At 48.5% G+C, this 118,590-nt stretch overlaps 3 protein-coding genes across 3 annotated transcripts; all 3 read left to right on the top strand.

Moving 5' to 3' along the window:
• The first annotated feature begins 13,005 nt into the window (after positions 1-13,005).
• On the top strand, positions 13,006-55,069 carry LOC120383121 (zinc finger protein 271-like). Its single transcript, XM_039500746.1, has 6 exons — positions 13,006-13,208; positions 21,311-21,427; positions 21,607-22,832; positions 37,466-37,688; positions 47,914-48,030; positions 48,325-55,069. Exons 2-6 carry the CDS (start codon positions 21,349-21,351, stop codon positions 49,536-49,538), a joined length of 2,859 nt encoding a protein of 952 aa, XP_039356680.1. The 5' UTR covers positions 13,006-13,208; positions 21,311-21,348; the 3' UTR covers positions 49,539-55,069.
• Positions 55,070-61,425: 6,356 nt separating this feature from the next.
• On the top strand, positions 61,426-91,847 carry LOC120383238 (zinc finger protein 773-like). The gene is made up of 6 exons (XM_039501095.1): positions 61,426-61,662; positions 63,973-64,170; positions 71,914-72,027; positions 81,799-81,993; positions 87,694-87,807; positions 89,850-91,847. Exons 1-6 carry the CDS (start codon positions 61,536-61,538, stop codon positions 90,794-90,796), a joined length of 1,695 nt encoding a protein of 564 aa, XP_039357029.1. The 5' UTR covers positions 61,426-61,535; the 3' UTR covers positions 90,797-91,847.
• Positions 72,048-73,605, top strand: LOC120383265 (zinc finger protein 525-like). Its single transcript, XM_039501169.1, has one exon. It carries the CDS (start codon positions 72,349-72,351, stop codon positions 73,252-73,254), a length of 906 nt encoding a protein of 301 aa, XP_039357103.1. The 5' UTR covers positions 72,048-72,348; the 3' UTR covers positions 73,255-73,605.
• Positions 91,848-118,590: the final 26,743 nt, after the last annotated feature.

Below are 118,590 nucleotides of genomic sequence, written 5' to 3'. Positions count from 1 at the left end.
AGTGAGTATCATAGGCCAGGGCGGCTGAGCTTCCCCAAACAGTCAGATTTGGCCCCGCCGATGTTCCACCCTGAGGCCCCAGTCCCATGTCCTGCTCTTCCCCGGTGGCTCTGCCATGCTGGCGGGTGGCCCAGGCCTTGGGGCAGTTGGGCCAGTGCTTAGGCCAGCTGGCAGGCCAGGGTGTGCCAGCCAGGGCAGCTGGGATGGGCCTGCCGATAGCCCAGGAATCAGGCCAGCCAGCAGCCTGGGGCAGCTGGGGAGGATTGGCCGATGACCTGGGCCAGCTTGCGGGCCGGGATTGGGGGTGGCTGGGGTAGGGCGCCTCCAGCTGCTTAGGGTTAGGGGTCTTGGGGCTCCAGTGGGGAAGGTGGGTGGGGCCTTGGGCAGAAGGGGTTGGGCCAGGGGCTAGCCTCCCCAAACGGGGGGTTCACAGGCAGGGCCAGCTTTAAACCGATTCCCCTGATTCCCAGGAATCAGGCCCCACGCCTAAGAGGGCCCTGTGCCTTAGGCATCTTTTTAATTTTTTTTTAAACTCACCTGGCTCCCAGGGAGTGGGGGGAAGGGGTGGGTCTTCGGTGGCATTTTGGCAGCGGAGGGGGGTCCTTCGGTGATGCGGAAGGCCTGAAGCAGACCCCCCCACCGCTGAAGTGATGCCAAAGCCCTGCACCGCCACCAGGTATTCGAATCAGGCCCCACAGTTCATAAAGCCAGCCCTGTTCACAGGCTGCCCATGGACAATCCCCTTTTTTAAGCCCTGCCCCAGACATCCTGAATATTTTGGCAAAACTGGACATTTGATCATCAGTTGGCAAGAGGAAATGGGAGAAATGCCTAGTTTTGCCAAAAAAGGGCATGGTGGGGCATGGCGGGGGTGAGCAATGGGGCAAGTGCAGGGGAAGAGGGCTTGGGCCAGCTCCGTACAGGGAGGGGGGTCGTCAGGCCAGTTCCATGCAGGGCGGGGTAGGAGGCTCATACGGGGCTGGGGTGGGGGGCGGAGGCTCAGGCCAGCTCTGCACAGGAGGACTACAGCTGGGTTTCTGGCTTGCAGCCTGGCCGGGGGCAGGGCCTCAGGGGGAAGAGGAGGAGCAGAGGTAGGGCCAGAGTTCCAGTGCTCCTGTGGGGGCCCCCAAATTGGCCAGGGCCCATATGCTGTAATTCACCACTGCAATCCTTCTCCCCCTCCCCCCCAGTCCTCCTTGGGTAGCCCCTGAGAGGGGAGCTCAGTCTTGGGGGTACATTCCCCCCTCTACTGGACCCTGTTGGTGGCTCTCACTGTGCTGGCTTCTGGGGACACAAGTGCCTGTTCTGCAGGGTTCAGAGCAGTAGCCGTGTTAGTTTGTATCAGCAAAAACAACAAGGAGTCCTTGTGGCACCTTAGAGACTAACAAATTTATTTGGGCATAAGCTTTCGTGGGCTAGAACCCACTTCATCAGATATATGGAGTCAGTGATGAGCTGTCAAAATCTTAACAACCGGTTCCCTGCTGGGTCTTCGGCGGCACTTCAGCAGCAGGTCCTCCACTCACTGCAGGTCTTCAGCGGCACTTCAGCAGCGGGTCCTTCAGTGCTGCCGAAGACCCGAAGCAAGTGAAGGACCCACCGCCAAAGACTTGGAGCGCCATCCGGTGAGTACAAGCCCCATGTGGTTTTTTTACATTTTTTTTTTAAGTCATCCCTGCCAGGGCCCTGTCAAAACTGTTCAAATTGGGCCCTGCACTCCCTAAAGCCGGCCCTGCACATCAGGGTTGCAAAATTGTACCAGGGGCTGGGTAGGGAAAGCTGTGCCTCCCAAAACAGCCTGTCCCCCCCATCCAGGGGTGAAAGTAACTTAAAGGATTTACCAGTACTCCAGAGGGGGAGTGGCCTCAACCGGAAGAAGCATGGCCTCTGTTGGAAGAGGTGGGGCCTTTAAATCCTGATTTAAAAGCGGGATTTAAAGGGCTCAGGGATTGGGCTGAAGCTAGGAGCTGGCCCCTTTAAATCACCCCCAGAGCTACCAGCTGCAGAGGTGGCTGGGAGCCCTCAGGTTTGGGCAGGGGTGAAAGTAATTTACATTTCTTACCCATATGGTCCAATCGCAAGCAACTCACCTCTCCTATGTACTTCATGGATCCCTCCCATTGCATGACATAGATAGAGAAAATAAAGCTACTATTACTACTACCAGTACTGTCTGTAATAAAACTTTACTATTGGAATAAGCCTGAAAAAGTGAAAACTCACTGTCACATTTTTCTCCATGTCTTCCCTCCTCCTCCAGCCAGGCTGCTGACACTAGGCTCTGTGCTTTCTCCCCGGCACTCAGCAGCTGCAGGGGCTTCCCTCTAGCTTGCAGCAGGGCAACTGGCTAAGGGAGGGAGAAGCCTGCCTGCCTCCTGTATAAGAACAGTTTAAACTCAGCTGTTCCCTGCACAGTTCAGTAACCTTTCAAAAAGGATCTGTAAGCAGTTTGGACATCACAACCATGATCCTCTGCTGGGGAGGGAATGGGATAGATTTGAACTTGGAAACAGTTCCTGATTTTGATTGTGTTTTTTGTATATAGGAGATCCCCCTCATCCTGGGGGCAGAAAAGAACTACCCCTGCCATGGTCACACACACCCTCCCCACCAAACAACAACTGGGAATTAAATTAACAAGGATGCCAGAAATGGCTCCTAACCCTGGGGATTGAACTGTGCAGGGAACAGCTGAGTTTAAACTGTTCTTATGCAGGCAGCAGCAGCAGGCATTTCAGCCAGTCTCCCTACTGCAAGCTAGATCCTAGAGGAGAACCCCTGCTGGGGGCGGGGAGGAGAGGAATGCAGATCCTTGTCTGCAGCCTGGCTGGAGGAGGGGGAGAGAGAGGAGACGAGAAACCAATGTGACATGAGTTTTCCCCATCCACCTGCTTTTATTAGCTCTGGATTTAAGCTGTGCAGCCAAATACTTGTATTTGTTGTGTATTGGAGAGATCTCCTCATTCCGGGAACAGAAAAGGACTGCCCTTGCCATGGCCAAACAAACCCTCCCCCCAGATACTGTGAGTGAAATTAACAAGGATGCCAGAAACCACTCCTAACCCCCGGGGGCTGAACCACTCAGGGAACAGCTGAGTTTAAACTATTCTTATGCAGGGGGCAAGATTCTCCCTCCCTCAGGCAGTCTCCTTTTCTTACCAGGCCTCCGTACGCGCCCATACCGGCTTACTTTCACCTCTGCCCCCATCCAACCCCCACCCACATCCTGCTCCTGACTGCCCCCCTTAGAACCTGCAACCCATCAATTCCCCCTGCTCCTTGTCCCCTGACCACCCCCTCTCAAGACACCCCACCCTAACTGCCCCCCAGGACCCCTCACCCAATTCACCCTGCTCCCTGACTTGACTCCCCCAATCCCATCCACCACCACACCAACAAACCCCCCAGAACTCATGCCTACCTGAACCCCCCCATTCCCCATCCCCTAACCACCCCCAGAACTTCCACCCCCTCTAACTGCTCCCTGCCTGCCCCTGCCTTATCCAACCCCTCCTCCCAGCCCCGGCCCGGCCTCCTCACCATTTTGCTGAGGGTAGTGTGTAAGGATGCCGCACGGCCCGCTGGAGCTTGCAGCCCTGCCCCACCTTACCTTGCCGCTCAAAGCAGCAGGAGCTGCAGAGCTGCCCAGAGTGCTGGTGCCGGCAGCTTGGCACGCTGCAGCTCGGGGGAGAGCAGGGTATGGGCCGGGGGAGCCTCCCCAGGTGGGAGCTCAGGCGGGCCGGAGACCGGCCCACGGACCGGAGTTGTTTGCCTGCATGCCTGCCCCTTTAACAGCCAGTTCTACACCAGCTTCTAAATTTAACAGCTGGTTCTTGCAAACCGGTGGGAACCAGCTCCAACTCACCACTGCATGGAGTGGAAAATACAGGAGCAGGTATAAATACATGAGAAGACGGGAGTTGCCTTACCAAGTGTGAGGTCAGTCTAACGAGGTAATTCAATTAACAGCAGGATACCAAGTGAGGAATAATAACTTTTGTAGTGGTAATGAGAGTGGCCCATTTCAGACAATTGACAAGAAGGTGTGAGTAAGAGTAGGGGGAAATTAGGTTTAGGTTTTGTAATGACACAACCACTCCCAGTCTTTATTCAGGCCTAATTTGATGGACGGCTCATCCTTCCCAACAGCTGATTTCACACAGAGCCCCTGACACCCCACAGGGCAAGCAGCCATTCAGAGCTCCCCCCTCCCCACTCCTGGTCTAAACCCTGCAAGGGCTGAACCAGCAGAGTGGTTACCTCCAGGGGCAGCTCTCACCCCCATCCCCAGAGTGAAGTGCTGTGGGGTGGCCCATAGCACTGAATCATCCCCCACCCCAGTAAGGCAGGACCCATAGCACATTCCAACCCTTTCAGCTCTCCTGGAAATCATACTTAGCTCCCTCTTTTGAGGCATGGTTTGACCGTTGAGACCATTGGGCCTGATGGTAGGGAACGGGGTCCTGGGGGCTAATACTGACATTTTAAGCATTCACTTCCTCATCCCCTACAGGATCTGGCCTAGCCCCACCATGCCTCAGTTTCCCCTACTCTGTTAAATGAGCACAGAGCAGGCAGAGGCCCACCTCTCCAGTCAATTAGAGAGCCAGCTGCTCTGCACAGGCCCTGGCACCAGTCACTGGTCTCTGCTTCCCCTACAGCACAAGCCTGAGGGAGGCACCCAAAGCCCTATAGGGGGCCCCACAAAATCACCTCCTTCCCCCAAAATCCTCTTGGCAGGGCAGGCAGGGGGTCTGTTGCGTTTGGGGCAGTGGAGCCCCAGGCTGTGTACCTGCTCCGCTCAGAGGGGAAGGAGAAAAGCATGACAGGGACCAGCGGGCAGTGCAGCAAGGAGCCCATTTACTGAAGTAACTGTGGTGCCCCCTTGGGGCCAGCATCCCAGACCAGGGGAGTCCAGGACACAGCTGGCCCCACTCTACAGAGGAAGAGTAGATGACCTCCTGAGGTCTCTTCCAACCCTAATCTTCTATGATTCTATAATAGGCTGGGTGCAGCTGACTCCAACCCCCGCTGGCTGGCTCCTGGTCCCAGCAGGACTCAGAAGCCATTGCTGGAGGCTGCAGAGCTTGGGCATCTCTCAAGACCAGGGCCATAAATGGGAGATGAACTTCAGTGTTAATAATGCAAAGTAATGCACATTGGAAAACATAATCCCAATTATACATATAAAACGATGGGCCTAATTAGCTGCTACCTCTCAAAGAGATCTTGGAGTCATTGTGGATAGTTCTCTGAAAACATCCACTCCATGTGCAGCGACAGTCAAAAAAGTGAACAGAATGTTGGGAATCACTAAAATAGATAAGACAGAAAATATCATATTGCCTCTATATAAATCCATGGTATATAAATCTGGACTATTGCGTGCAGATGTGGTCACCCCATCTCAAAAAAGACAGTAGTTGAATCTCTCCTTGGTGTTGTTGAGGTGCCCCGTGTACGGCTTCATGAGCCAGGGGAGCAAGGAATAGGCTGGGACCCAGGATCACTACTGGCATTTCAACACTACCAGTGATAATCTGCCAGTTGGGAAAGAAAGTCCCTGTTTGCCATAGGCGCCGACTCCATAGGTGCTCCATAGAAAAAAAATAGTGGGTGCTCAGCACCCACTGGAATAATCAGCTGTGACAGCTGCAAATCAGTTCTTGCACATGTGGGGGCCCCCATTAACCTTTGGCAGGTGGCTGGATTAGCTGTAGCATGCTGAAAACAAAAATAGGCAGTGGGGTGAGGGGGGTGGTGTAAAGGGAAAGGAATTTTTAAAAAAAAAGATCAAAATCCCCCTTTTCTCTTTTGCTGCTCTGAAAGGGCCACAATCCTGCAATGATTCATTTGTCTTAACTTTGATTCACTGTAGTAAAGAATCAGAGGGGTAGCCGTGTTAGTCTGGATCTGTGAAAAGCAACAAAGAGTCCTGTGGCACCTTAAAGACTAACAGATGTATTGGAGCATAAGCTTTCGTGGGTGAATGCCCACTTCGTCAGACGCATGTAGTAAAGAAAAGCATGCAAGTGGTTGTGGAATCAGAGCTGAAGGGCTTGTCTACACTACTGACACTTCAGTGGCACAGCTACAATGTTGAAACTGTGCTACTGTAACACTGTGCTGCAGCAACGGAAGGGTTTTTCTGTCACTGTAGTTAATCCACCCCCTTGAGTGACGGTAGCTAGGTCGATGGATGAAATCTTCCATCAGACAAGCTGCCTCTACAGTTGGGGGTAGGTCATCCTAACTACATCACACAGGATGTGACATTTTTCAGGAGTCTGAGTGATGTAGCTAGGTTCACCTAAGTTTTAGGTGTAGGCCTAAGTGTGTTTGTATAGTCCAGGGGTCGGCAACCTATGGCACACGTGCCAAAGGTGGTACGCGAGCTGATTTTTAGTGGCACTCTGCTGCCAGCCAGGGTCCCAGCCGCTGGCCTGCTCAGCCCGCTGCCTGCCTGGATGAACGGAACCCCAGGTCTGCAGCGGGCTGAGTGAGGCCGGCAGCCGGGATCCCGGCTGGAAAGAGTGGCAGACGGAACCCCAGACCGGCAAGGGGCTGAGCGGCTTAGCTCGCTGCCAGTCTGGGGTTCCATCTGCCACCCGCGCTGCCGGTCTGGGGTTCCATCCGCTGGCCCCTGTAAATGTAAAATGTATTACTGGCACATAAGACCTTAAATTGATGAAGACTTGGCACACCACTTCTCAAAGTTTGCCGACCCGGGTATAGTCCATGGCACCATGAGGCCCTGGCTTCTAGGTACTGCAGCAATTAAGGCTGTCAAACACTTAAAGAATTGCATTTAATTGTGAGATTAAAAAAAATCACGATTAATCAGTTTTAACTGCACTGTTAAACAATAGAACACCATTTATTTAAATATTTTGGGGTGTTTTCTACATCTTCAAATACTGATTTCAGTTACAACACAATACAAAGTGTACAGTGCTCCTTTTATATTATTTATTACAAATATTTGCACTGTAAAAAGATAAAGAAATAGTATTTCATGAGAACATTTCCATGCTGATGAAGGGTTCTGCTCTATAACTATCCAAAGCATTGCAGACTGACACATGTTCATTTTCATCATCTGAGTCACATGCCACCAGCAGATGGTTGATTTTCTTTTTTGGTGGTTTGGATTCTGTAGTTGCTGCTCAGAGTGTTGCTCTTAGACTTCTGAAAGCATGCGCCACACCTCATCCCTCTCAGATTTTGGAAGGCACTTCAGATTCTTAAACCTTGGGTTGAGCTATCATTGAAATCTCACATTGGTACCTTCTTTGCATTTTGTCAAATCTGCTGTGAAAGTGTTCTGAAAATGAACAACATGTGCTGGGTCATCATCCGAGATTGTCATAACACTTTCTATATGGCAGAACACAGGTAAAACCACAGAGCAGATGTACAATTATCCCCCCAAGGAGTTCAGTCACAAATTTAATTAATGCATTGGTTTTTTAACAAGTATCAGCATGGAAGCATCTCCTCTGATATGGTGGCTGAAGAATGAAGGGGCATACGAATGTTTTAGCATATCTGGCACGTTCTATTATTGTTTAATGGTGCAATTAAAACTGACTAATCATGATTCATTTTATTAATCGGGTTAATTTGTTTTGAGTTAATCTGCAATTAATCCGCTTGAGTTAACTGCAATTAATCGACAGCCCTACCAGAGCACAGTCAACTTGTGGAACTCCTTACCTGAGGAGGTTGCGAAGGCTAGGACTATAACAATTTTTAAAAGGGGACTGGATAAATTCATGGTGGCTAAGTCCATAAATGGCTATTAGCTAGGATGGGTAAGAATGGTGTCCCTAGCCTCTGTTCGTCAGAGGATGGAGATGGATGGCAGGAGAGAGATCACTTAATCATTGCCTGTTAGGTTCACTCCCTCTGGGGCACCTGGCATTGGCCACTGTCGGTAGACAGATACTGGGCTAGATGGACCTTTGGTCTGACCCGGTACGGCCATTCTTATGTTCTTATGTTCTTATAAATATATCATAGTCATCATTATATAAGGCTCTGGTCCAGCAAACACATCAGCATGTGCTGGACATGACTCCAGGAGCTGGGGCTGCAAGATAAACTCTACATATTGTGAGACACAATAAAATCACAACAGCTGATAACATGATGCAGAAAGATCATTCCCAGCTATCAGCTGGGGAAAGCTTCTGTTTTTAAACATGTAATCCAAGGTAAATTGGTTTGATATAATTACAGTGGTTATCATAGATTCAAGGCCAGAAGGGACCACTGATCATCCAGGCTGACCTCCTGTATAACACAGGCCAGATCCCCACCCAGGGATTCCTACATGCATGCTTTCCATAGGCCACACTCAAGACATAAAAGCAAAGACTTAAGAAAATAAGAATGCCCATACTAGTGTGGTGGTGCATGAACACCCCATCCCTCTTTGGTGTGGATCGTGGGTGTGATAGCACCACGGTTACAGTCTACCAGAATGTCCTCGGACTTGAGATAGTGCTGCTTAGTGTCCAGAGTCAATATAGCAACCCTCAAGTGCAAAGTGGTATGGCCTAGCAGCCAGAGTATATATAGCGGCCCTTGAGTGCAGAGCAGCATGGTCTAGTGGCCAGAGTCAATATAGTGGTCCTGGAGTGCAGGGCTGTGTGGTCTAGTGACCAGGAACCACAACCCAGGGGCAGTTACAGTTGGGGGGGAGGACCTGAGCCCTCCCTGGTCCACCAGCTCCTGGCCCAGGGTCCTGCTAGTAGCAAATGTGTCAGCCACCCAGTCAGGGGGGATCATATTGCAACAGGCAGATGCTGCTTTGCAGGAGGTTACAACTGTCTCCCCTTCCCTGGACCACTTCCTACCCTGCTTCCTGAAGTCATGGTCCATATGACATTGGGGTCTCCAGGCCCTCGGCAAAGATAACCCCCTGGGACTTTGATTCCAGATGGTCAGCCATTGACAACGGGTCTCTAGTCTAGTTCTTGGACTCTCCAGCTCCCACAGGCAAGGGCTGTACCAGCTCCTGGGCTGGAGCCTCCACCAAGCAGCCTTCCTCCTCAGCATTCAGCCTAGACTGAACTGGTCTGCTCCCTTTTATACTGAAACAGCAGTTGGAACCACAGTCTGAGGGGCGGAACTTCCTCCACCCACAGTGTGGGATTAACCCTTTCTCACCTAGTGCGGGTAGGGTGACCAGACAGCAAATGTGAAAAATCGGGACGGGAGTGGAGGGTAATAGGAGCCTATATAAGAAAAAGATCCAAAAATCGGGACTGTCCCTATAATATCAGGACACCTGGTCACCCTAAGTGCGGGGTATGCACACTCCATCACACTGGGCAGACCAATGATCCATCCTGCTCGGTATCCTGTCTTCTTTGACAGTGGCCAATGCCAGGTGCTTCAGAGGAAATGAACAGAATGGGTAATCATCAAGTGATCCATCCCCTTTCGCCCATTCCCAGTTTCTGGCAAACAGAGGCTAGGGACACCATCCCTGCCCATCCTAGCTACCAGCCATTGATGGGCCTATCCTCCATGAATTTATCTAGTTCTTTTTTTAACCCTGTTAGTGTCTTGGCCTTCACAACATCCTCTGGCAAGGAGTTCCACAGGTTGACTCTGCGTTGTGTGAAGAAATACTTCCTTTTATTTGTTTTAAACCTGCTGCCTATTCATTTCATTTGTTGACCCCTAGTTCTTGTGCTATGAGAAGGAGTAAATAACACTTCCTTATTTACTTTCTCCACATCAGTCATGATTTTATAGACCTCTGTCATATCCCCCATAGTCGTCTTTTTTCCAAGCTGAAAAGTCCCAGTCGTATTAATCTCTCCCTAATCACTTTTGTTGCCCTTTTCTGAACCTTTTCCAATTCCTAGATAGATAGATAGATAGATAGATAGATAGATAGATAGATGGGGTGACCACATAGAATCATAGAATCTCAGGGTTGGGAGGGACCTCAGGAGGTCATCTAGTCCAACCCCTACAACATCTACACACACTATTCAAGATGTATACCATGATTTATATAGAGGCAATACGCAGTGATGAGCTGCCAAAATATTAACAACAGGTTCCCTCCTCCTCACCTCCCGAGGGGGGGGTCGTGCCCCATCCAACCCCTCATGTTCCTTGACACCCCCCGGGACCCCTGACCCATCCCCCCCTTCCCTGTCCCCTGACTGCCCCTTGCTGCCCCACCCAACCCCTCCTCGCATTCTCGATGGCCCCCCAGGACCCCTACCCCATCCAACCACCCCTTCTCTCTGTCCCTGAGTGCCCCCACCACCTCATCCAACCCTGCTCTTTCCTGACTGCTCCCCGTGACCCTTGCCCCCATTCAATCACCCTGTTCCCTGCCCTCTGACTGCCCTGACCCCTATCCACCCCCCCACAACCCACCGAACACCCCCTCCCTGCCCCCTTACCACACTGCCTGGGGCCGGGACCAAGTCCACTCCGCCGGGACCACGACCGGCGCTGCGGGGCCCAACTCCCCGAGCCGGGCCGGGCCAGAGCAGGCACTGCTCGGCCGGAACCGCAGGGCCCAACTCCCCAGGCCGGGTCGGGCTGGAGCCGCTCGGCCGGAGCCGCGGGACCCGACCCCCCGGGCCGGCACCGGGGCCGAGCCGCTCAGCCGGAACCGCGGGGCCCGACTCCCCGGGCTGGGTCGGGCTGGAGCCGCTCAGCCGGAGCCGCGGGACCTGACTCCCTGGGCCGGCACCGGGGCCGAGCCGCTCGGCCGGAGCCGCAGGACCCGACTCCCCGGGCTGGGTCGGGCTGGAGCCGCTCGGCCGGAGCCGCAGGACCCGACTCCCCGGGCTGGGTCGGGCTGGAGCCGCTCGGTCGGAGCCGCGGGACCCGACTCCCCGGGCTGGCACTGGAGCCGGTGCCACGGGTCCCGAGCTGGACCGGGTCGGAGCCGCTCAGCCGGGACCAGCTCGAGCTGGGGATGCTTGGCCGGGGCCAGGGGGAGCCGCTCAAGTGGAACTGGACTGGGCCACGCGCGCCGTTCCGCCCCCCCCCCCCCCCGCCCGGCTTACCTGCCTGCTCCTTGTTTTAGGCTTCCTGCGAACATCTGATTCGCGGGAAGCAGGGGACAGGGAGGAGAAGGAGGGCGGAGCATTCAGGGGAGAGGGGGAGGTGAACTAGGGCCGGGGGCCGGGTGGACAGCTGCCCGAGCCTTTGTTAAATTTAAAAACTTTTTAGAACTGGTTGTCCTGGAACAACCGGTTCTAAAAAGGCTTCTAAATTTAACAACCGGTTCATGCGAACCGGTGCGAACCGGCTGGAGCTCACCACTGGCAATACGATATTTTCTGCCTTATTATCTATCCCTATCTTAATGATTCTCAACATTGTGTTCGCTTTTTTGACTGCCACTGCCAGGGCCGGCTCCAGGCACCAGCTGAGCAAGCTCGTGCTTGGGGCGGCAGATTCTAGGGGGCGGTTTCCATCCAATCCTAGAGCAGCACGGCCACTTTTTTTTTTTTTTGCTGCTCTGACCGCCCTGTAGGGGGTGGAGGAGGGGAACGTCCTGCAGCAAACTCGGCAGGGCAGCCAGCGTCCTTCCCTCCCTGACAACCGGAGCAGCTCAGAGCCCTCCTGGCAGGCGGTGCGGCGGTCGGGGCTGCAGGGTGAGCGCTCCGCTGAAGCCCTGGCCGCCCCCCTTCTCTTTCTCCCCCCCCCACTAGACTGGGTGCACACTCTGCAGCACAGGGAGTCCCACTGCACCCTGGCTCCAGCCGCCCTGTAGGGGTTTTTTTGTTTTGTTTTTTCCCCTGCTTTGCCAGACGCGCCATTCCCGCTCCTCCCCCGCTTTGCCGCTCTGTGTTTTTGTTTTGTCCCCCCCCACTTTGCCGCTCCAGCCGCGCCGTGTCTCTCCCCCCCGCTTTGCTGCTCCAGCCGTGCCGCAGGGTTTTTTTTCACCTGCTTTGCCACTCCAGCTGTGCCATTTTTTTGTTTTTGTTTCCCCTGCTTTACCACTTCGGCTGTGCTGCAGGTTTCCCCCCCACTTCTGCTTTGCCGCTCTGGCTGTGCCGTGTTTTCTTTCTTTTTTTTTTTTTCACCTGCTTTGCCGCTCCGGCCGCACCATGGTTTTTTGTTGTTTTTTTTCCCCCTGCTTTGCTGCTCCGGCTGTGCTGCAGTTCCCCCCATCCTGCTTTGCCGTTCCAGCCGCTGCATTTTTTGTTCCCCCCACCCCGCTTTGCCGCTCTGGCCGCACTGTGGTTTTTTTTTCCCCCTGCTTTGCCGCTCCGGCGGCCCCCCCTTTTTTTTTTTTTTTTTTTTTTTTTTTTTGCTTGGGGTGGCAAAAAAGCCAGAGCCAGCCCTGGCCACTGCACATTGAGTGTATGTTTTCTGAGAACTATCCACAATGACTCTAAGATCTCTTTCTTGAGTGGAAACAGCTAATTTAGACCCATCATTTTATATGTATAGTTGGGGTTATGATTTCCAATGTGCATTACTTTGCATTTATCAACACTGAATTTCATCTGCCATCTGCCCAGTCAACCAGGTTTGTGAGATCCATTCTCAACTGTCAGTCTGACTGGGATTTAACTATTTTGAGTAGTTTTGTATCATCTGCAAATCACATGCACTTACTTACTTTTTTTAGTAATGCAGGGTGGGAAGTCAAGCCTAAAACTTGGTTGTCTTTGTCACATGGTGGAATTTAAAATATAGGTATATATATATATGGTTGGTTACAGATATTCTTTTTAGAAAGCTCATATTTTGAACATGATACACAACCACCTTCAGTCACACTATGGATGGAAAATTTCACAACCCAAAAAGAAAATTAAAAAATCCTTTTTTTTTTTTGTTTCCATCCCAGTTTCCAGAATTGGTTTGTAACTGCTCAGGCAGGTCTCTGGCCGGATTCCTGCCATGCAGCACGTCTGTGCCTAGGGCTCCTGAGCTGTGGCCACCAGAGGGCTCTGGCTATTGCAAAGAAGGGAAGATGCTGATCACTGCAACCTCTTTGCTGAGCAGATCCGGGGTTGAGCTTCCTGGGTCACAGCTGCTGCTTCATCTGTAGTGTCCAAAAGCCAGACTGAGCTGCTGCTCCCCAGTGGGGTGTGTGCGGAGAGAGCCCTTCCCTAGCGCCCCTCTGTGCCCAGCCGGGGGGACTCTCTGCGGGGGCTGGAACCAGCCCCGGGCTCTGCCGACACCAGCTCCTGAGCCGCAGACTCCAGGTGAGGGGAGAGACCTGGGTGAAAGGGCTGGAGGTTGGCATAGGGTGACCAGACGTCCTATTATCTGGCCTGTCCCCAGCTATACCCACTGTCGTCCGTCCCCCCCCCCAAAGTCTCAATTTTTCACACTTGCTATCTAGTCACCCCAGATAGGCATCCGCTCCTGTCTGCGAGACCCAGAGCTGCTGCTCTCCTTGACACACACACCCCAGCTCTGCCCCCCTGAGCGCTTGCAGGAGCCGAGCCAGGTCTGGGGAGCGAACAGCCCCGGGCTGGGCCAGGGACCGAGTCTCCCAGCCCGAGAGGAGGGGGCGGGAGGGAGACAGGGGCAGAGCCTGGCAGGACGATCAGTGGGGAGGTCGGTCCCGGCTCCCAGCCCTGCCCAGCCCCATTCCCTGCAGCACCCCGGGGCACATGGACTTTCCTGGGACAAGGTGAGGGGCGGGGAGAGGAAAAGCCAGTTCCTGCCTCTGCCTGGTCCCCGCGCTGCTGGGGGAATGTGCTGCCCGGGGGACAGTGTCAGGGTGATCCCCAAAGCGGCTCCTTGGATTCTGCTCTTTTCTAGCTATTGGTTCAGAGACTGTTACTGCGGAGGGGGGTTAAAATGTCGGTGGGTGGGTTTAGGCCGGTTGGGAGGGGCTGGGTCGGTGCAGAACAAAGTGACCGCTGGGCAGTGAGCTCTGTGGGATATTGCACTTGGATCTCTGCACTGTGCCTGCACTGGGGATGAGAGCCTTTGTCTGAGAGGTGTTCTTTGTTGTTGGGCTTTAGGTGAAAGAGGCCCTGAAAGAAGCAGATTGCAAATGGAGCAAGCTTTGACTTAGCCCCAGGGAGTAACATCATGGCATGGCATGACTGTTTGTTTGCAGGGCCGCCCAGAGGATTCCGGGGGCCCGGGGTCTTCGGCAGCGGGGGGCCCTTCCGTTCCGGGACCCGCCGCCGAAGTGCCCCGAAGACCCGCGGCGGGCCCCCGCCGCCGAATTACCGCCGAAGCCGGACCTGCCGCCGAAGTTCAGCCCGGTCTTCGGCGGTAATTCGGCGGAGGGGGGCCCCCGCCGCGGGTCTGCGGGGCACTTCGGCGGCGGGTCCCGGAAGGGAAGGGCCCCCCCGCCGCCGAATTACCGCCGAAGACCGGGCTGAACTTCGGCGGCGGGTCCTGCTCCGTCTTCGGCGGTAATTCGCCAGCGGGGGGTCCTTCCGCCCCGGAGCGGAAGGACCCCCCGCCGGCGAAGACCGGGAGCAGAAGAAGCTCCTGCGCCCGGCCCCGCAAGAGTTTTCCGGGCCCCCCGGAGGGAGTGAAGGACCCCGCTCCGGGGCCCCCGAAAAACTCTGGTGGGGGCCCCTGTGGGGCTCGGGGCCTGGGGCAAATTGCCCCTCTTGCCCCCCCCCTCTGGGCGGCCCTGTTTGTTTGAAATGATTGTATTAGTCAGGAATGGCAAAGCTCCGAGCAATCGACTTTACCAGCTCAGCCTCTAGAAATATATTGGTAGGATGACTGGGTTTTGTACGTACTCCATACCTAGAATGTTAATGCTACAAAATATCATAAAAAATTGCTGACCCCAAATGCTAAAAAGTCATGCACCACAGTCCAACAAGATGGATTTTAAAATCATGTTAAAAAAAAAAAACTAACACAGATTGGATTCTTTTTATTTATCTTTTGCTTTTCAAGCCTTTAAAGAATTGTGTGTTCTCTCCAACCACAAGGGCTGGAAACTAACAAGAAAGCAAGCTAGCTAGCTACCTGAGATTCACAGGTGAGCACAAGACTCCAGGAACTGGGGCTGTATGAACTCTAAATAGTGTGAGACTTGCAGTAATACAGTATCACCAGAGTTGAAAACATGATACAGAAGGATCGATCCCAGCTCTCACTTGGAAGAACTTGTGTTTTCTAACCTGTGATCCAGTTTGTGGTGGTTCGATGTAGTTACAGTAAATATTTGTTATCACCAATTTTAAGGCCAGAAGGGACCATTGTGATCATCTGTCCTGTCCTGCTGCATCACACAGACCAGAGCTCCTCACCCAGTAATCCCTATATCCAGCCCAGCCAGCTGGTATTCTGTTCTGATGCTTCACTGTGATCACACTCGTCTCATTTCCTGTTTGAACTTACTGACTCCCAACTCCAACCACTGGATCTTGTTTTGTCTTTATCTGCTCAAGTGGAGAGCCTTGTAGTCTCAGAAAGCTTCTCCCTGCATAGATACTGTCTTCGATCCCCCTGTTTTAAGGAGCAGAGTTTTTAACTGTCAGTGTAATTATCTATGGGAACCAATTACCTAGGGAGCAGATTCTCCATTGCTTGGAGTCTCCAAGGGCTAAAGCCCAAAGGGACTAGACTCCACGTTGGAACCAGTGCTTAAAGTGTGTGTGCCTGCCGGGGGAGTGAAGCATCTCCAGGGGTTGCAGACTTGGCAAAAGACTTTTTTTCATACATTTTCAGGTCAGAAGGGACCATTGTCTGACCTCCTGCACAGCACAGGCTAGAGAACTGCCCCCAACTAATTCCTAGAGCAGATATTTTAGAAAAATACCCAGTCTTGATTTAAAAATGGTCAGGGATGGAGAATCTACCACAATTCTTGGTAAGTTGTTCCAGTGATTAATTACACTCACTGTTAGAAAGTTACACCTCATTTCCAGTTTGGGTCTCTAGCTTCAACTTCCAGCTGTTGGTTCATGTTAGACTTTTCTCTGCTAAATTGAAGAGCCCATTATTAAATATTTGTGATATACCTTGACTTTAGCAAAGCTTTTGATAGGGTCTCTCATGGTATTCTTGCCAGCAAGTTAAAGAAGTATGAATTGGATGAATGGACTATAAGGTGGATAGAAAGCTGGCTAGATTGTCGGGCTCAACGGGTAATGATCAATGGCTCGGTGTCTAGTTGGCAGCCAGTATCAAGTGGAGTGCCCCAGGGGTCGGTACTGGGGCCAGTTTTGTTAACATCTTCATTAATGATCTAGATGATGGAATGGATTGCACCCTCAGCAAGTTCGTGGATGACACTAAGCTGGGGGGAGAGGTAGATATATTGGAGGGTAGAGATAAGGTCCAGACAAATTGGAGGATTGAGCCAAAAGAAATCTGACGAGGTTCAACAAGGACAAGTGCAGAGTCCTGCACTTAGGACGGAAGAATCAGTTGCACTGCTACAGGCTGGGGACTGACTGGCTAAGTGGCAGTTCTGCAGAAAGGACCTGGGGATTACAGTGGATGAGAAGCTGGATATGAGTCAACAGTGTGCCCTTGTTGCCAAGAAGGCTAACAGCATATTGGGCTACATTAGTAAGAGCATTGCCATCAGATTGAGGGAAGTGATTATTCCCTTCTATGGCACTGGTGAGGCCACATCTGAAGTATTGTGTACAGTTTTGGGTCCCTCACTACAGAAAGGATGGGAACAAATTGGAGAGAGTCCAACAGAGGGCATAATTAGGAGGCTGGGGCACTTGACTCATGAGGAGAGGCTGAGGGAGCTGGGCTTATTTAGTCCGCAGAAGAGAAGAGTGAAGGGGGATTTGATAGCAGCCTTCAACTACCTGAAGGGGGTTTCCAAAGAGGATGCAGCTCGGCTGTTCTCAGTGGTAGCAGATGACAGAACAAGGAGCAATGGTCTCAAGTTGCAGTGGGGGAGGTCTAGGTTGGATATTAGGAAACACTGTTTCACTAGGAGGGTGGTGAAGCACTGGAATGGGTTACCCAGGGAGGTGGTGGAATCTCCATCCTTAGAGGTTTTTAAGGCCTGGCTTGACAAAGCCCTGGCTAGGATGATTTAGTTGGTGTTGGTTCTGCTTTGAGCAGGGGTTTGGACTAGATGACCTCCTGAGGTCTCTTCCAATCCTAATCTTCTATGATTCTACATCAAGATGCAGCTCCAATGCCTGTGATAACAGAGCAGTTGGGACCAGGAAATTGCCAGGTGGTAGTTTGCCAGAACTGTAAGGCAGGTTTTCTAATCCTTTAATCGTTGTCATGGCTCTGCTCTGAACTTCCTCTAATTTATCAACATCCTTATTGAATTATGGACCCCCAAACTGGACACAGGATTCCAGCAGCTTAATGAAGCCGGGTCTCTGAGGGACACACTTTGAGTGCTGTCTTACCAAAGCTCCTGTTCTCAGGTTACGACAGGCCTCCCACTTTTCTTAGACCACTTTCCACCTGGGTTGCAATGCCTGATGTACAGGTGGAAGGCACAGGCCTGCTGCCTAGTGGAAGGCACAGGCCTGAGTTAGGCACCACTGCACCATTCATTGTACAGTGAATGGGGAGAGTAAGGCAACTAGGAACAGGCTCCGCTAGCAGGGAAACCAGCCTGAGATATCCAGTAGGAAATGCTGAGAAGAGGGGTAAGTCTTTAGCCCTCTCTCTCTAGGGGACACATAGGTGCCTAAGTCCTCCCCATTCCCTCTGCTCAGGATTCACAGCTGTGAGCCCTCACCTGTTTTTCAAAATATTGAGGAATGGTGCCTCTAGCCGAGGGGTTGGAGCACTCAGCCAAGGTGAGAGAACTGAGCCTGGGTCACCTGTCTCAGCCTGATGGGAAGCATAGACTTTAATTACGGTTTCCTGCCTCTCAGGGAAGTGCCCTGGCCATGGGGTATTCTGGCCAGTGGGCTCTCCGTCTCGCCTGTTGCAGCTGCTCCACCATGCATCACTATTTAAATATCCATTGGGCCAGTGAGAGGGTGAAACAGTCTCTGCTGCCCAGTGGTTAGTGTGCTCATGGGGGAAACCCAGGTTCCGGTCCCCCTGCTCAGGGTGCAAAGGATGCTGCATTAATGGAGAGCCTGGTGGGGAGTTTGAGCTGTGTGTGGGACAGGCAAGGTACTGTCTTACAACTGCTATGCAGAAAGAAGTGGCAAGAATTAGACAGAGCCTGGGTGCAAGAACCTAGGGAGACTGTTCAGCCCATGTCAGTCTCCCCCAATTCCTCCCAGCTCCTCTCCTGACCTCAATGTTTCTCAACAGCCAGCTGGCTCCCAATCCCCACCATTTCCCTAATTGGCTCCCAGTCTCCCCCATGGCTCCCAGTCTCCTTGCCCAGCCAGTCCCAGCTTCCTTCTCTCCACATCCAGTCCCAGTCCTTGTGCCAATCTGCTCCTTCCCCGCTCCTACCCTGACTGGTCTGCCTTTGCTCCAACTGCGTTCTAATCATACAACTTCCTCCATGGTGCTGCGTGGGTGCCTGAAGGGGGTCACTGAGAGTGTAGGGAAGACAGGCTCCCTGTTCTCGGTTCTGGTGCCCAGCCCCACCATGTCCTGGAGCAGCAGTTGCAGGGAGAGTCAGGTAGAGTGTCACAAACTGCTGCCTGTCCCAGTTTGCTACTGGTATTAATATCTGACACAACAGGTGTATCATTCTGTGCTACCCTGTTAGAATTTTCTACCTCCATCCCCTGGGGCCAGTGGTAGCAAATTCTGGTGTATGGAGGTCTCCCTGTCTCAATTTGTTACTCCTCACCTTTCCCTGGCCCTGTGTGCTTGCAATGGCGTTTTTGGCTTACATTTGCCATAACTCTGGCCCACAAAGCTGGCCCTACGCACTGGAGTGGGTTCAATAACAGTGCTGCCATACAAAGGAGATGTGAAGGGGACCGAGAGACGTTGGGTTTTATTCCATAGATTTGTAGTCCAGCATGCACCCCACCTGAATTTGCTGCGTTAGGTGCAGCTGCACTGACTGGTGGAGGGGTTAACTGGAGCAGGCTGGCGGAGCTGTCACTGTGATAGTAGGAGGGGTGCACGACTTTACTCAGAGGAATCAGTTATGCCTCATGTCAGCGCTGAGTGCTGTAGGTTGGGTTAGAGGCAGCGCACAAGGGTTTCTTTTTGCCATGGGGACAGTCAGCAGGCTGCTGGCATACACAGCAGTGGGCTCCAGGGATTAGTGAGGCGTACGGGAGCTGGGAGGGAATGGGGCTTGTTCAGTTGCTCTCTGAGGATGGTGCATGCACAGTCTGGCCAGCATTAAGAGTGGGGAGAGGCTTGAACATGCTCAGTGAGGACGAAATCTTCAGCAATTTTAGCAGCTAAAACCGAAGAAGTCTCTGCTGAGCATGTGCAAACAGCATTTTTCAAATACACATTATTATACATAATATACATTAGCCAATTGCGGGTGCATTTTCCCGAGCATGGCAAAAGGCACCCTCCCCACCCCTGCCCTGGACACACAAGCTGCATTACAACACCCTGCTCCGAAGCATGGGGGGCGCTCAAGCTTTTCAAAGAAAAGAGTGTCCACATTTTTCAGCATGGGCAAAACCACCTATTTTTTTCCTAGCCTCAGTCTCAGAAATGGCTGGACTGTTTTGGCTCAAATTTTCCCAACTATTTCATCCTCGGGCAGAGATCTCGCATTGAAAACATCAGGCCAAACAGTTTATGTTTGGCAAAGTATAAGCCACTGAAAACACTCTCTTAAAACATGGTGCACTGGGCAATCTTAATAATAGGTGGTGCTGTCAGCCCAGCTTATGATACAGGAGAGCCCAGCTGCTCTCCTGTATAGGTGTGTTCAGGTGGCTGGAGGCTGAACGCTCTGTGAACTTCATTCCTCTGTCCACAGAAAGACCCTGTGGGGAATTGGGGTGAGAAATGGATAAAAGCCACTTCTGAAACCTCCCCACTCGCCCTTCTCACCCTGACAGGCTGCAGGATAACGTCCAGGTTTCACTCCAGATCAAACCATCCTCCAGGAGTCAGGGACAGGAAATGGCTGCAGAGCAGCCGGCTCAGGTAGGGGATGGTCACGGGCTGTTGGTGGGAGGTGGGAACAATGAATCTGAAAGAACAGAAGGTGCTGAAAAGGGAATGAGCTGCTGAGATGTATTTAATAAGGGGCACTCAGGGTGCCAGTAACTGAGCGGGTGGGACTGTGGCTCACTGAGTGGGGGATTTTTGCTATTCCAGGAGCTGGTGACCTTCGAGGAGGTATGTGTGTATTTCAGTGAGCAGCAGTGTGCTCTGATGGACCCAGGTCAGAGAGCCCTCTACAGGGATGTCACGAGGAAGGGTTCCTGTCCCCTCAGGTGATAGAATCTGTGGGGTCCCTGAAGCAGCTGGCTTGGGATCTACTCGAGGTCCTTTTCCACTCCCTTAGGTTTCATGGGGATCAGCCCCACAGTGTGTGTGCATGTGTTACAAAGAGTGACAGTCCCTTTCACTCCCATTCCCCTGGGAGAGGAGATTCAAGGACGCACCCGTGGTTAGGGCTGGTCAAAATATTTGCAACTGAACAGTTTTCCGTCAAAAAATACCATTTAATCAAAATCAAAATGTCTCACCAGAACGTGTCCATTTCAATTAATTTTTCAATGAGAGAAAGTCAAGCTATCTCACTTCGACTAGGCTTGTTTGCACTTTTATAGGCATATGTACATTTTAATATTGTATTATATTAGAGAATATTATGTATGTATCCTGTTCTGGTGCCCACAATTCAAGAAGGATGTTGATAAATTGAAGAGGGTTCAGAGAAGAGCCACAAGAATGACTAAAGTATTAAAAAACCTGCCTTATTGTGATAGACTCAAGTAGCTCAGAGAGAAGAGAAGGTGAAGGGGTGACTTGATCACAGTCTATAAGTACCTAGATGAGGAACAAATGTTTAATAATAAGCTCTTCATTCTAGCAGAGCAGAGTCTAACATAATTCACTGGCTGGAAGCTGAAGCTAGACAAATTCAGACTAGATATCGGGTGTACATTTTAACAGTGAGAGTAATTAAGCATTGGAACAATTTACCAAGGTTCATCATGCATTCTCTATCCCTGAGAATTTTAAAATCAGGATTGAGTGCTTTTCTATCAGCTCTGCTATAGGAATTATCTGGGGACAGTTCTCTGGCCTGTGTTATACAGGAGGTCAGACTAGATGAACACAATGGTCCCTTCTGGCTTTGGAATCTCTGAATCTGCGATAGTGACACAACACATCCGCCAGCAGACATCTGACTCTCCCAGAGCATGTCCATGGACCTTTCCTCCCAACTTCCAGCACAGAGTTGGGGTTTAAATCACGTCTCTATAATAAATATTCTCTGGCTGTGTTGCAAGCCCTGATCTTGCCTGTTCTTTCCCCCAAGCCGGATTTCCCGTCACCAAGCCTGATGTGATCTCCTGGATGGAGCAGAGGAAAGAGCTGTGGACCCCAGATCTGCAGGACTCTGAGGAACTGGAACTCCTGAGTGATGTCTGCACAGGTGAGGAATTGGTTACATCAGCCAGGAAACCATCGCAACAGGAAGGATGATTTGTGGCCAAGAAACTCTCTCCTGATTTTTCTCTCTAGTAGTTATTTGGGGTTCTTCCTCCCTCTCTGAGGTTCCCTTTCCCCCCAGCACAGGGAGTGACTCCTGTCTGCATTCTCTCTCTGTCCCAGCAGGTGATGGTACGGGGAGTGAGAGCGAGGAGGAGACCCCTCAGCAGGAAGATCCCAAGCCAGGGAAACCACATGGCGTGGTATCAGGAAGAGCCGAAAGGGACGTTTCCCAGAGTCCTGAGCAGGGAAACCCTCGAGGGACAGGAAAGAGCAGATCATCCCACCCGGGCAGAGGTGTCAATCAGCTCAAAGATGTCGGGGAGCGGCCCTACCGGTGTGAGGACTGCGGGAAAAGCTTCAGCAGCAGCTCAGCCCTCATCATCCACCGACGGATTCACACTGGGGAGAGACCCTACAAGTGCCCCGAGTGTGGGAACAGCTTCAACCAGAACTCGGCGCTGATCGCACACCGGCGCATCCACACTGGCGAGAAGCCATACGAGTGCCCCGACTGCGGGAAGCGCTTCAGCCACGGCTCCACCCTCATCAAGCACCAGCGCACCCACACAGGCGAGAAGCCCTACCAGTGCGAGGAGTGTGGGAAGTGCTTCAGCATCCGCTCGACCCACGTGCGGCACCAGAAGACCCACACAGGCGAGCGGCCCTATGTCTGTGGAGAGTGCGGCAAGAGCTTCAGCGACAGCTCCTACTTTGTGCAGCACCAGCGGGTCCACATGGGCGACATGCCCTACGCCTGCCGGGACTGCGGGAAGAACTTCATCTGGAGCTCAGCCCTGCTGCGGCACCGACGCATCCACACTGGCGAGAAGCCCTACATCTGTGGTGACTGCGGGAAGAGCTTCAGCGAGAACTCCACCCTGCTGCGGCACCGACGCATCCACACTGGTGAGAAGCACTACAAGTGCACCCAGTGCGGGAAGAGCTTCAATGACAGCTCCTCCCTCATGCGGCACCAGCGTGTCCACACTGGGGAGCGCCCCTACCAGTGCCCCCAGTGTAGCAAGAGCTTCGTGGACAGCTCCACCCTCATCTGCCACCAGCGCACCCACACCGGCGAGCGCCCCTACACCTGCCCCGACTGTGGCAAGAGCTTCACCGAGAGCTCCACCCTCATCACCCACCACCGCGTGCACACAGGAGAGCGGCCCTACACCTGTCCTGACTGCGGCAAGAGCTTCAGCCAGAGCTCCAACCTCGTCACCCACCAGCGCATCCACACTGGCGAGCGCCCCTACGCCTGTGCCCAGTGTGGGAAGAGCTTCTACCGTAGCTCGGACCTCATCCGACACCACAGGACCCATACGGGGGAGAAGCGCTATAAGTGCCCTACTTAGATCCAGCTGAGCAGCTCTGGGTATCTGAGGGGACGTGGCTCCCTGCAAGGAGAGCTGATCTTGTGGCCAGCATACACGGCTGCCTGCATGAGCACTCCAGATGGAGGGCACATAGTGAGTGAGACATCTGCATGTGCCAGGGCTCTGTTTTCACAGCTGTATGTGTGAGCCCTTTTGGACAGAGGGCGTATGGTGCATGAGTCGTCTGCCGAGGCACTGTTCTCTCCCTCACCACCTTCTGAGAGTTCACCCTCAAGAGTTTGTGCAAGTGAATTTGCCTTTGATGCCTCCTTATTGACTTCTTTGTTGTTGTTGTTGGTAATGGAGTCAACTCAGGAATCACTTTGGTAAATGTTTTTCCATCCCGGCCTTTTGCATAAGCTAGTTTTCTGAAGCAACAATCCTTCAATAATAAGTTAGTGGGGTTTTGTTGTTGTTTTTCGAAAAGTAACAAAGAGCCCTTGTCACTGTGACCTGTGAGGAGAGAGAGACTGTGCTGAACAGTGGCAGTTTTGCTGTCAATGCTGACATACTGTTTTGTGTGTGAGTCCTTGGACAAGGGACACATGAGGCCTGAACCCTTTTGATATGTAGAATTTGAGGCCCTTTTCCTTCATACGTCTCTGCATGCCAGAGGATTTGAGCAGCGGAAGCTTTCATGGTCAGTAAGTTCCTGTGGGTGTTGGATTTCAGCACTAAGAAAGGGGTTCCCCTTGGCCCTATCACTCCACCCCGTCCCCCAAGACAAAAACAACATACAGCCCTGGGCCACACACCCAACCAGCTGACACAGTCCCTGAGACACTTCTCAGATCCTCATGGGTGTCAGCAGCTCAATCCGTATGGTGCCTCTGAGACCTGTGTTGGTCTGTGCTGAGCTCTCAATCATTGCTTGGACTGAGAAGGCATTGCATTGCTCTCGCGTCCAGATGGCGGGGGCTAGGCATTAGCTGTTCTGTGCTGGAGGCTTCTCACCGCCTACAGCATCGTGCAGATATGCCCTTATGGGCTGAGCATTATTTAGCAGGGCTGGGCTGGTGCATGTAACCCTTGGACTGAAGAGGAAACTTCAGCACATAGGGCCAGATTTTTTAAGGTATTTAGGCACCTAGTGGGATTTTCAAAAGCTTCTAGGTACCCAGCACCCATTGACATCAATGAATTTCAGGTGCCTAGGCTTGCATGTTCATGGCCTGCAGGGTCAAGTCAATGCATACGAGTGCCTAACTCCTTTAAGCTCCTTTGGAGGGCCCAGCTATAATTCCTCTCTGCACAGAGGGCCAGCACAAAGTCTATGCACTAATCTAAGCACTGATGTCTGCAGCTGAAATCAAACATGGGATGCTGATTCTCCAATGTCTAGCAAGAACTGGTCTCTGAGGACCTAATCCTATCTCTGTGTGACTTAGAGCCACTATCTGCTGTAATGGGGATCCAGAGAGGAGACCCCAAAGTTACTTCTGATGGGGACAGAGGAGTGCGAGCTTAGAAAGGAGCAGATTTAGGCGACTTCATCCCATGAAGTTTTATGGGCCAAAGCACCCACAAGCGAGGCCAGATTTTCTGACTAGCTCAGTGTGCAGGATGGTCTACGTACAAGCTGAACGCTGTTGGAGATCTGGCCACTTGTTATGTAAGTAGCAAATGTTAGCAAAAAATAATTCCCAGGGTTATTAGGAGTTTTTTTAAATAAAAAAGCTACCCAATAAAAAGTGTGGAAACAATGACTCAGGTCATGTGCATCAATGTAGGAATACACCTGCAGTTCATACACTCTGTAACAAACACCTGTGCGGGGGTGCTGGCGGTAGGGACACTACTGGGACCCAGGATTATCAATGGGGATCCCTGACATATAAGTGGTCTGGGGCTGATGGGAACCTGGCCACAGGGAGGCTGCCTGGAGCCCGGAATGGCAGCAGGAAGCACATTGCTCTGGGACTTTGTAATTACATTATATACATCAGTCCTGGAGTAGAAGTGGTCACAAACAGCATGCAGGGAACCCCCTCTTCCCTTTCCCCACCCCCTTCAGGAATCTCAGTGCAAACTCCAGAGTCTGTTTCCCCAGGAGCAAGCCTTCCCCCAGAAGTTACTAGTTAGAGAGATGAAAGCAGATTGCAAGCTTCACCTAACTGCTTGCCCCTCCCTGCACAAAAGAAACCACATCACAGACTTAACAACAGAAGAACATTTCTTCGAAGATGCATGCCCCAGGAGGGCCCAGGAAAGGAATTAGTAAGCCCATCTGTAACTGGGCCAGAGTGACGGTTATGGATTCAGTCATTTCTGACCCATTCCCCTTCTAAGCAATTTTGCTGGGGAGTCACAGACCTGGAGTCCGTAGCAAGAAGGCTGGTTGTGGCATTGCGCTGGGACCGCTCTCTCAGCCTCCCTGTATCACCTCAAGCCAGTCACATAATCTGTATGTGCCTCAGTTTCCCTGCGTGGGGGTAATGGGGGGTAATAATCCTGCCTGCTCTGTTTAGACTGTGAGCTATCTGGGGCAGGGACCCTCTCGGGGTCTGCGCATCCCGACAATAGGGTCTGGTTCTCAACACCTTGAGGTGCTCCCGTAGTACAATTCATAACAATCACCCCATCCCAGGCACCCCCGTCAGGGCTGTGCACAAAGTCCCACAAAAGCTGTTTTTTCAGACCATTGATTGGTCCCTGTCCCAAGCATGCATTCCACCCTGTAACTGATTGTCAGACATCCCAGAGTTATCCCAGCAAATTCCCTGGCTGTATTCAGTCAGTTCCAGCAACGTCTCAACCTCCTCCCCAGGCTGCCCAAGCTCAGGCAGGTGCTCTTCAGTGCCTGGGGGCTCAGCTCCCACAAAGCTGGGAAGCTCGCCACTCCCATGAACCAGGCCCCAGGGGATACTTACAGGTGAGTTTAGATATTGTGGCCACATCAGCACTGGCCTCCCCTCTCCGTGGATCCAGCCAATGGAAATAAGGAGACACTGGGAGTCTGGGGTGTTTCTGTGGGGACACAGGATTGCCCCAGAGGATCCCTCACAGCAGAAGAGTCCCAATGGCCCAGCGGGCTGCCTGGAGCCCTAGGTAGCAGCAGGCTTGGGTGTATTGGTTCTGCAGGATCCTCTCTGTTCAGGAAGAAGACAGAATCTGGAAAATCCAGGGAGGAGCATGGGGTGGTTGATTTGCTGTAAACTTAAGCTCCAATGGCTCAGAAAGCCCCATTTGTAAAGAAGCAAGAAGGGCCATGATGTTTGAGGGAGGACTGGTTGGCACCGCTGGAGCTGGGAGAGGGTAGGTTCCCATTTGTCCCCTGTGTTATTTGTGGTCCCACTTCCGGCTGTTCTGGGGCACCTGGGCATCAGGCGAGATTGTGTCACAGCAGTTGAAGAGTTTCAGGGACCCGTCTTCTACCTGTGAGTGAGTTGCGGGGCAGGGCAGGGGGTTGCAATCCGATACTTCTGCAGGGAAGAGCTTTGTTGAGGAAAAGGGAAGCAACGGTACTTAGGGAGAGATCTGCATTAATGCCCCTCCGTGCTCAGCCGGGGCTGGACTTTCTCCGGGGGCTGGAACCAGCCCCTGGGGCAGCCCCGGGCTCTGCCAATACCAGCCCCTGAGCCGCAGGTTAGGGGGAGAGACCTGGGGGAAAGGGCTGGGGCCAGTGTGGTTTGTGTCGTTACACCAGACAGGAAAGTGACTCTGCACCAACAGCCCCTCTTTGCCCCAGCTCTGCTCCCGGGTAGGGGTCTGCGAGTCCCAGAGCTGCTGCCCTTCCTGACCCTCCAGGCTTTGCTCCCTGAGCACTTGCAGGAGCCAAGCCAACTCCGGGAGAGTGAACGCCCCGGGATCAGACCAGAGAACGAGTCTCCCAGCCCAAGGAGAGGGGGCAGGAGGGAGATGGGAGGAGAGACTGGCAGGGGCAGCAGGAGCAATCAGTGTGGAGGGAGGTTCCTGGCTCCCAGCCCTGCCCAGCTGCATTCCCTGCAGCACCCTGGGGCAGATTGACTTTCTTGGGACAAGGTGAGGAGCAGGAAGAGGAAAAGCCAGTTCCTGCCTCTGCCTAGTTCCCGCACTGCTGGGGGAATGTGCTGACTGGGGACAGTATTGGGGGATTCCCCAAACAGCTCCTTAAATTCTGTCCCCTGCTAAAAACATAAATGTGCTCCAGAATCTTAACTTCACTTTAAAATAAACAGTATGCCCACCAGCTCTCATGTATGCAAAGAAACCCTTGAAAATGTGAAGGGAGTGGGGCTGATGCAGATTTCTCTGCCTGAGCTTGAAGCCAGCCTAAAACAATAGCAACAAGTGGTGGGAACTGTCCCCCTTCAGGCAATAATCCTGTCATAAACATACAGCTAAGGGTAGCATAAAATCCCTTCTTTACCTGTAAGGGGTTAAGGATATCAAATAACCTGGTTGGCACCTGACCAAAAGGACCAGTAAGGAAAGAAGATACTTTCAAATCAGGGGAGGAGGAGGGGTTGTTTGTGCTCTCTTCTTTGTTCCCTCTTTGGACAGAGAGAGAGACCAAGCAGGTAAAACATCTCCTGTAAACATACCTGAAATGATGCATCTAAAATTACAGAAATTGTAAGTAATGGCAAGGAAATGTGTTAGATTGTCTTTTGTTTTAGCTTGTGAATTTTCCCTATGCTAAGAGGTAATTTCATTCCTGTTTTGTAACTGGAAAGCAGAGTCAGAGGGGAATTCTCTGTGTTTTAAATCTTTTTATTTACCCTGTAAAGTTACCTTCCATCCTGATTTTGCAGGTGTGATTTTTTTACTTTTTTAAAAAAATAAAAGTCTTCTTTTAAGAACCTGATTGATTTTCAGTGCTCTAAAAATGCAGGGGTTTGGTCTGTGCTCACTTTGTAATAAATTGGTTAGTATATTATTCTCAATCCTCCCAGTAAAGGGGGTGAAGGGGGTTGGGGAAATATTTTGGGGAAACAGGGACTCCAAGTGGCCCCTTTCCCTGGAGTTTTGTCTAAATTACTTGGTGGTGGCAGCAATACCATCCAAGGACAAGGAAAGGATTTGTGCCTTTGGGAAGTTTTAATCTAAGCTGGTAGAAATAAACGTAGGAGGTCTTTCATGCGGGTCCCCCACATCTGTACCCCAGAGTTCAGAGTGAGGAGGGAACCCTGACAAATCCCTAAAGGCATCATTTAGATATTGCAGCAGTATTAACTGCCTGGTTTAGCTGGAACATAAATCTAATCTGCATCCCTGTTGCTGCGATGTGGGGTTGGAGATCTGGGATGGGGGGTAGTGTCACACCCTCCCTCAAGGGGGAGGCAGATCAGCACTGTATATTGCTAATGCTGTTGCTAGCATCACAGGGCATTTTGGGGATGGTCAAAGATGTGAGTATGGAATGGAAGATTCCTTTGCAGTGTTCCTTTGCAGAGGGGGAAGAAGGAAGAAAGCAGAGAATGGGTTAACTCAACACTCCAGCTCGCTCAGTCAGAAAATAAGGCACTGACTCCAGCCCATAGCCACAGTTCACAGCTGACGCTTGGCTGCCTGCCGACAAAGATGGGAGTCTGGAATCCAACAACCAACCATGAGAAAGGAAGATGCAGCTAAATAGACCTGCAGAGGCAGCCCATAACAAGTGAGACAAGCAAAGGCCAGCACAAAAAACCCTCCAAAAAACAACAAAGTCTAGCCAGTGTGTTTTGGGAAAGTTAAGGAGACCACAAAAAGTCGGTTTTAACTGGTACAAAGAGCATCAGGAGCAGAGGTCCCTAAACAAAACACCCCCAAAGGAACACAGGACTTAAAAACCTTCCCGAAAGCCAAAGCAAGCCAGAGATCACAGCGGACTCCGCAGGGCCGCCCAGAGGATTCCGGGGGCCCGGGGTCTTCGGCGGGGGGCCCTTCCGTTCAGGACCCGCCACTGAAGCCCCCGCCCCCGGCGCGGGGCCCCTCTGAATTTACCGCCGGCCGACCCGCGCGCGCTGGCCTGGTCGGCGGGTAATTGGCGAGGCCGCGGCCCGGGTCTTCAGGACGCGCGGCGGGGGGCGGAGAAGGGCCCCGCCCCGCCCCGACCCCAGAAGCCGCGCTGCGGCGGCGTCGCGGCTCCCGCTTCAGCGGTAGTCGGCCAGCGCCCCCCCAGAGCGGTCCGGAAGACCCCCGCTGGGACCGCGCGGCGAAAAGCTCCGGCGCCCGGCGGCGCGGCAGCCGCGCACCTGGCCTGGGTGAGTGGGGACCCGCTCACCCCTCCCCCAAAGGTGGGGGGGGGCCCCCGGGCCCGGGGGGGGGGCTCCTGGCCGCCCCCCTGCCCCCCCCCCTGGCCCTGGGACTCCGGGCAACCTGGGCCTAGGACAAGAACTCCGGTCCACCTGTCCCCCTCTTCTTCTGACGTTACACCCAGGCTTGGCCAGCCTTGGGTAGTGCGGGTGTGAGTATGAAAGTGGGTTAGGGCTTGGGGGCACTAACACTTTCTTCCTTCCTCTGAGTGATGTGGGGAACCCCCCCCCCAGCGCACTCTGCTGTTATTTTATTATTTTCTTAATAAAGCTTTAAAACTTTGACACTTGGTGTGTTTCATCATCTCCTTCCCAAACAATACTGTAGCCTCAGCCTGATCACCTGATGCCTCAGGCAGATTGGTAACAGAAATCTGTCACAGTGGGGGGTGGGGGGGTGGAGTGTAAAATAGGACAAGGAGCCCACTTGTTTCTGCCCAGATTACTGGGGGAGGGAACTACATCCTCACTGCTCCCAAAGAAAGTCCTGCCCCTTCGGAGCCTGCCCACACACAGGGATAGAAACAAGAGATGCAGCCACAACCCTGACTCCTTGGTCCCCAAACTGCTTCCTAACAGTCCTCTGGGGCAGGGAGACAGTTCCCTGCCACAGAGATCTTACTGCTGGGCCTCCTGACATTCATGACCAGGACTCCTAGTTTACTGTGGAAAAAAAAACAATCACAATTCTCCAATAAAAAAACCATAAAACTCCAATTTTTTCTGTGATTAAAATGAAAGGCTGAACTTTCATTTCCCTAGCCCCAATATATATAGGTATCAGTTGAACCCAATGTTTTATTGATATACAGCGGAATCCCATTTATCTGATCTAACTGGGACCGGGGCCAGATTTGGATCATCAACAGGGGCTCAGACTGTCAGCAATAGGAGGCAGGGATGAAATATCAGTTTCCCATATTCCTATGTGTGCACTGGTGGTTTGGCTAATCTGGAGAGCTGGATAATGGAGGATCAGATAAAATGGAGTTCTACTGTATATGTTTTTATTTTTTCACAAAATGTAAAAATGAAAGATTCTCTGTAAAAATGCAAATTCTGCATTTTTCTGTGGCAAACGGATTCCTAGGATCCCTGTTCATGTCCCACCTGGGGGTCACAACCACTTAATTGAGGAGTGCATGCTTTAAAATTCAGAAATCCTCTTTTCCGTCCCTGCTGATGACCCAGAGGGACGTTTCCCTCCCCTCCAACAAACAAGAACAAACTGCCCTCAGATTATTTTGAGATGACATCTAGTCCGCCTGTCTCCTTCTGAGCTGCAGGGCCCAGCGCCATGGGGCTCTGAGCCTTTGATGAGGCCTCTAGATGCAACCACAGGATTATGATCTCACAGTAGCAAGACTGATAGAGTTTAAGACCATAGTTATGGTTGTGTCAGAACTGGCTGGTTTACTGAGTCAGGTCGGTACCTCCACATCTCAGCTCTGTTCAGAAACCCTTTCTGGTAAACCTGCCACATGGGGAATTGGAACCAAATGTCTGCCATGGATGGCTGTGCGTGTGCAGGGATTCCCGGGCTGTGTTTGGATGGGGTGGATTTTTCAAGAAATTTGGGAAAACCAGCACACTGGAAAAGCCAGCCTTTTCCCCACTCTGCACACATTCAGTGTCCCCTGCCAGAACAGAACCGCTGTGACAGCATAGACAATCAGCCACTCAGTGCTCCCCCATCCAGCCCCTTTGCTCATTTGGGGAGGGTTACTATGACCCTGGTTGTCATGGCAATGGCTGCCTTTGCTAATTGGTTTCCCTCTGACTCTCCCCCCCACACACACACCCATTGATACAAAGCAGGGTCCCAGCAGGCACTGCAGTGAAAGCAGCAGGGCTCCTTTGGTGGGGACTGGATGCAGGGGCGGCTCTAGGCACCAGCAAAACAAGCTGGTGCCTAGGGCGGCAAAATCTAGGGGGCGGCAAAAGGCTGGGGCCCCAGCTCATCCTGCCGCTGCGAGCCGAGGAGCGGCCCGTCCCCTGCAGTCGGGGTGGGGCGGCAGGCTGGGCCGGCGGACCTGCCGCAGTCATGCCTGCGGGAGGTCCACCGGAGCCCCGGGACGACTGGACCTGCCGCAGGCATGACTGCGGAGAGGGCGCTCGTCCCGCGGCTCGGCTGGACCTCCCACAGGCATGACTGCGGCAGCTCAAGCGGAGCCGCCGGACCCGCGAACCGTCCGCAGCCGCGGGAGGTCCAGCCGAGCCACGCGGGACCAGCGGTCCCTCTCCAGTCATGCCCGCGGGAGGTCCGCTGCTCCCGCGGCTCCGGGGCGCCTCCCGCGCATGACTGCTTGGGGCGGCCAAAAAGGTAGAGCCGCCCCTGACTGGATGGCACATGAAAATAAGGTACAAAATTACAGCTCCTTCTTATGGAGATTGGCTAGCTGCTTCTTACAAACTGGGGGCGATCTCTGGCTTTCTCAATACTTACTTTTCCAAAACAAACCAACCCAGGAAATTAGAGATCTAAGTCCCTATTCCATTTTCCATTACACATTTTTAAGTCATAGACATTGCAGTACATTTGAAGTTTAAAATATGTTTTGTTTGAATACAATTTAATTTAATGACTTCCAATATATTGGTCAACAAGACACTGAATGGTGAAATATGGAGCTGCACAAAGATAAGAGTGGCAATAAAATAGGCATTGAACCCCATAAATGTAAGTGTTTTATTATTTAAAGGGCACACATATAAATGATTTTCTTTCTATTAAAAAAGGATATTTACAAACAAAAAACCCCTCATTTAGCATTAGTTAAGGCTGCTCTCATCAATAAACTAAATTATTAAAAATTAGGAAATACAAAGTTTAATCCTTAAAGGTTGCAAAGTCAAGGACTCTCAAGGGAGGACATTCCAGAATAAATGTTGTGCATGCCATCTTAATTTGGCCCCCTTGTGCATATGTACTATGATACAGTCTTTAATTACATGAACCTGTATTATTTTTTTCACAAGATCCCTGCCTCAGTCAGTGCATAGGCTGGGTCTGCTCAGGAGATGAATCCACTGTGTAGTAAAGGAGGCTGTTGTCTGTGGGACTGCTGCCTTTTTTTGTTGCAGAAGTTGGAAGGTTTGGGGGGCCTTCAATGAGAGAAAGGATGGGCTTGTGGTTAGGGCAGTTGACTACCACCTGGGAAGCTTGGTTTGGTTTCTAGTCCTGCTTCTCCCACTGAGTTCCTATGTGATGCTTGCCAAGTCACTTATACCAAACTGTTCACAGATGGTTTCTTCTGTGTGTAATTAAAACTGCAGCATAATGCATGGGCAGAAGTGGACTGAATTAAGGTTTCATGGGCAGCATTCATTCTGGCATTTCCTAACTCAAGGACTTTTGATTTGCCAAAGGGAGAAAAAAAATGTAGATACAACACCCTAATGTCTCAGATAAGTTCTGTTTGCAATTATAGCTAGCAAAACAAGTAAAGGCCTATAGGCCTCGGAGGCATGAGTGCATGTCTTTGCAAGCGCAGCTTGGTGGTAATTCGAGAACACTAATGTCATGTTACACTTAGACTTTGGTTAGCAAACCACAGTACTGCACAGTCCCATACAGCACAGGTGTATAAGTCCATTGGGTTTCAGAGAGTGGTGAAATTCTTTGTGGTCCTCATTGCTTTTTGTCCACTCAGCCTGTTTTATTGTCCTGATTTTCCTCCACTTCTGCCAGATGACATTTCATGCAGCAAACATTCTTAGCTGGCTGCCTCTTCCTGGACTTTCTGGACTTCCAAGCTGTGGTGGGAGGATGAGGGGGAGGGGAATCCACTCTGCCACTTGCAAGACTCTGCATCCTACTCCAACATCTTGATTTTCCCCTCTGAAGCAGGAATTCCAAACGATTGTTCAGTTGTCTGGGTAGAGAGAACTTTTTCCCCCCAGCCCCCTCCGGCAGAACCACTTCATTTGCACACATGCTGTTCAGTCACCTAAATATCTCCTTTGCATAAGATGATGGGATCCCACCACTTTCCTGGAAAACTACTTCCTTCTTCCATTCTAATATTTCCAAAATATGTATATCTTCATGGGCAGCATGTGAAACCCCTCCTTCGGGGGTGCTAGCCCCCGGCCTCACCCCTTCCACCCAAGATCTTGCCCCTTCTATCCTCCTTGCCTGCCGGAGCCCCAAGACCCCTCCTCCCCCCCACAGCCAGAGGAGCACCAACCCACTCGCCCCAGCTGCACCAATCCCCCAGCCAGCCCAAGCACTGGCCCAACCCCAGGGCTGTTGGGCGGCCCAAGCACCAGCCTAAGCCACCCCAGGGCCAGGCCACCAGCCGTCCCAAGCCCCAAGCTCCAGGCCGCCAGCCCAAGCTGAGCCCCCGACAGCCTTGCGGGAGAAGGAGAGTGAGAGTGGGGCCTCAGGGTGGAGCATGGGAGGAGCCACACAGCTTGGCCTATTATATCTGACACCCATGTATATCTTCTATGGCTTCCCCAGCCGGAAACAAAGTTAGAGCCAGTTGGTAACTGTGCCCTCACATGACCTCAGCCCACCCTCCCTCAGCCAGGGGTGGCTTTTTTTTTAAACACTTTTTTTTCTTTTAAATAAAATGACTGTTCCTACTATGATGTGTGGGTAGAGCTCTCCCGATGCCAGAAGTAGGAGGGTCTGCACAGGAGAATTCATAAAGGATTAAATACACATTTCAAAACATTGCAATCCACACCATGTGTAGATGCAGAAAGCCAAGTGGGGGGATTCTTTATTTTTTTCTCCTTGCAGCAATACAATTAATATGCTGTCTGTTTCATTCCACCAGCAGGCACTTCTGCTAGGCGAAGCCTCCCACCCAGGACTCTGGGTGCTAGAACTGATCCACACTGAGGAACATGGAGGACCTTTTCAGGGTTTTGGCACCCAGGAGCAAAGAGCACCTGGAGTTCAAGAGGGTGAAGGAGAAGTTCCTGGATTAAGAGTGTAGGAACGTGGAACAGGACTGATCCTGGAGCAGATGCTGAATACATGGGCCAGCACCAGGGATAGTTCAGTTCCACCATCAGTAGCTGTGCCAGTCACCACGTCTGTGACTGCATCTGTGCATGTGCCAGCACACTCTGCTGTTGACTCTCCTGCATGGCACCATGTCCTGCAGCCAGAGCAGATTTTGGAGAACCCTGATGCCTCCACTGGAATGGACAGGGATGCTTTGGGGAGCACAGCCCCCTGCACAACCCACAACCCTTGTGCAGGCATGTGGAAGGTGGATCACAACGTACTGCCAAGGGAAGGAGAACAGGGTCAGGGACAACACTGGAATCAAAGGATTGGTTGAGCAACACAGCTTTCCTTAACAAAAACAACAACAAAGTTTCTAGTCCTTCATGGCTGCAGCAAAAAAAAAAGCCTGAAAATATGAAACCAGTGCACCCTAAAGGATCAGAAACAAAAAGGCAGATAAAAAGAACCCCAAATATATTTATTTTTTAAAAGTTCATAATTTTTGGTGCACAAGTCATACAGTTTTGATAGTGTAAATCTATATTTAATAAAAATTACAGTGCAAATTTGCCTTTGAAAGGAATTTCATACAGGATAGTACAGTGCCCTTACTGAATATATTGGGAAGTTAGTTCTACACACAAGTGGTGCAATATGAAAAAGCACAGGGGTGCTGCAAGGACAGGCAAAACCATAGCTGAGAAAGGCAATCCTCACTGTATCAAAGAAAATGGGAACTCCTGTATGCTGATGACATCCCAAGAACTCAGTCAGCCTTAGTCATATGATCACAAATAAGAAACTTGTACTATGGAGAAAAAATGCATATTACAAAATCACAGTAAAACACAGGAAGTGTTGCACTAGAACTCACTGTGAGACGCCATTGCTTAAGCTATTGGCATAATGTAATATTAATTATTAATCTTAACAATTATATTGCTCATGATTATTTGCTATTATAATCATTAAAGAAGCAACATTCAATTCATCTGCACAAAATGTGAACCAAAATAAATGTTAGAGAGGTAAAAGCAATGAGTCAAAAATAATTGCAAACATTAAATAATTAAAAGGAGTGAAGCTACATTGTCAGTGGATTACAGGAAAGGGAGGCCAATCCTGGCAATCAGAACTCCAAGAAGTCAAACAAGTGAACTCCTACGAGGCCTGCATGTTACAGCCACAGAAATTGCCAAAGATTTTTTTTAAACACCCAAACCAGATGAAAATTATGATTTCTCTGTGTGTTGTGTGTGCGTGTGTGTTGCGTTCTGTGTGTGCGTTGTATGTGTTGTGTGTGTGGTTTACAACAATATTTCACTGACTCCGGTCTCCTTCAGCAGCTCAGCTGGCGTTTCAGACAGGGAAGAGCTGCCTTGTCTAGGCACGGCGTGACACTGCGCCTTTAACACCCAGGTCTGGGAAGGGGGAGCTGAGATGTTCCAGCCAGTCAGGAGCACAAGCCCCCCCGTCTGGCAGCCCCCGCAGCTGGCTCACCTTGTCTGCACTAACTTTTATCCCCTCTGTCCCCATCCCGGGGCCCCGTCCTCGGCCCCATCCCGCAGCGCCTGGACGCTAGACCCTGATTTGGCCTCTCTCTGCATCGCCTTTCCCTGAGCAACCCCCCCGCCCCCTTCACTGCCGGAAACAGAGTCTGGCGGGAGTACGGGCAGAGTGAGGGCAGCGGCTTCAGCAGCTGTTACTGAGCATCCGCCTGGCTCCAGCCTGCTGCTCTCCGCCGGAGATCCGGGGCTGAGCTTCCCGGGTCACACGCTGCTGCCGCCTCCATTGTGAGCCGGGAGCCCGGGCTGAGCCGCTGCTGCTCCCCAGCGGGGTGTGTGCGGGGAGAGCCCTTCCCTAGCGCCCCTCTGTGCCCAGCCGGGGGGACTCTCTGCGGGGGCTGAAACCAGCCCCTGGGGCAGCCCCGGGCTCTGCCGCCACCAGCCCCTGAGCCGGAGCCTGCAGGTGAGGGGAGAGACCCGGGGGAAGGGCCAGGGCCGGGGCCGGGGCCGGACAGGAAAGTGACTCGGCACCACCGGCCCCTCCTCGCCCCAGCTCTGCTCCCGGGGGGGCGGGGGTCTGCGAGTCCCAGAGCTGCTGCCCTCCCTGACTCCCCAGGCTCGGCTCTGCCCCCCTGAGCGCCTGCAGGAGCCGAGCCAGCTCCGGGGAGGGAACACCCCGGGCCGGGCCGGGGACCGAGTCTCCCAGCCCGAGGGGAGGGGAGGGAAGAGGGGGCAGGAGGGAGATGGGGAGAGACTGGCATAGGCAACAGGAGCAATAGGTGGGGAGGGAGGTTCCCGGCTCCCAGCCCTGCCAAGCCCCATTCCCTGCAGCACCCCATTGCAGATTGACTTTCCTGGACAAGGTGAGGGGCGGGGAGAGGAAAAGCCAGTTCCTGCCTCTGCCTGGTCCCCGCGCCGCTGGGGGAATGTGCTGCCCGGGGGACAGTGTCAGGGGGATCCCCCAAAGCGGTTCCTTGGATTTTCTGCTCTTTGGCTGCACAACTTCAGCATGAAGGGGCCAGTTCCTTTGCTTATAACATGCTCAGAATTACTAGATGGTCCTTGGGTCTGATTAAGTCTGGCAAATCGTATGCTCATCTTTAGGGTTGAAAATTTCTGTCCAGATGTGAATTTATTGTAGGAACATTGAGGAAAAGACACCCAGCCTGTTTTTGAGAAAGAAGCACTATGCATAAAAAATTTTCAGCAGCCCTTGCATGTTAAAATTTTTGGCTAGAAACTACATTTGACAGAATTTCTGGCTCAGACACCCTCATCTCTATAATATTCAAAGAGCTGTTTTGATATTTCTTTGTTATAAGGGTTGGTAAATCTCCATTGTGCGTACACACTGATTTTTTTTCTTTTAGATATGATGTGTGTACTAACTTCAGATCTGATCAGGTAAACACTTATATGCTTGTCTTTGGCCATGTGAGTGGTCCCATTGACTTCACTTAAATCTCTGTTACCCAGAAGTTTTAACAGTGCCTCAGTCGGATTAGTCCTGGTGGGAGAGGTGGCACCTGCACTGGAATAAAGTGACCAGGCCAGGGTCTTGAAATACAAGAGCCTTAAGGTAGGTTTCTAAGTCTGTGTTCAGGCACCTGAATAAAAGGCATTCAGAAATGAATTCCAATGTTTCTGGTATTTTGGAATCTCAGACAACTTATTGAGAGAAATGAATGTGGATTTTGGGCAGTGCTTAATTTGTAATGTAAGAGGTGCTTGGGCTCAAGCAATTTTTTTACATTCATAACTGATGCGGCAAGGCCAGAGGTGCAGGGACTATGAACTGCCAAGGCTAGCTTTTGAAAATCTTTGCAGAACCATTTGGGGAGACGTGGGGACATGGCAGAGTCTAGAATGTGTCTGCAAAGAAAGAACCTGGGGGGAATTGGGGTGTGAAATGGGCTAATTCTCCTTCTCACCCTGACAGGCTGCAGAGTAACATCCAAGTCTAGATTGTCCCATTCCCCCAGAGGGAAGGGAAGGGAAATGTCTACAGTAGAACCAGTGACCTTTGAGGAAGTGGCTGTGTATTTCACAGAGGAAGAGTGGGCTCTGCTGGACCTGAGTCAGAGAGCATTTTACTGGGGTGTCATGCAGGAGAATTATGAGACTGTGACCTCGCTGGGTAAGGATTCCTGTCCCCTTGGGTATTAAAAAGTGTGTGTGTGTGTGTGTTGCGGGAGGTGGGGGTTGTCTCTGGAGCATCTTGGTCAGTTTCTGTGCATGGTTCTTCACTGGTCCCCCAGATTTCACATGATACTCCCAGATCTCCTGTGTGAGAGACTGGCCCCTCAATACCCCAGGAAAGAAGATGCAGGGACATAACAAAGCTAGCTTTCCCATAACTAAGGTTTTCAAGTGGGACAAACTCATTGTCTCCTCCTGTTCCCAGGGCTAACATTCTTTAGCGCCTCTGAGATAGACAAATGTTTCATGACTCAGCTCTGCCCAGGTCCCCAGTGGCCAGTTTTCAAATGCACTTCTCCATCTTGTCTGTGGTCTGCCTCAGCCAGCTTTGCTAGTGGGAGGCCCCAGATGTTCTCAACTCTCTTCCACCAGCTAGGAAGGGCATGGGGAAGTGTCATGGGGCTGAGCAAGGGTTTATTTATGGTCCAGACAAATTTGGTGTGGTATATTGCTGCAATGGGGGGGGGGGGGGAGGAAGAGAGAGGAAGGCTAGTCTTTGTGTCTCACACTGCACTCAGACTCAGGACCCTGCTGGTGCAGAACAGGTCTCATGGGTGATGGGAAGGGCTGAATGACCAGTGACCAGCCATTGGATGTGCCCTAGTGCTCTTCCATCATGACCCCCATGACAGGAAGCTTTTTGCTGTCTGTTCCAAACTGAGGGCAGGTGTCTAGTGATTTTCTTTCCAGGCCCTGGGTGGCAGTTCCTCTGTTTGTTTCTTGGCAACTCGTATTTGGGCAGCACCTAAAGGACCCAATCAGTGATCACTGCCCCCTTGAGCTAGGCACTGCACAGACCCACAGTGAGAGAGTCCCCACCCAAAGAGCTCACAGCCTAAATCATAGGGTTAGAAGGGACCACAAGGGTCTTACCCCCTGCCAAGATGCAGGATTTGTTGTCTAAAAACCATCCAAGACAGATGGCTATTCAGCCTCCTTTTGAAAACCTCCAATGAAGGCACTTCTACAACCTCCCAAGGCATCTGTTCCATTGTCCGACTGTTTTTATAGTTAGGAATTTTTTCCTGAGATTTAGTCTAAATCTGCTATGCTATAGTTTGAGCCCACCGCCTCTTGTCCTTCCCTCTGTGACAAGAGAGAACGACTTTTCTCCATCTTTTTTATGGCAACCTTTCAAGTATTTGAAGATCACTGTGTCAGTTAGACTCAGGACTCACAGTTTGTCAGACCACTCTGTTTTATTAGCACAGCGCTCTGCTAATATAACACCCAGATAATGTGAGCACCATGCAAGACACAAACTATCTTATTTATACAGATAAAAGGGTGAGAACTTAACAAGATAACAAAGGAAGCAGAATCAGATAAGTTTACCTGGGCTAGGCATGCATATCTTATTTCCTTACTAACTATTACCCATCTTCTGTTAATGTTTCGCCATTAGCACCATTGTTTATGCCTAATGTTTCTTTTCCTGGCACCTGTATTTCAACATTTCTTATTTCTGCTAAAGGTACATACAACATTTCTTTAATCCATTCTTATTTTTACAATATAATTAATTCTACTTTCACAATCCCTCCTTTTGGTCAAGCTCACGCCATGACCAAAATTTTACTGGGTTCCACATATTAACCGTTCTTTATCTCTTTGTTCATCAGCAATATTCAAAATCATCATATTAGCACTCTGTTCTGGGGCAGTCACCTGAGTGGCATGCCTTACGCAATTTTGGGTACAACAGGAGACTAACTGAAAACATACAAAAATTATTAGGATTCCAAATAGGATAGTCAGGGCTCCCTGAAACAACCAGTTTCCTATGCCAGAGAATACTTAGCCACTTCCATAAAGAACTTGGCTCTTCATGGGGAAGATATGCGATTAGTTCTAAGTGGCTAGCGTGATCTATTACCTCATTGGTATCGTCAGGTATAAACACACAACATTGTTTTCCAATGAGAGCACAGGTCCATCTTTGGCCGCCAGCACTATATACAATGCCTGACGGTTTTGGAGGGCCACCTGTCGGATCGCCCCTGTTTCTTTGGCCAGGGCTCTTAAACTTTCTTCAGTTTTATTTGCCATTATTTTAACTACTTCTTTTAACCTCAGGAGCCTTTTTGCCTGGTGTATTACTCTCCCAAGTGGGTTAAAGGAACTGCCAATAGTCTCTTCCCAGGTGTCATTACTGTTCCATATTGTGTTAAACGGACAAGGTCCTCCAGTGAGGTCTGGGGAATTGAGTGGGATAGCCAGGACAGGAACATCAGTTTGAGAGTGGGCTGGGATGTGGCTGCAGACCCAGCATTTAGAAATATTAAGGGTCTGAGCTATCCACACTTGCTGCTGGATAAAAGAATTGTCATTGTGGACTCCCCAGACCTTCAGACACCTACAGCCGAGGAACAGGCACCACCAGAGGCGCATGTTGGAGGCAGGGCCCTTCTGGTTCTGACAACCTCAACTGAGGGAACTGTAGTCACAGTTTTATGTCCACCAGGCAGCAGGCGCTAGGCTCACTACTGCTTTTTCTTGGGCCTTGCTTTAGGTAGTCGTCTGATTCTGGCAACCCTTACGAGAACGTAGATTGTAAGGTATTGCAGGCTGTTCCTCTACGTCATCTTCTGGAGTCAAAATTGACTCTGCGTGGTCCTGAGGTGATGATTGGTTCGCTGGGGGTGGTGCATTCTTACACGGCAAAGCATGTATTCATGCTGCGGATGCCAGACAGTTTAACAGCCGTCTAGGTAGTAAGCAGTGCCTGATGATTCTTTGATACTCTTTAAGTCTTTTTGCTTCTTTCCTTGACTCTGGCTATAACAATGGCCTTCACACCTTATCTTTTCCTGATGCATTCATTCCTCATTCACACAAACAGATTGAGAATACAAACAGTAGTATTTTATATCGAGCAAAAAGGCATTGCAAATTAAACCTTGCTAAGTTTTACAATTAATAACCAAGACAATTTACATTGAGACCCAGGCCTTCAATGTTTCTCTAATTTACTTAACATAGACACAATAGAGAATCCTGTCTCTTACTACCTAAATCTTAAAACAAAGAGTTAGAGAGGGCCCAATTTGTAATGCATATGGGAAAACAGAATCTTATAGTCCCAGAGGGTCATTTCTTTCTGCTATTCAAAAAGGGTGGCTAGCAGGATGAAATCAAATTATACATTATAAAGTCCAGCTCCTATATTCCCCCTTTTGACACTAAGATTATCAATCGCCAGTGTCACTTCTTATGTAGTAAAATACTGGGAGGTGATTTGGGCCTGTGGCTCTAGCTTTGAATACATTTGTTTTATGCACCAGCATATTTTAAACATTTCAATTAAACACACACAATTTAAAACCAAAAACAATTAGGGGTAGTAACATTAATATGCCAGTAGTTGTGGGAGACCATCCAGATAATATGAATGGTTCTGTTTCCCACATTGTTTTGTTTGTTTTTAGGAACTATGTTACATTTTTACCTTTTTAAACAGATAATTGGTAACTGTTTGCCATTCAATGCCAAGACTGATAGAGAACTCAGCTAAATCAGTGCTTACAGTAAGCTGAGACTTTTTGGTTGTGGCAAATAGTAAATGTAATGTAAGTACTGTGTTTACCAATAATCACATGTACATTTGTCTACTGATGGGTTGCTAACACTTTTATCCTTTTAAAACACTTCTTTCCAAGAATTAACACACACATTGCCCGTTATACAATACTTTGGTCTAATTATTAATTTTATCCCACATACAGGATCCTAGTGAGATGCCTTTACTACAGGGCTTTGGAGCAACAGGCATGGATAAGCATACCCACTTTTGAGGAGTCCACTTGGTACAACCTCTAGTGTCCAATAGTTTCCCTTCCTCCCCAGCCCACTGGCTTGAGGTTTGAGGTAGCCAGAAGGATCCCAGGTGCAATCTGGGGAGTGGGCTAACTTTCCATATCTTTGCTTCCAGAGCCTGTTGGTGTGCAATTTTAACAATTTCTTCACTTAACAAATTTTGTCTTACCATACTGGAGACATAGTGCATCCAGTTATATTGATAGGTATTAAACAATTATCTTTTTCTTTGCTTTAACAGATGTATTAAAACCTTAATATTCTCTGATATTACCCAAAACATCTTATGTTCTAAATATCTGCATTTTAGTACATTCCACAGCTATTGCAGTATGTTTTTTTTTTTAACTTTTATTTGTTTTTGTAATAGATTGTTCTGTAGCTGATATTAGCTTTTTCTGATTTTCTGAAAGACAAAAATAACATTTTTCTACCCCTTTCAGGGTGGCATTGATTGTTGCTTAAAAGATTCCTTTCTTTTACAAATACCCTTGCTGATTGCAGGCAAAACAGAGGAATTACCCCCATATTTTCCTGTGTGGGTTTTTTTTTTTATATAGGCAGGCCAGGTTTTAATGGCTTCTACTTTTTAAGGGTTATGGGGAAATTATTCCACTGTTTAGTTATTAAATTCATGAGGTGGTGTACCTCAAGTTTTTCTTCTTATATAGCAGACCAAGTTTGTAATGTTTTTCCTGCTGTGTTAAGCTTTAAGTTTATTCACAGGTAATAGCTGAGAAGCATCATTACCATATTACCTTCAAGGATTTTTCCAAAAATCATACACACTATACATTGTTACAGGGGTACTTACTAACATTAAATTTATTTCAATGTTTAATATTAACAATAACATTTAGCATCAAGTCTCTTAAAGGGATCTTGTTGTACCATGTCTTTTATTTAGGCAATTTCTTTTGTGCTGGCAGTTTTTACCTTCCTTTATCAGTTAGGTAATTTGCATCAACACAGGCTTGGCTTTTGGATTCAAAGCCATCAGCAGAGCTCAGATACTCTGTCTTAAAAGGGACACAATCAACTTCCACCAGAGTTTTGATTTCTTTCCACTTTCAACTCCTGCTTACAAAACACACAGAGATCTGAAAAAGAAAACAGTCTATTGCGGCTCTTTTTGGAGCCCTAATAGGATTTTAATTCAGTAGCATATTTCATTTGTATTTCTTTTACCCCTTTTTACAATATACACTGCACATGTCCTAGGGAAAAAGCACATTCCTTCTATACTACAACTTTTTTTTTTAAAACATTAGCCATATCAATTTTTACATACGATGTAACTGTTTCTTTTTTCTTACAGAGTTTTCATGTACCCTTATCAAAAGTGACAGTATGATTACACAGAGCCATTTTAAGGCTCAGTGTTTTTAACATTGCTTCTTTTTTGTTTTGTGCACCTCACCTTTGCTGTTGCTTCAGAGGGGCACTGGTAAAAAAAATTTTTTATTCTTTCACTACAGCTCTTATCTGCTATTGTTACAAAAAAAACAACAACAAAACAACCAAACAAACAAAAAGACTCCAGAATCTCTCCCTGTTCTCCTGATTTTGACTGCCCTATTGCAGCCATGACTTGGTTTTTATTTAAAAAACATTTTAAATTTTATTAAGAATCAAGTTACCCCTTAAGGGTTAAATGCTAAATCCCAAAGCCAAACAACACTAATTACCTGTGTCTTGCAAAAAGGTCTGTCAGTTTTGCAACTTTGAATTAAGAGTCAAATGAATTTTTAATGGCATTAAAAACAAAAACAAAACCAATTTATCTTACACCTGCAAAACAGGAGTTTTACAAACCAGATGTGCTGGTTTAGATTCTTAGAACTTTACATATTTTCACAGACAAATAGATACATACACATTTTCTTTTCCTTAACATTCCTTTACACTGCTTTGTTTTTACATAGCTCTATATATATTTGGATTATTTACAGGCACTCTTTTGGAAAAGGGCCCATTTTCCCTTCAGAATGGCTGCAAAGAAACCAAGAATTCTCTCTCTTTAACATGGTCCTTTTTAACATTTTCACAAAGTTTAACTGCTTAATTCTCTCCAGCCTTTGTAGAGTTAACTTTTCACTCTCTTTCCTTAAATCACTTGTTTATCTCCCAAAATAACACCTTTATCACCTCAGATTTCACCATTTTAAGTATTGTTCCAGGGGTTCATGCCTGCACTTACTGCTTTTCTTACTCCTTACACTATGCCCTTAGGCTTCCAACCTATTTTTCAGTTTCTTTATCTGTTGCTTGCCTGCTTTTCTGGGCCTGATCCTGCTCTTTTTTTTTTTTTTTCCCCAATGAACCGTTTGTGAGTGATATTGTGGTCACTTCACAATTTTGAAATAAATGTTCAAGGAAAGGGACCAGGAAGGGTGGGGGCTAGTTGAGGAGCCCACCTTCTTTGCTGAATTGGTAGTGGAACACTAAAGAATCAGTTTTTGAGGCAGACAACAAAGGGGAACAGAACAAGGGGCTTTTTGTCCTTTTTACAATGAGATGGGAGTATTAAGGGGGTTGGATCGATCCGGGGTGGGTTTTTGAGAATGGGGTAAAGGGGAGCACTCGGTCTGGTGGTGGGAGAGGAGGCTTTTAATAAAGCTTTCAACTTATTATTTGAATATTTGAGAGAGGCGAGTTTTTGATTTTGTCCAGCTACGATTTGCCTCTTCCCACCACTGAATGAAACAATTAACCTCTTCTTTAGCCAATTTAGTTTTGCCGAGTTTGTCCTTTAAGACGTCCACTCAGTCTTGTTCCAAGATTTTAACAGTGGCCACTGAGTTTTGGGATCCCCCTGAGTTAGCCTAGACCATTTTTCCAGAAATTTACAGGAGTCCGGACCCTTCTTACAGGAGTCTGGACCCATCCTAAATACATAAAATGAGCCAGCGTTCGTTTAGGGAACTGTCCCGACTTAGACGTCTGGTTACCCATACAGGAGGACTTCACACACCAATCGCACAAGAAGGAAATTCGGGTTCATCAGGGCAATGCCCGGTGCAACACACAAAAGGAGCCCACAGGCTACTGCCTCAATTGCCCTTGCTTTCACACCCAGGGTTTTACCCAAAGTGTGGTGCGGCTGCAATTGTGCAGATTCTACTCACTCAGACCGCAGGGACAGGAACCCTTTGGTCGGCCGATCCCTGGATGGAGATGGCACCCAGACTCAAACACTCCACAGGAAGATGGATAGACACAGAGACAGAACAGTCCTCAGTCCGGACAAAACACAGAAATAATTACCTGACCAGATTCCTGATGTCAGATCCCGGGATCCCTACCAGAACAGAGTGGGAACCAACAGATTCAATGGCGTAGGCTTCACTGTGGTCGTGCACCTTTCCGTGCTGGTGGAGGACCGCTCGGGCCAAATGCCCAGGTGCCGGCCGCCACGGTCGTCCTACAAAAACAGTCAGGAATCACACAGCCCCAGTGAAGACGGTTGCCATCTCGGTGGAACCTCCAAATTGTCGAAGTTAGACTCAGGACTCACAGTTTCAGACCACTCTGTTTTATTAGCACAGTGCTCTGCTAATAACACCCAGATAATGTGAGCACCATGCAAGACACAAACTATCTTATTTATACAGATAAAAGGGTGAGAACTTAACAAGATAACAAAGGAAGCAGAATCAGATAAGTTTACCTGGGCTAGGCATGCATATCTTATTTCCTTACTAACTATTACCCATCTTCTGTTAATGTTTTGCCATTAGCACCATTGTTTATGCCTAATGTTTCTTTTCCTGGCACCTGTATTTCAACATTTCTTATTTCTGCTTAAAGGTACATACAACATTTCTTTAATCCATTCTTATTTTTACAATATAATTCATTCTACTTTCACAACTGTCATGTCCCCGCTTCATCTCCTTTTTTCCAAACTAAACATACCCAGTTCCTTCAGCCTTTGCTCATATGGCTGCATTCCATCCCTTTGATCACGTACGTCTGGATCCTTTCCAGTTTCTCCATATCCTTTCTATACATTGATGACCTAAATTGAACACAGTACTCCAGCTGATTGCACTATGCATCTGTTAATGCAACCTAAAATTGCTTTGCTTTTTTTGCAACAGCATCACATTGCTGACTTGTGTTGAGGTCGTGATCCACCACAATTCCCAGATCCTTCTCAGGATCTTTGCTGCTGCCAAACCAGTTATCCCTCATTCTGTATTTGTGCATTTGGTTTCTCTTCCCTAAGTTTAGCACCTTACATTTGTCTTTGTTGAATTTCATTTTGTTGTCTATAGCCCAGTTCTCCAATTTGTCAAGATCCATCAGAATTTTAACTCTGTCCTCCAAAGTGTTGGCAACTCTCCCTCTCCCCCCGCTTTGTGTCATCTGCACATTTGATCAGTATGCTCTCTATACCTACAGCCGGGCCATTAACAAAGATGTTAAACAACACTGGGCCCGGAACAGATCCCTGTTGAACCCCACTTGAGACCTCCCTCCAATCTGACATCATTCCATTAATAGTTACTCTTTGTTTGTGGTTGTGTAACCAATTATGTATCCACTTAATGGTAGTGCCACCAAGCTCATTTTTCTTCAGATTACTTATCAGAATGTCATGTGGGATTGTCAGAAGCCTTGCTGAAGTCCAAGTATATTATGTCCACCGCATTCTCCCATCCACCAAACTAGTTACCTTGTCACAGAAGGAAATCAAGCTGGTTTGGAATGATTTCTTCTTGGTAAATCCATGCTGGCTGCTAGTGATCACCACTTCATCCTCCTGGTATTTGCAAATTGAATGTTTTATACGTTGCTCTAGTAACTTCCTAGGTATTGAAGTCAGGATGACTGGTCAATAGTTCCCCGACTCCTCCTTTTTCCCCTTTTCAGGCTATGTCTACACTTCCGCAGTAAGTCAACCTACACTACGCAACACAACACAACTCTAGCTACGTGAATAATATAGCTGGAGTTGACGTACCTTAGGTCGAGTTATTGCAGGGTCTACGCCGCATGGGGTCAACGGGAGAAAATCTGTCAACTTTTTTTACTCTTCTCATCAGGGGTAGAGTACAGGGGTCGACTGGTGAGCGATCTGCAGTTGATTTGGCAGGTTTTTACTAGAACCGCTAAATTGACCGCCAGTGGATCGATCTCAGAGTGTCAATCCCTGCCGTAGTATAGACCTGCCATTAAAGATGGGCGCTACGTTAGCCCTGCTCCAGTCATCTGGGATCTCTCCTGTCATCCATGAGTTTGCAGATGTTATTGCCAGTGACTCTGAGATTTCTTCAGCTGATTCTTCAGCAGCCTGTGGTGAATAGCATTCAGCCCTGCTGATTTGAATTCATTCTAATTGGCAGAAGATCTCTGACATGTTCTTTACTTATCCTGATCTATAGCCCTTCCCCTTTATTATCTATGGTAACTTTGCTAATCATCCATGTTATTTTTTGTGAGAAGACTGAAGCAAGGTAGGCATTGAGCACCTCTGCCTTCCTATCATCTTCCGTTACCAGCTCACCTTCTCCACTGAGCAGTGGACCCACACTGTCCTTGATCTTTCTTTTTTGCCTGACATATTTATAGAACCCCTTCTTGGTTGTCTCTAACATTCCTTGCCAACTATAACTCATTCTTTCCCTTGGCTTTCCTGAGTTTGTCCCTACATGCTTGTGCTATTTTCATGTATGCTTCCTTGGAGACGTGCCCTCCTTCCATTTCCTGAATGTATTCCTTTTGGTTCCCTAAGGCTGTGTCTACACTTAAAACGCTACAGAGGCACAGCTGCAGGTGTACTGCTGTAGTGCTTCAGTGTACACATGTACTACAGCAATGGGAGGGGAACTCCCATTGCTACAGGTAATCTACCTCCCTGAGAGGCGGTTGCTGGATCGACAGAATTCTTCTGTCAACCTAGTGCTGTCTGCACAGAGACTTAGGTTGGCTTAACTGAGTCGTTCAGGGGTGTGAATTTTTTTTACCAGCGCTTAATGTTTTCCTGCTCTGGTTTGTGTTGTGGAGGCGTGTGTGTGTGTGTGTGTGAGGAGGGATGGAGGGGTTATAATTGACAGTGATGGAGACTTGGTTGTACCCCAGATACCTAAAGAGTGTAGCAACTATGCTCAACTCCTCATGGGAATAAGTTAGGGCCATTCCCTAGGCAGAGTGGTTGAACCCTTGGTCCAGAATAGTGCCTCATTGGATCTTTACGATGTATAGTGCAGTCTCTGTAGGGTTGGGGGAGGGAGAGGAAGGAGCCTTTCTGGGTTTTTCTACTTAGGTCATGGATCTCGAAGTAGTAACAGTTCTGACCCTAATGAACAAGATCAACACTTGTTTCCTTGCCCCCCCCCAAGCAGGATTTCCAATTTCCAAATCTGACATGATCTCCCGGCTGGAATGTGAGGAGAAGCCATGGGTCCCTGATCTTCAGGGTTACGAGGAAAAAGAGATCCTGAGAAACATTCACACAGGTGAGGTGACAACTAAATTGACTCAGAACCCAATATTTTTATCCTTGGGCAGTTTCACCATTCTGTGTAACCCTATAGCTGCTGCCCTCATCAATATTCAGATGGGACAAGGAGGTGGAATTGGTCACCAGCTCTCTCCCCTCTGAGGAAGGGTTTGTGAGGTGATTCAGATCTTATTTTATTGGTCCCCAGTAGTCGTTGGGGTATATTTCCCCTGTGCCATACCTCTTTCTGCTGTTCTCTGTCTCCCTGGCAAATGGAGTGATTCCTGTCTGGATTCTCTCTCTGACCCAGCAGGTAGTGGGACGGTGAGTGCGAACAACGAAGAAAATCTTCAGCAGGAAGGTCCTGATCAAGTGGAACCATACACGATGGTATCGGGAAGAGCCGAAGGGCATGTTTCCCAGAGTCCTGAGCAGGGAGAAGCCCGTGAGAGGCAGCGGAGGCCAGAGAGGCAGCAGAGAAACCAGCCAGGGGGTAGATGGGGTAAATCCACCCAGAGAAGCAGAAGGGTAGAGGAAATCAGAGAGATTGTTCAACCGAGGATCCCTGCTGGAGAGGGACCCTTCACCTGTGGTGAGTGTGGGAAGAGCTTCCGTTGGAGATCTGTTCTTATTATTCACCAGAAAATCCACATGGGAGAAAACCCCTATAAGTGCCCGGACTGTGAGAAAAGCTTCAGCAAGAGCTCAGACCTCAATCTTCACCAGAGAATCCACTTGGGGCAGAAATCCTACATATGCACTGACTGTGGGAAAAGCTTCCCTCAGTACCACCTCCTTACTTCCCATCAGAGAACCCACACAGGAGAGAGACCCTACAAATGCCCCGAGTGCGGGAAGAGCTTCAGTCAGAGCTCACACCTTGTCATTCACCAGAGAACCCACACTGGTGAGAGACCCTACAAATGCCTGACCTGCGAGAGATGCTTTGGTGATAGATCGCAATTTAAGACCCACCAGAGGATCCACACGGGAGAGAAGCCCTACAAATGCCCACAGTGCGAGAAAAGCTTCAGTCGGAACTCATACCTAGTTATACACCAGAGAACCCACACGGGAGAGCGACCCTACAAATGCCCCGACTGCGGGAAAAGCTTCAGTGACAAGTCACATTTTAATACTCACCAGCGAATCCACACAGGAGAGATGCCCTACAAATGTCCCGAGTGTGGGAAAAGCTTCAGGAGGCGCTCATACCTGGTTACACACCACAGAACCCACACGGGAGAGAGACCTTATATATGCCTGACCTGTGCAAAAACCTTCAGTGATCGATCTCATTTTAGAAAACACCAGAGAACCCACACGGGAGAGAGGCCCTACAAATGCCCTGAGTGCGGGAAAGGCTTCTGTCTGCGTTCAGACCTTATTATACACCAGAGAACCCACACAGGAGAGCGGCCCTATAAGTGCAGCGAGTGTGGGAAAACGTTCACTCGGAGCACCTACCTTTTTTCACATCAGAGAATCCACACGGGGGAGAAACCACAGAAGTGTTCTAGCTAGGGATGGGCCAAGTGAATGACATCTCTGCCAGTTCCCACAGTCTCAGCGAGTCAGGCCAGGCTGGAGTGGCCGTGTAATGAGGATATGTAATGGTTATCAAAGTAGAGAATGGAACCACCTTTCTGGGACAGAGTCGTGCAGAGCAGGAGGCTGAGATAAGATTTCCATGTTGTGATGGGATTTGATTATTACATCTCAGAAAGCTCTGAATGTCCTGTGATCAGCTCCTACATCTAAATCAATTACCTGCAATTGGCCAGTTCCCCGTGTAGTGTGGGAGCACTCTTAGATTCCTTGTTGACACTAAGCTCTCACATAGCGGCCCCTCTGAGTAATGTTTTCTCTCATCTCTAGTTGACTAGGAGACTCTGTCCCATCCTGGCGGACAATAAGCTGGCCTCAATTGTTATTTACACCTTTGTCATCTGTTGGCTGGACTACAACAGTGCTATAGACCTGGGAATGAAAGCGTCAGCACTTAGGAAATTCCAGCTAGTACAGAACACTGCAGCACTTCTCTTGACAGAGACTATGCATGGACAAATCAGGCCTGCCCTCAGTCTCTACTCTGGCTTCCCATAGAATATTGAATCAAGTTCAGGTCTCGATTCTTATCTTCAAGTTGCTTCCTGGCCTGCTAGGGGCAAACCAGTGCCTCAGATGCTGTAGGCATGGGGCTGTTTTTTCATAGGATTTGCATGAGGAGCCGAATAGCTCAGTGACGATCTATTCATGTGACAATGGGGCGCCCCATGAAAAACATGCTTCACACAGGCATTTGCAACTGACATTTTATTTACAACCCCCACCCCCCCCTCACTTTTATTTTATTTTATTTTTGCATCAGCAGTTTTGTTCCCAAAGCACCCTCTAACTTAGGTATTTTACAAACCGTTTTTATTTATTTTTTTCCCCAACAGGGCTTTGTAATTTGCTGAAGGAAGAGGAGGTTCAAGATTCTGCATTAAGCATTTATCTGAGCGTCTGATTATTTTATCTAACACTTTATCTAGGTCTCTAGCATCTGTCACATTGTTCACCCACTCCACTGCTTGAGCACAATATTCCTGGGTTAAACAGGCACAAATATGGCAACTTGTACAATCAAAAGCGTAACAATTTGATCAGTTATGGGTTAGCACAGTCTCCATGCCAGATTTCTTCCTCAGAGTTAGATAGTATGTATCTATAGAATCAGCATCCCCTTTTCTATTGGTATCCTACAGACGTAGGGGTTCTGGGGGTGCTGCCACACCCCTTGGCTTGAAGTGGTTTCCATTATATACAGGTTTACAGTTTGGTTCAATGGCTCTCAACACCCTCACTATAAAAACTGTTCCTGCACTCCTGCCTACGGAGCATCTGGTTTTGGGCCAGGGCAAAAGCACGCCAGGCCCAGACTGTTTGTTCCTTCTTGGCTTTCGGCGGACACATTCTCCCAGGTCTCTAAAGAACCATCACTCAGCTGCTGAGAGATTTAAAATAAGAAATGCAGATAAGGGCATCATATTAGTTTTTATACTGTGCTTGAAAATCTTTCCTTTGTGTGTCAAGAGACCGCTTCAGATCAGGTGTTTTGTTTTTTTTTAAATTGCCTTGGGATGGTCTCACTCCATTGACCTTTCAGCTGGAAGCTGAACACGTGAGTCCACTGAGCTAGCATGGCCAGGTCCTATTACCAGCCCTCTCCAACCCACCCCCCTCTGTTTGAGTTGGGGTATCCTGGTTGGGATCTGGAGTGTTAAACCAAAGTTGGGTCAGCGGTCTGGCCTCATGCTTCCCCTCTGCACTGTCTTGATAACCTTCATCAGCTGCTCTCCCCATTGCCCTGCTTCCATGACGTGCTTCCAGAGTGGCACGCACTGGTTGTGCCAAGGGTATATTGGTTCCTTCCATTCCCACTGTTTCCTCTGTCTGATGTCTCTTCATGAGCTGTTTGAGTGCCAGTGCTGGCGAGACTTAATTCAAGGGACTGTGAGGAGCCTCCATCTTTAACTCACAGACCTTTTTGAATGGCGTGTTCTCTTTTATATGATGGTTGCACAGTACTTTCTAAGCCAATAGTTTTAGGGACAATGCTTTAAAAGGCCTGGTCTCCTCCTAGGTAAGGAGCAACTTCTGATCAGTGCATAGTGGGATGGAGACCATTGTAAAAAGGGAAGGAGTGAGGGTGAAGACGTTTGAACACTTTGTTTTGTATTTTATAGTTTATACTTGTTGAAAGGTTACAGTTCATTAAAAACAAAAGGCATACACACCCGTTCCACTGAAAAGGGCCCTATGTTCTTGTATGAGGGGGAAGGGTTTATGGGAAGTGGTGTACCCTGAACCAGCTGGCTCCCGTTTGCTTCAAATCTCCTCTTCAATTACACCCTCTTCTACTTCAACTATGCCTTTTAATTCCTCCTTAGTTTCTCTGCATTACAGCTGTACTCGCCATAACACAGTTTTCTGTAATTTCTCACTTCTATCATCTACTGTCTTGTATTATTTGACATTATAAAATATCTAGGGGCTTGTACACACTACCACTTCTGTCAGTGTAACTTATGTCACTCAGGTGTGTGAATAAGCCACCCCTCTGAGCGACCTAAGTTACACCAACCTAAGTGCCGGTGTCTACTACCTCTTGTGGAGGTGGTTTTATTATGCCAATGGAAGAACTCTTGCCCATCGACTTGAGAGCATCTTTACCAGATGCACTACAGCAGCGCAGCTATATCAGTGCAGCTATGCCGCTCCAGCACTTCTAGTGTAAACTAGCCTGAGGTGACACATTGTGTAAAAGTAAAATGTAAAGTGTTATATAAGAACAGGGAAAACTTGACTCTTTAGGACTTCTTCAATGTGATGATAAAAAAGGAATTATTGCTCTGCACAAATACCACCACAGAGTATCACCAAGTATGTAATCCTCCCAATGATTTTGTTACTGTTATTTTATTTATTTATTGTTACTATTTCTGATAGGCCAGGACAAAGTGATTGGAAAGATTGGCAAAACAATAGGGGGAATAAAGCTTCATGAAGCTCGGGAGAGCTTCTGTGTGACAAATGCCTGTGCGAAAGCCTGACAATTAATGAAGAATGCATACAGTAGTTTCACTAAAAAGTATTTCAAACAAATGTCAAATTTCCCCTAAAATCCAAGCCAGCTCTCTTATCCCTAAACCCTGTTTTTTCATGTTAATCTTTTAAAAGTTAGGATAGTTTGTATTTTAAAACTTTATTTGATGTGATTAAAAATTGTGTGGTTAGCAGAAGATGGTAGTTGTAGATAAAAGAAAAGTCAGGTAAAGAAGCGGTGGGGGGGTGGGCATGGAGGGGCATGTTTCTTTAGATGACAGTGCCAGGCTGGAGATTTTATCTCTGTCCCTGTCTTTTAAAATTTCATGTTTTGATTGTAAAATCCCCCTGTAAATGTGGGTGGGTGGGTGGTTTTTTTAATACAGTATCCCAGAATTTAAAACTTTCTTCACAATTCACAAAATGATGAGCCTATTAAAAGTCCTACGTCCTGTATTTGTAAAGAGATTTAGAGAAGTTTTTGTCTGATGGGTGTTTCTTCATACTGGGAAATTCATTTCGGCAAAATTTAAAAAACAAGCTAATGCTTTTTTTTTTTCTTTCTCCAAGTTGGGATAGTCTCTCTTTTAAACATTGTATTGGCATTTTCATCTAATAAGACACTTCTTCTTTCGGTAAGACAAAATCATAATGTTGTACGAGAGGGGACTGGGGTGGTGCTAGAAGTTACAATATTAAAGGCTCTATACAATGTAAAGTTTTATATCTGCACAGGGCAATTAATTCTGTGGGGCCGCTTCAGTGTGGTGAAAAATAAAATGGGGTGGGTGAGTGGGTGGAGTAATTGTTTTGCAGATAGCTCTATAAAATATTGGTACAAATGTAAAGACGCTGATATATTTTCATTATATCACAGGGCTTTTTTTATTAGTCCAAAGGGTCTGGTGTTGGCGTTTTGCAACAGTGTCACAGCACAATTCTCTCAATGTCTTTGCTCCCCATCTTGCTTTTAGATGTTTAGTCACTGCTATTCTGTGAGGCTCCGATGTGTGTCTCATGGCACTAACAAAAGTTGTTGTTGCTTCGGAGGTACTTCTCTAAAATATCACTAGACATATAAAGACCAGGAGATTTTGATTGTGGTACAGTGTTCTCCATCTGAGTCAGTTATGACCAGTCTTGCAGTTTTGCCCCTGTATGTATACCCATTCCTCCTGATGCCTTTGGAAGTATTTATGTATTTAGTATTTCTGCCCTTCTGTGAAAAAGTGACTAGAAAAATAACAGTGGGAATGTAATGCCTGATGAGGTTGGGGAGAGCTTATGTATGATGTGCTTTAACATGGGTAAATGCATGACAACTAACAAAGAATGGATACAAAGTTTTCACTGAATAAAAATTTCAAACAATCATGAAAATGTCTCCTAAAATCTTGGGCAACTCTTATCCTCATGCCCTGTTTTTTCATGTTACCTTCAAAAGTCTGCGTAAGTGTGTGAATGTGAATGTGGATGTTCTCGTCTGTTTCATTTTATATAATTTCTAAATGTGCCATGTAAGTTGTTAATGCAAAATATGTACTGCTAAAGCATTTAAAATAAATTGAATCTTAAGGACACTTTATTTGTAGCTACTGCCTCTCAAAGACTTAAAATCGAGGGTTTTTCTAATGCTCCATTGTTGTTTTTATTGTATTTATGAAATCCAATATGCTAAATGTGGCATAGCTATGAAATAGTATGCTCTTTGGCTTGAATAAATGCTTAATTGTTTCGGGAAGGAGGAGGAGATAGAGAAATTCCTGAGACTTCATTTTGAATAAGCAAGAGTCACTCCACTATTGGAAGCTGCAGGTCACATGATATTTATGGAATATGTGCAACCAAAACTAGGGGAGAGGTCAGCAGATCATAACTCTGAGGTAAGCGATGGCACTGAGCATTTGTGGAATGTTGGTATTGAGCATGTGCAGTAAAGATCACAAAAAACACCAGGCCATTCAAACAAACGTGAATGTAGTATACTGGGGGAAAAAAGGCATCTAGAACTGTTTTGACAGGACAGTATAAAAGTCGATGTCAGTGGGTAGCAGACAGTACAGATAGAGCTGAGGAGAGAAGAGTGGACAAGAGGAGTCTCGAAGAAGGCAGCAGAAGCAAGCAGGGACACCAGAAGGAGTCCTGTGTCAGCAGACAGAGTAAATCTGCCAATTATAATTATAGTTATAGTATAGTGTTAGTGAGTACGTGTATATGTCTGCGTTAAAGCTGTAATAGTGTGTGTTGATAGTGAAAGAAATGTATGAGATTTAAACCATTTAAAAACTGCTGTTAGCAACCTAGAACAGACTGGCCATCTGTAACAGGGTGCAACCACTTAGAATCATTTCAAACAGTAAGGTAATATGGTTTGGGGTGCTCTTTTACTTGTTATACACGATTTGTGTTTGTAACATCAATAAGGGGATTGTTAGTTTGTTATTGTATTAGGGATTCTTATTTGCACCAATAAAAAGGTGCCTTGTTTTGGAAAAGAATACTGCTTGTCAATCATTTATCAGAAGGCTGTATCTGTGTCCTCCAGGTATTTCCTAGCTCCCCTGGAGACCCATACCTTAGGAAAACATTGGTTAATATTGAATGGTTTTTAGGGAACTCTTGATGAACTCGAGGTGGGACAATAGGTGATCTTATTCTGGGAGTACCCTAAATCTGTTTTCAAGGTAACAGAGAGATGGGGGCGAGGGGGGATGATGGTGGTACAGATGTGTGTGTGGAGGAAGGACATACATTGTTATTTCCTGCTGGAAATGAGGGGTTTGTGTGATATTGCTATTCCCTGCTACCTAAACTTCCTTCACAATTTACAAATGATGTCCCTGTGAACTATTTTTACAATTTTTGTTTGGTGCTTGTGTATTCTGAGCAATACATTTGGGCAAGACTTTATTAAAATTAAGAGTTTCTAATACAGTTTAAGCTAAAAGGTGCTAATTTCCAATAATATAAAAGGTTGCCAAGAAATGTGTTACTTTGAATAAACAGAATAAAGGGAAATTGGAATAAAGTTTGGGCATGTAAGTCCAGTGGGGGGGGGGGGGTCTTACCAGTTTTTAAAGACTTGTGTAGAAAGAGGAAAATTTAATCCAGGATTAAACCAAAAAATATTAAATGTACATAGATATGGTAAAAAGTTTGATAAAGAAATCTGCATACATCCCCCTATTTGGTATTTTAGCTTTAATTTATATTGTGTGATACTGAATAATGTGAAATGTGATGCAGTTTAATATTCTATGACGAAGAAGTCTGCAAAAATCCTGGGGTTAGAGAAGCACCTTCTTATTGGCTCAGTGGCTCAGACAAAAAAGCCTCCCAGAGCAGGCTTTTTTGTCATTTGGCTGGAGACGTTCTGTAGGTGTGATGGTCTGTCAGAGGGCCCAGTACTGAGTGTCATTTTGTTACCCTTCTATATCAGTGAGAGAGAGACTTGCTGGCAGTTGGCTTAGTGCCAGCTCCCTGACACCCTGCAGTATGTGGTGTGCCCACACCTTGAATTCTATGTGCAGGTCTAGTAATCCCATCTCAAAAAAGATATATTAGAATTGGAAGGGGTACAAAGAGGGGCAACAAAAATGCTTAAGAGTATGGAACAGCTTCCATATGAGGAGAAGTTAAAAAGACTGGGACTGTTCAGCTTGGAAAAGAGAGAACTAATAGGGAATATGATAGAGGTCTACAAAATTGTGACTGGTGTGGAGAAAGTGAATAAGGAAGTGTTATTTACTCCTCATAATACAAGAACTAGGGATCACCTAATAAAATTAATAGGCAGCAGGTTTAAAACAAACAAAAGGAGGTACTTCACACAACACACAATCAACCCGTGGAACTCATTTCTAAGGGATATTATAAAGACCAGAAGTAAACAGGGTTCAAAAAGAACTAAATAAATTGATGGAGATTAGATCCAGCAATGGCTATTAGCTAAGATGGTCAGGAATGAAACCCCGTGCTCTGGGTGTCCTTAGCCTCTGTTCACTAGAAGCTGGGACTGAACAACAGGGGATGGATCACTTGATGATTGCCTGTAATGGGCATGTGACACTAGGTGTGTGAATTCCTCACAAGCTTGAAGCGGGGCGGGGGCCAGGGACAGACCTGCCTGCTTGCCAGCATTTAAATGGGAAGGTGATATTGGGTTATGATGAACCCAGCACAGTAAAGAGCACATAGGTAAACAAACAGTCTGATCTAAGTATGAAGCAGTGCAATGTGGGATAGCAGGGGGAGAACTGTCAGAAGAAGAATAGTTATTCTGTATTAGGGATATGTCCACATGAATCTCAGACTGAATTAACTAGTTCTTCCAAAATGGATTAATTAATGTGGAGTAAAATGTTAGAGAAATTGAGGCAGGGAGAATTTTGTGTGTGAACACAAGGCAGTTTATGCCAAGTTCCCCCCACCCCCCAAGTTAATCTGAAAAAAAATTCCCCATATAGACTAGCTCTAAGTAAGTAAAGGAAAGGGAATAAAAAATTCTGAATACGGGGTGGGGTAGGAAGCATCTGTTAATTCCTTTAAATTTAAAATGCCTTAAAGTTTTTCCATGACCTCACATAAAAGACTTACAAGGGTGGGAGGAGGGGGGCAAGTCACTCATATTGCCTATATACCAATGCTAGGAGCCTGGGTAACAAACTAAGAGGAATTAGAATTACTCATTTATGAGTATAACTTTGATCTAGTTGGTGTTATTGAAACCTGGTGAGATAATTTGCACTATTGGAATGTTACAATCAATTATTATAACCTCTCTGGGAAGGAGCAAGTGGGCAAAAAGTGTGTGTGTGTGGGGGGGGGGAACGACTTGGCATCCTATGTCAAAAATAACATTACTTGTTCCAAGTCACTGATAACTCAGAAGAAAATGATGTTGAATGTTTATGGATCAGTGTCCGAGCAGATCAAGCACAAGATGGGGTACTAGTTGGTGTCTGCTACAGACCACCACATCATAATGGAGACCAGGCTCAATGGCTTCTCACACATGTCTCAGGGCTTGGCTACACTTACAAATTTGCAGCGCTGCAGCAGGGTGTGAAAACACACCCTCTCCAGCGCTGCAAATTGCGGCGCTGCAAAGCGCCAGTGTGGTCAAAGCCCCAGCGCTGGGAGCGCGGCTCCCAGCGCTCTCCATTATTCCCCACAGGGAGGTGGAGTACGGACAGCGCTGGGAGAGCTTTCTCCCAGCACTGGTGCTTTGACTACACTTAGCACTTCAAAGCGCTGCCGCGACAGCGCTTCGAAGTGCTAAGTGTAGCCACAGCCTAAGTCCTGTGGCCCTAAAGCCTATAAGAGAAGGGAGGTAACTGAGTGAGCTCTCTGCTGGCATCTGCTGGAGATCAAGGGCAGTGGACTGAGTGAGGCGGTGCTTCATTTGCATATTAACTGCAGCTAGTTTGGGGACATTGGGGTATAATTTGACTAAGTTTTCTGCTTGGGGTCCATATATTTGAGAGTACCCTTTTGAGACTGCAACTGGGCAAAGCTTGGACATCATCCTGATGGAAACTTATGTTTGTCACTGGGAATAGCTCTTTGGGTGATAGAGACTCTGCTGCGGTCCTAAGGCTACTGGTCTCCTTGCACCTGGAAAGCTGAGCTAAGAGGTGTAATTGCTTCATGTGGGTAAAAGTCACCAGAGATTCCAGTTGTCTAGACACTGGTAAGCAGAGGTGGGAGCCCAGCAACAGTTCTGGACACCTGAGCAGCTGCCAAAGCACGGCAGCCATTGGATTCACCCACAGGCCCCAGCCTGCGGCAAAGAGCAGTTGTGTGAACGACACAGGGAGCAGGAATTCACAGCAACCATTTGTGTCAGCCTAGTGACTCTGGTGGGGTCTCCCCCCCCCCCAATAAAGTTAAGAACATAAGAACGCTCCTGTTTCTAGCACCCAGATAGCCAGTTCCCAATGGGCTCCAAACCCTAAATAAATCCATTTTACTCTGTATAAAGTTTATGCAGGGTAAACTCATAGACTGTCCACCCTCTTTAACACTGATAGAGAGATATGCACAACTGTTTGCTCCCCCAGGAATTAATTACTTGCTCTGGGTCAATTAAGAATGTAATCAGAAAAATGTGAACGATATTTGCAAATCATTTAAAAACATCTTACTAAGTGCCGAAAAAGCTACAATCCTGCAATCAAGGCAGAAGGCCACACAGGTTTAAAAAAACAACTTGGTTTAACGGGGATGTGAAGGCAGCTTCCAAAAATTATAGCTAGATAGATAAACAAGAAATGGAGGAAAGAGGAAGTTGATAGTCATACATATAAAGCAGAAGTTAGGAATTCTTAAAAAAAAAAAAAAAGAAGCCAAGGGACACAAGGAGAAATCTAAAGTAAGTAGAGTCAAGAAGGAGTTTTTTAAAAATATACATTAGAAACAAAAAGAATCATGAGAGAGGTATTGGTGCATTACTAGATGGAAATGGTAGAATTATCAATAATAATGCAGAAAAAGCAGATATGTTCAATAAATATTTCTGTTCTGTATTTGAGGGGGAAAAAATCATCATATGGTGGTGACAACACATTTTTCATTCCACTAGTATCTCTGGAGGATGTTAAACAGAAGCTACTAAAGAGATACATTTTAAAATCAGCAGGTCCAGGTAACTTGCACCCAAGAGTTTTAGATGAGATGGCCGAGAAGCTTGTTGGACTTTTAATGTTGATTTTCAATAAGTCTTGGAGCACTGGGGAAGTTCCAGAAGACTGACAGACAGCCAAGGTTGCACCAATTTTTAAAAGTGGGTAAACAGGATGACCTGGGTAATTATAGATCTGTCATCCTAACTATGATCCTGTGCAAGAAAATGAAGCAGCTGATAAGAGACTCAATTAATAAAGAACTAAAGGAGGGTAATGTAATTAATGCAAATGAGTTTATGGTAAATAAATCCTGTCAAACTAACGTGATATCTTTTTGTGATGAGATTACAAGTTTGGTTGGTCAACATAAGAGCAGCCATACTGGGTCAGACCAAAGGTCCGTCTGGCCCAGTATCCTGTCTTCTGACAGTGGCCAATGCCAGGTGCCCCAGAGGGAATGAACAGAACAAGTGATCCATCCCTTGTCACCCATTCCTAGCTTTTGGCAAACGGTAATAGGTAATAGTGTTGACACAATATACTTAGAAATCCAAAATGGTATTAAATCATTCTTTGGGAGTTTGGGAGAAGTAGCACCCAATCATTGTTTGCAAATGAAGGCCTCTATCTAGAAATAATTTAAACAAGCCTTTAATTTGATGTAGTACCAGTATTCCTATTCATACCAATGCTGTGTGTTTCTAGGTCAGGGTAGGCAACCTATGGCACTTACACTGCCCGGGTCCTGTAGTTTAGTTATATATTATAGACTTTTAGAAAGAGACCTTCTAAAAACGTTAAAATGTATTACTGGCATGCAAAACCTTAAATTAGAGTTAATAAATGAAGACTTGCACACTGCTTCTGAAAGGTTGCCGACCCCTGTTCTAGGTAGTCAAATACATATATCCTGTGTCGCCAACTCCCCTGATTTTATCATGGCAATGACAATGTTTGGCATTTATCTGAAGGCACAAGCTGCTGGAATCAAGGGATTCATTGATAATTGCAGCTTTCATCAAAAGGACTCTAGCCTTCCTGGTTAAGGAAAAAAGCTGGACAATATGAAGCTAATATATCCTATAGATTCAAAAATGTAAACAAAAAGAACCCAAATGTATTTCTTTTTATCATATTTTTAGTGCATGAATGATTATTTTGGAATTCTTGGGGTTGTCTAATACTGTAAATAAATTTAGTAAAATACTGTAGAATGTGGCCTTTCAGATGGATTTCACAGAAGAAAGTACTCCTAATGGAAATTTGGGAAGTCATTTCTATGCACAAGTGATGACATGTCAAAGCACTGAGGCACTGGATAGATGGGCAAAACAGCAATTGAGGAAAGCAGTGCTCATTGGTGCATCAAATTGAACTGCAGATGTTTTGACAGCAGCCCCTAAGATCTATAAGTCTTAATAACATCTGATCACAAAGAATACATTTGTGCAATAGGATAAAAATACTGAAAATGTAGAAATAAAAACTGCAAGTTACAAAATCATAAGAAAACCCAGGAAGTGATAAACTAGAAAAGTAAGATGGTTTGCTTAAGCTATTAACATCAATTAATATAGTAATATAGTAAGCTATTAATAAAGTATAAGATGGGTTGCTTAAGACACTACGGTCACTTAATATTTCCCAAGATGATTTGCTTTTTAAAACGTAAAGGAAGTAGCACAATGCCATCTGTCTGTATAATGTTAACCAAAATAATTTTGGACTGCTAGGAACAAAACATTTTCAAAAAACAGCCATTAAAAGGAGTAAAGCTACGAGAAAGGGAGTCCAATTTGGCAATAAGATAAATCTGTGAGCAGCTATGAGGTTACATGCCTCTGCCTGTTACGGCTAATAAAATTGATAAGAAATTCTTTGAACATCTAAAACACAAATGGAAATTATGAATTGTTCTGGATAGTGTGTGCCTGTGTGACACAGCACCTTTAATGCCACCTAGGGAGGGGTTCTGAGCGCATTTCCCCTTCCTTCACCACATCTTCACCATTTCCCCTTCCTTCACCACATCTTCTGCACCCCGTTGCTTTTCTTCTTCTCCTGCCCCTGCTCGCATTCTGGCATCCCTCCCTTTGGATTTCCCCTTCTGCCTCTGCCTCCAGGCTGTATAACACACTTTGATTGCGGGAGTCTGGTGGTAGCAAGGGCAGAGTGAGGGCAGCGGCTTCAGCAGCTGTTACTGCTCCGCAGATCCGGGGCTGAACTTCCCGGGTCAGACGCTGCTGCCGCCTCTATTGTGAGCCGGGAGCCCGGGCTGAGCCGCTGCTGCTCCCCAGCGCGGTGTATGCGGGGAGAGCCCTTCCCTAGCGCCCCTCTGTGCCCAGCCGGGGGGACTCTCTGCGGGGGCTGGAACCAGCCCCTGGGGCAGCCCCGGGCTCTGCCGACACCAGCCCCTGAGCCGGAGCCTGCAGGTGAGGGGAGAGACCCAGGGGAAGGGCTGGGGCCGGGCAGGAAAGTGACTCTGCACCAACGGCCCCTCCTCGCCCCAGCTCTGCTCCCGGGGGGCGGGGGGGCTGCGAGTCCCAGAGCTGCTCTCTGACCCCCCCGCCCCGCTCTGCCCCCCTGAGCGCCTGCAGGAACCGAGCCAGCTCCGGGAGAGCGAACGACCCCGGGCCAGGGACCGAGTCTCCCAGCCCGAGGGGAGGGCAGAGGGGTCGGGAGGGAGACAGGGGCAGAGCCTGGCAGGGGCATCAGGAGCAATCAGTGGGGAGGGAGGTTCCCGGCTCCCAGCCCTGCCCAGCTCCATTTACTGCAGTACCCCGGGGCAGACTGACTTTCCTGGGAACGTTTGTGCACCTAGGAAGTCACAGGAAGAACACTGTGGGTCACAAAGCCTTAATTAGGTGCCCAGGCTGCCTGTACAGTGACTGGGCGGAGAGAGGGATCTAATAATGGGATCCACAAAAGGCAGCTGGGTGGGGGGAGCTGCTGAAGGCAACCAGTGGGAGATGCTAACGACGGGTCTGTTCTAAGCCCACCCTGGGAGGCACCCGTCTCTGCTTGTGAACTCCAGCCAGGACCCCTCTCCTCCAAACAGGCAGTTTGGTGCCTGAAGTGTTTCTTGTGAGAATCAGTTCAGCACCTGCTGAACTCCGTACAGAGTGGCCAGGGGCAGGCAGAGGAGCAGGAGCTCTCCTCACCCCAGTGGATAGGGGACTCCCCTGGGATGTGGGAGCCCCCACTTCAATCTCCCCTCTTCCTGGTGAAGCAAAGGGGTCTGACCAGGGATCTGTCACCTCTTAGGTGGGTGTCCTAACAGCTAGGCTATGGGATGGTCTGTTCGTGAATCTGTCCTGCTGAAGTTGTTCCCCTTTGCACACGTAATTAAATATTGGGCCCACAAGCAAATAGGAGTCACACTCTGGTCTAGTGGTGAGGGTACCTACCAGTGAGATGGCAGAGATCAGGCAGGTGGGAGAAGTGGACTGAGGTCTCCTCCATGCTGAGTGAGAGCCTTAACCACTGGGGAGAAGGTTATACGGGAGTGCCTGCCCCTTTCCTCTCCTCCCCTTCACTTAGCATGTGCTAGGCTGCTGGTGAGCATACCTGCCAGACCTGGCCCCTGCTATGAGCCAAGTGAAAGAATTTCTATATTCTCCCAGTTTGTGGGTCATATGGCGGATTAGTCATGAGATGGGTGTCCACTCCAGACTCCTAGAGTGAGGTAGCCATCAGCATGCTCAGAGGGAGAACTTTAGGGATGAGGGAACTTCTACAGCAAAAATTTAGGCACCAAGTATGTTTAGATCCCTACAGGGTTAGGTGGCAGCCCATCAGGGCATTTGTGGATTGCAGCATCACCAATCCACCATTTGTGGATTGCAGCATCACCTAAAACCCTTGGTGGATCTGGGCCAAAGTTACTAGGTGGACCTCAGCTCTGATCTAGTCTGGCAATTCCTGTGTTCATCTCTAGGGTGACAGGTCTCTATACTCAGTGAATTTATTTTAGGAACTTTGAAGAAGAATCACTCAGTCTGTTTTTGAGAAGACACTAGATGGTGTGTGTGTGTGTTTTTTTGGGGGGGATTACAATTAAATTTTCAGCAGCTCTAGCGCATTGTGTTTTGGCTAGAAACTGCATAGCAAAGAGATGGAATTCCTTGTTCAGACACATTCCTCTCTGTAGTCTGGAAAAACCTGTTTTGATGTAGCTGTGTTACAGGGGTTCACTAAGTCTCTGCTGTGTGTGCACACTGATTCCATTTGATAAGATTTGTTTACTCACTTCACATCTGATCCCATGAATTATTTGTCATTGGCCATGTGAGTGGTCCCACTGACTTCATTTAATCTCTGTTACCAAGGATTTAATAATGTCTCTGTGGGTTTATTCTTAGTGGCAGGGGCGGTGTCTGCACTGTAATTAAATTATTAGGCCAAGATCTGTAAGTACAGGAGCCTAAAGTTAATTTTGTAAATCCATATTCAGGCACTAGAATAAATGGCCTGATGATGAGCAGTGCTGGGCACTCAGAACTGAACCCCAGCGTTGCAGGCTCTGCATTTTGGAAGCACAGGCCACTGATTGAAAGACCTGACTGTGGATTTGGGAACTAATTCTTGTTGCCAGTTCTGAAAATCTTGGGCTAAAGCATTTCCCCAGCATTGCAGAATCTAGAGTGTCTGTCTGCAGGGAAAGAACCCAGGGGGAAACAAGATGTGAAATAGACTGAAGCCCCTTCTGAAACTGCCTCAAATTTCCTACTTCCTGCTGACAGGCTGCAGAATCGTGTCCCAGTCCAGTTTATCCCACACTTCTGAGGAACAGGGAAGGGCCATGTCTGCAGCGGAGCCAGTGACCTTCGAGGAGGTGGCTGTGTATTTCTCCAAGGAGGAATGGCCTCTGCTGGACCAGGGTCAGAGAGCCCTCTACAGAGGTGTGATGCAGGAGAATTATGAGACTGTGAACTCGCTGGGTAAGGATTCCTGTTCCGTCAGGTGTTGGAAGCTGTGTGTGTTTGTGTGTGTTGTGATAAACTCAGGACAGACAGCTGCGGGGAGAGGGGGGTAGAAATCAGTCTCAGAGGGTTAAAAGGCCCTCCTCCCTATCAACTGGGGGATAATTATAGGTCAATCAGGTTCAGCTGAGAAGGGGTTACCAGAGATTCAGTTAGAATCAGCTGAGAGGGAGCTACCTGAGGTTAATTTGGATCAGCTGATTCCAACTAAGGGCTGCCTGAGACCTTTTTAAACCCTGCCCTGGGCAGGGGCAGCTCTAGGATTTCCGCTGCCCCAAGCAGGGCGGCATGCCGCGGGGGGCGCTCTGGCGGTCGTCGGTCCCGCGGCTGCGGTGGACCTCCTGCAGGCGTGCCTGCGGATGCTCCACCGGAGCCGCGGGACCAGTGGACCGTCCGCAAGCACGCCTGCGGGAGGTCCACCGGAGCCGCCTGCCGCCCTCCCGCGGGACGCCGCCCCAAGTGCGTGTTTGGCGCGCTGGGGTCTGGAGCCGGCCCTGCCCCTGGGGGAAGAAGGGGGAGGAGAAGAAGAGAGAGAAGGAGTCCTGCTGCCAGTAGGTTAGGAGTAGCAAGACAGCGAGCCTCACCAGGAGGAGAGGCTGCATTCTCTCCCATAAGGGAGAAAAATAAGCTAAAAAGACTGGTGGAGAGAAGGAACAGACTTCCCCTGAACCACCAAGAGGGACTATGTTACCCAAGCCTGTCTCGCCAGGGCTAAAAGCAGCGGAGGCTGGGGAAACTGAGAAGGTGCCTTGCCACACATGGTGTTAGGAGTGGGATGTGTGAGTGAGACTTTGTGGTAAACCATCTCAGGGCAGGGTAAATCACCCCCTATATATTAAAAAAAAAATGGAGGATGTAGTGAAGGCGTTGGTGCAGGCCACCGCCGGCCAACAAGAGGCTACCTGGGTGCAGATAGCTACCCAGCAGGAGTCAGTATGAATACAGCAGGAGACGCATCAACTACTGATGAGCCAGGCGGCTCAGGATTGAGCCACCCTGCATGAGGCTGTGAACCAGCTAAAGGCCCTGACCACTCTAACGCATGGCTCCCATGGGACTCGGCCCCTGTGGGCAAGCAACTACTTACAGAAGATGACGATGGATGACGACGTAGAGGCATATCTCCTCGCATTCGCGAGAACGGCCCAGTGGGAGGCTTGGCCCCAAGACCAGTGGGCCAGTATCCTGGCTCCTTTTCTGTGTAGGGAGGTACAGAAAGCATATTTTGACATGACAACAGAAGCAGCTTCAGATTACTCCCAGCTAAAGGCGGAGATCCTGGCAAGGTCTGGCATGATGACAGCTATAAGGGCACAGCAGTTCCACGAGTGGAAATACTGAGACAACAAAGCACCAAGGTCCCAGCTGTTTGACCTGATCCACCTAGCCAGGAAGTGGCTGCGCCCCAAGACTCACGGCCCAGAGGAAATCGTGGAAATCATAGTTTTGGACAGGTACATGAGAGGGCTACAACCGGACATACAAGGATGGGTTAGTCAAAATGATCCCTCCTCCTATGATGAGCTAGTTGCCCTTGTAGAGAGACACCTAGCAGCCCAAGAACTTTCTCGGACCACCGGGGAAGGAAGGCACCAGAATAGGAGGAGGCAGATCATTGTACCAAGGGTCTGAATTGCTGGAGCTCCGGGCAGACCTATGGAGGGGAGGAAGGAGACCAAAGAGTGGCCGGAGACCTCAGAGGGACTTGGGGACTGGGGGAGAAAGACTCAGGGGGTAAGGCCTAACAGCCCGAAAAATAGAGGGCTGCCCCGAGCAGGGTACTGATGTTATGCATGTGGAGAGATAGGGCATATAGCTGCCCAATGCCCAAACCTAGAAGAGCCCATGCAATGTGACCTGGGAGATCTAGAAGAACCATGCGACTTAATAAATCTAGTAGGGGTTGTGATGGTCCCTCATAGATATACTAGGCCAGTTAAAATGAATGGTATAAAGACCACCGCATTAGTAGACTCAGGAAGTGCAGTCACGCTGGTCTCGGGAAAGTTGGTCGAGCAAGATCAACTATCCCGGGCCAAGCGCACAGGAATATCCTGTGTCCGTGGGGATGTCAATTACTACCCAACCATCCCGGTAAAAATAGAGGTTCTGGGAAACTAAGTGACAGTGAGGGTGGTTCCAAAACTCTCCTATCCAGTCCTCATAGGACGAGACTTCCCAGGGTTTGGCGGTCTACTTCCTGGAGAGGAGTCAGAAGAAAGTAATAACCCGGAGAGCAATGGGATGAACTTGATAGGTAGCACCCCTCTGGTCTTCCATGAATGTGCCCAGGATTTATTCTCGCCCTCTGGTAAGACCCGAAAGACTTGGCGAGAAAGGAGGGCAGATAAGAGGAGGGGAATGAGAGTCTTGGCCCAGAACCAGAAGCCTATACTCGTAGGGGAAAGAGTTGGCCTGACTGACAAGGGGATTAGGCAGGGGATCGATGAACCAGCAGCTGGGCCCAGTTCCCCAGAGACCTCCCTCAAGAGGGAGAGGTAAATAGAACCCCCTGAGTTTGGGCAAATTGGACCTTCACGGGAGAATTTTGGACAGGATCAGGCCAATGATCCGATATATAACAATATTTGAAAAGAACTAGTTGAGGTGAATGGGGTCCCTGTGGAAGGAAGAGCCAAGGTCCCATGGCCATATTATATGATAAAGAAGGATCTGCAATACAGAGTAGTCCAGGTCCAAGAGCAAGTCGTGGAACAGCACTTAGTACCACAGAAGCATCAGAGGGGCGTGATGGAGCTAGCCCACAGCCATCTGTTTGGGGGGCATCTAGGGGTAGATAAAACCCTGAATCAAATTCTGCAGAGGTTTTTTTGGCCTGGAATATATGCAGCGGTCCGACGATCTTGTGCCTCCTGTCCGGAATGCCAATTACATAGCCCCTGACCACGCTTAAGGGTACCTTTGGTGCCTCTACCGATTATTAAAGTCCAATTTGAGCGAATAGCTATGGATCTAGTAGGGTCACTAGAGAAATCAGCCCAAGGCCATCAGCACATACTGGTGGTGCTAGATTATGCTACCCGATACCCCGAGGCCGTTCCCCTACGGAACACTATGTCCAAGACCATAGCTAAAGAATTAATCCAAATTTTTGCTAGAGTGGGAATACCCAAAGAGATCCTGATTGATCCAGGAACTCCCTTTGTATCTAAATTAATGAAGGATTTATGTGCAATGCTCCACATACAGACCCTAAGGACATTAGTCTACCATCCGCAGACCGATGGCCTCGTCAAACGTTTTAATAGAACATTAAAGAACATGATACGAAAGGTAGTGAGCCGGGACGGGAAGAACTGGGACACCCTGCTACCGTACCTAATGTTTGCTATAAGGGAGGTTCTTCAGACTTCAACTGGATTTTCTCCATTCGAGCTGTTTATACGATCACCTCCCCTGTGGCATACTGGACATTGCCAAAGAGGGTTGGGAAGAACAGCTGAACCCAGGGAGAAACGTCATCGACCATGTGTTGCAGATGAAAGACAGGATAGCCCAAGTCACCCCCATAGTGCGGGAACACATGGAGACGGCGCAAGGGGCCCAACAGACATACTACAATCACCAAGCTACGATCCGAAAATTCCAGGTGAGAGATTGGGTAATGGTGCTCGTACCCACAGTGGAGAGCAAGCTCCTGGCCAGATGGCAGGGGCCATACGAGATAATAGAAGCCATTGGCGAGGTCGATTACAAGGTCCGACAGCCTGGTCGCCGGAAGCGGGAACAAATCTATCATATAAACCTGTTGAAACCTTGTAAAGACAGAGAAGCTCATGTGGTCACTCTAGGGTCACTTCATCCCGAAAGCAACCAGCCTGGCCAAGTGAGAATATCCCTGGAATTGACCCCTGACCAATAAATTGAAGTGATCAACATGATCAAACACAACCAGGACGTGTTCTCAGAAAAGCCAGGCAGGACTACTGAGGTTCACCATCACATCCTCACAGAGCCTGGAGTGAAGGTGAATGTCAAACCATACCGGATCCCAGAGGCAAAAAGAGAAGAGATCAAGACAGAAGTCAGGAAAATGTTGAAGTTAGGAGTCATTGAAGAGTCTCATAGCCAATGGTCAAGCCCAGTGGTCCTAGTACCTAAGCCGGATGGCAGTATGAGGTTCTGCAATGACTTCCGGAAACTGAATGAAGTGTCCCAATTTGATGGGTACCCTATACCCAGCTAATCAACTGACTGGGAAAAGCATGATTTTTGTCCACCCTTGACCTGACCAAGGGTTATTGGCAAATTCCCTTGGCCAAGGCTGACAAAGAGAAGACAGCCTTTTCAACACCAGAGGAACTGTATCAGTACACTGTCCTCTCTTTTGGTTTACATGGGGCTCCTGCAACTTTCCAATGGCTCATGGACAAACTGTTGCGTCCACTTGGCAAGTATGCGGCCGCCTATCTCGATGACATCATTATACATAGCCCAGACTGGGAGACACACTTGGGGAAGGTGGAAGCAGTCCTGGACACCCTGAGGAAGGCGGGGCTGACTGCAAATCCCTCCAAATGCGCAATTGGGCTATATACCTTGGGTATATAGTGGGGAGGGGCATGGTGAAGCCCCAACTCAACAAGTTAGAGACAATACAGAATTGGCCCCAACCAGTCCGGAAGAAACAGATCAGAGCGTTCCTGGGGCTGGTTGGATACTACAGGCGGTTCATCCCCCACTTTGCCACCAGGGCATGCCCATTAACAGATCTAACAAAAGCCTGTGGCCCAGACATAGTAAGATGGTCTAGGGTGGCTGAGGAGGCTTTTGCAGATCTGCAGACCACCCTCTGCACCAACCCAGTGCTGGTAGCTCCAGACTGGGAGAAAAAGTTTATCTTGCAAACCGATGCCTCTGAGGTTGGGTTGGGAGAAGTTCTCTCACACAAGGTTGGAGACAAAGAACACCCAGTCCTGTTCCTCAGTAGGAAACTCCTGCCCAGGGAACATAAATATGCCGTAGTAGAGAAGGAATGCCTAGCAGTAAAGTGGGCTGTAGAAAGCCTTCCCTACTACCTACTCGGACAGAGGTTTACCCTCGTCACGGACCATGCCCCTCTGAAGTGGATGTACCAAAACAAAGAGAGAAATGCAAGAGTGACAAGGTGGTTCCTGTCGCTACAACCCTTCCACTTCAGAGTACAACATAGGTCCGGAATCAAGCATGGCAATGCGGATAGCCTTTCAAGGGTACACTGTTTGCCGACCCAAGTAGCCCAACCCCATAGTGTTGGGGGGGGGCAGTATGTGATAAACTCAGGACAGACAGCTGCAAGGGGTGGGAGTAGAAATCAGTCTCAGAGGGTTAAAAGGCCCTCCTCCCTATCAACTGGGGGATAACTACAGGTCAATCAGGTTCAGCTGAGAAGGGGTTACCAGAGTATCAGTTAGAATCAGCTGAGAGGGAGCTATCTGAGGTTAATTTGGATCAGCTGATTCCAACTAAGGGCTGTCTGAGACCTTTTTAAACCCTCCCCTGGGAGAAGAAGTGGGAGGAGAAGATAGAGAAGGAGTCCTGCTGCCGGTAGGTTAGGAGTAGCAAGACAGCGAGCCTCACCAGGAGGAGAGGCTGCATTCCTTCCTGTACATGAGTTCACTGGGGCTCGACCCTCTCCGGGGCGGTGGGGAGCTACACCGGCTCACTACACACCAATAGTTCCGGGGGATTAGTCCGGCCAGGGGAGTCTCCCTCGGTAACTGTGCGGTTAGTCTGGCCCTAGGTCAGGGCGGGGCAACAAACGCTGAGTCAGGGTGCTCAGGCCCACAGGCAGGGCTGAGCAGTAATAGGCTCCGGCCTCCTCAGGCCAGGGTGAGGGGGAGTCTGCCACCCCGGAGTTGGGTGGCAGGGGGGACGCAGGCACTACCACTCCACTGCGTCCCAGCCCGGGGCCCTAGCAGCAGCTGAAAATCCGCTGCCTAGACAGTGAGGATCCTGGCCGCAACACACTGACATAGGCTCTGGTAGTGCTGCAGCCAGACTGGGGTCGGCTGCTCCCGGGCTACTTCCACACTCCCCCTTGGGCCCTACTTGGGTCCTGGCGTTGGCCTCTGGGGAGTCCAGGAGAATGGGTTCATTGGGGCAGGGGTTGGTCGGCAGGTCCAGCAACTCCTCCGGATAGCGGGCTCAGGGTAGGCCCAGCCAGTCTAGGCAGCCACTTCGGGCTGCAGGAGCTTCCCAGTCTCAGGTTCCCCTAGGGACATCTGCTCTCTATGGCAGCTGGGCTCCTACTGAGCTCTGAGGGCCGGCCTTTATAGTTCTGGGTCGCTGCCTGACCCTCTGAGGGGCGGGCTCAGAGCTCCCTAGCTCTGCCCACTCTGGCCTCCGGACGGGCTCTTCCTCCTCCAGGGTGGTGGGGAGCTACCCTGCCTCGCTACACTTCCCATAAGAGAGAAAAATAAGCTAAAAAGACTGGTGGAGAGAAGGAACGGACTTCCCCTGTGCCACCAAGAGAGACTATATTACCAAAGCCTGTCTAAAAGGGCTAAAAGTAGCGGAGGCTGGGGAGACCGAGAAGGTGCCTTGCCACAGTGTGTATGTGTCTGAAGCATTGGGGTCAGATTCTTTGCAGGGTTCTTCACTGGTCCCCCAAATTTGAAGGGGATCAGCCCCACTAGTCCCCTGATCCTGTGTGTGAGAGACTGTCTCATGGGGTCATAATGCTGCTGCTACTCTTCCCATAGCCAAGGTAAGATGAACAAACTTCCCAGGGCAAGTCCTATCCTATGTTGTCTCTGACCCCGCTGCCATCTCCGGAATGGACAAATGTCTCATGCCTGACTCTGCCTAAATCACTAGTGGCCAAATGTGCTTCCCCTCCATCTTGTTCTACCTCGGCCAGCTGTGTTAGCAGGATACCCCAGATGTTCTAGACTCTCTTCAGTGTCCTTTCCTGACTGTGGCTGATCTCTGTGAAATGCTGGTTCCTTGCAATGTGAGGGGCTGGGGCTGAGAGAGGGTTCATGAGGTACTTTATGGTCCAGGAGAACTCTGTGGGATAGGTCGCTACAGTAGAAAAGAGAGGATGGCTGGTCTTTGTCCATGCACTGCACTGGGACTCAGGACTCTGCGATGGCAGAACAGGTCTCCTGGGTGATGGGGAAGGGTTGACTGACCATTGATCAGTATGGGGATGGTGCCCTACTACTAGTGGCCCCATGAGTGTCCCTACTGCTAGTGGCCCCATGAGTGGAGGCTCTTTGCTCTGCACTGTAGGCAGGAGTGTAGTGATTTTCTACATTGCACCTTCATGGTAGCAGGGTCCACATGGCCAGTCAATACCCAAAGGCTAATGTGCTGTGCATTCACCCTCTGGATTGCCAGCCCTTTGTAATATCTCTGGCTTGTGTTCTGGAGGGATATGGATATAGGTGTTGGGGGCAGGAGGGGAATAGGAGGAGAGGGAATAACTGGCAGTGACAGAGTTGTATCCTAGTGTAGCAACTCTGCTCAGCTCCCCAGGGGAATGCTAGGGCATTCCCTAGGCAGAGTGGATGAACCCTTAGGCAGAGTGGCACACCAGTGCATCATGGGATCTTGTATGATTTATAGCCTAGTAGGGTGGGGGAAGGGAGAAGGATCCCCTCTGGGTTTTGTTACTCAGATGCTGGCTCTGGAAGTAGTAACAGCACTGATCTCAATGAACAAGATCAACACTTGTTTCCTTGTGTCCCCAAACAGAATTCCTGAATTCCCAACCTGACACGATCTCCTGGCTGGAAGAAGGGGAGAAGCCATGGGTCCCTGATCTCCAGGGCTATGAGGAAAGGGAGATCTTGAGAGATGCCCACACAGGTGAGGAATCAGCTAAACTGACTCACAAACCAATTTCTCTATCTTCATGACAGATGTTAGTCATGAGTTTTCACCAGTCCTGTCTGACCTGTTAGCCCCTCTCCACATCAGTATTGAAATGGGGTGAGGAGACAGAAATGATCACCTCCTTTCTCTCCTGTTGGGAAGGTTTGAGGGTAGAGCCAGTACTGATTCTACAATCTCCTCAGAAGTTATTTGGGTTTCTTCCCCCTTTCCTGTTCCCCTCTCTGAGGTTCCCTTCCCCCTGGCACAGGGAGTGGCTCCTGTCTGGATTCTCTCTCTGTCACAGCAGGTGATGGGATGGTGAGTGAGAGCAAGGAGGCGAACCCTCAGCAGGAAGGTCCCGAACAAGTACATTGGACGGTATCAGGAAGAGCTGATGGGGATGTTTTCAAGAGTCCTGAGTGTAAAAGAGTGCCAGAGAATCAGTGCAGGCCAGAGCGGTATCATGGAAACGATCAAGAAGAGAGACAAGGTAAATCCAGTCATTTGAGCAGAGTAGTTGAGAAAATCAAAGACACTGTTCAGCAGAGAATCCCCACTGGAGAGAGACCCAACACGTGCAGTGACTGTGGGAAAAAATATCTTTGGAGGTCAGCCCTTATTATTCATGAGAGAATCCACACAGGAGAAAAACCATATAAGTGTCCTGATTGCGAGAAAAGCTTCAGCCAGCGCTCAGACCTCACCAAACATCAGAGAGTCCACACAGGAGGGAAGCCTTACAAATGTCTCGAATGCGGGAAAAGCTTCAGTTGTAGTTCAACCCTCACCGCACACCAGCTAATCCACATGGGAGAAAGACCCTATAAATGCCACGAATGTGGAAAAAGCTTCAGTGATAGATCCACCCTCAGTACATACCAGAGAATCCACACAGGAGAGAGACCCTATAAATGCCTGACCTGTGGGAAAAGTTTCAGGGATCGGTCAACTTTTAATAAACACCAGAGAATCCACACAGGAGAGAAACCACATAAATGCCCCAAGTGCGGGCAAAGTTTCCGTCAGCTCACACAACTCGTTAGACACAAGAGATTTGACACAGGAGAGAGACCCCATAAATGCCTGACTTGTGGGAAAAGCTTCCGGGATAGATCCACCTTTAATGAACACCAGAGAATCCACACGGGAGAAAAACCTTATAAATGCCTAGAGTGTGGGAAAAGCTTCCGGCACAGCTCAACCTTTATTAGGCATCATTAGACATTTATTAGACATATTAGGCATTTATTAGAATCCACAGAAGACACAAACCTTAGGACTGGGATGGGCAAAGTGAATAATATCTTGCTGATTCCAACTAACCCCAGAGGGCCAGGCCAGGCTGGAAGGGCCATGAACTGGGGACATGCACTAGTTATAAAAGCAATGAATGAAATCATCTTTCTGGAACAGAGTCATGCAGAGCAAGTTTCCCATGCTGGGATGGTATTTGATTATTAATTCTTAAGAAGCTCTGAAGATCATCCTATAATCTAGGAGTTCTCTTTGCTATATCTTGACTTCAGTAAGACTTTTGATATTGTCTCACATGACCTTCTCATCAACAAACTAGGGAAATACAACATAGATGGAGCTACTATAAGGTGGGTGCATAACTGGTTGGAAAACCATTCCCAGAGAGTAGTTATCAGTGTTTCACAGTCAAGCTGGAAGGACATAATGAGTGGGGTCCCACAGGGATCACTTCTGCATCCAGTTCTATTCAATATCTCCATCAATTATTTAGATAATGGCACATAGAGTACACTTATAAAGTTTGCAGATGATACCAAGCTGGGAGGGGCTGCAAGTGCTCTGGAGGATAGGATTAAAATTCAAAATGATCTGGAGAAATGGTCTGAAGTAAATAGGATGAAATTCAATAAGGACAAATGCAAAGTACTCCACTTAGGAAGGAACAATCAGTTGCACACAAACAAAATGGGAAATGACTGCCTAGAAAGCAGTACTGCAAAAAGGGATCTGGGGATCATAGTAGATCACAAGCTAAATATGAGTCAACAGTGTAACGCTGTTGCAAAAAAGGGTGACTATCATTCTAGGATGTATTAGCAGGAGTGTTGTAAGCAAGACACTAGAAGTAATTCTTCCGCTCTACTCCGCACTGATTAGGCCTCAGTTGGAGTATTGTGTCCAGTTCTGGGCACCACATTTCAGGAAAGATGTGGACAAATTGGAGAAAGTCCAGAGAAGAGCAACAAAAATGATTACAGGTCTAGAAAACATGACCTATGAGGGAAGATTGAAAAAAATGGATTTCAAGTACATAAAAGGCTGTTACAAGAAGGAGGGAGAAAAATTGTTCTCCTTAACCTCTAAGGATAGGACAAGAAGCAATGGGCTTAAATTGCAGCAAGGGCAGTTTAGGATAGATATTAGGAAAAACTTCCTAATTGTTAAGGTAGTTAAGCACTGGAATAAATTGCCTATGGAGGTTGTGGAATCTCCATCATTGGAGATCTTTAAGAGCAGATTGGACTGACACTTGTCAGGGATTGACTAGATAATACTTAGTTCTGCTATGAATGGAGGGGACTGGACTAGATGACCTTTCGAGGTCCCATCCAGTTCTATGGTTCTATGATTCCTCACTGCTGCTGAACTCTCAGCATCTCTGAGTAACACTTTCTCTAATTCCTGGTTGGCAAGGGGATTCCATCCCATTCTGGTGAACAAAGACCTGACCTCAATTATTTATATGTTTGTCACCACTTGACTGGACTTCACTGCGATGGACTATCAGTGCTTAGGAAACTCCAACTAGAGAGCACTGCAGGTCATCTCCCCAGCAACACAGCTGACAGAAAGCACATCACACCTGTCATTGCTCTCTGCGCTGGCTTCCCATAGAATATTGAATCAAGTTCAAGGACTTGGTCTTTTTCCATGGAGCTCCAAGATTGCCTTAAGTTCTTGAATGAAGACCAGGTTTGAAAACTTCACTTTTCTGGCACAATGGAGGAGACAGGACTTTCTCATTGGCTGGTCTGTGACTGTGGAATGGACTCCTCAAGGAATGAAGGATCCTCTCAGACCTCTCCACCTTCCACGCCAAGTGCCAGGCATGCTTCTTTGACCTGCCTTCTTTAACATAAATATATAATGTTATGTATATTAAAAAAAAAAACCTAAAACTTCCGGTGAGCAGGATCTCATCCTATAGAGAGGAAAACAAATGGCACATGGCAGATGCTAAGTTATGCGATTAATACACTGCTGGAAAGTGCTCAGATACTACAGTGGTGAATGCAGTATTGGAACAGACCGCCACATCTGCTATATAGTTAAGGTTAAACCCAAGTCTCTGTTTAAACCTTGACTCTTCTCAGTGCTCTAAAATCTGCACCGTTAATTGGATTGCATTGAAACATGGCATGCCTCCTCAGGACACAGGGTGGGGTTACTGATCCAAACTTGGGGTCATTTGACCAAAGAGTTTCCAAAATATTGCCCACACCCCTTCCAAACAAAGCAACCAACCAACTTTGCTGAAGGTTCATGGATTCTACTAACTTTTTTGCATAGAGCTAGGGATCAAAACAGGGCTCTAATTCTGGCACAAGAGTCTCAGTCTCTCTGGGGTTACCCCCAGAGAGTTCATGGATCACCCCACCCTTGGAGAGAAGCAAAATTGAAAATGGCATGAGGTTAGCTCTCAAGGAGGGTGTGACATGCCCTCACACACCAAAGGGATCACACTGTGCATGTGCTGCCTGGGAAGTCAAAAGGGTTGCTAGCCAGCTACAGCTCACCAGATCTCTGTGGCTCAAGAGCCAATGTTCTGGCTATTGCTCCTGAATCACACATGGATACTTGACATTCAACCCCATCATGGGCAGAAATCTGAATGGAAACAAAGGAGGCATCTTCATACAATCTGCCTGTCAGAGAGGGTAGTAATATTATTTTGGAGAAATATGAGGCATAAAATTTAGAAGGCACTTATGCTGGTTTTGAAAAGAAAATAAATTACACGTGTGAATATTTGCTGGGAGGGGTGGAGAATTAGGGGGCGGAAGAGGGGGGCAATAGGGAGAGGGGTTTGGGACTGCAGGGACGGGAGGAAGGATATTTGGGGTGGGTACTAGAAGAGCTTGCTTGTGGGGCTCAGGTCATGGTGACAGGATGGGGATTAGGTGGAGTGGAAGGGAAGAGGAGAGGCTGAACACCGGTAAGGGTAAGGTGAAGGAGGGTGGCAGAGCAGGAGGCATGGAATAGGGGTAGGGGCATTTGACCTGTCAGCCCTACTGTCTCCAGTCCCATGTGTGTTCCAGGAGTCCTTACCCCTCTGGGGTGTCTGAGCCCCTCTCCATACCCCTGCGTGTGTGCCAGGATCTTGGGGTCCCTGGCCCCTCTGGAGGAGTCTGAGCCCTTTTCTCTGCCTACCTTATGTAAGCTAGGATCTGGAGAGGGTCTTATCTGTGGAGGGAGGCCAGAGCCAATCTCCTGTGCAATGCTACCCCTATGAGCTGGCATCTCCGGAAGCCCTGCCCTCTGGGTGGGGAGCTGAGAACAGGCATGTTGGGAGCATGTATCAGCTCTGCTAGCAACTGCACATTACAAGTATTTCAGAGCATGACCATTCTCCCCATTCCACAATATTTAAATGTATGGCAGATGAGGGCACTAAGGATTCATGTAGCACCTAGTGGAGAGACCACTGGACCAGGACTCAGAAACCCTGGGCTCGATTCCCAGTTCTGCCACAGGCCAGTAGGATGACTTTGGCCACGTCACTTCACATCTCTTTGTCTCAGTTTCCCTGTGTGTACAATGGAGATTATGCTGTTTGATTTACTGATGAAAAGGACGAGGTAAAGTTAGGTATTATCATAATTACCTGTTCACAACAGTGTCTAAGTGCCACACCTACATGATTATTACAACTGCCTAACTGTCCACTAACTCCTGCCAACAGCAGTTCTCTTTTTGTAAAAAACAAAACAAAAACAAAAAAACCTAGGCAAGCAATCCACTGACTTTGTTAATGCAGAGTTAAAGACACCCAGTGGTATCACGTGCCTTTCAGGACATGCAGTTCAGCAAAACTCAAACCTCTGAAAACCAGTACATGAAGAGTTAAGGCATTTCAGACTCAAACCAGGAAATGCACAGTTAGCATATATCTTGACATGATATATCTTGACTTTACCAAAGCTTTTGATATGGTCTCCGACAGTATTCTTGCCAGCAAGTTAAAAAACTACGGATTGGATGAATGGACTATAAGGTGGATAGAAAGCTGGTCAGATTGTTGGGCTCAATGGGTAGTGATCAACGGCTCGATGTCTAGTTGCCAGCCGGTATCAAGCAGAGTCCCCCGGGGTCGGTCCTGGGGCCAGTTTTGTTCAACATCTTTATTAATTATCTGGATGATAGGATGGATTGCACCCTCAGCAAGTTCGCAGATGATACTAAGTTGTGTGAAGAAGTAGATATGCTGGAGGATAGGGATAGGGTCCAGAGTGACCTAGAAAAATTCGAGGATTGAACCAAAAGAAATCTGATGAGGTTCAACAAGTATGGAAGAATCCCATGCACTGCTGCAGGATGGCTAAGTGGCAGTTCTGCAGAAAAGGACCTGGGGATTAAAGTGGCCGAGAAGATGGATATGAGTCAACAGTGTGCCCTTGTTGCCAAGAAGGCTAACAGCATATTGAGCTGCATTAGTAGGAGCACTGCCATCAGATTGAGGGAAGTGATTATTCCCCTTTATTTGGCACATAGAGGCCACATCTGGAGTATTGCATCCAGTTTTGGGCCCCCCACTACAGAAAGGATGTGAACAAATTAGAGAGAGTCCAGCAGAGGGCAACAAAAATTATCAGGGGGCTGGGGCACATGACTTACGAGGGGAGGCTGAGGGAACTGGGCTAGTTTAGTCTGTAGAAGAGAAGAGTGAGGGGGGATTTGATAGCAGTCTTCAACTACCTGAAGGGGGGTTCCAAAGAGGATGGAACTCGGCTGTTCTCAGTGGTGGCAGATGACAGAACAAGGAGTAATGGTCTCAAGTTGCAGTCGGGGAGGTCTAGCTTGGATATTAGGAAACAATATTTCACTAGGAGGGTGGTGAAGTACTGGAATGGGTTACTTAGGGAGGTGGTGGAATCTCTATTCTTAGAGGTTTTTAAGGCCCAGCTTGATAAAGCCCTGGCTGGGATGATTTAGTTGGAGTTGGTCCTGCTTTGAGTAGGGGGTCAGACTAGGTGACCTCCTGAGGTCTCTTCCAACCCTAATCTTCTATGATTCTATGATCCCCATCTACTATAAACTGGTGTCTCTCCACGTGAATCAATGAGGGCAGATCCCCACCTGGTGTAAATTGATGTTGCTACACTGGAGTCAATGAGGTTAGATTCCCAACTGGTGTAAATTAGCCACTCTTCACTGGAGTCAATGGCTCAGATCCCCAGGTTGTATAACTCCATGTCACTCCATTGAGTCAGAGGCACTAGATCCCAGATAGTGTAAACCAGGGGTCTCAAACTCAAATGACCACGAGGGCCACATGAGGACTAGTACATTGGCCCGAGGGCCGCATTACTGACACCTCCCCCCCTCGGCCCCACCCCCACTCCACCCCTTCCATGAGGCCTCACCCCTGCCCCGCCTCTTCCCACCCCTTCCCTGCCCCCATTCCAACCCCTTCCCCAAAATCCCCACCCCAACTCTGCCCCTTCCCTGCCCCCAGCAGGTGCAGGAGGGGTGTGGGGTGTGGCAGGGGCTCAGGGCAGGGAGTTAGGGTGTGGGGTGCAGGAGGGATGCGGCAGGGGAATGGGGTGCAGGAGGGATGCAGCAGGGGGCTCAGGGTACAGGAGGGGTGCAGCAGGGGGCTCAGGGCAGTGGGTTGGGGTGCAGGAGGGGTGCGGGGTGTGGCAGTGGGTTCAGGGCAGGCGGTCGGGTGCATGGCAGGGGGTTGGGGTGCAGGAGGGGGCTCAGGGCAGGGGGTCAGGGTGCGGCAGGCGGCTCAGGGAAGGGGACTGGGATGCAGAAGGGGTGCGGGGTGCAGCAGGGGGTTCAGGGCAGGGGGTCGGGTGCAGGGTGCGGCAGGCAGCTCAGGGAAGGGGGTTGGGGTGCAGGGTGCTGCAGGGGGCTCAGGGCAGGGAGTCAGGGTGCAGGGTACAGCAGGGGGTCGGGGTGCAGCAGGGGGCTCAGGACAGTGGGTTGGGGTGCAGGAGGGACTTGGGGAGGGCCTGCCTGCCCTGCCCTGCCCCCGGTGCACGCCCGGCTAGAGCTGCTCTAGGTAAATGCTGGGGGATGGCGGGGGGCTGTGAGGAGCTTGCAGGCCGCAGAAAATAATGAGACCCCTGGTGTAAACAGACCATCACTCGGCAGAGCTGGGTGGATTTACACCAGATGGATATCTGGCCATTTGGTTTGTAATCAGCCCCTGCAGCAGAGATGTAAAACAAAGCCATTGTGTCCATCACACCCCAGCTATCTTGCCTTTAGTAAGGCTTTTGATATTATCTCTCATGACCTTCTCATAAACAAACTATGGAAATGCAACCTAGATGGACCTAAAATAAGATGGGTGCAAAACTAGTTGGAAAACAGTTCCAACAGTAATTATCAGTGATTCACAGGCTGAAAGGGCATAACAAGTGGGGTTCTCCAGGGATCAGTTCTGGATATGTTTCTATTCAAAATCTTAATCGATGATTGAGATAATGGCATAGAGAATACACTTACAAAGTTTGTGAACCTAGGAAGGAATACTGCAGAAAGGGATGTAAAGGTCCTAGTGGACCACAAGCTGAATATGACTGAACAGTGTAACACTGCTGCAAAAAAACCAGAACATCACTCTGGGATGTCCGTTGTACTCTGCGCTGATTAGGCCTCAACTGGAGTATTGTGTCCAGTTCTGGGTACCACATTTCAGGAAAGATGTGGAAAAATTGTAGAAAGTCCAGAGAAGAGAAAAAAAATGTAATGTCTAGAAAGCATGACCTATGAGGGAAGATTGAAACATGATAACAGTTTTCAAGTGTGTAAAAATCAAGTAGCATCTTACAACCTATAGGTATCACTAATTGCTACAGATAGCACTCTTCTACATGTAGCAATTTCACACATTGTAATACAAGAAACTGCTACCTGTAGGCATTTGCTACATCAGGTAGCAGTTTACTACAATAGTTTCCTACAATCCATATCGATCAATAACTGCTACCAGTAGCACATTACTAAGTGGAGCAGTGTACTACACTACAACCACAATATAAATAGCTGCAGGGCTGGTGGGCTCAGGCGCCGGCCCAGGGCCAGGTTCCTCCGGGGCTTGGTGAGACTCCATGCGCAGTGCAGGTTTCTGTCTGTCCAGGCAGGAGAGAAGGAATCGGACTTAATCCATCTTTAAGGAATCTACACCAGGTGAACCAGGGAGGGGGTTTTAGTAGCTGTGGCCACCAGAGGGCCCTGGCTGTTGCTAAGGGAGGGCTGGCGGCTCTGTGTGTTTCTCTTTGCCCGGCAGATCAGGGGCTGAACTTCCCGGGTCAGACGCTGCTGCTGCCGCCTCCATTGTGAGCCGGGAGCCCGGGCTGAGCCGCTGCTGCTCCCAGCGGGGTGTGTGCGGGGAGAGCCCTTCCCTAGCGCCCCTCTGTGCCCAGCCGTGGGGACTCTCTGCGGGGGCTGAAACCAGCCCCGGGTTCTGCCGCCACCAGCCCCTGAGCCGGAGCCTGCAGGTGAGGGGCGAGACCCGGGGGAAGGGCTGGGGCTGGGCAGGAAAGTGACTCTGCACCAACGGCCCCTCCTCACCCCAGCTCTGCTCCCGGGGGGCGGGGGTCTGCGAGTCCCAGAGCTGCTGCCCCCCCGGACCCCCCCCCCCCCCCCCGCTTTGCCGCCCTGAGCGCCTGCAGGAGCCGAGCCAGCTCCGGGAAAGCGAACGGCCCGGGCCGGGCCAGGGACCGAGTCTCCCAGCCCGAGTGGAGGGGAGACTGGCAGGGGCAGCAGGAGCAATCAGTGGGGAGGGAGGTCCCGGCTCCCAGCCCTGCCCAACCCCATTTCCTGCAGCACCCCGGGGCAGATTGACTTTCCTGGGACAAGGTGAGAGGCAGGCAGAGGAAAAGCCAGTTTCTGCCTCTGCCTGGTCCCCGCGCTGCTGGGGGAATGTGCTGCCTGGGGGACAGTGTCAGGGGGATCCCCCAAAGCAGCGCCTTCGATTCTGAAATTGTGCAAGCCAAGAGCCATCAAGGGATCTTCTCAGTAACGTCCTGCGTCCAGATAAACAAAGGGGCTGGGGTGTTGTGATGCTGAGCATCACAAACACCTCCTGGCATGTAAACAATCACTGGAGTAACAATGGAATGCACACAACTGAGTGAGGTGCCCAGACTCCCTGTACAGTGACTGGGCAGAGATAGTGGCCTAGGATTGGGATCCACAAAGGTGCCTGTGCTAGGTGAGAAGCTGCTTGAGCTAGCCCATGGAGATGCTGATGACAGGGATGTATCCAAAGCCCACCCCTCTCTCAGAGATAGGGGCTTCAATTCAGACTGCAGGGCGGCACCTATCTCTGCTTGGGAACCACAGCTGGGATCCCCTCTCCGGGAGGCTGGTAAGTCAGGTGCCTATTGTGGCTCTTGTGAGGCGCTTAGGAACCTGCTAAATCCACACACAGTAAGTTCAAGCAATTCCCTAGCCAGGCAAAGTCAACAGGGAAAGAGCCTGGTGGGAATCGGAGTCCGAAATGCATTGAAGCCCCTTTGGAAATGGCTCCAATTTCCCTTCTCACCCCGACAGGCTGTGGAATAGGTCCCAGTCCAAGTTATCCCACACTCCTGAGTAACGGGAGTGACATGGCTGCAGTGGAGCTGGTGACCTTCAAGGAGGTGGCTGTGTATTTCACCAAGGAAGAATGGGCTCTGATAGACCCAGGTCAGAGAGCCCTCTACAGGGACGTCATGCGGGAGAATTATGAGACTGTGACCTCACTGGGTAAGGATTCCTGCCCCCTCGGGCATTAAAACTTGGTGTGTGTGTGTATGTGTCTCTCTGAAGCATTGGGGTCAGATTCTGTGCAGGGTTCTTCATGGATCCCCCAGATCTCAGGGGGATCTGCCCCAATAGTCCCAAGCTCCTGTCTGTGAAGGCCTGTGACCTCCACACACACCCCGTTAGGACAGGAAATTCAGGGACGTAACAATCATGAGGGACAGATTCACCTCCCCCATTCCTAGGGAATGTTCCATCCTTTGATGCCTCTGACCCCTCTGCCATCTGATAGATGAACACATGTCTCATGCCTCAGTCCTGCCTAACTCCCCAGCAGCCAGATTTTCAAATGTGCTTCCCTTCTGTCTTGTCTTAGTCTGCCCCAGCCAGCTGTGTTAGAGGGAGGCCCCAGATGTTCTTGATTCTCTTCCACCAGCCAGGAAGGGCACGGACCAGAGTCATGGGGCTGGGTCCAGTTGCTGTTAGTGCCTTTAGGGCTACCTCCCATGCCAATGTGCTGAATTCATGGAAGGAGGGTGCTATTCTTGGTGTTTCTTCCTGCACATGGCTGAGTCTTCTGACATGATGGTTCCTTGCAGGTAGAGGGGCTGGGTTCTGGGGCAGAGTGAGGGTGGAGGATATGATTCATGGTCTGAATGTATTCTGTGGGGTAGCTCTCTACAGTAGAGGAAGAGAGGGAAAGGTTGGTTTTTGGTTCAGGATGCTGTGTGGGCAGAGCGGATCTCATAGATGGTGGGGGAAGGTCTTCAGCCCCATCTCTGGGCCCATTCAATTCCGCCCTTCTCTGGGGCCTCTCAAGGAGTCTTGTCCCCTGCTCCTGGATTAGGCCACTTTGCCAGTGGCTGGTGGGGGAACCCAGGTTGCCCACTACTCCAGGTGGCAACCCAGGGACCCTATAAACAGCAGCCACATACCACTCCCTGTTTTACCTCGGCCCTTTACCTCCCCCATTACCTTAGGGTTCCAGTCTCTCAGCCTTTCTCTCCAGTTCCAGTAAATGCTGCCTGTCAAGGTCCTCTGGCCAGAGCAGAGCCCCTGTCTTCACCTATCTGGTCCCAGCCAGTTACTGCCCTGCTCAGCCCCTGCAGCTCCTTTTATCTGAGCCTGGTGGGCTCTGACTGGCTGCTTCTCTGTGGCCTCTGTAGGCAGGCCTGGAGGACCCACCTTTGCTGGTCCTTTCCTGGAGCGGGGTGTGGTATGACCATGGGGCTTCTAGCAGGGGGCCTCAGAGGGCCTGGTGCACCCATCACAGAGACAATCTCCACTCCAAAGAGCTCACAGTCTTAAGAAATGATTTCCTGTTCTGCTTTTGTTGGGGAGGGACATGGGTGTGTGCGGAGGCGGGGGCTGGTGGTGATTTTCTAGACAGTTAATGCATGGCTGTGATGCTTCCAAGTCAAAGCAAGTAGAAATATTGGAAACAAATAGTTCCACAGAAAATAAAATCAAAACGTGCCTTCTAGAGCCGGGACTTAATTAACATGATTTTCTCCTGTCCAGTAAAATACAGCTCACCCAAAATCCTTGCAGCACTTTGCAGCTAGGCAGGCTGTGACCCTTTTCACATGAGACAAGCGTGCGTCAGTTTGCCTCCTAGCTGAAGGATTCAGAGCATCTCTGTGCAGTCCAAGATATGCCAGTTCAGTCTGTTGTCTTTAGTCATAAACAGGACACTCCTTGCTGTTTTTTCTACCTGTAGATTTCTGCCTCTCGTAGACTTCACAATCTCTCCATTTCACACCTGGCTCAGTACGCAAACAGACATATGGTGTGAGGCACACAGCGTGAGGCATATGATACATAAATGGCCAGACAGGGAGATGGGTAACAATTAGCTCCTATCTGAAAGGAACATTTCTGAGATATGTCTCCTCCCTGGTGACCTGCCTTAACTCCAAGGCGCTACAAACATAATTTCCAGTAAAGATACATAATTTCTCTGATGATGACCAGTAGGCGACTGGCCTTTGGTAGAGACTTCACACGCCACCCGTCAGTGAACTGTTGCGCAGATCTTTGCCCCTGGGGATCCTTGTACAACCCTATGCACCCTGTGTGTCCTCTGCCAGTTGGTACTGAGAGGTCCCTGTGTCTCACCCTCCGTGTTCCTCGGTCCCTGCAACAGCTAGCTCATGGATGGATAAAGCTGGTGATGGATTACACACAAGCAGAGAGAGACCCTTCGGAAGCAGGAATTCATGTAAACCTTATGCTACTGCTGGTGCGGGAGACAGATTTTTAATTACCACAGCACTTGCCCTCTCCAATGGACATCAGGGCCAATTGTGCCATAATGGTACTTATATGGGTCCCCATTATCTGAGCACCTCGCAGTATTTAACATATTTATCCCTTTGTCCCTGTGGAATAGGGAGCTGCTGTTACACCTGTTGTACTCGTAGGGGACTGAGGCACTGACAGTCTAAGTGATGCCCACAAGGTCACCCAGGAAGTCTGTGGCAGAGCAAGGAACTGAACCAGATCTCCTGAGTTTGAGGCCAAAGCCCTAACCACTGGACCCCCCTTCCTGTCATTCTGGGCACCAACATTCACACAGGAAGAGACAGTCCCTGCTCCCAAGCGATTTCCATCTAAAAAGAGAAAACAGTCGGAGAGTGGGTGGTTATCTCCATTTCACAGAGGGAGAGTGGGGACCAGAGGGATTAAGACTGGAAATTTGTAAGGGGCCCAGACGCTGGATCAGTGGGGTTGGATGTTTAACTGTCTTGGGTCCCTTTGAAAGCCACAGCTTTAATGAATTAGATACACTCATGTCTTGTAGAGTGATGCTCACTCAAAGTCCTTCCAGCATCCCACAGCCTGGCTGGCTGTGACCTGTGTTCCCTGTAAGCTGCGTGCTTGCACGGGCTGCTCAGGAGAGATTCAAACGTTGCCCAACTGATTTGCAGAGCACGCACAGCTGGCAGCATGTGTTCAGGTGCCTCTCCCCCCATGTTGCTCTGTCCTGCAGCTGCTCCAGGATCCTCCTGCAGGCGGGGAAAGGAGGGTGCTGATGTCAGGGTGTCCCCCTGCTCCTGTACCCCATCTCCGCAGAGCAGGGGAGAAGGGACACAGCCCGGCTCAGCCTGCACTCTTTCTGAGTCTCTGTCTGTCTGTCTCTCCCACACACTGTCTCTGTGTCACACATACACACACACACCCTTTCTCTCTTTCACACACTTGCTCTCTCTCTCTTTGTCTCTTTCACACTCACCTCCCAACACATACTTGCATTATTGTTGTTACTTCTTGGCACTACCTGCAATGCACATATATTCTCTGTAATTTTATTCTTTCAAAGTGGGTTATTTTAACATTTTGGCTGGTCTATGCATTTCATAATTTTTATTTCTCTCTACACTTAAATTTAATTCTTTGAGTAGTGAGTTCTAAAATCCCTAACCTGCCCTGGCTGGAGTAATTATCCCTATGGTAACTTTTTAAAAATATATATATCAAGGTTTTTTGTTTCTACTGGTAATATTGGCTGTGAGCCTCCTTCCTTAGGACAAACACGCGGTTAGCTTGGCTCCTTGGTGAAGGATCCCGTGTGTTTCCTTGTGCTCCCATTTGTACTAACAATTCTGTGTCTTTGCCCATAAACAGGGCACCCCTCTGCTCTCTCCTAGATTGTGCAACATTTTGACTGGCACCTGACTCAGTCTGCAGATTGGCCTCCATTGCGAGGCAGACAATGCATGTATAACCAGAGAGGGAGATAAGTGTTTGTAATCTGCCTGAAAGGAACCTGTCCAAGACATGTCACCTCCTGGTGACCTGCCCTAACTCCAAGACCATCAATTACACATAGTTGTCAGCAGTGATGAGCTGCCAAAATATTAACAACCGGTTCCCTCCTCCCCCCCCTGGGGGGGGTCATGCCCCATCCAACCCCTCATGTTCCTTGACACACACCCCTGGGACCCCTGACCCATCCCCCCCTTCCATGTCCCCTGACTGCCCCTTGCCGCCTCACCCAACCCCTCCTCTCATTCTCGATGGCCCCCCAGGACCCCTACCCCATCCAGGCTCTATCCAACACGCCCTCCCTGCTCCCCTTACCTTGCTGCCTGGAGATGGGGGCCGGGCTGGGGCTGGGGCCCGGACGCCGGGACAGGAGCCGAGCCCCCGCTGCGCTGCGCCCCGCCGCGCCGCCCGGACCGGCAGGAGGCTGCCGCCGCCCGGACGCCGCTCGACGGACCGGCAGGAGAGCCCGCCGCGCCGCCCGGGATGGCAGGAGCCCCGCCGCGCCGCGGACCCCGGGCAGCAGGAGCCCCGCCGCGCGCCGGACCCCGACCCCGGGGCGGCAGGAGGCCCTGCCGCATGCCGCCCGGACCCCGACCCCGGACCGGCGGCAGGAGCCCCCGCCGCGCGCCGCCCGGGATGGCAGGAGCCCCCGCCGCGCGCCGCCCGGACCCCGGGGCAGCAGGAGCCCCCGCCGCGTGCCGCCCGGACCCCGACCCCGGGGCGGCAGGAGGCCCTGCCGCGTGCCGCCCGGACCCCGACCCCGGACCGGCGGCAGGAGCCCCCGCCGCGCGCCACCCGGATCCCGGGGCAGCAGGAGCCCCCGCCGCGTGCCGCTGCGCCGCCCAGACCCCGGGGCGGCAGGAGCCCCCGCTGCCGAGCCCGGGGCAGAAGCCGAGCCAGGCCGCGCCGCGGAGCCGCTACTTCCCCTCCCCAGCTTACCTGCCTGCCTGCTGCTTGTTCAGGCTTCCTGCGAACATCTGATTCGCAGGAAGCAGGGCAGGGGGAGGAGAAAGGGGGCGGAGCAGGAGAGCTTGGGCCTGAGCTTTTCTGAAATTTAGCAGCCCTTATAGAACTGGTTGTCCTGGAACAACCGGTTCTAAAATGGCTGCTAAATTTAACAACCGGATCGCGCAAACCGGTGCGAACCGGCTCAAGCTCACCACTGGTTGTCAGTATAGCCACACAACTTTGTGCATACATCTCACAAGGGTTACAATGATCAGTGGGTAACTGGATCTCAGTAGAGACTCAGCTGTTGCCCTCTGGTGAGCAGTTATGCACATTTTTGACCCAGGGGATCCCTGTAAAACCCTAGGTACACTCTGTGCCCTCTGCCAGTTGACACCAAGTGGTCACTGGGTCACATCAGGTCAAGGTGTAAATCTACAGTGCAGCACCATACCGTGCTCTAAATAGGTGTGTAGACCCTGCTTCTGCACACTAGACTGAGAGCAGTACCTGAATGCACACTACAGAACTTTCAGTGCATGGTAGCAGGGTCCACACAGACAGTTAGTGCACAACAGATGGTGTGCTACAGTCACACTTTGGCTTACTGACCAGGTAGATAAGCCCCTTGTAATATCTTCCTGTTCTGGCTTGTGTTCTGGAAGAATATGGGCATATGTGTTGCAGGGGAAGGAGGAGGGAATAATTGGCAGTGACAGAGCCTTAACTGTAGCCCCGATACCCAGAAAGTGTAACAAATTTTCTTAGCTCCCCAAGGGAATAAGTAAGGCCCATTTCCTAGGCAGAGTGGATGAACCTTTGCTCCAGAAAGTGTCCTTTACGATTTATAGCCCAGTCCCTTTAGGGTGGGGGTGGGGAGAGGAAAGAGCCTATCTGGGTGGACTACTCATAATCTGGATTTGGAAGTAGTAACAGCACTGACCTTAATGAGCAAGATCAACATATGTTTCCTTGCTTCCCAAACAGGATTTCCAATTTCCAAACCTGACGTGATCTCCCGGCTGGAACTAGGGGAGGAGCCGTGGGTCCCTGATCTCCAGGCTTACGAGGAAAGGGAGATCCTGAAAGATGTCCACAGGGGTAAGGAATCGACTGAACAGACTCAGGCCTGGTCCGCACTATGGGATTAGGTCGAATTTAGCCACGTTAGGTCAATTTTAAAATGAATGCGTCCACACAACCAACCCCGACTTAAAGGGCTCTTAAAATCGACTTCTGTACTCCTCGCTCGTGAGGGGAGTAGTGCTAAAATTGACCTTGCTGGGTTGAATTTGGGGTAGTGCGGACGCAATTCAACAGTACTGGCCTCCGGGAGCTATGTGACCACTCTGGACAGCACTTTGAACTCCGATGCACTAGCCATCGGAAAAGCTCTGGGAACTTTTGAATTTAATTTCCCATTTGGTCAATGTGGCGAACTCGGCAGCACAGGTGACCATGCAGTCCCCCCAGAATCGTAGAGTGTAATATGTTTCTATGCTCCCCCTATCATCTCCGTCCCTGAGGTTATCGCAGATTAGAAGGCAAAAAATATCACTTGTGGTGACGTTTGCCGCGCTCATGCAGTCCACCCGCACTGATAGGGCACAGCTTAATGCATGGAGGCATTCAGTGGCAGAGCCCAGGAAAGAATTAAGTGAGCACGAAGAGTGGAGGCAGGACGCAATGCTGAGGCTAATGAGGGAGCAAACAGACATGATGAAGTGTCTGTTGGAGCTGTAGGAAAGCCATCAAGAGCACAGACCCCCACTGCATCCACTGTATAACCGCCTACCCTCCTGCCCATGTTCCATAGCCTCCTCACCCAGATGCCACATGGGGAGGGGGGGGGGAGAGAAGAGGAGGCTCCGGGCACCCAGCCACTCCACTCCAGAAGATGGCCCAAGCAATAGAAGGCTGTCATTCAAACAGTTTGATTTTTAGTGTGGCTATAATAAGCAAAGTGGCTGTGTCCTTCCCTCCTCCCCCACCTATCTTGTCCGTTATCTCTCTTTTTTTTTTTTTAATTAATAAAGAATGCATGGTTTCAAAACAATAGTTATTTTATTTTGAAGTGGGGAGGGTGGTTGGCTTACAGGGAATTAAAATCAACAAAGGAGGCAGGTTTGCATCAAGGAGAAACACACACAACTGTCACACCATAGCCTGGCCAGTCATGAAAGTGGTTTTCAAAGCCTCTCTGATGTGCAGCATGCCTTCCTGTGCTCTTCTAATCACCCTGGTGTCTGGCTGCTCAAAATTGGATGCCAGGCGATTTGCCTCAACCTCCCACCCTGCCATAAACGTCTCCCCCTTACTCTCACAGATATTGTGGAGCACACAGCAAGCAGCAATAACAATGGGAATGTTGGTTGTGCTGAGGTCTGACCTAGTCAGCAAACAGTGCCAGCGAGCTTTTAAAGTGCATGACAGTGAGCTGAGTCGGCTCCATGCTTGCCATGGTATGGCGTCTGCATGGGTAACCCAGGAAAAAAGACGCAAAACGATTGACGGCCGTTGCTTTCACGGAGGGAGGGGCGACTGACAAGATATACTCAAAACTACCCACCACAGTGTTTTGGCCCATCAGGCATTGGGAGCTTAACCCAGAATTCCAATGGGTGACAGAGGCTGTGGGAACGGTGGGATAGCTACCCACTGTGCATGGCTCTGTAAGTCGATGCTAGCCATGGTAGTGAGGACACACTCCGCCGACTTAATGCGCTTAGTGGGGACATACATAATCAACTGTATAAAATCGATTTCTAAAAATTGACTTCTATAAATCGATTTAATTTCATAGTGTAGACATACCCTCAGAAACCAATTTCTATATTCTCGTGACAGACGTCACGCATAGGTTTTCACCAGTCCTAGCCAGCCTTTTAGACCCTCTCCACATCGATATTGTAATGGAACGAAGGCAGAATTGATCTGATCTCTCTCTCTCTCCCTCCCCCCCCCCCCCCAGTAAGGAAAGGTTTGGGTTGGTTTTTTGGAGGGGGGGAAGGAGTCAGATACTGATATTTCCATTTCCCCACCACTTATTCTGATTTGTTCCCCACTTTCTCATTCCCTTTTCTGAGGTTCCCTTTCTCCCAGCACAGGGACTGACTCCTGTCTGGATTCTCTCTCTGTTCCAGCAGGTGAGGAGATGATGAACGAGAACAAGGAGGAGAACTATGAGCAGGAAGGTTCTGAACAACTGGAGCCACATGGGATGGCATTGGGAAGAGCCGAAGGAGATGTTTCCCAGAGTCCTGAGTGGGGAGAAGCCCGTAAGAGTCAGCACTGGCCAGAGAGACAGCAGGGAAACCACCAAGAGGAGAGATGGGATAAATCCATGCAGAGGATCAGAGGAGTCGGAAAACTCAAAGAATCTGTTCACCAGAGAGTTCCCACAGAAGAGAGATCTCACATGTGCGGTGACTGTGGAAAAAGTTTCCCTTGGAAATCATTCCTTATTATTCACCAGAGAATCCACACAGGAGAAAAACCTTATAAGTGTCCTGACTGCGAGAAAAGCTTCAGCCAGCGCTCAAACCTCACCAAACATCAGAGAGTCCACACGGGAGGGAAGCCTTACAAATGTCTCGAATGCGGGAAAAGCTTCAGTTGTAGCTCAACCCTCACTGCACACCAGGTAATCCACATGGGAGAGAGACCTTATAAATGCCATGAGTGTGGAAAAAGCTTCAGTGATAGATCCACCTTCAGTACGCACCAGAGAATCCACACGGGAGAGAGACCCTATAAATGCCTGAGCTGTGGGAAAAGTTTCAGGGATCGATCAACATTTAATAAACACCAAAGAATCCACACGGGAGAGAAACCACATAAATGCCCCAAATGTGGGAAAAGTTTCCGTCAGCTCACGCAACTCGTTAGGCACCAGAGACTTGACACAGGAGAAAAACCCTACAAATGTCTGACGTGTGGGAAAAGCTTCCGGGATAGATCCACCTGTAATGAACACCAGAGAATCCACACGGGAGAAAAACCTTATGAATGCCCCGAGTGCGGGAAAAACTTCCGGTACAGCTCAGCCTTTATTAGGCATCAGAGAATTCACAGAGGACGCAAACCCTAGGAGTGTCCTGATTAGGGATGGGTGAAGTGAGTAACACCTTTGCTGATTCCCATGAACGTCAGTGAGTCAGGCCAGGTCGGAGGGGCCATATACTGGGGACATGGAATAGTTATTAAAGCAAAGAATGTAATCACCTTTCTGGGACAGAGGCATGCAGAGCAAAAGGCTGAGATAAGATTTCCACGTTGTGATGGGAATTTGATTATTACTTCCTGAGAAGTTCTGAACATCCACTGATCAGCTCCTACCCACAATTGGCCAATTCATTTCACAGTCTAGGAGTGCTCTTGGATTCATCACTGATGCTGAGCTCTCATGTAGCAACGTCCATGAGTAATGCTTTCTATAGTTCTTGGTTGGCAAGCAGACTACAAAGACCCAGCCTGAGTTATTTACACCTTTGTCACTTCTTGTGTGGAGTACCGCAATGCTATAGAATTGCACCTAGGAAACTCCGAGTACAGAAGCACTGCAGTGCATCTCCTCAGCTACACAAGCTACAGCAAGCCCATCACACCTGTCCTTGCTCCCGACAGTGGCTTTGCATAGAATAATGAATCAAGTCCAAGGTCTTGGTCCTTATCCATGGTGCTCCTTGTAGAGATCTAAAAAACTGCCTTAAGCTCCGGGCTCGAGACGGGGGTTGAAAACGTCACCCTTCTGGCACAATGGAACTCTCAATAATAAGGGTAAAGCTCATGTGTTCATGACACAGGTCTCTCTTGTTGGCTGGTCTGAGACTGTGGAATGAACTCTCGAAGCAGCTAAGGACCATCTCAAACCTTACTGTCTTCCATGCCAAATGCCAGGCACATTTCATTGACCTGCATTCTCTAACTTAAATGCACAATGCCATGTATATAGACAAAAAAAAACCAACCTCCACTGAGCACATACCTCATCCTGGAGAGAGGATAAGAGAACAAACAGCACATGAAAGATGTTAAGTTATGTGATTAATATGCTACTGGAAGGTGCTCAGATACTACAGTGATTAATGCAGTTTTATAGCAGACCACCAGGTCTGAGTTATAATTAAGGTTAAAGCAGCTTTCTGTGTATAGTTTGACTCTTGTAAGTGCTCTAAAATCTGCACAGTTACTTGGATTGCCATGAAATGTGGTGTGCATGGGGTGGGATTACTGGTCCAAATTCGGGGTCATTGAAAAATCGGTTCCTGAGATACCACCCCCCAAAAGCAGTTTTTCTTAAGGTTCATGGATTCTACCAATTTTCTTTGCACAGAGCTAGGGATGAAACGAAGGCACAAGAGTCTCAATCGCTCTAGTGCTACTCCCAGAGAATGCATGGACCGAACCATCCCTCTGGGGGAATAAAACTGAAAACAGTATTAGTGAGAGTTTAGCTCTCAAATTAGGTGTGTACATAGCACTCCCACACCAAATGGATCGCACTGTGTGTGTGCTGTCTGAGAGGCCAGGGGCATTGGTAGCCAGCTGCAACTTCTAGCAGCTGTGTGGCTCAAGGCAAAATGTTCTGGCGATTGCTCCAGTGTAAATTCAAACCCCGCTGTGGATAGAAATCTGTAGGGAAACATCAGAGGCATTTTGTGACAATCTGCCTCTGTCAAAGAGGATTTTTTATTTTATTTTGGGGAATTGTAATCTGAGTGCAGCAGGAGATTCAGAAGGCGCTTGTGCTATTTTTGAAAAGAAAATAAATTATATGTGTCACTGCTGGGAGGGGAAGGAAATATTTAAGGGTGGAGGGGGGGGGAATAGGGAGAGAGGGGTTTGGGGCTGCAGTGAGGGGAGAAGGGATAATTGGAAGGTGGTAGGGGAGAGTGTTTTGGGGGCTCAGGTTAGGGTGAGGGGATAGGGATTAGGGGGAGTGGAAGGGGAGAGGTTTAACCCTGGGAAGGGTGAGGTGGAGGAGGGTGGCAGGGCAGGGAATAGGGATGGGGGCACCTGTCACCCACACATTCTCCTCCCATATTTGTACCAGGTTCAGGGGCTCCTTACACCTCTGGGGTGTCTGAACCCCTTTCCCATCCCATGTGTGTGTGCCAGGATCTGGGGGGCCTGCCTCTCTAGGCGTGTCTGAACCCCTTTTTTCCACCCATACGTGAGCCAGGATCTGGGGGGAGATTGTCCGTCTAGGGATGTCGGAACAAGTCTCCCAGCTATCTACGTGAGCTGGCATCTGGGAAAGCCCTTTTGGGTCAGGAGATGAGACAGGCATGCTGGGGCCATGTAACAAGAACACACACTGAGACTGGGTGAAGAGTTGAACTTGAGAACGGGCATGTTCAATGCATATCACAGGCTCTCCAGCACTGGGTATGGGGGGAAAGGAGAGGGTGGGATGGAAATGGTAGTGTGAGAGGGAGGGCTGTATGTACGGGAGATGAGACAGGCACACCAATCTTCTCTCACGTGCTTGACATTACTGTTATTGCCATGTAATAACACTGTCAAGTTCTTGGGACACAGACCATGTCTGAGATTTCTCTCATTGGCCCTGCTAGCAACTGCACATTGCAAACATTTCAAAGCACAGCTATTAGGCAAAGTATAGGGAAGATTGGGGCACTTAGGATTCACATAGCAACTATATGGCCTAGTGGAAAGACATCTGTACTGGGACTCAAAAACCCTGGGCCCTATTCCCAGGTCTGCCACAGGCCTGTGGCATGACTTTGGCCAAGTCACCTCACCACTCTGTGCCTCAGTTTCCTCATGTGTATAGTGGGGATAATGTTTCCCTCCTTGAGATCTACTGATGAACAGCCCTATGTGAGGGGTAGCTATTATCATTACCTCAACTGCATGCCTACATGACAATTACAACTGGCTAAATGGTCTAACTCATACAAACAAGATTTCTGTCTGTTAAAATAGTAGAGAATTCACTCACAAAAACCCCTGTGTTAATGCACTTGGAGCTGCCCAATGGTATCTCATGCCTTTCCATGATATTGAGTTTAGCAACACTTAAGCTTTTGAAACCAGGAAGTGAAGAGTTAAAATATTTCTAACTCAGATCTCTGAGCTAGAGAGTTATGGTACATACCAATGCAATCTTAACTCTGTGAGTGATGCCATGGTACACTCTTAACACAGTAACCCACTGCCTTTGCATTGTAGTGAACAGGAGCTACCTACAGCTGCCTGGCACTCAAACAGCTAGGCAGGGTCTACACATAAAACTTAGGTCAACCTAGCTATGTTGCTCTGGGCTGAGAAAAAAAATTGCCCTCTGTGCAATGTAGTTATGTCAATCTATCTCCCACTTTAGACACAGCTAGCTTGATAGAAGCATTCAGTCTAGTTACAGCCTCTCAGAAGGGCAGATTACCTACTGTTATGGATGCACAGGATTGGTTCTGTGCCCCCAGCTTTGGAACAGTCTCTTGGAGGAACTCCTTCAGTGTGCCAGATGTCCAAAGGGTCTCACTCTGCCTCTAGGGTAAACCTTGCAGCTTCTCTGCCTCTGTAGACTGAAGCAATGGGGTCCAGCACTCGTGCTTCACACCGTGAACTCTGCTCAGCAAGTCCAACTGAGATAGACTCTTGGTAGAGACTTGGGCCATGTCTACACTACAAACTTATGTCAGCGCAAGTTACGTTGGCATAAAGTCAGTGCAGTTAGTACATCATTTGTGCAGTTTGTCTTGGCTCCTTGTGCCGGTGGTGAAACCTTTGACACAGGGTTGCAGAGTACCTCCATGAAAGTTTCCTTGAGATCTCTCAGGAGGATTCACAGAACATCCCTGTGCACATAAACTGCTTCATGTGGATCCCCCAACACTGGAGAGGAATGAGAAATAGATAGGAACTCTACCTCTCTTGGTTTAATACTATCTCTTCTAGCACCAGCAAATTAATTATGTCAAAAATGTGTCCTATTACTTGAGGGGGTGGGCATCCCTGTACTTTAAAATTAAACTACACACTTACCCGAAGTTCTTCCCCAGCATCAGGCTCATCCTGTGCTCATCTGGCAGTACTGCCAAACTGCGTTGGAAGAAAAAATGGGTACTGGCTTGCTGCATGGCTGGATTCCCCCTGTCACTTGTCCCCCATACTCTTAGTCATCCACCTCATCCGCCTCACTGTTGATGGCAGGGGCCTGTGACTCAGGCTCCTTGGAGGTATTTGCAGCGCTGTTGGGGTGAGGGCAGGGTCTCCACCTAGTATGGCATGCAGCTCTTTTTAAAAGCAGCAGATCTGTGGCTTGACACTGGATTGGTATGCAGGGCCATCCCTAGCTATTCTGGGGCCCTACACGGCCCCCTGTGGGGGTCTGTGTGACCCCAGGCCTCTTTGGGGTGGGCAGGGCTGGCTTGGGGGACAGGGGAGAATTGCCCCCCAGCACTCACTGGTGGCACGGCTGGGGCCGGGCCGCTGCACTTCCTGCTGCTGGTGAGTGCAGGCCTGCTCCTGCCGCAGTCCTCAGGGGTGGGAAGAGGTGGGGCTGGGGTAGAGCAGGGGCAGGAAGGGGTGTGGTGGGAGCAGAGCAGGGTGGGGGCCATGGGGAAGGGGTGGAGTGGGGAGTGGGGCTGGGTGGAGCAGGGGTGGGAAGAGGCAGGGCTGGGGCTGGGACCCTGGGGAAGAGGTGGGCCAGGGGCTGGAGCAGCACACAGCTGTGCAGGGCACCAGGAAATTTGGGGCACCAAATTTCCTGGTGCCCTGTGCAGCTGTGTACTTTGTGTATGGGTAAGGATGGCCCTGTTGGTCTGCCTGCTACAGCTCCTTGGCTTTCATGCTGCACTGCTGCTGATCTCTGTCCTATTCCTTCTCCTGCAACCCCCAAGCAAGCTGCTCATAGATATCCATGTTTCTATGGCTGGATCAGAGCTATGCCTGCACAGCCTCTTCTCCCCACAAGTCGAGGAGATCCAATCCTCTCTACTCCATACAGGAGTGTGTCTGAAGTGTGTAACTGGCATGGTCAACTGGGCAGTTGCACTCAACAATGGAGAGTTGCTACATGTACTTGCCAAGCTAGGCAGTCAGGAAAAGGAATTTAAAAAATTTGCAGAGTTTTAAATGGGAGGTGGGTTTTCTGGTCTCTGTGACCCCTGCCCAGCAGAGTTGATAATGGGGACTAGAGTGGTCTGTGTGGGGCATTGTGGGACAGCTGCTAGAGGATAGTAATGGTCATTGTAAGTAACGCACTGTCTACACTTACACTGCTTCAGTCTAACTACAGTGACCTTGGCTCTATGCCACTCAGGGAAGTGGTGTTATTAAGTCAGCATAGTGGGGCATTATATTGGTGGGAGCCAAATTTAAATGAATCATAGAATATCAGGGTTGGAAGGGACTTCAGGAGGTCATGTAGTCCAACCCCCTGCTCAAAGCAGGACTAATCCCCAGACAGATTTTTGCTCTAGATGGCCCCGTTCAAGGATTGAACTCATAACCCTGAGTTTAATAGGCCAACGTGCAAACCACTAAGCTATCCCTCCTCCAATGATACAGCCACACCTAGTTTGAGGTAAATTGCCTTGTGTCAACCTAACTTTGTAGTGTAGACCAGGCCTTAGTCTACCATATTCTTAAAAACCTCCAGTGACGGGAATGTCACAACATTCCTTGGTAATCTTTTCCTGTGAAGAACTACCCTTATAGTTAGAATTATTTTTCCTAATATCTAACCTAAATCTCCCTTACTGTAGATTAAGCCCATTACTTCTTGTCCTATCTTCAGTGAACATTAACCTAGGTAGCTATAGGAGAGAATGCAAGCAGAAGCCCAGCAGCAGATTGGGAGCTATCCAGTTTATTGCGCCCAGTCCAGGATGTAAGATTACCTGCCCTGTGGGTGGGTGCCATATGTGTGAATTTGGTGCAAGGAGCTCCTGGCCCTCAGAGACCGAGTACGGGCTTTGGAGACCAGGGTGGCAGAACTGGAGGAGCTAAGGGAGGCAGAGAGGTATGTTGATGAGGCTTTCCGGGACACTGTAGAATTGTCCCACCTCCGGTCAGACAGCCCCTGCACTGTTAAGGAGGATGAAAGGCTCAGGGAAGGAGAGCAGTCAACAGGCACAGAGGGAAACCTTCCCATAGTTGGGACCCTCCTTCCAGATGATGTTGAGGTATCCTCTTGCACTGAGGTTACCTCTCTGGGGGAGGGAACTCCAGTCATTAGGAAAAGGCAGGTGTTAGTAATGGGAGATTCAATCATTAGAAACGTAGATAGCTGGGTTTGTGATGACTGGGAGAACCGTATGGTGACTGCCTGCCTGGTGTGAAGGTTGCGGATCTCTCGAGGCATCTAGACAGACTTATGTGTAGTGCTGGGGTGGAGTCAGTGTTCATGGTACATGTAGTTACCAATGACATAGGGAAGGGTAGGAGAGACACCCTGGAGGCCAAATTTAGGCTGCTAGGAAAGAGACTGAAATCCAGGACGTCTATGGTAGCATTCTCAGAAATGCTCCCAGTTCCACACGTAGGGCCAGGTAGGCAGGCAGAGCTTCAGAGTCTCAATGCGTGGATGAGACAATGGTGTAGAGAGGATGGGTTTAGATTTATTAGGAACTGGGGAAACTTTTGGAATAGTGGGAGCCTATACAGGAAGAATGGGCTCCACTTAAACCAAAGTGGATCCAGACTGCTGGCACTTACCATTAAAAAGGTTGCAGAGCAGTTTTTAAACTAAAAGATGGGAGAAAGTTGATTGCTGCAGTGGAGCACGTGGATCAGACAGAGACTTCTCTTAGAGGAGAGTCTATTGATAGAGAGAGAAAAGGGCAGAAATAAACAGTGACAAGTTTTTAAGTTACACCGCGGGGGGAGGAGAGGCTATATATATAAGAAAAAAATGAATCAAATGAAGTAAAAAAAAAAAATGAATCCATGTTCCATCCAATCTCTCTCTAGGATAGTAATTCAGAATATAATATAGTAGGATCTATTATTGACCACCTGACCAGGACAGTGATAGATGATGGTACAGGAACCCACAAAGGAGAGGCAATTCTTGATTTAGTCCTGTGGGAGAGCAGGATCTGGTCCCAATTAGTACTATATTACAGGACGCTTTTTTATTATTGATCATATATAACAAGAAAGGGAACTATACAAAAATGAGGAGGTTAGTTAAACAGAAATTAAAAAGAGTGATGACTAGGAAAAATCCTGCAAGACACTTTTCAAAGACACCATGATAGAGCCCAACTTAAATGTATACCCAAAAAAAAAAAAAAAAAGAAGAAAGAAAAAAAAGAGCCAACGTTAAACAACATGTAAAAGAAGCAGTGAGAGATAAAAAAAAAAAGTAAAAGTAAAAGTGTCAAATCCTAGTGTAGGTAGCAGGGAGCATAAAACTGCCAAAAATTAATGTAAAAAAAAAATAAGAAAAAAAAAAAGGAGTTTGAAGAAACAGCTAAAAAAAAAAAAAAATAAATAACATGTTTTTTAGTACATCAAAAAGCAGAAGCCTGCTAACACAACAAGTGGGCCCCTGGACACTTAGATACAAAAACAAAAGATGAACTAAATGAATTCTTTGCTTCAGTCTTCATAGTGTCACTAGAGGAAGTTTTGGAATTAACTGATAAAACTTACAAGTAACAAGTCACCCCAGATGGATTTCACCACCTAGAGTTTCTGAAAGAACTCAAAATGGGAACTATTTGGGCAAATTAGTTGAAGCAATAGTAAAAGAATAAAATTGTCAGACACATGAAAAGAACATAACTTGGCAAAAAAAAACATGGTTTCTGTAAAGGGAATTGTGTTTTTACTAATCTTTAGAATTCTTTTGACGTCAACAAACAGAAAGCCTTTGACGAGGTCCCTCACCAAAGGCTCTTATAAATTAAGTTGTCGTGGATAAGAGAGAGAATCCTTTTTCATGATGAGAACTGGGTTAAAAAGACAGAACAAAGAGAGAAATAAATGGTGTTCCCCCCAAGGGTCAGTCCCTAGGACCATATTTGCTCAAGATAGTTAAGACCAAAGCAGACTGTGAAGAACTTCAAACAGATCTCACAAAACTAAGTGAGAGGGCGCTGCTTTTATGAAGGTTGCAGAAGCCGAAAGACAATGGCTTACCATAACCACATGCAAGCTGAATTCTGTTGCCTGGCCCTGTGTCTGTGATCTCTAATACCAAAGCCACAGGCACTCAATGTTAAGATGCAAAATGCGACCTTGTACCAAAATCACATGTGCTATGTAATGTGAATAGTGTTGTTCACTGTGAAAGAGTATACTCATTGTTCTGTAAAATGTATCTTTTTAAATACTTATCTGCTTTTTTCCCCTCCCACAGCTGCAAATTTTCCAAGCTGTGAGATGAAATGTTCTCTGAGATCATGCAGCTGACCTGCAGTGAAAGAGCTCATTTGAATGAGTGGAAGGACACAGTATCACAGTACAGGGAAGTGGCCAATGAACGTGAGGACAGGAGGGACGCTCGAGATGAGAGGTGGCGGCAGGAAGATCAGAGGAGAGAGGATGCAACACTGGAGCTACTGTGGAACCAAACTGACATGCTCTAGTGTCTGGTGGAGCTTCAGGAACGGCAGCAGGATCACAGAGTGCCACTGAAGCCCCTGTATAACTGCCCTCCCTCCCCCCATGTTCCATAGCCTCCTCACCCAGACGCCCAAGAATGCAGGGGAAGTGCACCCTTCCACTCCATCCCAGTGGACAGCCCAAGCAAAAGGCTGTCATTCAACAAGTTTTGAAGTGGCCTTTTCCTTCCCTCCTCCCCTCCTCCCACACCCCACCCAGACTACCTTGTCAGTTCTCTCCCTATTTTTATAATCAATTAATAAAGAATACATGGTTTTTAAACAATAGTGACTTTATTTCCTTTGAAAGCAAGCTGTGATCGAAGCGGGGAGGGTGGGTGGCTTACAGGGAATGAGTCAATCAAGGGGGCAGGTTTTCATCAAGGAGAAACAAACAGAACTCTCACACCGTAGCCTGGCCAGTCATGAAACTGGTTTTCAAAGCTTCTCTGATGCGCAGTGCTTCCTGGTGTGCTCTTCTAATCACTCTGGTGTCTGGCTGTGCATAATCAGCGGCCAGGCAATTTGCCTCAACCTCCCACCCCGCCGTAAATGTCTCCCCCTTACTCTCACAGAGATTGTGGAGCACACAGCAAGCAGCAATAACAATGAGAATATTGGTTTGGCTGAGGTCTGAGCAAGTCAGTAAAGTGCGCCAGCGACCATTTAAACGTCCAAATGCATATTCTACCACCATTCTGCATTTGCTCAGCCTATAGTTGAACAGCTCCTGACTACTGTCCAGGCTGCCTGTGTATGGCTTCATGAGCCATAGCATTAATGGGTAGGCTCAGGGCCGCCCGGGGGGGGGGGGGGGGGAGGGAAGTGGGGCAATTTGCACCCTGTGTCCATTCACATACATGTGCTATTTTGAGCATTTCAGTTTTCACAACATAGGCTCATCCCAGATTCAGGAACAAGCTCAAATGCTCAGTTCATGGAGTATGTACATAAGCTATATTAAAGACAAATCCACAATAACGGTCTCCAGTTTGTGAGAGACCCTGTGGAGCCAGTCTCTAGGAAACAGATACATTCATGGAGGTTAAGTCCATTAATGGCTATTGGTGGAGATGGATGGCAGAAGAGAGATCATTTGATCATTACCTGTTAGGTTCACTCCCTCTGGGGCACTTGGCATTGGCCACTGTCAGTAGACAGGATACTGGGCTGGATGGACCTTTGGTCTGACCCAGTATGGCCGTTCTTATGTTCTAAGCTAAATGAACCCAAAGTTATGGAGACAGATATGAGTCAAGGAAGCGAGCAGAGTATCAGAAACCTGGAAAAATCTCTGAGTGGATGGGCTCAGGTGTTTGGTCACAAGCTGAAGGTGGTTCAAAAGTTTTGGATTTTTTTTAAGCAGAATTTTTTTATTGTTTCTTTGAACAAACACAGCAAGCAGCAAATATTTGGCCACACACTTCTGAAACCCCAAACCATGTTCAGGTTTTGGCAGACTAATTTCAACTTTTCAATTAAAAAAAACCACAACAAATTTTGAAGGAAAGCAGACATTGTCCATGATTTTCTTCTGCTTTTTAAAATCCCTAGTTTTTTATCCAAAAAAAGTTTTGACGGAAAATATTTGTCCAACCCTTTTAATGAGCTTTAGTGCCCTTTAGCACTAGCTGATGCTGAGAACCAGTGATACCTTGTAAAGGTGACTTGAAAAGAAGTTTTCTCAAAACTGGGTTTATGCCAAGATGCGGAAGGTTTTTAAATGCTTATTTTTCCCAGGGCTTCCCTGGGACGGGGACAAGTGGGGCAATTTGCCCTGGGCCCCACAGGGGCCCCCACGAGAATACAGTATTCTATAGTATTGCAACTTTTTTTTATGGAAGGGGCACCTGAAATTGCTTTGCCCCAGACAGGCCCCCTGAATCCTGTGGGTGGCCCTGGGTAGGCTGGGTCCCCAAGGATAACTACAGGCATTTCAACATCCCCAATGGTTATTTTCTGGTCTGGGAAGTAAATCCCTTGCTGCAGGCATTTAAACGGATTAGTGTTCCTGAAGACGTGAGCGTCATGAACCCTTCCCGGCCATTGGTAGCAGCAGCTCAGTGATTGCTTTGGCTACTTGCATCACAGCAGCCCCCACAGTAGATTTGCCCACTCCAAATTGATTCCCGTATGACCGGTAGCTGTCTGGCATTGCAAGCTTCCAGAGGGCTATCGCCACTCACTTCTCAACTGTGAGGGCTGCTCTCATCTTGGTATTCTGGCGTTTCAGGGCAGGGGAAAGCAAGTCACAAAGTTCCATGAAAGTGGCCCTATGCATACGAAAGTTTCGCAGCCATTGGGAATCGTCCCACACCTGCAACACTATGTGGTCCCACCAGTCTGTACTTGTTTCCTGGGCCCAGAATCAGCGTTCCACGGCATGAACCTGCCCTATTAACACCATGATCTCCAAAACGCCGGGGCCCATGGTTTGAGAGAATTCTGTGTCCATGTCCTCCTCACTCTCATTGCCGTGCTGCCGCCTCCTCCTCACCTGGTTTTGTAGGTTGTGGTTCAGCATAAACTGCACAATAATGCATGAGGTGTTTACAATGTTCATGACTGCTGCATTGAACTGAGCGGGCTCCATGATTGCTGTGGTATGGCATCTTCACAGGTAACCCAGGAAAAAAGGTGTGAAATGGTTATCTGCCATTGCTTTCACGGGGGGGGGCGCTGATGACTTGTACCCAGAACCACCCGCGGCAATGTTTTTTGCCCCATCAGGCATTGGGATCTCAACCCAGAATTCCAATGGGCGGGGGAGACTGCGGGAACTATGGGATAGCTATGGGATAGCTACCCACAGTGCAACACTCCGGAAGTCGACGCTAGCGGTACTATGGATGCACACCGCCGAATTAATGTGCTTAGTGTGGCCGCATACGCTCGACTGTATACAATCTGTTTCCAAAAATCAAATTCTGTAAAATCGGAGTAATCCCGTAGTGTAGACATGCCCTTAGACTTTGCTTACAAATCATCATTTGAAATTATTAGGTTGGCCAACATCATCGAAATGAATGCACTTGAATTGTCATAAAAAACAACAGCTGTATAAGGAAGCTAGTCTATGTTCATACTTTTCAAATGGATTATACTTTTTTCAGATACACGTATTGTGTCATACACTGTATATGCTTTTAAAGTATGTATTAATGTTTCAATTTCAATTCAAATTTCCAGTCACTAAATTGGCATGTAACTAGCTCACAAAACGGGGGGGCGGGATTCAGGGGTGTGCTTAGGGAAATCACTGTCTGCAATAGGTTAAGTGAAGTGTTTTCTGTTACTTCAAATGCCTCCTGTATCTTTTCTTATGTTACAATAACAAGCTGGCAACAGCAGTGCCAGAGGCCCGTTTCTCACGGATTTGCTCTCGGGTTCAGTCACTCCGGGGGTGTCACTGGGCTCCGGATGGGGAGCAGGGCGAGGATTGTGGCTGGTTTTTGACAGCGGAGGGGTTAACACTGTGGCGCCAGCCCGCGCTGCTTCCCGGGCTGAGCCGCTGCTGCTCCCCAGCGGGGTGTGTGCGGCGAGTGGCCCTTCCCTAGCGCCCCTCTGTGCCCAGCCGGGGGGGACTCTCTGCGGGGGCTGGAACCGGCCCCTGGGGCAGCCCCGGGCTCTGCTGACACCAGCCCCTGAGCCGGAGCCTGCAGGTGAGGGGCGAGACCCGGGGGAAGGGCTGGGGCCGGGCAGGAAAGTGACTCTGCACCAACGGCCCCTCCTCGCCCCAGCTCTGCTCCCGAGGGGGCGGGGGTCTGCGAGTCCCAGAGCTGCTGCCCTCCCTGACCCTCCCCCAGCATGTGTACACTGTGGTTTAAAAGCCATGGCTGGCTGTAGCCTGGGGCTAAGGGGCTGTTTAATTGGGGTGTTATTCAGGTTGGGGCTCGCCTTAAACTTTGTGGATCAATGAATTTTCAGATCTCATCTATCAAACACTCACTGCACGTATTTAATTAAGCAGCTGAGTGCGCACATTGATTTCCCTTAATCTTGTTATGAAGAAGGCTTAAAAAAGTCTCCCTGCTTTTAGTTCTGGTGGGAGGGGCTGGATGTGTGCTATAATAAAATGATGAAGGCCAGGGTCTTTAAATACAGGAGCATAATTGGACAGTTATATCCATACTCAGGCACCTGAATAAGTAGCTTCATTATCAACAGTGCTGAACACTCAGAAGTGAGCCCCCATGTTGCAGGCTCAGCAATTTTAAACTCAGGGCACTGATGGAGAAAACTGACTATGGATTTCTGAGCCTAACTCTAGGGTCTTGTTTTTAATATCTTAGCATAAACACACACACACACCCCACCCTCCCCAGAATGGCAGAATTTAGAACTGTCTGGGAAAGAACCTGGGATGAATCTGGTTGTGAAAGGGACTGAAGCCCCCTCTGAAACCTCCTCAATTGCCTTCTCATCCTGACAGGCTGCAGAACATTAGCTCCAGGTCATTCCATCCCAGCATGAGACGGAGAAGTGACATGGCTGCAGCAAAGCCTGTGATCTTTGAGGAGGTGGCTGCTGGACCCGGGTCAGAGAGCCCTCTACAGGGTCGTCATGCAGGAGAATTATGAGATTGTGACCTCACTGGGTAAGGATTCCTGTCCTCTTGGGTATTAGAAGCTGTGTGGCCTCTGAAGCACCTGGGTCAACTGCTGTGCAGGATTCTTCGTTGGTCCCCGAGATTTCAGGGGGATCAGCCCCAGTGTTCCAGATCCGGTGTGTGAGAGACTGTGGCCTCTACATACCCTCCCTTGGGACAGGAGATTCAGGACATAACAATGGTGCTACTCTTTCCATAACAAGCTTTTCAGGTTAGACAAACCAACTCTCTTCTCCACCTTCCCAGAGCTAGTTCTATCCTCTGGGGCCTCTGACAGCTCAGAGAGGGACAAGTGTCTCATGACTCAGCTCTGCCTAAGTGCCCTATGGCCAGATTGTCAAAGGCTCGTCCAGGGCCGGCACAACCCATTAGGTGACCTAGGCGGTCGCCTAGGGCACTAACATTTGGGGGGCGGGGGCCGCCCCAGTCGTCGACGGTATTTTGGGGGCGGGACCATCCACCGCCTCTGCTGGGGGCACCATTTCGGGGGCGGGACCTTCCGCCGCCTAGGGTGCCAAAAACGCTGGCGGCGCTCCTGGGCATGTCACCTCTATCTTGACCGTGTTCTGCCTCAGCTAGTTGTGTTAGCAGGAGACCCCAGATGTTCTCAACTCTTCTACCACTCAGGAGGGTCACAGACCAGTGTTGTGGGGCTGGGTCCAGCTGCTATCAGTGCCTCCAGGGCTACCTTTTGTGCCAATGTGCTGAATTCTTGGAAGGAGGGTGTTGTTCCTGGCATGTCTTCCTGGCTGTGCTTGAACTCTCATTGTGAGGAACCCTCATTTCATAGAAGGGCTGGGTTCTGGAGCTGCATGAGAGTTAATGAAGTAATTTATGGTCTGCAAGTGTTCTGTGGGGTCTGTCGCTATAGCAGAAAAAAGCAAGAAGGGTTCTGCTTGTGTTTCAGGTGCTGCCCTGGGACTCACTAGACCTGGGTTCAATTCCTAGCTCTTCCAAAGGCTCCCTGTCTGAGCTCTTGTAAGTCACTGTGGCTTTCAAAGGGACCCTCAAGACTTAGACATCCAACCCCCATTGACTTAGGCCCCTATGCTACTGTAGTGTAAACACCTACTACAGGGACAGAAGGGGACTTTCCATTGCCATAGTTAATCCACCCTCTTGAGAAAAAGTAGCCAGGACAGTAGCAGAATTTTTCCATCTACCTACTGGTATCTGTACTGGGATTTTAAATACTTGACTATGTAAAGATACTATGGGAATGGGGGGGCCATAAAAGTATCATTGATAGCACAATGGGTCCCTGATTTTCACTGAAGATTTGAGGTGCTGCTGAAATTAATATTCTTGGCTTCCCTCCAGCACTAGCAGTAGCTTGTTTACAATAATTTCTTCTTCTGAAGTCTCTCTCTCTCTCTTCCTGCTTGTGTGTAACCAGTCACCAGTTTTAGCTGTTGCAGGGTTGTAGATTAGTCAGAGAACTGGTCAGTCTTGTCTTTGGACTCAAGCACAAATTCAGAAAATCATCCCTATTCACCAAGCATGTGCTTATCTCCATTAATGTCAATGGGACTCAAGCAATGGATTTTAGTGGTTTGCTTTCCTGGGCACCAAGGAGATTATGGGGATGTGGTTGGTTGGATTTTAGATGGAGCATCTCTTGCAGAAGAAGGACAATGGTCTTCAGAAAAGTAAACTTTAACAAATTCAGATAATAGTAGGTATGGTCCTATCGGAAGAAAATCTAAGGGAAAAAGGGAATCAGGAGAGCTGGGAATTTCTCAAAAAGACTTTATTTAGGTAAAAAGAGGGAAGATTTTCTTGAATTGCATATACACCAGTGCTAAGAGTCTGTGTAACAAACAACAAGAATTGGAATTTCTCATTTATGAGCCTAAATTTGATCTAGCTGGTATTACTGAAACCTGCTGAGATGATTTGCATAATTGGAATGTTAAAATCAATAGTTATCACCAATTTAGGAAGGACTGAGTGGGCAAAATGAGAAGTGGAGTGGCACTCTGCATCAAAAATGGCATTACCTGTTTCTCAGTCACTGATAACTTGGAAAAAAATGACCTTGAATGTTTATGACTCAGTGACCTAACTGATAAAGCATAAAACGGGATACTAGTTTTTGTCTGCTGCAGACAACCAAATCACACTAGGGAACAGGATGACCACTTCCTTATGCATCTATCTGTAATGTGTAAAAGGGAAAAACCTGTCTGATCATGGGAGACTTCAATTTGAGTGACAAATTCTGGATGTCTTATCCTGCCAGTACTAAAAATCATTGGAATTTTTAAACACTATAGATGGAAATTCCTAACTCAAAAAGTGTTACAGCCAAGACAGGGGAATTCTTTCTTAGAGATTGTCCTAACAGATAAAGAAGAACTGACCTCAGAACTAAAAGTTAATGGAGCTTAGGTAGAAGTGATCATGACTTGATCATATTTATAGTGTGCATTAGAATAAAGTCCAGACCAGTTATATAACTGGTGCTTTTAAAGGATCAATTTCACAAAGTTGAAAACAATTATGAGCCAAATCATCTGGGAGAAAGAATTTCATCAGAAAAATGTGAATGATAATTGAGAGTCAATTTAATATCACCTTCCTGAATGCCCCAAAAGCCACAATTCCACAACTGAGGAAGAAGGCTGTGCTGGTTAAAATAACAACCTGGTTTAGAGGGAGGGTGAAGGCAGCTATAAAATACAAAATAAAAGATATTTATAACAAATGGAAGAGAGAGGATTTTGATCATTATGAAAATAAATCAGAAGTTGGGAAGTGTAAAAACTCGATAAGGGAAGCCAAGGGACACAAGGAGAAATCTATGGCCAGCAGAGTTAAGAACAATAAGGAGGAGGTTTTAAAAAACATTAGGAACAATAGCAATCCTGACAATGGTATTGGTATATTACTAAGTGGAAATGATAAAATTATCAATAATAATTTAGAAATGGCAGACGTGTTCAATAAATATTTTTCTATTTTGTATTTGGGGATGCAAAAGATGATTTAGTCATATCACAGGGTGATTATAACACTCTTTCCATTCCATTGGTATCTCTGGAGAATGATAAACAGAAGCTACTAAAGTTAGACATTTTAAATTCAGCAGGTCCAGATAACTTGCACCCAAGAGGTTTAAAAGAACTGGCCGAGGAACTCACTGGTCTATTAATGCTTGTAGCAGGGTGGACCCTGCTCCTGCCCGAAGGGGTTTAAGAAGTGGCCTGGCAGGGCTTGAGAAGACAGCCTTCAGGCTAGGCTGATCAGGGAAGTGGCTGCAGCTGGGGGCCACGCTCCAAACTGAGAAGCAGGGCCTTATAAGAAGGCAGGGAAGCCAGAAGCCAGACTCTCTCTCTGCTTCCAGAGGGAGATGGGCCTGGCTGCTTAGAGGTTGAAAAGATACCCGTGGTGAAGCAGGGCTGGGGAAGGGCTGAGGAGCTAGGGAAGCTCCAGCCTGGAGAGCCCCAGGCTGCGGCCTAGAAAAGGGCAAGAGGTACTGGGGGTTGCAAGGGACAACCCAGGAGTAGGTAAAGCAGCAGGTCCAAACCCCTTTTGCCTGTGATGAGTGGGCCGATGCTGCAGTCTGCCCCAGGGTGTGGGGCTAGACCATGACTGTCAGTGGCCACTACTGAGGCAAAGTGGGGATAGTAGGGTGGGGGTTCCCCTGGGAGGAGGAGACCCCGTTATAGTTAAAAGGGAACCCGGTCCAGGGAGGGACACGGGGCCGAGAGCAAAACAGGTGGATCACTAGCCTGCAGGGGGCGCTCCGGTCTGGAAGAAGAGCTAATTCCCGGAGTAACCAGTAGGAGGCGCCGCAGGGGTGAGTACCACCCTGTTACAGCTGATTTTCAATAAATTTTGGCGCACTGGGATAGTTCCAAATGTCTGGAAGAAAGCTAATGTTGTGCCAATTTTCAAAAAGGGTGAACAGGATGACCCAGATTATTATAGGCTTGTCAGCCTGATATTAATCACAGGAAGATAATGGAGCAGCTGATATAGGACCCGATTAATAAAGAAGTAAAGGAGGGTAATGTAATTAATGTAAATCAATTTGTGTTCATGAAAAATAGATCCTGTCAAACTAACTTGATCTCTTTTTTTGAGATTATAAATTTGGTGATAAAGGTAATAGGGTTGATGTAATATACTTAGACTTCTATGAGATGTTTGACTTTGTTCCACAAAATATTTTGATAAAAATATTAGAAAGATATAAAATTAACACGGTACACATTAAAAGTATTAAAAACTGGCTAACTGATAGGTCTCAAAATGTAACTGTAAACCGGGAATCGTCATTGTGTATGTGTGTGTGTTCAGTGGGCTCCCACCAGCATCGATTCTTGACCCTATGCTATTTAACATGTTTATGAATGACCTGGAAGAAAAGATAAAATCATTGCTGATAAAGTTTGCAAGTGATATAAAAATTGGGGGAGTGGTAAATAGTAAAGAGGCCAGGACATTGAGTCAGAATGATCTGGATATCTCATAGTATTCTATCAGAGAGGTAGCTGTGTTAGTCTGGATCTGTAAAAGCAGCAAAGAGTCCTGTGGCACCTTATAGACTAACAGACGTATTGGAGCATAAGCTTGCGTGGGTGAATATACTACCCTTCTGGAAGATGTTTATGTGAATGCTTTGAATTGTAGAATTGTAGGACTGGACCTCGAGAGGTCATCTAGTCCAGTCCCCTGTACTCATGACACGACTAAGTATTATCCAGACCATCACTGTCAGGTGTTTGTCTAACCTGCTCTTAAAAATCTCCACCCCCTTAATGCCTAGGAGCACATGTGTTTTTTTTAACACAAGCCCTGTTCTTGCCAAGTTCATGTATTGGACAGTGAACCTGCAAATAGGCATGTTTTGTCACAGGGTCTGATTTTTTTGCTCATAGCCTGGACTCTTGTTATCTTTCCTTTTACAGCAGCAGGGCCTGACTTTACTTCAGACCTTATGCCTCATACCAGGCCTCATGTCTCAGGATCTTTCTACTACACCTTGTACAAAAATTATTACTTTAGTGTGTAGACTGTGAACATAGCTTCTGTGACAGAATACACACGTATGGACACCTTCAGAGACCCAGTACTTCCGAGGGCAAAAAACTGCAAAGACCTTCCTGGGGAGGTTGGTCAGAGTCCCCAGTGGCAGGCTGACATTGAACTAGAGTACAGGGAAGACCAGCTGGTTGCTGATCAGTGCCCTCCACTGAAGAGAAAGGCACCAGAGAAGCCCTGTTATTGCCTGAAACCCATTCAGGGCCATCGCTAGGGTATGACAAATCGAGGCGGTTGCCCTGGGCCCTGCGCTTTGGAGGGCCCCATGGTGGCTGCCCCAATTTGCCACACTCACTGGTGGGAAATGGAAGCAGCGGCCCCGCCTGCCCCGCCCCGCTCTGCCGGCTCCCGGAGGGAGTGAAAGCCGGAAAGAGGCGGGACATGGGGGAAGGGGTAGAATGAGGGCAGGGCAGGGGAGGAGCAGGGGTGGGGGCTTGGGGGAAGAGGTGGAGTGGGGGAAGGGCCTGGGACAGTGTGGGGGAAGTTGTCCCAGGCCCCACACCCCCTTAAGGATGGCCCTGAACCCATCAGACACTTTGGTCCCCAAGTCGGTCCAGTTTTCCAGTGGGGAAAGATCAGTGGCAGGCAGCTAGTATAGCAGACCTGTGACTCATTGGCTGGTACAGATCATGGGGAAGAGAGAGCCAAACTACCACCCCTCCCCGACCAACAGACCAGAACTCTTGACCAGTTGAACTCTGGGTCAGAGGAGTCCACTGCGTAGTTGGTTTGGCAATCCTCCACCTGCACCAGGGCTTCCTGAGGAGAGCCTCATCATCATACACTGACAGCATCATGGCAGAGTCACTGAGCACAGCCATGTCAATCACTTGTAGAAAAGACAAAGGAAAGGCTTGACAATGACAGCATACAAGTGGACAGACAAAGGGCAGCACTGATGCTCTCCCTGACTGAGAGTGACAAATTCAGTCAAGGCCCAGCTGAGTTTCACTGTAAACTCTGCAGAGCCATGCTGCACCTGGAGGAAGCCTAAAAAATGGGCTGAAGCCAAATTCCTGCATGATTTCCCTGAGATACCTATGATCCACTCTTCAAATGGCTTTTCCTAGTCAAGGGAGAGGAAAGCAAGAGACCGATCATTTCTACAAGCTAGATGGAGAAATTCCTGTGTCCGAGAGAAGTCATCAAGGATAGTCCTTCCTGGGATAGTGGAGGTGTGTTCAGGCTGGATCACGTCTGCCAGCACAGACTTCAGTCACAGTGAGTTGTCTTTTGCTATGACTTTATAGTCCATGCCAAATAGTGATACTGAGCACCAATTCCTCAGTGTGTGAAGGTTCCTCTTCTCCACCAGCAGGCGCACAGCCCTTCCGCATGACAGGAAGAGCACCATGCAGCCCAGGGGCTCTGCCCAGATGATGGCAAAGTCCAAACCAAGGCCATCCCAGAATGTACGGCAGAACTGCATGGTCAGCCATCGATGCCCGCAGATTTTGTTTAATGGGCATGAAACAGAGGCCTTCTGAGAGCTTGGCCAGAGTGAGAGGAAACCAGCCAGTCTCAGTCACCCATGCTGACCATCCGGAATTCATTCCACAGGGCCACTCAGATGTCAGCATCGGTCGATCTGGTTGAAAAAGGTTCACATAGAAAATTTTCGCCCTTTATCACATCTGCTCCATATCCACAGGAGGGGTGCCATCCTCTGCTAGTAGACAGGTGATGTCTTTTTTTGCCTCATCTCCTCTTCTCTAGAGCACAGAAAAAGCAGGAGCCAAAGTACATCTCTTAAAGGGGTTCGATACATGACCAAACAAAAGCAACTTGGGCCCAGTGTTCATCAAGGACCCAAAGCTCATCCAATTTTTCTCAACACTCTCTGCGGGGGACAGTTTCTCAGGGTTGGTAGTCATGCATCTCTCCACCTCCATGACTTTCTGTTCGAACTACTCCATCTCTGCTTTCATCACTGCTCCATCCCTCCTCCGGCTGCTTGTCAGTGGACCAAGTCATAGGCAGTCAGTCCTTGTGGTCAGAGCAAGAGTCAGGCCTAGTAGTTGGAGTCCGAATGCGAGTGCCAAAGGTCAAGACGGTTGGAGTGAGGAGTCAGAGCCGAGGGTTGGAACTGGATTACCAGGAGTTAGGGAAGGCAGGACCAGGGCTGGTTCTGGACAGAAGAGGAACAAGATTGGATGCAGAGAATAGCCAAGCTGGAGCAGGACTTGGAAAGATGAGCACAATGAGGCAGACAGTCCATGGCCATGTGCGTTGAACAACTAGTGAGCTACTACTGCTGCTGGTCTTAAGAATGGACCTTCTAGCTTCCTCAGCCAATCAGGCAGGGCAGGTCATCAGGCAGCCTAGCCAACTCATTAGGCTGTGTCCTTGTGTCTGTCTGTCCCACAATCCCCGGCTGTGTCTGTCTGTCTGTCTGCGCCCCTCCCCCCTCCCCCCCGCTGTGTGTGTCTGTCCCACAACCCCCTGGCTGGGTCTGTTTGTCCCCACCAACCCCCCCTCCCCGGCTGTGTCTGTGTCTGGCTGCCCCCACAGCTCACCGGCTATGTCTGTCTGACAGGGACAGACCCTGCTGCTGCTCTGCCCAGGGCTCACACGCTGCCGGTGGCTCGCTCCCCCTCTCTGCTGTGGAGGCGCGGCCAGGCAGCTCCGGCACCGCCCCCGGCAGCTCCCATTGGCTGGGGTTCCTGGCCAATGGGCTGTGAGTCCAGTCGCTGCTGGGGCCTCTCCCGGGAGCTGCCGCTGAGGGGAGAGCGCCCGGCATTGCAACGCGGGGACCCCCAAAGCACAGGGCCGGGGGCCCAAACATTGCTGGAGCTGGGCCCAGCTTCAGGATTATTGGTGGAGCCTGGGCCCCACAGGCCCATAGAACTCGCCGCCTATGCTGACTGCAGGAAAAGCTTCAGTCAGAGCTCAGACCTTGTTAGACATAGGAGAATCCACACAGGAGAGAAACCCTTCAACTGCTCTGATTGTGGGAAAAGCTTCCATCAGAACTCAAACCTAATTGAAAACCAGAGAATCCACACAGGAGAGAACCCCTATGACTGCCATGGCTGTGGAAAAAGGTTCAGTTGGAGCTCAGGCCTCACTGAACATCAGAGAACTCACACAGGAGAGAAGACCTTTAACTGCCGTGACTGTGGGAAAAGCTTCAGCCAGCGCTCAAATCTTAACAGGCATTGTACAATCCACACAAGGGAGAAACCTTTCAACTGCTCTGACTGAAAGAAAAAAGCTTCAGTGAATGCCCACACCTTATTGCACCTTAGAGAATTCACACAGCACAGAAATTCTGTAACTGCTCTAACTGCGGGAAAAGCTTCAGTCATAGCTCAAGCCTTACTGAACAGCAGAGAACCCACACAGGAGAGAAATCCTACAGATGCAGTATAAGAAAAAAAAGCTGCTGTCAGTTATCACACGTTCTATCACATCGGAGATGTGAGAATGGTGAGAAAGACCCTATGAATTCCCAAGTGCAGGAAAAGCCTCAGTTGGAGGTCAATCTTTGTTGTCCACCAGAGAATCCACACAGGAAGAACTCTTTAAATGCCCTGAATTTGGGAAATATTCAGTGAGAGTTCAGCCCTTAATAAACCTCAAAGAACCTACAGGGAAGAGTGCCCCGACTGCAGGAAAGCCTTCTAGCACAACTCATCTCTCGTTGGATGCAAGAGAATCCACCCAGGACACAAACCTTAAAAGTGTGCTGGCTAGGGATGGGCCAATCAAATAACATCTTTGTTTATTCCCACAAATATCAGAGGGTCTGGCATGACGGCTGTGGCCATTTAGTGAGAACATGCAACATTATCAAAGCAGAGAATGAAATGTCCTTCCTAGAAAAGAGCCATGCAGAGCAAGAGGCTGAGATAAGATTCCCACATTATGATGGGACTTGATTATGACTTGTTGGGAAATCTGAATGTTTTGTGAAACTTCATTTCAGTTTGATGTTATACTCCTAAACCCATCTTTTTCTTGTCTGCTGTGACTTCTCATTTATCCCTGATAGAGTTTTTAGGCTGGAATCCAGCAAAGAACTTAGGCATTGTGACACTGAGTATTGCAAATTTCTAACTTTTGTGTACCTAGAATATCAGAGAAAAAGCTGTGCGATTCACAAAGCCTGAGTTATGTGACCAAGTCCCTTATAAAAGGGTGCCTTAGAATGGGATCCCCAAATCCCCGCAGATTATGTGGGGAGCCATGTAAACTAGCTAGTGTGGCATGCTGATGAGTGGTATGTCCTAAGCCCTGCCCCTTTTATGGAAATAGGTACATATCTCTACTTCCAATTCATGGAAGCGATCCTCTGACAATAGGGCCCCATCCAATAGACGTTTTCAGAGGCTGCCTAACTCCGCAGTGGGCGAATCTCCCTCAGAACCTTTTAGCCAGTGGTTAGGGTATTCACTAAGGATGTGGGAGACCAGGTCAAGTCCCCTCTCCACCTAATAAAGCCAAAATTATAGAACATGGATCTGCCACCTCTCAGGTGAGTGCCCTAGCCTAGCCTAGATATTCTGATGTGGGTTTCTCAATCTGTCCTAGTGAAGTGTCCCACTGTATATAAATAACAAGAGTCATTAAGCCAGACAGAGAGTGAAAATGACCCTATAGTCCTGTGCTTAGAGCACCAACCCACCCCTTGTCCAATGATCTAAGTTTCCCTCAAGATAAAATCCTAAATCCTGCCATGAAGAAGATTACAGAAATTCCAGCTACTGAAAAGTTCACAAAAGTGTAGGAAATCAATTATTATTGCTAAAATTCCATAGGGAATTTCTGTGCTTCATGGAAGTTGGTCTTGGTAAGCATAATTATTGCTTTCCTAGAACACTAACCCATTGGAGTTCAGTTCTGTTCCCTAAAACTAGACTCTTGGGGGCTGGTAGGTGTTGTTAACTGAAAAGGACCCAAATCTCATAAAACCAACAACTTCTATCCAATTATGAAAAAGATCCTAATTTCAAATGGTACAAAAGAAAAGAATTATGCTAGAAGCAGTAAAAGTAGTACAGCCTTAAAACTGCTTCAGACTGGGGAAAATTCTTCTACAAACAAAACTGGAATGGATTATAGGATTTGAATGTAACACCACTGTAATAAAACTGTTTTGGTGTTAATTTAAACTGCATGCTTCCACATGTAACTGCCAGAGTTATTGTTCAAATGGCGCATGTGTAGTGCTGATCTCACTTTACATGGCTTACTAAATTACCTGGCTTATTGCTTAGAAGAGCTTCCTAGCTTCACATTACTGGTTTGGTGAGAACATAACTAAGTCTCAACTGTACTTATGGTATGAATGAAAACATCCAAATTAAATGATATGTTGTAAAACAATTGAATTTCACAATCTAATTAATTTAACTGCTCACATACAGTTTAATTTTGTAATTTACCTATTTAATGCTCGGTGAATATAGCTATATTTAGAACAATCTTTAAACCCAAGACTGATCTTTATGAGTTTTATATTAAAAACTGTGTGCCACATCAAGGCTCCTGTAAAGGCTTCTTCACACCATTCTGAGAGCGTAAAATAGCCTCAGCACCATCTTAACTGTCAATGTGGAGTCCTCCTAACATACAGGAATCTCTGGGTGGTATACAGCCCTCATTGTCTGCTCTCCTCCACCTGCTCTAGACAATATTGATTAAGGGGTCTGGCTAAGGAAGAGGAGGCAGGGCTAAAGTACTGTTGTGCTCCAGTGAACACTGGCTACCAGAATAACCCCTTGAGGAACAACACTGCTCACACAATTTAGAGAAGCCCGGAGGCTGCTCTAAATTGATCCTCAGGACTAGTCTGGTTAGAATGGTAGCCCTCCTCACCTCCAAACATGGGTTGCAGCAGGTACCAAACAGACATTACTTAGGACATGGACCTGCATTTCATTTTAGTTAACATTGCAAGGGACTCATGCTCCCCTGGATGACAACTATTAACATTGATGGGAATTAATAATCTAATATCTCACATATTCCTTAAACTGTTTTCATGTGAAGATCTTCCAAAAATGTTTTCACTTATGTTAACCAGAGAGAGAGCTGAAGTGTTTTAATTCTAGAACTAAACACAAATATGCCAGGAAAAGGGATTCCTTTAAACTTTTCTGATTTCTGAAATGCTATGATTGAAATGTTCAAAACAATTTTTTGATCTTTTGTACATGCATCTCTGTGTTTCTGTGTTGTGCGTGGTCTGTATAACTGTCTAAATGTAAAAATGCCATGCTGAAACATACAGCTTATCTCTCACATACCAGGTGTAGCAATTATTGATGTCTTACTGTCTGTGAGAAACATGTCAATGAAAATTCATATAAAAGATGTATTAGGTAAAGTGTTGTAAGGAAAACTATGAAACTCTTCCCAGTTAGATATATCATAGAATTCAAGATCAGAAGGGACCATTATGATCATCTAGTCTGACCTCCTGCAAGATGCAGGCCACATAAGCCGATCCACCCACTCCTTAGCAAGCGACCCCTGCCCCATGCTTCGGAGGAAGGCGAAAAACCTCCAGGGCCATTGCCAATCTTCCCTGGAGGAAAATTCCTTCCCGACCCCAAATATTGCAGTCAGCTGAACCCCGAGCATGCGGGCAAGACTCTCCAGCCAAACCCTCTGGAAAAGATTATATCATACCATTGACTCATTGTACTATTTACCAGTGTGGCACTTAATTGACCTATTGACTAAGCCCATTATCCTATCATACCATCTCCTCCATAAACTTATCTAGCTTAATCTTAAAGTCATGGAGGTCCTTCGCCCCCACTGTTTCCCTCGGTAGGCTGTTCCAGTATTGCACTCCCCTGATGGTTAGAAACCTTCGTCTAATTTCAAGCCTGAATTTCCTGACTGACAATTTATATCCGTTTGTCCTCGTGTCCACATTAGCACTGAGCTGAAATAATTCCTCTCCTTCCCTGGTATTTATCCCTCTGATATATTTAAAGAGTGTGATCATATCTCCTCTTATCCTTCTTTTGGTTAAGGAAAACAAACCGAGCTCCTCAAGTCTCCTTTCATACGAAAGGCCTTCCATTCCTCGGATCATTCTAGTGGCCCTTCTTTGTACCTGTTCTAGTTTGAATTCATCCTTCTTAAACATGGGAGACCAAAACTGCACACAATACTCCAAATGAGGTCTCACCAACGCCTTATATAACGGGACTAGCACCTCCTTATCCCTACTAGAAATACCTCGCCTAATGCAACCCAAGACCGCATTAGCTTTTTAACGGCCACATCACATTGCCTACTCATAGTCATCCTACGATCAACCAGGACTCCTAGGTCCTTCTCCTCCTCTGTTACTTCCAACTGGTGCGTCCCCAGCTTATAACTAAAGTTCTTGTTAGTCATCCCTAAATGCATAACCTTACACTTCTCACTATTGAATTTCATCCTGTTACTAATACTCCAGTTTACAAGGTCATCTAAATCTCCTGGAGAATATCCCGATCCTCTTCCGAATTGGCAATACCCCCAACTTGGTGTCATCCATAAACTTTATCAGCCCACTCCTACTCTTGGTTCCCATGTCAGCAATAAATAGATTGAATAAAATCGGACCCAAAACCGAGCCTTGAGGAACTCCACTGGTAACCCCCTCCAACCGGACAGTTCCCCTTCAATACTACCCTCTGCAGTCTCCCTTTAACCAGCTCCTTATCCACCTCTGGATTTTCATTTCGATCCCCATCTTTTCCAATTTAACCAGTAATTCTTCATGTGGTACCGTATCAAACGCCTTACTGAAATCCAGATATATTAGATCCACCGCATTTCCTTGTCTAAAAATCTGTTACTTTCTCAAAGAAGGAGATCAGGTTGGTTTGGCACGATCTACCTTTCGTAAATCCATGCTGTAATCTATCCCAGTTGCCATCGGCCTCATGCTCCGGAACCACTCTCTCTTTTAAGATTTTTTCCATGACTTTGCATACTACAGATGTTAGACTAACAGGCCTATAGTTCCCCGGGTCACTTTTTTTCCCCTTCTTGAATATAGGAACTACATTAGCTAATCTCCAGTCAGTCGGTACAATCCCCGAATTTAGGGATTTATTAAAGATTATCGCTAACGGGCTAGCAATATCCCTCGCCAATTCCCTTAATATTCTAGGATGAAGATTATCCGGGCCCCCCGATAAGCTGTTCAAGTTTGGCTTCTACCTCAGATACCGTAATGTCTACCCCCATATCTTCATTCCCATCGGTCCCTCTATCACTATTCCTTAGCCCTTCATTAGCCTCATTAAAGACCGAGGCAAAGTATTCGTTCAGATATTGTGCCATTCCAAGATTATCCCTAATCTCCACCCCGTTTAAAGTTTTAAGCGGTCCCACTTCTTCTTTCTTGGTTTTCTTCCTATTTATATGGCTAAAAAACCGTTTGCTATTGGTTTTAATCCCCTTCGCTAGGTCCATCTCCACTCGTCGCTTTGCCTTTCTCACAGCTTCCCTGCACCCTCTGACCTCAATAAGGTAGGTTTCCTTGCTGATCCCTCCCATTTTCCACTCCTGGTATGCTTTCTGTTTTTTCTTAATGACCCCTCTAAGACGCTTGCTCATCCAGCTCGGTCTAAAACTGCTACCTATGAGCCGTTTCCCCCTTCTCGGGATACATGCCTCTGACAACTCCTGCAACTTCAACCTGAAGTAACCCCAGGCGTCATCTGCCCTTAGATCCCTAAATATGTTAGCCCAGTCCACTTCCCTAACTAGTCGCCTTAATTTAGTAAAGTTAGCCCTTTTGAAATCGTACACCCTAGTCTCAGATGCACTATTGATTATCCTCCCATTTATTTGGAAACGAATTAGCTCATGATCACTCGAGCCAAGGTTGTCCCCTACAACAATTTCCTCAACAAGGTCCTCGTTACTCACCAAAATCAAATCTAAAATGGCATCCCCCCTCGTCGGTTCAGCAACCACTTGATGAAGGAATTCATTAGCTATCACGTCTAGGAAAAGCTGAGCCCTATTATTATTACCAGCATTTGTTTCCCAATCTATATCCGGGAAGTTAAAGTCCCCCATGATCAAGCAGTTCCTATTAGTGTTTACCTCCTTAAAAACATTAAAGAGCTCTCTATCCGTCTCCAAGCTAGATCCTGGCGGTCTATAGCACACCCCAATCACTATCCCGGGTGAGGCTCTGGTAGTTTTCTTCCCCAATGTGAGCATTGCCCAAACAGACTCTGTATTATCCATTGCATTGCTAGTTATCTCATTACATTTCACCTCATTATTGATATACAGTGCTACTCCCCCACCTTTACCTTTGCATCGGTCTTTCCTAAACAGCACATACCATTCCATACCTGTACTCCAGTCATGGCTACTGTTCCACCATGTTTCGGTTATTCCTACGATATCCGGTTTCAATTCCCGGACCAGGAGCTCCAGTTCCTCCATTTTGTTACCTAAGCTTCTTGCATTTCCTGTTGGGCTCCTCTCACTCTTTTCACCCAACTCGGTAGGGACACAGTACTTCCAGTATGACTTATAGATCTAGTATCCGTCCCCCCCCTCTTCCTTACACGTAACCACCCCCCTCTGGCTATATCTGCTGTTATCTTGTTGTCCTCACTCCCAATGTATAAATTTGGCGTGGAGAGCACCAGGACCTCTCCCGACCGTCTC

This window comes from Mauremys reevesii, linkage group 15 (genome assembly GCF_016161935.1).
Source record: "Mauremys reevesii isolate NIE-2019 linkage group 15, ASM1616193v1, whole genome shotgun sequence".
NCBI classification, from domain to species: Eukaryota; Metazoa; Chordata; order Testudines; family Geoemydidae; genus Mauremys; species Mauremys reevesii.
Note: the sequence above shows the minus strand (reverse complement) of the source record. Positions and strands in the feature narration are given on the sequence as shown.

What these genes read in the sequence shown, in the direction of transcription:
- LOC120383121 (XM_039500746.1), top strand. Translation starts at nt 21,349, where the DNA reads ATGGAGCAGAGGAAAGAGCTGTGGACCCCAGATCTGCAGGACTCTGAG. An exon ending in CCTGAGTGATGTCTGCACAG is followed by an intron (nt 21,428 to 21,606) that starts GTGAGGAATTGG and finishes TCTCTGTCCCAG; the next exon opens with CAGGTGATGGTACGGGGAGT. An exon ending in CCTGAGAAACATTCACACAG is followed by an intron (nt 48,031 to 48,324) that starts GTGAGGTGACAA and finishes TCTCTGACCCAG; the next exon opens with CAGGTAGTGGGACGGTGAGT.
- LOC120383238 (XM_039501095.1), top strand. Translation starts at nt 61,536, where the DNA reads ATGCGGGGAGAGCCCTTCCCTAGCGCCCCTCTGTGCCCAGCCGGGGGG. An exon ending in CCCTGAGCCGGAGCCTGCAG is followed by an intron (nt 61,663 to 63,972) that starts GTGAGGGGAGAG and finishes TCCTGCTGACAG; the next exon opens with GCTGCAGAATCGTGTCCCAG. An exon ending in TGAGACTGTGACCTCACTGG is followed by an intron (nt 81,994 to 87,693) that starts GTAAGGATTCCT and finishes CTTCCCAAACAG; the next exon opens with GATTTCCAATTTCCAAACCT.
- LOC120383265 (XM_039501169.1), top strand. Translation starts at nt 72,349, where the DNA reads ATGGTGAGTGAGAGCAAGGAGGCGAACCCTCAGCAGGAAGGTCCCGAA.